General features: G+C 42.0%; 2 protein-coding genes and 3 non-coding genes across 5 annotated transcripts; 1 reads left to right on the plus strand and 4 right to left on the minus strand.

The window, feature by feature from the left end:
* Positions 1-1207: 1207 nt before the first annotated feature.
* On the minus strand, positions 1208-57921 carry LOC139478241 (dolichyl-diphosphooligosaccharide--protein glycosyltransferase subunit 2-like). Its single transcript, XM_071260660.1, has 20 exons — positions 57856-57921; positions 56110-56303; positions 51772-51867; positions 49589-49697; positions 48883-48946; positions 48552-48666; positions 48177-48266; positions 42191-42298; positions 38521-38589; positions 38285-38412; positions 27323-27440; positions 27071-27162; positions 26551-26665; positions 25375-25464; positions 20105-20209; positions 19529-19612; positions 18304-18399; positions 11606-11681; positions 2450-2579; positions 1208-1404 (listed from the first exon to the last, which is right to left on the minus strand). The coding sequence occupies exons 1-20, from the start codon at positions 57863-57865 to the stop codon at positions 1392-1394; spliced, it is 1902 nt and encodes a 633-aa protein (XP_071116761.1). The 5' UTR covers positions 57866-57921; the 3' UTR covers positions 1208-1391.
* On the minus strand, positions 19235-19464 carry LOC139480079 (small nucleolar RNA SNORA73 family). Its single transcript, XR_011654392.1, has one exon. It is a non-coding gene; the product is annotated as a small nucleolar RNA SNORA73 family (small nucleolar RNA).
* Positions 38714-38927, minus strand: LOC139480082 (small nucleolar RNA SNORA73 family). The gene has a single exon (XR_011654394.1). It is a non-coding gene; the product is annotated as a small nucleolar RNA SNORA73 family (small nucleolar RNA).
* Positions 42405-42632, minus strand: LOC139480084 (small nucleolar RNA SNORA73 family). Its single transcript, XR_011654395.1, has one exon. It is a non-coding gene; the product is annotated as a small nucleolar RNA SNORA73 family (small nucleolar RNA).
* A 31-nt stretch (positions 57922-57952) lies between the features above and the next one.
* LOC139478248 (transcription termination factor, mitochondrial-like) lies at positions 57953-69164 on the plus strand. Its single transcript, XM_071260670.1, has 2 exons — positions 57953-58043; positions 67176-69164. The coding sequence occupies exon 2, from the start codon at positions 67238-67240 to the stop codon at positions 68411-68413; it is 1176 nt and encodes a 391-aa protein (XP_071116771.1). The 5' UTR covers positions 57953-58043; positions 67176-67237; the 3' UTR covers positions 68414-69164.
* Positions 69165-101120: the final 31956 nt, after the last annotated feature.

Consider the following 101120-nt stretch of genomic DNA (forward strand, 5'->3'; position numbering starts at 1 on the left):
GGCCATACAAGATATTGAGTACAGATGACCTTCACCTTGAAAATCAACTGTTCCGTGTGCCATATTGAACCTGGGTCAATGACAGTGATGCATGCCAATTTTGAACAATCGATTACCATAGTATCATTATTTATATGATGCATAAAATATACATCTAAAATCAATGTTGCGTTCCTTTTTTATTTGCAGAGTATACTATACAAAACGGTTGTTACATTAATTCTATTAAACTGACAATATATGTTTATGTCTTGTTTTCTTTACACAGGACTGAACTGTTGAAAGTACCTGGTGCAATGATCCTCAACCAACACTGAACTGTCGAAACTGTTTGAGTGCAGAAAACCCATGACTAGCACTTCCCCTATTATAGATTTTGGACATCACTTTTGTTAGGGGTGAAGACAAAAGTCAGTAGGTGGTACTTTGTGAGGTTGCTGAAGTCAGATTCTGTAAGAATTTTTAGGTACGTTACTTAAGGGGAATATGGCAATTTATGGTTTCCATTTAGTATGAGAATCGGTTTGCTGTAGTTCAAACATGTCATGTTTTTAAAGGTGAGATGTGAGTTTAAACAAGTAGTATGATGCACTACACTACTGTGATTTAATGCTGTGGCATGTGTTCCAAGCTCCAGAAGTATGAGACATGCCTATCTTGGATTTAAAGTACTCCGTAAACAAGGAGAAGGATGAAAATCTGTACTGGAGATGTGCCATCGGTAGTTGAAAATGAACCGTGGTAACCCTCAACAATCTGCTACTGAGGGTTGGTTCCATGGCACACAACCCTCCACAATCTCCTGACCTGTAAGTGAAGTTTCTAATTTCTGTTGTCACCTCATGGTACAGAGGGCGCAGATGTGCGTCCCTTGTGCATGCAAGTAACCTATGATTTGGGGTTCCAATTCAGGTTCGCCCCAATTATGTTTCTTGATATTTTCAGCATACACATGCTCATGGGTTTCACCAAAGTGGCAAACATTGGAGACCTGCACACACATTTAGCTGACACATGATATAAGTGTACTACTGTTATAAGCAGCATTAAGCCCAACTCACTCATGGTAAAGAAAGCCAAATGCAGAAAGCTTATTGGCCTGAGAACTCATTTCAATGTTTGCATCATCAACAACTCCATAACGGGACTCCCATAGATGTTTCTTCATCACATCAGTTAGTGCAACAATACAAACAACAAAGTAGGATTAAATTAAAAATGTTTTATACATGTAAGATGACACCTTGAAAATAGACAACAATTGTAAGCATGACGTGGAAACACTCCCATTTCCACAATTTGTCAACATAATGATGTACATCGCATAAATGTCAGACTTTTTTCATGATTGAATAAACTTAAGAAATGTTTCACTAAATTCTTCTTGTCATCTACGATGTTTTTCTGAAATCAAATAAAATGGAATAGTCAGTAAGGGCACATCGAGACAACTTAATGTCACAAATGAGATGACGGTATGTCTCAAGCACATGTGTTCTAAACCATGTAAGCTGGCCCACCACATGTGGAGGAATTTACTTTATGACATCATGGAAGGACCATTTTCAATAAGAAACAATGATCCATAGAAAATGTCAATATATAATAATTTGGACATTCACAATAAAAGTATACAATTTCCAACTTCACTTCAATCATGCCACACATCATATGAAAAAATGTCTTACAATTTGGTTGTCAAATTCTACACAGTGAAAAGGAACATTGTTTAATTGTTGTTTAACGCCGCACTCAGCAATATTCCAGCTATATCATGGCGGTATGTAAATAATCGACATAATTGGAATACAATGACATGCATCAACCCAAGTCAGCGGGCATGACCACTGAATCCCATTAGTCGCCTCTTACGATTAGCATAGTCGCCTTTTACAGCAAGCATGGGTTGCTGAAGACCTATTCTACCCCGGATCTTCAAGGGTCGAAAAGGAACATTGGTGATGACTGCATGAGAAAAGGAACATTGGTGATGACTGCATGAGAAAAGGAACATTGGTGATGTCTGCATGAGAAAAGGAACATTGGTGATGATTGTATGGTTGTTTGGTGCAACTGTCCAATCTTTATGAACACATTTCAAATGTTCATTCCTGGTCAGCTAGTCATGACTATTGTTGTGACAACATGCAGCTGCCCCCAATTGGCTACAAGGTGAGAGGTGTAACACTTCATGTAGGACAGCAGATGAATCGCCAACCTTCGGACAGGTTAAGACCACACCACCCCTTGTCTGACTTCATCCCACTCACTGAAGATAATTCATAGCTTTCCCCCTTCCTCCACTACACCCGAAACTTAGAAGTGAAAAAATAATACCCCCTGAAAAGGCCTTTGACTACTTAATTGTGAGCACAGTATCTAGAATAGCCAACATGACTTGATGGTGATAATGACTGCACTGGGAGCATAGTGAGATATGACTACTCACCTTTTAGAAGCTAAACCACTGAGCAGCTTGTTGCCAAAGAGGAATGTAGGTACAGCTAGTAAGCCCAGATAGCGCAGTGTCTGGAACATGTTCAGCTGTGTCCAGTAGCAGTAGTACAGACCAAAGATAGCTGCAACAAACACATCACAGTCAACACAGAAGAACCATTTCATACACACCAGTTCTTGGAAAATTCTATAAAAAAAATGGATCAGTAATTTAGCTCATCTGGATATTTATAATATTAATATCTGGTACTAACTGACACTAACTGAGTTCAAAGAATTACATTTCTAACGTCTTTCAATCATGCCACAATGTAAAATGTAATACTATATAACATTTTGTCAAACAAATGCCTTCTGAGACTGTGCATAAACTTCACTTAAATTAAACAACCCTAGCATTTACCAATGACATCATCATAACATATCTTTTACCCCAATACCAAACATTGCTGTTTCCTACAGAGAGGTAGTCAGATCTTCACAGATGGGTATCAAGTCAGATCGGATATTTTAGTAAAATCTAAATATAGTCAGCGAGCCTGACCATCCGATCCCCAGACGCCTCTTAAGACAAGCATGGGTTGCCGAAGACCTATTCTAATCCTGATCCTCAAGGGTAGTAGACATAATGCCAAAGACATTTGCGACAAAACTGGGTATTGCTGCTGAGTCTCTGGAAAGCTAGTGAATGGGGGTTAATTGTATATTCATGAGGTGCTTCCTTAAAAAATCAAATATAACAGCAAAAGCTGTGTTACTCTTAACATGCAATGAAGAACAAAAAATGAGGTCCATATGGCACCATAACTGTCTGCTAACTTTCAATACAATCAGCAGAATAATAAATAATAATTAGGTGAAGTGAAATGGGGTTTAATGTCGCATCCAAGATTATTGCACTTATATAGTGACTATAATAATAATTAGGAGAAAACCTACTGTGTTTTGAAATTTGATGTCCCACTGTAGAGTAGATTTTGAACCAAGGTATCTACAGTGGGTCAACATCAAATTTCAAAAGACAGTAGGTTTATCTCTATTCTACCATGACGGCAACAACGCTTTGAAAACGGCACTCTCTTGCAACGCGTAACCACACAGGCACTCAGATCCGCAATCTTAGAACATTCCGAAAAGTGGTCACAGGTAGTTATATATGTAACAACTATTACTTAAGTTCAAGATTAAAAACACCATAGTCGTCAGTTGTACAAAATAAGTGTTCAAAGCACATAGTTTTTCAAAAGAAGTTAACAAATAACACTCAAAACCTAGTCCAAAGAGAGATGGTTTAATTTCTACCAACTTGTTGTACACTGTTGCACACTGTGGAATTCTTGGAATTTTGCGAGGTCATTTCTTGGAAATCGGACATGCCATCATTTCTATTGTAGGGGTGACAGGTTGTAGAAAAATGAATTAAATTGTGAAACGAATATATTTCTACAACAAACTTTTTTAATTAACATTCTATCATACATTTAACATGTGTAAGTGTTATTAGTTAGTTAGCAATTACCCCCAGTAAACAATCATAACATCAAAATAAATGCCTCTCCACCCCAATCTTGGATGTGGCAGAACTTGACCTACATCACGGTTACTCACACCTCGCAGCTGTCAATGGCTGACAATCTTGTGTTTACATTCTCTGTTGCTAGTTAAATTGTAGAATGTTCCTATTCGGAATATTCTATAAGTAATACGTTACCACTGTTATACCGAGGCTGTTGTCTCCCACAACTGCTGCTATAGCGAAATCTATCACAGAGATCTCAATTACCTCATGCAGCACGTGCGTAGCCACCCAGCTGCCATGTGACATCCTTCACTCTGGTCTCTTGCGAGAGCAAGTGCTCGGGGGATGGACGGGCAGGCAGCAGCCCAGTGGTAACGTATTACTTATAGAATATTCCGAATAGGAAAATTCTACAAATTACATTAAGTAATACGTTACCACTGTTATAACGAGGCTGACTACCACAGTAGGCGATGGGGAGCACCTACAACCCGAATCCTGACTGCTAGCGTTCCTTCCGACCAGCGGAAGTAAACACCAAGGCGGAAGCACTCGATGCGCATGCACCTAGCTAGGCGTTACCCTATAGGAATACCAAAGCACTGTCAAGCGCATACCGTAAGGCTCAATCGTCATTGCCAAAACGATTGGTGACTCCAAACGGCCCCACTGGATAGGTATTTCATCACCGCAGCGGATGAGAACACTGTATCTGCGTGAGCTTAATCTTAGATCAGCTTAAACAGTTGAAAAGAGGGAAATTAATTTCATTCAGACCGTATATCCCAGAGCAAGCCTACTTAAAGTATGCATTAGGCGCGTGACCTAATTCCAGTATTTGTAAGCATGCATCACAAGGTTGGGATACACAACAGACAATTAAATACATGATTGTCAAAATACAAATAAGGACAAAGCACACAAAAAGCCGCCCTCACCTGTGGTGTGAGTGCGCTGGTTTGCGGGACCCCAACTCCTGTACCCACGGCAGTGGGAACATTGGAGTTGACCCAGATTGACCACCGTGCAAAGTCTGACGCCTGAGGAGGTCGGAATTGTGCTGGGCACACCCCTTAGGTGCCCGCTTGCGCCGCGATCCGCGGGCCAAGACGGTGCACACTCTCCAAGACGGCATCAGCGACCTGTTTGAGGTAATGATTGGCAAAAACCGAGTCAGAACGCCAGTAACAACCTCGTAATATTCTGCGAACAGAGATATTCGAGTGTAGGGCAAATGTTGCCGCTAGCGCACTGATCTCGTGCGGGTTTGACCCCGCTACCGGTAACCCTCGAGACCAGTACGCCAGATTGACGACAGAACGAAGCCACAACGCAATCGAGTTGCGAGTTATGTCAACCGTGCGATTAGAGTTACACGATATGAACAGACGGTCACGCCCTTGTCTACGTTCATTCGAAGCCTTAAGATAATACTTAAGGGCCCTAACCGGACACAGCGCTCTGTCCTCAGTAAGATTTCTTTGAGGGATCTTACAGTGAATTCTCTCTCCGTTTGCCCGATTCTCTGATTCTTGGCGACGAAGCCCATGAGCAGGCCCAGGCGGACCGCTCCTTCGTCACCCCTATCGAATCGTACCCTGGCGACATCGAGTGCATGAATGTCGGATACACGTGCCGCCGTGGCAAAGGAGAGGAGAAATGCTGTTATCACCGGCTCTTTGGAGAGACTGGTACCCATAGCAACGTCCTGTACCGTAGCAACGGACGAGACATAGTTGGCAATGGAACCCCCGGAGAGTTTCCGGGTCTCTCGCAAGTGAGACATGAAACGAGCAATATCCTGCACAGATACCTTATCTGGCGAATGAATGTGATGTTTACAACACCACTTCGGGAAAATAACCCAACGTGCATTATACACATCTACTAACGTATGCCCGAGACGCCCAGCGAGAAAAACCTTTACTCATCAGACGCTCGGTGACAACATCCACGAGTGCAGATTGAGTTTGGATGAAGCTGACGGGTGTGAGGGTGGATCAAGAGATCCGGTCTCACAGGCAGTGGAAGTGGCGACTGCGTGACCTGGGTCAGCAAGTCGGGGTACCACGATCTGTTCGGCCACATGGGCGCGATCAGTAACATTCGACAGCGAACTCCTCGGAGCCGGCTTAGAATGTGTGGTATCAACGCTGTCGGCGGGTAAGCATAAGCGTCCAAGCCCGTCCAGTCTAACGCGAGAGCATCGTGATCGATGGCCCTCGGGTCCGGGACTGGTGATACAAACAACGGGAGTTGATTGTTGAACCGCGTTGCGAACAGGTCGACCATCGGACGACCCAAATGTTCCCACAGCCACTGAAACACCACTGGGTTCAGCATCCACTCTGTGGGGCTCGGATCCCGAGGCCTCGATAGAGCATCGGCCAGTACGTTCCGCACACCTGGGATGTGACAGGCGCGTACTGGCACGGGACACTGTCCACCAGTGCGTAAAACTCGAACGTGAGATCGAGTAGTGAGTGACTGTGGGTTCCCCCCAGTGTGTTCACATAGGACACTACCGTCGTGTTGTCGGTCATCAGCATGAGCCAGGCGTCGACGAGACGATGCTTCCAGTGATTGACTGCATTGATCACTGCCTTGAACTCGAGACAATTGATGTGAAGACCTAGTTTGTCTACGCAGCACAGCCCCAAGCTCACCTCCCCCTCTAAAATGGCGCCCCAGCCCACTAGAGAGGCGTCTGTATACAGGTTCAACGTGGCCCGGTAGGGCCGCATAGAGACTCCTGATAAGACATTGTAAGGGACCGTCCACCACTCCAGATGCGGTCGGAGCCGATCCGGGAGGGCGACGGTCACACTGTTCACCACTGTTGCTAACAACTGGATTAAAAAACTGTTGCAGCGGGTGGAGTTGGAGAAGACCCCGTTCGGTGCAGTCCTGGGCTGATACATGTAGCCCTAATAGCTGTTCCTAAAAGTGAACAGTCTGTTGCACCACTAAGACTTTGGCAATCATCGCCTGAATCTTGTGCCACCGGTCTGGGGGGACAAAGAGGCGATGGGACACCGTGTTGAACCGACCTCCGATGAACTGCAAGTTCTGAGAAGGGGTTAACTCCCTCTTGGGGAGATTGATAATCCACTCCAAATGCTCCAAGAGCCGACGTGCGAAAACGAGATGGCATTACAGGGTGTCCGTCATTCGATTTGCCTTCTAGCGAGTCGTCCATGTACGCGAAGTACCGGACACCCCTCCGGTGGAGGAACCCCACTATGGGGGTGGTTAACCGGGTGAACAACCAGGGAGCGGATGAAAGACTGAATGGGAGTACAACCCATTCGTAGTGCCTACCTTGAAAGACAAACCTGAGATACTTGTGATGAACCGGGTGAATCGGAACATGCAGATAAGCATCCTTCAGGTCGATCGAAGCGAGCCAGTCGGACGGCATGATCAGTGCTTTCAGGTCCGCCAAGCTCAACATTCTGAACGTGGGCGGCTTGCGCAGGTAGAACTCGTTGAACGATTTCAAGTTGTGAATCATTCTGAGTTCGGCACTGTCCTTCTTGGGAACGAGAAATATCCTGGAGTAAAAACCCCGGTGTTATTTCTGGTAGAGCTAACTCCCGAACTGCCCTCTTCTCCACCAACCTGCCGATGGCATCGGCGAGGAAGAGAAGATCGGTTTCCGAATAGAAAACCTGCTGACGGGGCAACGGTGAACAGCGGATTTCGCTTTGAGATTGAGCCGATAGCCATACCGAATCGTGTTAACAACCCACGGGTCTTCGAACACTTGTTCCCAATTCTCCCAGTAAGTCTGGAGTCTGGCTCCCACTGGGGAAGGAGAGGGGGGCCTGACAGGCTGCGGCAGGCGCAACTGTCCAGGGCCAAGTGACTCGGGTTCGCCTACGGGCCATCGGCACTTGAACCCCTCCAATGAGAGTCACCTGGAGGGGCCCTTGCCGTCCTTAGACGACTTGGGCTTCCCCCAGTTCCCCGTCTTCCCGCGAAAGGGCAGCTGATTGCCCATACCGGAGCCCTCAGGGCGGGGCTTCTTCCCAGGAGAAGAAGAACCCGACCCCTTAGACCTACGGGCCGCAGCAGCCCGGGGTGCGCTCCGGTTAGGAGCGGCACCGAGGCGCCTATGCCAAGTTTGGATTCCCGAGCGAGGGCGTCCAGCCGGTGCAAGGTAGCTTGCGTTACCGTAGCAGCCGGTGGGGCACGGACATCCAACCGCTCAACATGGGCCTTCGCGGTAGACCAGCCTCGGGAAAGGCAAGGTCATGTACCGGGAATAAACCCTTTCTCCACGACGTCGGAGGCAACGGGAGACCCCGACCGTAGGCCGCCGCGAAGGCGTTCTCCAAGGAAGGCTTGATACCGCGCAGCAAGGTTGATGCGGGGAAAGCCGTGTCGGAAGACTCATCGTATACCTCGGAGGAACCCACAGAGGTCATAAACCATGGCCACGCGGTCCTTAACCGATAGAGGGAGCAATGGTTCGGGGGAAGGACTACGGGCCGCAGCAGCCCGGGGTGCGCTCCGGTTAGGAGCGGCACCGAGGCGCCTATGCCAAGTTTGGATTCCCGAGCGAGGGCGTCCAGCCGGTGCAAGGTAGCTTGCGTTACCGTAGCAGCCGGTGGGGCACGGACATCCAACCGCTCAACATGGGCCTTCGCGGTAGACCAGCCTCGGGAAAGGCAAGGTCATGTACCGGGAATAAACCCTTTCTCCACGACGTCGGAGGCAACGGGAGACCCCGACCGTAGGCCGCCGCGAAGGCGTTCTCCAAGGAAGGCTTGATACCGCGCAGCAAGGTTGATGCGGGGAAAGCCGTGTCGGAAGACTCATCGTATACCTCGGAGGAACCCACAGAGGTCATAAACCATGGCCACGCGGTCCTTAACCGATAGAGGGAGCAATGGTTCGGGGGAAGGACTGGTGACCACGGGAGCCGCCGCCGTACCGGTGGACCACGCGTCCGGACACCGAAGTGGCCTGGTACGGAACAGCCAGCGTCCTATCCTGAGATAAGGCCGCCAGCTTGGAGTCCACAAGTTTTGCAAGCAATGCAGCGACGGAATCCCCGGACAGCCCACGGGCCGCCAAGGGATCCGCCGCAGCTGTGGTGGTAGTACCCGCAAGGGGACCCCGACCGGACGAGCCGGCCACCACAGGGGTGGAAACGGACTGCACATACAGCCAGTAACGCTCGTTTGCGGCACACCCCGCACCTCCTTGATGTGGGGGTAGAAGGGGTGGAGGACGGTGAAACATCCATGTCAGACATTTTGTTTGTACTATGAACAAAGAGCAAAAGATGGTTACAACACACGCACCACAAATATTCACAAACGAGTATCTTCACCAGAAAATAAACGAGCAATGCGAATATAGAACATATAACATATAGAGGAATAAGTGATGTAAAAAAACCAAGATATACCAGAAGAGGGGAATGTAAGACGCAACACCCCGCAAGTATATAGAAAAAAGGGCGGGAAAATATTTCCTTTTGGCGGGAAAAATATTTCCAAGCGTAGTTACAGCAAACGCCCCGTAAAAGCACAGTTTATCGGAGAGAATAAACAGTAATAAATATCACCGAATGGTCGGAGAAACAGGAACGCTTGAGCAGTTTATTGTACGTCTTGCTAGAGCATGCGAAGAGACAAGAGTGAAGGGTGTCACATGGCAGCTGGGTGGCTACGCACGTGCTGCATGAGGTAATTGAGATCTCTGTGGTAGATTTCGCTATATCAGCAGTTGTGGGAGACAACAGCCTCGGTATAACAGTGGTAACGTATTACTTATTGTAATTTAAGCAAGATGACAACCCCGATCTATGATGTAGTTCAACATTAACCAGTAGATTTACTGGAAATGATCATGCCTGCTGGTACAATATGATTACCAATGGAACTGAGTATGACTGAACAGCTGCCTTTTAGCCTGCCGACGAGCCAGACATTTGACACGAGGTAGGGCCTATCTCAGTATCTGCATGGTGTGACCTGTCAATTTCAAGATTTCATGGATTCCAAGCCAGAGTGTGAATGGAATGAGACATTAGTGGGCCAGACATACTGGGTCATGTACGATTTTCTTAATTCTGAAATGAATTTCATAAAGTTTGACTTCAATGATGTCGGGACATTTTTTTCGTGAATTTTCGAATAGACAAGTGTTTTCTGAGTGATGGACTTTAAAATCCTCTTCTGCCAAATCCTTACGATGTTGGTTGATGGAGATAGTGACGAATAGCGATCACAAAAAGGTTTGTAAACAACATGTTGTCATGAATAAAGTTTTTTCAAACAATTTTTATAATGTTACATTTTACTTTAATTGTCGGTTGTTTCAATGAGGAAATAGCTTAAATTGTTCCGATTCTGGTCACCATAGAACATTTCCCTAACAGTTTCATAAACATTTAATCTATATGCAAAAGATATGCCTTTGTTAAATCTTTTAATGTCATCATCGAAGCAGTCAGGGTTGCTGCAGCCTAACCAACGCCCAAAACATCCAATATCAAACTACCGTATTTCCTCTATTTGACACTACGCCTTCAGTTAATTTCGCGAAAGTCGATATGGAGGCTATCCATGTATTCATACGCACGTTTTTTGTGAAAAGGCTTAATATATTTGAAAGGGGTTTCCGCAGCAAAAAGGAAACCTCTTTTTAACCAATCAGGATCAAGCATTCATCAATGTCATGGTAGAATAAATAATAATATAAGGGCAATGCTATTTTCCAGGGCATTATCATTTGCAGAAGCCTGAGGTCTTCCATTAACTGCCAGACGAAGGAGGGCAGTTGAAAAAAGCAAGGGCTTCTGCAAATGATAATGCCTTGAAAAAATAGCGTCACCGTTATTATAGCCAAAATGGATAAAATTTGTTATCAAATAAAAATAAATTGGTTTTGAAACATTTACTGCAATCTACACAAATTTCACTGACCCACTTTTTACAAATTTGGAAACGTCATAGAACAAACCAGATGTCGTCACTATTGAACGTGACGTCACCTTTCCCTATCCCTATGACGTCACCTAACAACGGGCGTGATAATGGCCCATCGTGAAGCCATATGAGGGCATTATCAAGTTACAGTGGCCCACTCATTTCTGATAACATGTGGACGGTTTAATGATAATTCTATCCATTTTGTAGGGAAATTTACAGCCATAAGGTGAGGAATGTCTGGCTTTTTGTGAAGGGTATTTAACACTTTTCTTCTAAACAGGCCCAATCCATGTCCATTACATTTCTGCATATTCTCCAATAGTGTCACCTGCCTTTACCATGTGGTTTTCTTACAAGACCCTCCGCAAACAATGAAACTTACAAACATTTTCGGGAATGTCCCAGTTTCAGCTTCAAGTGTCTGTTTTACCATTCACTAGGTAATTTCTCAATTTTCATATTCTTGAGGTAATTAAATCAATTGAAAGTTAAAATTGCAGTTGACCCCTGGCAAGACAGACAGACATGTTATCAGCCAGCATGGATATTCATTGTTGGTGAACAAAAAAACCCAATAATTTCACTTAAGATCAGGTTTAGGCAATGCTTGCTTGTGCTTTCAACTTCAAGTAAACAGTCAAACTTACACAATGCAGCACACAAGTCACTCATGTTAACTTACCTCCAAGGCAGAGATGGAACCCAATGGCGCTCAATGACATTGGGAAGTTGGACACATTTACGCCAATCCTGAGCCACTGAAACAGCAAGTGAGAGGTCATTCCCCAGTCACATTAATAACACTGCACATACAACTATTGCCTGCACAAAGGTTCACATTGAACACATCCATTCCAATAAAACACTTAAGTCAATAACATTCCAGAAAATCTACTTTTATCTACAAATAGACATTACAGGTACTGCTGAAACAAACTAAATAGGAAATGTAATTCGCTTTGTGAGGACATTTATACAGAAACTATTGTTCAGTCAGTACTGAAGTTGAGTTATTGTCAAAGAACATGTCCCCTGCATGGTTTATCTCCCCTGTCTATGGAATATGCAGGAGCTAGCCCACAACCAACAAACAATGGGGGACTGGTTTGTTCTCCAACGATGTGGAAAAGGAATATACATCACACCCAAGGCTGGGCCTGAACATAGGATGTCAACATTGGTTTGCCGCGTCGTCCCAACATTGAATTTTCTGATTCAAATGACAAAGTCGACTCATAGGAATGATGCTGCCAGTGCCACAAATTCCAACCCAAGGATGGCCGTCAATTATGTTTGTGTCATAGGCCCAGTGTACACCCTTCTTGTCACCATTGGGTACATTTGAAAGAGTGTACCCCTCTGAGGGTAGTATGTGTGCACTGAGTTCTGGTGTCCATTTTGCGATGAAAAAGAAGATGAATAAATAGGACACCGGAAACATGTACATATGTGCACAGTATTTGAAAATTGTTTGGATGGGTTGTTTTTTTTATTCACCAGTATGTAACTTGTACATATATTTAAAATACTCATTATATAAGTAAGGATAAGAATTTATGGATGAACAACTTCTTTATTACAATTAAGAGCGACATTTCGGTGTAGGTTCTAACACCGTTATCAAGCAAGTGATTTACAGAGTTACTTACTTATATTGGAGATTTAACGTGCGCTTTCCGACTGCAAGCGTATGTCGCACACAGGCCCGGCCAGGCCATTTAATGTGTTTCCAAGAAGGGGAAAAGTGAGTTTGTGCAACCCAGGAGGGGGCTTTAGGGGTTACTTATATAGTAATTTTGAAATTTTGAGATTTGGAAAGAATGCCAAGAGTGGGTGGGGGACGAACTAAGGGAGCTGTGTGTGTTGGGTGGTTATCTAATAAGGTAGTTTTGGTTTTAATATTTTATTTGGGGTTTAAATGCGACTAATTAGTCCTGTTTTTATTAGGTATATGCCTAAGGCTTTGAATTTTTCTAATTTATTTTGTGGATTTAGGATTGATTCTAGTGTAAGTCCGGTTTTAAGATTTAGGGTGGTCTGTAGTGTTGTTCGGTGTGTTTGGTAGTGTGTGCAGTGAATGAGTACGTGTTCTGGTGTTTCTTGTTGTTTGCAATGTGGGCAGTTTCCTGTTGTGTGTAGTTTAGCTATTTTACGGTGATTATTTAGTTTGGTGTGGCCTGTTTGTAGTTTGGTAATTATTCTGTCGATTTTTTTGGATGGGTGTAGTATTTTGGGTTTATTTAGGGGTTTTTTGAGTACTTTCCTGATTTGGCTATTTGAGTTTTGGTATATATTTTGCCATTTTTTGTTAATTTTTTGTTTAGTGACACTTTTGATTTCTGATTTTGAGCTGGGTAAGTTTAAGCTTATTTCTGGGAGTTTAAGGGATAATTTTGCTGCTTTATCTGCCTTTTCATTTCCAAAGATTCCTACGTGGGCGGGGATCCAAATGAACTCTATTTGTTTACCTACCTTAGTTAAGTTGTTTGAGCTATTGAGTATTTGATTTATTAGTTTGGGGCGGTTTTTAGTGTTTTTATTTTTGAGGGCTTGTAGTCCACTGAGGGAGTCGGTTAGGATGAGGATTTTTTGGTGTTTTTTAGATTGCTGATTGTGTAGTACTGAGGCCATGCCCATTAGTTCGGCCGTGAATATGGATTGGTTGTTTGGGAGTCGGTAAGATTGTGTGTCTTTGGTTGGTTGTGCGATGTGGACTCCGAAACCTGTGTGTTTTGAGATCGGATCTGAGGATCCGTCTGTGTATATGTGACACCAATTTGGCCAATTTTCATGTATGTATGCTAGTGTGGTGGTTTTAGCGATGTTAGGATCGGTCTGTTTATTTAGTGTATCGGCTAGTGTTGTGTCTATTTTTGGTATTTTAAGTTTTGGAGTGAAGATATTGGATGATTTATTGTTTTGTTTAAGATTATTTATTTTGTGTTCGTTTAGGTAATTGGTTATTCTTTGGGAAATTGGAGTAAGTAGTGGATGTTTCCGGGCTAGGGCTTGGTTTCTAGGGCTAATATTTTGTTTTATTAAGTTTTCGATTAGTGGGTTTGATTGGGACGCGGCCCAGAAGTTTAGGGTAAGTTGTTCCCTACGTAGTTTAAGTGGCATTTCTCCTGTTAAGGCCTGGAGTGAGGTGGAAGAGGTGCCATGTTGAGTTCGTGTGATTAGTTTTAGGGCCTGATACTGGATTGAGTCTAGTTTTTTAATGAGAGAGTTGTTTAAGGTGTCGTAAATGGCACAGCCATAGTCTAGTTTGGACCTAATTAGTGATATATAGAGTGAGAGGAGGGTGTTTTTAGAGGCCCCCCAGTTGGAGCCGGTTAGGCATCTTAACGTGTTTAGGTCTTTGCTGCATCTGGTTACAAGGTTTTTAATGTGAGCATCCCAGGTGAGATGTTCATCGAAGATTAATCCTAAGAATTTGGTTTGTTTTTGGAATTTGATTGGTTTGTTGTTTAGTTGGAGGTTTAGGGTGGCGGGTTGCATATTTTTGTGTTTAAATACTATTCCTGTGGTTTTTTCTGAGTTTAGGGAGAAGCCCCATTTGTCAGCCCATTTTTGTATTTTATTTAGAGATTTTTGTAGTAAGTTTTGGGCCATTTTCATGCTTTTAGTGCGGATCCAGAGGGCTCCATCATCCGCGAATTTTGATGTGTTTACTTTGGGGGATAGTCCCTCGAATAGATCGTTAATCATAATATTGAAGAGTGTTGGGCTTAGGATGCTGCCCTGGGGAGTGCCATTTTCTAGGGGACATTGGTCCGATAGCGTTTGGTCTATGCCCACGGTGATTTTGCGGTTTGTTAGGAAACTTTGGATGTAGTTAATTATTTGACCTTTAAGTCCTATTTTTTGTAGTTTTTGTATTAGCCCGTTATGCCAAACCATGTCGAATGCTTTGGAGAAGTCTAGAAAGATGCCTGTAGTATATTGTTTGTTAAGTTGGCCTGTTTTAATGTCCTGCTCTAGTCGGGCGAGGTTATCTAATGTTGAGCGTCCAGGAGTGAAACCGCTTTGGTCTGGATTTATTATGTTGTTTTGTTCTAAGTAGTGTTGTAACCTGTTTTTGGCCATTGATTCCATTACTTTGCATAAGTTAGAAGTTAGGGAGATTGGTCTGTATGAATTAGCCTGGTCAGCTGGTTTATTGGGTTTGGGGATTGGTATGACCAGGGCTTGTTTCCAAGGTGATGGGACCTGTCCGTTTAGATATATGAGGTTATAGAGTTTCAGTAGAGTTTGGAGTAGTTTGGGTGGTAGTTGTTTAATTATCTGGTATGAAGTAAGGTCTAAGCCTGGGGCAGTAAGCAAGTATATATACACGTAGGAGGCAATGTTTATACAGTAGGGTAGATATACTGGAGTAGCGAAGCCTGCTGTGTACACACAAGGGCAGTGATGATGACCATGGGTGAAGTCAGTGCCATGATACAAAGGATGAAGCCAGTAATGTAAACAACGGGATTATGGCTGATTGGGGTCTTTGATGAGTTGATGGTACGCCAGGGGTATGTAATAGCCTTGGTCACGGTTGATTGAGGGCTGAAGTCTTTTGATGTTGATGGCTTCTTGTAGTTTCCTGATCTTGAAGTCTTTGAGGTTGGTGGCGAGGGTTGTGACTCTCTCCCACTGGATGTTGTGGGACCAAGGTATTACATACCCCTGGCGTACCATCAACTCATCAAAGACCCCAATCAGCCATAATCCCGTTGTTTACATTACTGGCTTCATCCTTTGTATCACGGCACTGACTTCACCCATGGTCATCATCACTGCCCTTGTGTGTACACAGCAGGCTTTGCTACTCCAGTATATCTACCCTACTGTATAAACATTGCCTCCTACGTGTATATATACTTGCTTACTGCACTCTGTAAATCACTTGCTTGATAACGGTGTTAGAACCTACACCAAAACGTCGCTCTTAATTGTAATAAAGAAGTTGTTCATCCATAAATTCTTATCCTTACTTAATACTCCAACTTGTAAATGCCTATCAAAGAAGTAACTCATTATATAGATCACTTGCGACAACACTAAAATTTGTAGCCCTCCAAGTGCATTACATTTGCCACTGTTGGTCAACCAATCATATGACCGAAATCTGATGATGTCACTTTCAAGAAGTTTGTTTTGGTAGCTGAAGCAGGCGGCAAACACTTTGTTATTACTCGGGAGAAAATGATCATGATTTGTGCAAAATATCAATAAAAGTCTAGTTAACAGGTACGATAACACTTAGATTCCATATTTTTTATCCAATGTTAGGGTGCGGCAATGTTTCTTATGTGCCGAAAAACCGGCGGCACCCGGATAATATTAATGCAACTTGAACGGAACTCAGGATGCCTTCAATCATTTGAGTTGAGAATAACCGGCATCTTAAATCAATATAACCTGACATGTTGAGCATTCTATTGTCTTGTTCACCCTACTGTAGGTTCCTAATTTGTGCGAAATGTGAAATGTGTAGTTCAAAAAGCTTAAAAGCATTTTCCCTACTGATCATGCCTACTTACCTGATCACATCAATCACAGAAAGAGTCACAATGCAACTTAAAACTATTGGCTTATAGCAGTTTACAGGCCACACTAGTGGTGTACCACTGAGAGACTAAACTAGCTGTGCATTACTGTGAGACTACACTAGCTGTGTATTACTGAGAGACTACACTAGCGGTGCATTACTGTGAGACTACACTAGCTGTGTATTACTGTGAGACTACACTAGCTGTGTATTACTGTGACACTACCCTAGCGGTGTATTACTGTGAGACTAAACTACTGGTGTATTACTGTGAGACTACACTAGCCGTGTATTACTGTGAGACTACACTAGCCGTGTATTACTGTGAGACTACACTAGCAGTGTATTACTGTGAGACTACACTAGCAGTGTATTACTGTGAGACTACACTAGCTGTGTATTACTGTGAGACTACACTAGCTGTGTATTACTGTGAGACTACACTAGCCGTGTATTACTGTGAGACTACACTAGCTGTGTATTGCTGTGAGACTACACTAGCCGTGTATTACTGTGAGACTACACTAGCGGTATATTACTGTGAGACTACACTAGCCGTGTATTACTGTGAGACTACACTAGCGGTATATTACTGTGACACTACCCTAGCGGTGTATTACTGTGAGACTAAACTACTGGTGTATTACTGTGAGACTACACTAGCCGTGTATTACTGTGAGACTAAACTACTGGTGTATTACTGTGAGACTACACTAGCAGTGTATTACTGTGAGACTACACTAGCTGTGTATTACTGTGAGACTACACTAGCCGTGTATTACTGTGAGACTACACTAGCGGTATATTACTGTGAGACTACACTAGCGGTGTATTACTGTGAGACTACACTAGCGGTGTATTACTGTGAGACTACACTAGCGGTGTATTACTGTGAGACTACACTAGCGGAGTATTACTGTGAGACTACACTAGCGGTGTATTACTGTGAGACTACACTAGCGGAGTATTACTGTGAGACTACACTAGCAGTGTATTACTGTGAGACTACACTAGCAGTGTATTACTGTGAGACTACACTAGCGGTGTATTACTGTGAGACTACACTAGCAGTGTATTACTGTGAGACTACACTAGCTGTGTATTACTGTGAGACTACACTAGCGGTGTATTACTGTGAGACTTCACTAGCAGAGTATTACTGTGAGACTACACTAGCAGTGTATTACTGTGAGACTACACTAGCCATGTATTACTGTGAGACTACACTAGCAGTGTATTACTGTGAGACTACACTAGCGGTGTATTACTGTGAGACTACACTACTGGTGTATTACTGTGAGACTACACTAGCCGTGTATTACTGTGAGACTACACTAGCAGAGTATTACTGTGAGACTACACTAGCAGTGTATTACTGTGAGACTACACTAGCAGAGTATTACTGTGAGACTACACTAGCAGTGTATTACTGTGAGACTACACTAGCAGTGTATTACTGTGAGACTACACTAGCAGTGTATTACTGTGAGACTACACTAGCTGTGTATTACTGTGAGACTTCACTAGCAGAGTATTACTGTGAGACTACACTAGCAGTGTATTACTGTGAGACTACACTAGCGGTGTATTACTGTGAGACTACACTAGCAGAGTATTACTGTGAGACTTCACTAGCAGAGTATTACTGTGAGACTTCACTAGCAGAGTATTACTGTGAGACTACACTAGTGGTGTATTACTGTGAGACTACACTAGCGGTGTATTACTGTGAGACTACACTAGCGGTGTATTACTGTGAGACTACACTAGCGGTGTATTACTGTGAGACTACACTAGCGGTGTATTACTGTGACACTCAAAACTACTGGTGTATTACTGACCAGGCCCAGCAACACAATGATGGGCAGCAGCACCAGTGCTGTGAAGGCCATGGACACCACCGTCGGTGGCCGCTTCTCTTCAGGGTGGAACACATGCTGCAGAGACAAGAAAACATTTCACCTAAATCGTCAGCTGGACATCATTAACAACCATTTGGTATATTCCCCTACATCAGGTTTCACTAGAAAAATCAACCATATTAGACATTTTCTCATTTTAACAACATTCCGTCATTGTTGAAGTCATATCTCCAATAACTGATTCACTAACATAGCCTTAATCAGTTACACTGATCATCAGAGAAGGAGTAACTAGTGGCCGATGTGAATACAGTAATCAGCTTGGACCATTGATGTGAGGTGTGCTTGTTAATTAGGCATGATTTGACATTGGGCATTCTGTTAGGTTTCCTGAATGGGAATTTGACACATGCAGTTTGACAGATCCGAGAATAAATGTCGATACGTATTAAAGGAATTCGCAGGGACCGAAGGTGAGTTTCAGACAACCAAGATTGACACAACCAAATTCAACACACAGCTGGGACGAGTCCAAATTTAGTACCCGCTGTAGGTTTCAAGTGGTAGGTACAAAATGTCCGATTGGGAAACGATTGACTCTACACCTGTCAAAATGTATTTAGATACACATATAAACCGATCTGGTCATGCATTGTTGACTTAATGCAAACATATCAAGTCAGAAAGAAATGTGAACATTTGTCATTTATAGTGAAACCATCAAATTCTAGATAATTTGCCATTAAATAATTTAGTCACATGACTAACCAAGGGTACTTGTAGTCCTGAGGGTACTTGGGTCCTAGTCAGTACCCACCCGACCTGAGTACCCGAGTTACCCGTCCCAGCCCAATTCCACACAATGAGGTTTGATTGTATGTATCTATGCATCTTATTTTGCCGTCCTTTTTCACATTAAATGCATGGTTTGTCTCCCCTGTCAGTGCCACACGGTGGCTCAGGGAAGTCTATGGAATATGCAGGAGCCATCCCACAACCAACAAACAATGGGGGGACTGGTTTGTTCTCCAACGATGTGGAAAAGGAATATACATCACACCCAAGGGGCTCTCAGCTCCCATCTGCCACACAGACATCCATTGTAACAGGCTAGGCCTGAACATAGGATGACAACGTTGAGCAAGCAAGATGATACAAATATACTTTAGTAAAGATTTGACCATGCCAACAGATCTCGGCATACCTTGATTTCGGGTTTCTTGGCATACTGGCTCTGTGCCTCTCGTCCTGATGCAGTTCCCTCTGGGAAGGTCAGCTGGACATCCGCCTAACATACAACAAATAATGCTTAGACAAGTACACTAACCACATGGGTGCTACATGCTAGAATACACAATGTAATACACAATGTAACATTGTGTTTGTTGAGTGGTGATAATATCATTACTACAATAGATTTAAATTAAAACAGGCTTGTTCTTAAGCACATTTTGCAGAACTGAACTGGAAACAACATTTTAGGATTTCCTTTTAATATAACACACCTCATAACACCACTCTCTGAATTATGAAGCATGAAAAACATACACTTCGACAAGATCGTAGAATTCTGTTTTTGAATCAACACTTGTTACATGTCCCCGAACATTACACTTACAGAATAACAATACTAAAATACTAATATGCCATTACATTTGGATGGAATAAAAGTCTGTATATGTTGAACATTCATTCATAAATCTAGCCAGAACTTGAACTCCTAAAAACAAAAAACAAGCCCTCCTTGCCTGCCTAACACGCCTACAAGCAGATATCTCACCAGAATCCATGAGAAAGGATTCTCAATAACAGCATCACCAACAATCAGCTCCATGCTGTACTTCCCTGACAGGTACCCAAACTCCTTGGCACTGGCTCCAACATCCTGTCAACAATCACACAAGACATATACGACATGTAAGCATGTTTACATACTGAACTAGTAATTGAAAATTCTTTTGGGGGGCAAATGCATAACATCATTATTACATAATCAGAGTATTATGTATATTTCTATCCTGCTGTACATATTGCCCATTGCTCTTACCAACGAAGTCCTTACTGGGATTGAATGACAATGTAGTTGACACACCTCCTACATGTCATTATTGTCTTCGCATATGACTGGTGGTACAGCCAGGAAGGAAGACGTCTGGCATGCGAGGGCCCTTGGATAATGCAGGATAAGTATATCAAATAGACATAATACTACGTAGAGTGGTACTGTAGGTTGGGCTTGCACGAGGTGGTTAGTCTTCGTTACTTTTTTGCAGTCGGCACCTGCAACAGAAGCAGACGTGAACAACCAGAGATAACTTTCAGTTCTCGCAAGGAGACCAAGGTTAATCGTTGGATAACCAAGTCTGGAATTGCGCTGTAATGGTGAACCCCTCCCCTCCTCAAACCTGTGAATGGTCTGACTGAGGGGGCATGGGGGTAGGCTGCATTATTGCTAAGCAACCACCAAAGGCCCAAAACTATGCATGTCTTCCACGTCTCCCACAGACACATTCCGGAGGTAATGGCTTGCAAAGACAATGGTAGAGCTCCAGAAACAATGGACTGGATGGAACAATTTCTGTAAAGAGCCATAGTTGAAGCCAGCACCTAGATGTCATGGGGGTTCCTGGACCTGGGATGCTGCATTATGTGCCTGTAGGATTATTGCTCTTAGCCAGGTGTTCCTGGATATCTCTCCTTTACAAGTCAACAAAGTGTTAATGAAGAAGCGGCACCGGTTCGTCCTTCTGGGCCTCGCTGCTTCCATGAAGGCTCTGAGGGTACAGAAAAGACATAGCTTAAGCTCATCCTGGTCCTCCACCACGACAATAGAATGGAGGGGAGATATGGTAAAATGTCTATCTTGTTGGCCAGGCTGCTGACTTTTGGCAATAAAATCCCAGCACAAACCAAGATGAACCGACCCTCTGGGATGTTGTTCCCTCTGATGGACTTCTGAGTCAGCTTGTAATAGCCGTCAACTCCGGTATCGTGGATAGCTTCCTGTCTTGGGCAACAGCGCAGACGGTGTTGATGGCAGACAGGTATGTAGCTATGGTACTACCCTTGAGATGTTTCTCTAATGTTAGGTTGAGCAAGCAGTCGGCTACAAAAAGTGCCATTGCATCTGGTGTGGTCACATCTTTTAGCCTACAGAAGGTCTCAAAGGAAGACCATTTGTCATTATATGGTCCACTGGTGGATGGTCTAGGGGCCTGGGCTATGCCTTGGGCGATTCTCCTTGAGTAACCCATGGCTGTTAGCACCTTCTGCAGACAACCCTCCCAGGCCTGAGGGCCGGCATTGGTGACAAGAACTTCGACAGCTGCTTATAGTGGCTTGTGGCAAACAGATAATTCGGTTGCCCAACTGTTAGCATAGTAGATGCAGCTTCCACTCTGTGATGGATGGGCGGTCCAGTTATGATGTTCCTGCTCTGGATTTGTATCTCGCACTGGCCTTTAAAGGAATCATGTCAATGAGGTGGTAAAAATGGAATGTCTGGTTCAAAAGGAAGGAAGACAGGGTTGATCCCTGCTTGTTGATGAACCAGATAACCATTTTATTGTCCATGGCGATCATCAACCTGGCCTTGGTCAATTGGGGAGCTCTATGTTTTGTACTGCCAGGGTGACAGCTTCTTGTACCAGATTGTTGATATGCCGCTGTGTTTGTTCTGAAGATCACAGCCCTGTCACTGTCTTATTTAAGAAGTGGGCTCCCCATCCTTTGAGTGAGGCATCTACAAAAGGTGATGGGACGACTTGAACTCTGTCAAGGAGACACCTCAGGCGTTCGATGAGACCGACCATCAGTAGAGGTATTGGCGTAGATGGTCTGGCACCATAACTAGGCTCTGTATTTGCTGGAGCCAGAAACAGTTGTAGCGGTCTGCCGTTCAGCTGTATCCTGCCTATGAGGTCTTGAGTCGCTGTGAGTAGGCCCAGCAGAACTAGCCACTGGTGGCCTGATTGGGGGCCTGCCAGAGCCAGCTGGACAAATTTGACTATCTTGTCCCATTGGTCTGGTGGGAGGCGCAGGAGGCTGTTGGGGGTATTGAAGAAGCCTCCTATGGGCCAGTGTTAACCCCGACTTCCTGGCATTGATCAGCCAATCCAGTTGGAGAAGCAATGCTGAAGAAGTAGTTGCCTCTCTTGGTGATTCAAGAGGCAGTCATGTATGACATGAAAGCGAGCCTCCTTAAGTGTAGGTAGGAGATGATAGGACTCGTAATGCGTGTGAATAGCCACTGGGGCGTTCAAATTCCAAACGGAAGAACAGCCCGCGGTACTTCCTGTGCGCCTGGTGGATCAGGATTTTGAGGTAAAAGTCTTGGAAATAGGAGGTGGTTGTCTGGACTGACCGACATATGTAGCAGCGCCAACATGGTCAAGCTTTTGTTGGTCCAGTTCGACTATGGCCTTCTTTTCCAGCAAGCTGTTGATGATGGTGGCGGGGAGCTTGGCATGGTCTTGAATGTACTCCACTGATGACAGTGTGGATGTCAGTGGGGGCCTTCTATGACGGGGAGTTGGTACCTGTGTTTTAGTATACAGTCGTGCCTCGTTTATACGGACACTTGCGTCATTTCACAATTCGTCCGTATAAACGAATTTCCGTATAACTGAAACCAGCTTCTTACTGGAAGAGTTACTTCCCTTCAATTATGCAACTCATGACAAAATTCCTTATACATATTGTTTTTATTAATTTCGGCGAAATCGTGTGTGAAGCGATCGGAAGATCGCACAACTCACCGTTATTAACAGCAACCACGGTCAAAATACCGCTATTGATGCCTTGAAACGAACTTTAGTTGACAGAGAATGGATACATATATCATAAATGACATACTTTGACTCGTTAAAAGTCATATTTGTTTTTGTTTGACGATTCTATGTCAACATGAAATTCTCACGATCACGCGATCACGTGCGCGTGAGCCTTGGCGGTGACTGGTCAGACTGGTTCCATGTAAAAAATAATACCCGAGAATAGCGATCAGCTGCTTCGCTTAGGGTTATTATTATTTTAGATATGTTTAGTAAAGGCTGCATATAATTAAGAAAATAATGGAATATATTATTCCTGATAAAAAAAAACAGTTTCAGATACAATTGTTGTCGATCCTTGCATTTAAAATCCTATAAAGTTATATCATTGGGTGTGTCTTTACCGAATCACCGGTCGATTCCAAGAAAACGTGTATACAGCTGATTGCTGTTTCCGGCTTAGTTTACGAGAAAATACACAAGGTAATCTTAATCCCTAGATATAAAACAGTGCCTCGTAATGTTCTCGTAATACTTAATGAAGTTCAACTTTGACCTCTGACCTCCACAGACGCCATATTTATCGAAGGGGATTACATGTACAATAAACAAGCTCGTCTCAAACGTAACTCAGTGTCACTTGGTTAATTGACTTCTCACGAATCAAAGATATTACCACCAGCGGAAGTGTACTGTCCGGATAAGTGAGACAATTTTGAGTGCATTTCAGTGTTTTGTGTATGAAAATGACGGTCCGGTTCCGGAAACTGAATTTCCGGATATACGGGTAAATTTATATAGTAATTATTTCGTTTTGAATGAAAATCGTCCGGGAACCGAGGTTTCCGGATATCTGAAGTCCGTATAAGCGGGGCACGACTGTATTTATTACAAACAAGCCCCCAAGGAGAGTCCGGTTCTGCCAAAATCGAGACAGTCTTCCCCCAACTGGTTAAGCGGGGACAGGAACAGCTGAGGGAGAAGCTACCAGTCGTGTCTGTCCTCTGGGGAGTCACTTCCTGTCTCCCCTCCTCCTGGAGAAACCGGAAGGGCCTCCACGGTTGGGCCCAGTTTCCACTAAAGGAGTCCTTGTCATGTCGTTTCTTGGCTCGTGGTGAAGTCCCAATGCGGCTGGTAGGAAATTGTCTTTCATCGCCCGAAAGGGTAGAAAGTGTGGCTTGTCTGTCCTCTATTCTCTCTACTTGCTCAGCCACTGGGGCTTTGGTGTTAACTGTCCATAGTTGACGATGTCCATGGTTGGTTGATCAACATCGCTTTAAAACGTGGATCCAATGTTCAAGCAGCTAGATAGCCCTGTCTCAGTAGAGTCAGTGATGCCAACATCCAGGACAGTACAGACTGTAGTTGCTGTTTATCATCAGTATGGTATTCACACTGCACGCCGACAGGTGGGAAAGTGTCTTCCGTTATTCCCTATCTAGGGACGAGATCTGGGGATCTGTGTTCTTGAAAGATCCAACTCTGGAGTCCATGGACAGCAATGTTCCATGCTTTCTGTGCTTTTCCAATGCTTCCTGGCATGGTTAGGTGGTTGAGAGGAAGTGGAATGACTGTCTAATGCCAAGAAAACCTTTTCTAGGTTAACCAATGCCTCTTGGATGATTGCGTCTGGTGGCAGATTAATGGAGCCCACCCTCAATGTGACATGCCTTCTGGGGATCTGCGCCCTGCATAGTTGATGCCGCTGTCGGTAGGGTACGTCGGAGAGTAAGGAATTTTCTGAGGAGGTCAAGCGCCCAGGAAGGAGGCACATCCACTGGAACGAGGAAGCGCTTCAACTTGATGTGTGACTGGAAGTGTGACTGTATGAGTCTTTGTCTCGGGCTTGACCGTCATTACGAGGCTATGAAGCAGCAGAGGAGGTCAGACATCCTGCGACAAGCCTGTTGTTGTTTCCTTTTGTTATCTACTCTGAGATAGGTGAGGAAGTCTGCGTCTGAACGAGAGACGCAAATGGGACACTAGCTGGATGGAGACCGAGTCGGGAAATCCGGACAGTTTAGAGGAGGGTCCTTCGCCGATTTGTCGCCTTTACAGAGATCTCACCTCAAAAGAATAGATTCTTCAGAAAAGGGCCCTGATGTCATGGATGTCATGTTGGGCAAAAGAATACTGAAGATGCTACTAGATCGTCATTCATTTCTAGTTAGGACTTCATTAGTAAGAGCAATGTGTAATGCAGGATAAGTTAAAAATAGATTATTTTGGCAAAATGTACATGTTTCATGTGAAAACCACTTCTTAAGTTCTAACATACCAAGTCAAACTTCATGGTTTGTGATGAATCTGCTTCAGTCACAAAGATGATCTCCTGCTTGGTCTGCACATTGGTCAGTCTGACGAAAGCCTGCAAATGTGGTAGGAGAAATGGGATTACAATGCACCCCAGTTTACATTTCCCACAAATAATACCAGTGTATAAAATTATAAGCGTATAACCTGATACACGTTGTTGACACAGAATCACTAACCGCATGAAATGTCATTAACACACACAATGTTTTGCATGGGTTCTCTGATGGAATTTTATGAATTGCAGCAATGTCTCATTTCATATATTAAATATCAATAGCTTGTTTGTGATTACTTGCAAGAATGTCTCTTCAAGGTACTCATTCTGAAATTAGAAAATGTCTCATATTTCTTTCTGAATGAGTTATGCTGCAACCACATGTAGTCACAAAGGCAGGGGAAAGTTTCTTAAGAAACTTAAGCTGTTTTGATTACAATAGGAAACATAATATTGACCCAAATCTGAACCTTTTCCAACTTTTTGCTCTTGGATTATGTTCGGTCCATGAACCAATGCAAACTGTCAAAATGCAGAAATTGGGAAAGCTATGCGCAATTCATGCATAATTTTCAAAACATGGCATTCATTGCATTTAAAAGACAGTAAGGGGCCTGCATGTGCAGTAGTTTCCTTACATGCACTACCAAATTAAAAAGGGAAGTAACTCATTCCAGATTGCAATTGCATTCATTTGGTAGAACTCTTGTAATTCAAGCAATCATGCAAACGATGTATAAGCTACAAAGTTTACATAACTTGATATTGTGCATCATTATTGCATATGTTCATGGACATTTACAGGCACGTTTGTACTTCATACATAAGTAGCATAAATTCAAGGTCTTTTCACCCTTGCACCCTGTTGATAGTGATTGAACCATTTGGGACTTGCAGCCAATGAAATGCACTGATAGTAGAGGGAGACACATGGGGCAACAAAAGACAGGAAGTTTATATTCAACAATTGAAACAGTTGTGCAAGTGATGTAAAACATTCGAGAAAGTCAGTGATAAAGATCATCATTAAAAAAACCTAGCTACGTGAACACTCCCAATGATCCAATAATAGCATTTTTAATGCACAGGGTGCTGTCTTGGTATAACACTGTTTTATGGGTTTTTTAAAAGCAAGCCACTTACCTGGTGAGCTGTGATGAGTTTGCCAGATACTTTGTCCTTCAACTGGAACTTCATAATTATCTTCTGGTGGGAGTCAGCTTCTTGAGTTTTGGCTGCCTTGCTTGGGTGCACAATCCTGAGGAAATAAGTTTTGTTTGTTTGTTTGTTTGTTTGTTGTTTAACACTGCACTCAACAATAATCCAGCAAAAAGAAAGCAGTGTGGACCAGACAATCTAGTGATTGACATCATGAGAATATATCCATGCAAATGGGATACAATGACATGCAATCAACTATGTCACTGAGCTTGATCCATTCAGCCGCATCTCATGACAAGAATTAGTTTGTGTGTATCAACATACATACCAGGAATCTTAACACTTGTCCTGATGAAATATTAACGAATAATTTAATATTTTCATCTTTTAAAATCAATAATGATTAGCAATATATTGTCTGAGATAATGTTTCTGACAAAAGACGGACAAAAGCTATATTGCCAAGAGACAGATGAAAAAGGCTGTTGAGCTGGGAGCATACTTTGTGGTCCTGGCTGCAGTGGTCTGGTCTTTGTCGGCTACGCCTATTTCCACATTCTCAACAGACACTTGAGTTGTCACTTTCACATCCACCTGACAAACATCAACACATTTCAATGCATGAAAACCCTTCACATAAATATACTTGGTTATTGCTAATAAAAACATCCATAGCAATATGAATTTCTTTTTCCAACTGCATTATATTAGAGCAAAGCATCTACTTGAAGTGCCCAGGCAATCTGACACCTACCTCTGCTCCTGATGTGCCAATAAGGCGACTGTCGGCCTTCTGGGGGGAAACAGATATTGTCAACTTGTAGAAGCCCCGAGCTGGCTTGGACTGCATGAAGTCAAGCTCATACAGAGACCTAAAATTGCATTAAACGTATAGAAGGCAAGACTACATCATGTACAGTCCAGACGCATCAGCTGATTTACTACTATATACAGTGTGTAAAAACCTCTGAAGCAACTTGCCTGAAGTTGTCAATGTTTGTAGAATTTAGTATAGACATGCAGAGTATCATGACCTGGGCCCACTTGCAAAAAGCGATCTTAGCGCTGAGATGATCGTAACTCCCATATTTTAACATAGGCTTACAACAGTCGTAGCACTAAGATCACTTTGTGCAAGAGGGCTCTGGTAGCTGTTCCCATCAGACAGAGATAATTCACGTAGTCAGGCTTTGAACGGGTGGCTAAACCAGCTTAAGTCACACACTCTATTCACAGTCCAAGTATGACAGTTTGTGTCTCCGGCAAGTGTGTAACACAAATACAAAAGTCAAAATGTCAAAGGATTACTGACAGCTTAACACAAGCTTCAGAATTTATCACTGTACACACCAAATCACGTTTTATTATTTATACTCACAGGTAAAAGTTTATTTTAACACAAAGAATAATGCCACAGCACTGCAGCTCAAATGGATACGCAATCAACACAATAAAATATTGATGAGAGACACTAAAAAACGTTCTGTACACACTGATATAAGACCATGGTCTAAAAAGGGTCAAAATTTAAAAAATACAAACAAACCGAACCTAATGCGTTGAATCCAACAACTAACTAGACATGCTAAACAAATTTGACCAAAAATGACCACAAAAAGAATCTAGGAGTGTGGTCAATGAGAGAATCTAGGCATGTGGTGAACGAGAGAATCTAGGCGTATGGAGAGAATCTAGGCATGTGGTGAATGAGAGAATCTAGGAGTGTGGTCAACGAGAGAATCTAGGCATGTGGTGAACGAGAGAATCTAGGCGTATGGAGAGAATCTAGGCATGTGGTGAATGAGAGAATCTAGGCATGTGGTCAATGAGAGAATCTAGGCATGTGGTGAATGAGAGAATCTAGGCGTATGGAGAGAATCTAGGCATGTGGTGAACAAGAGAATCTAGGCATGTGGTGAACAAGAGAATCTAGGAGTGTGGTGAACAAGAGAATCTAGGCATGTGGTGAACAAGAGAATCTAGGCATGTGGTCAATGAGAGAATCTAGGAGTGTGGTGAACAAGAGAATCTAGGCATGTGGTGAACAAGAGAATCTAGGCATGTGGTGAACAAGAGAATCTAGGAGTGTGGTCAATGAGAATCTAGGAGTGTGGTGAATGAGAGAATCTAGGCGTGTAATCAACGAGAGAATCTAGGAGTGTGGTCAATGAGAGAATCTAGGCATGTGGTGAATGAGAGAATCTAGGCGTGTGGTCAATGAGAGAATCTAGGAGATAAAAAATGTCAAAATAAAAATATTTCACACATGTCCATTTTGTGCACTTATGCAGGCCTTACATCGTGCCTCATTGAGACCACCTCAAAGAAAGGGCTGGCGAATGTCATTCCATATGTGAGGAATGATGAGTTGGACTACAAACAATCGCCTTCACGACACAATGTTCACCTCAACGTCTGTGAACATGTTCTGACATCTGATCAGAGAAGAAGACTCTGCACTTAAGAGGTGCTTCTCAATGAACATGCTGTCTACCGCAAGTGTTGTGCACGACTGGAGACATCTATGTTAATGTTCTTTCAGTCAGGGTTTGCCTTTTGGCTGGGGGCCTCTCATGCCTCGCCATCTGTTATTAATTTGACGAATCATGATGAAATCACATTAAAATAATCAATTGTGGTGTTTTTTGGAAGCAATTTCTCCTAAAATGCAGCAATTGCAAGTTTCAGTAGGTTGTGCTTGAAGGCTTTTCAAAAGCACCATATAAACATTTGGGGTTATAGAAAGTGAAATCCATGTCGCAGTAACTTTTGGCTGAATACACATAAATGAGCATTTGTGATTAAATGCAATGTTTTTATACTTACCTGACGCTACACAGTGCTTTAGCTTCCCTACCCCATACAAACAGACAGTACTGGAACGAAAAGACAGTACTGGAACGAAAAGACAGTTTAAGCAGACCACAGCCCGTGCCTCGGCATCCACGAGTTATCCCCCTTGGCCCCTACTCCTCATATTCTTCACTGGATGACTTCAAACGAGTACACAGGTGGTGCCAACGGTAAGGCGGAGGAGGAGGAGGATGGAGTCCGAGTGGGCCTAGAGGTGTAGCGTCAGGTAAGTATAAAAGCATTGCATTTAATCAGAAATGCTCATGTTTTACCTTACCTGACACAGTGATTTATTCGACTGATGGAAGGCGGCTTACCGAGAGAAGCGCCAGCCACACTGAAGAAGCACACCAAAACCATCCGGCAGGAAAACCCAGGAGGCGACAGCAAAGTAGCGGCTCCCTGGATGGTAGGCATATGGATAAGATTCCGGTCTCCGGCTCAAAAATGAGAAGAAGACAGGGCATGGATCTCATGTGGATCGGAGGCTGTAGATGGTGGTAGGTCAGCACGACGATAAGCCCTCAGGATAGCAGACTCAAAGGGAGACTGTATTACGAGAGATCTCTGCAGAGCCACGGCTGGAAAGAGGGATGAACAGCCGCTGACGCTGCTTGCGATGTTGCTGAGACACCTGAAGATAACGTCGGAGGGCCCGAACTGGGCAGAGGGCGAGCACCAGGTCATCATCAGGGCCAACGATCTCCGAAAGAGACAGGACGTGAAAATGACGATCGGGCAGTTGTTTTTTGGCGATAAAGTCCCAAAAAAGGCCAAGGTGAACCAAACCGTGAGGACGCTGGTCGAATCGGACACTGGTCACATTCAGGGCATGAAATTCGCTAACCCTGGCAGCTGTTGCAAGGGCCAGGAGAAAGCAAGTCTTCAAGGTGAGATCTTCAAACGAGGCAGACGCAAGTGGCTCATACGGAGCCCGGCGTAAATCCTGCAGAACAACATTGAGATCCCAAGCTGGGAGGCCGAATTTCTTAGTCTGGTCCACCAGTCAAAAACCTCCGACCATGGCAAAAAGGACCGGGACCGATGATAGCCTGGAACCTCTAGCGATCTTGAGGACAGAATTGAGCGCAGCAAGATGGGTCACAATTGTGGAACCAGCCCAGTGACGGGATTGGCATGGGAAAAAAAAAAATCAGCCACTTGTGGAACGGTGGCCTCCACTGGAACGATGTGCCTTGACAAGCAGAAGGCCTGGAACGATGTGCCTGGACAAGCAGAAGGCCTGGAACGATGTGCCTGGACAAGCAGAAGGCCTGGAACGACCATCACTTGTCATCGTATAAGGAGCGAGTGGAGGGTCAATGAGCTCTGGAAATAGCCGCCGCAGCAGGAGCTGAAAATCCTTTAGCAGTCATTGACTTCTGGAGATATGCCAATAGACAGACTGTAACCGCCGGGGTCTGGATGTGCTTGTCTGGTGTGAGGATTGAGCAGCAGATTTGGCCATGCCGGGAGATGCAACACAGGCTCTCCTGCGAGCTGAAGGAGCTTGGGAAACCAAATCCGGGACAGCCAGTAAGGCGCGACCAAAAGCAGATCCAGAGGACAGGTCCGGGTCGCTTTCTGAATGACCTGGGGGAGAAGAACTGGGGGCGGAAAAACACACGCGCTTAGGCCGACGTAGGACAGGGCCAGGCCGTCTACCACCCAAGCAACTGCGTTCGGGACTGGAGACACATACACCGGCAGTTGGTGGTTGCACACCATTGCGAAGAGATCCACGTTGGGAGTCTCCAGGCGATCGCACAAGAACCGGAAGGCTTCTGGGTGGAGCATCCACTCTTTTAGGGACGGACGATGGGGTCTTGACAGGGAGTCGGCTAAGACATTGCGACAACCTGGAATGTGACGGGCTCGTATCAGAAGAGGAAGACTGTCGGCCAGAAAGGCGAAAGGTCTGCTCCAGGAGAGAAGCAGATCGAGTTGACCCTTGCCTGTTGATGTAATACACCACCGTGGAGTTTTCTGAGGCGACCATGAGACAGCTGTTGCAGAGGATCTGGCGCCAATGACGAATCGCCTGACTGACCGCCTCCAACTCCTGATTGTTGATGTGCCACACACGTTCCGAAGGAAGGAACCGAATCCCTCTGCGATGAAGGAACGCAACGATGGGATAGGTTATATGTGCGAATAACCAAGGAGCCGTGGAAATTTCCACTGAAAGTACTGGCCCTGGAAGATGAGGCAGAGGAAACGACGATGTGTTGCCTGAATGGGAACGTGCAAGTAGGCATCCTGGAGATCCAGACTGATGAGGTAGTCCATCCGTTGAAGGAGGTGGCACAGAGATCGGATGGAGATCATCTGGAAATTTGGCGGAGGCGCAAGATAATGGAAACCCTGGAGAGATGGAATAGGTGTCCAAGAGATCTTCTGCATTCTTGGCGATCAGTAGATCGATATTGGCCTGAAGATCCGGCACGATATGGAGGTTCCAAGGGGGTCGTAGTCAGAGGAGGAACGGCACGGAACTGCAGTCGATAACCGTGGCGGAGGATCCAGGTAATGAACGGATCCTGTAGCAGCTGCCAATTCCTCCAGTAGGTCTGAAGTCTCAATCCGGCGATGGGAGTTGCCAATGTCGGGCATCCGAAGAAAGTCACTTCCGTCGCCGGTCCCCGCCGGAAAAGCGTCCTCGGCGGGGAGGCTTTGAGGACCGATCTTTGCTGGGGACTGGCTTTTGGGTGGAAAAGAAGAGGGCTTCCGCTTCAAACTGGTCCTCTTCCCAACATATGACTTTTGCTGCTGAGATAGTTGTGAAGAAAGGAAAAAGAAAGACGGTCCATGTTGCTAAGGAGTCAAAACTGTTGTTGATGAATATCCCAACTCCTTAGCAACAGTCGGGATCTGGCCGTTGAAGAGCGCTGACCCAGACCAAGGTTGGCACTTTAGTTGTGTCTTGAACGCTGGATCCCAGGAGGACTGCTAGAGCAGAGCAGAATGTCTTGTGATGGTGAATGATCCAGTATTGAATGTAAGTTGACATGTGAACCAGTTGACGTTATACCAATCCAGGACCGAGAGGAGCAGGTCATTCGCCTCTGATGGATTCTTGTCCAAACAGTCCTGGATGGCCGAGTTGGCCAGTGGATAAAGAGAGTGACATAGCGCTGCGTCCATCCATGAATCAGTCATGGGAATCGATGTACTGGGCCGAGAGGAGCCTACGACCATCCGTAAATCCTCATCAACAGGAGGAGAAAAGTTGGCGAAGTCCATGGAGTGGAAAGGATAGTGTTTTTTCCCGGAATCTCGGTACTTGAATTGATGGCTGGACAGGTAGTGTCGTAGTGTCAGTGTCTAAGGATCTGGCCACATCAGCCACCAACTGGTCTCGTGGAAGAACTTCTGAATCAAAAACTTTGTGCTCCACCTGGGGGGAGGCACCTTGTCCAGGTGAAGCACAAGGGAGATGATCTACTAGCTAAGCCGGCATATCGGCAGGAGTGAGAGACTTGAATGGTGACGCTTCATTGTATATCCGGGACAAAATGTTATTCATCATCCGAAGGGTGGTGAAGTGACGCAAAGGACTCCAGACGTCTGGCACCCTGGGCCGGGATGCCAGAAAACGAAGCATGTTGAGTAGGCGATGGTCGACAAGACACAAAGGTGTCCTGGCGACTGTACGGCGACCTACGTGGCTGGCAAAAGTTTGGTGAAAGCTGGCGATGGCCTGGCAATAGCTGGCAATCGGGCGAACGCTGGCGACGACCTGGTGATAGCTGGTGATCTGGAGAGCACTGGCGATGGTCTGGTGAACGCTGGCAATTGCTGGCGATGGTGACAACGATTCGATGAAATGAGGCGAAGGTCCGGCGCCGACTGGTGATGATCCGGAGACAACTAGTGACACTGTCCCTGCGATAGCTGACGACGGCGCTTGACCTAAGTGGAGGCAGCAGTTGAGTCGTCAGGAGTATGAGATCGGCGACGGAGACCAGAAGAACGGCGGGATGCGAGATCCGAGCTGACGGGGGGCAAAAGCAGATCGTCTGGACGATGCTGAAGTAGTTGCTCCCAAAAGGCACGAATCGCTGTAGGATTCATAAAATCAAGCGGCGCAGATGGCGCAGATTGGGGAGGAGCATCCGAAGGAACCATCGTTGGCATTTTCGGATTCGAAGTCGGAGGGGCCAGATTTAACGGAGAGGCATCTTCCCGAGGCAAGTGATGTCACTGACTATAAAAGATCAGTTTCCACTCTTGCCGAACTAGGCTGGTATTATGGAGTTACATTTTGGCTGGACTAAAGAGTCTATGCATAGTCCAATCAAAATCGCGCACTGAAATCGAAATCCGGTTCGTAAAGTGTCATGCAGATTTCTGTCGACTACAGGATTTGCAAAGCATGTGCACTGCCAACTCGTTGTCAACAGATATTTTCTAAATCTTTTCATGCTTTTAATCAAGGAGCTCACATGATTTGAGGCACTTCGCGATGTAAGACAGGGTTAGAAATTAACTGAAAAAGTGATCCAGTCCACAGGGTTAACTGCAGCTGAACTTTACTAGCCCTGAAGAAGATCAGTTAGCCCAGACTACACAACAGACAACAAAGTCTGAAAATCATGTCTTCATAACTATTAAGTTTAATAAAGTTCAACTTGAGTTCATGAGGTTTTTGAGACAGGTACTGAACTCGTACAAACAAAATAAGATGAACAGTAAACATCTTTGTTCTCATCACAACCACATTCAACTTCTAAAATTAATGTTTAATATGAAACACTTTAAGGCAGTGTCTGCTCTGGCTTAAATTTTCTTGGGGTCATTTGGACCCCTTCATCATAAAATTAGGGGTCCCAAACAAAAATGGAGGGGTCCAATTTATAGCATTATAACATAACATTAACAACAGAACACAGTGGTTGTGAAAGGGACATTTGATATTAATGAATATTATAACACCAAATTATCCATGTTAATATCTAACTTCGTATATGAAAAGGCAGTACACGGGTCAGCCATTGGTAAGGGGTCATTGTGACAGACATTTGTGAATGTTTTTACCGAGATCTACCTATGATTTGAAGTTATGGATTCAGTTAAGTTCAATGGCTGTTCTGATGATACTGTACTGAGTATTGAGTTCATGTTGTAACTGAGACAATGATCAATGAGTCATAAAATATAATTGGCATATCTAACGTTTTTTTAGTAAGAGTATGTTCAGGATCAAGCATTTCCTTGATAAATCTAGTCAACATGTTTCAGGTGCTATAAATGTTTAAACATGTCAGTTACACCAATAACGGTCCTGGCAAGAGATTGAATTATTATCAGCTTGTTAAGTCACACAACCTGTCGACTGTTTACTTAGGCAAATCTAAGCACGATAAATTCCATCGCATGATCGAATACAGGACTCGTTGCGGTATGTCACGGCTACTTGTACACACGTTAACTTTTTTATGACAGTTCCTGGGATGTTTTTGAAGTGGAATTACCCCTTCCTCCATTCAAAATTGATTAGAAAAAGAACCCATTTGTTCAAACGAAGTCCCTTGACCAAACCTCGGTCGTGTGCAAAATTCAAAACAGGAAGTGATAAAGGCCTACCATATAATCCACACAGCCTTACTTACTGCGGTAAGATTCACCAATGACAGGTACTTTGTTTACCGAACTCGGTAAAGAAAATCAGCATCAATCAATCCAATGAACAACAAACATTTTGTGAATCATATATTTAACTAAGTTTGTAAGCGTGCCCCTCTACAATCCATTATAAATTAACTACAGCGATAACATAGCGTATCATCCTACACGGTCACTCGATTTCGCGGGTCACTGTTACCACGTTCTGAAGTATACCCTTGATGTGCCTGGCTATTTTTAGTTTGACACAAGGTCAGGATATTTTCGACCAATCAGCAAGCTAAATTAATTACGACTATATCCGACTTGCTTAATATGTGGCACCTGATTGGCTGAAGCAAAGATACGGACCATACCGAAAATTAATACATGCAAAACCGACAATAGATATAGGTCAAGAAACCGGTTTGGGTATTTGTCATAAAAAGGGAGAGAATAATGAAACTGGTTTGGTTTGGCAAACGGAAGTGTTAATCAACATGCTTCTCTGTCTTGTTTGGCAACAAATACCTTTACGCAAAGACGTACGTCTTTGATTTACGATAACAGTGTCAATTCGATATGAAATTAATATAGCCCCAGTCACCGCGTCCACGAGGTGCGTTCAAACTTATTTTTGTGCGTCCAAGACGCAAAAACGCGCTCTTCAGCCAACACTGCTTTAAGGTTAGTTAGCCACCTGGGCACTTGACGGATGTTCTTAGCCCTGAAGGAAATACTCTAGCCACAGGCTAACGGGCGAGCGTTAATTTCGAACCCTGTAAGACTCATTTTATCACAATATAGATCTTGATTATCAATCAGATTGTCTTGACTGGGCGCCACCGTTTTGTTTGAAGCAAATGCAAGTGACACGAGAGTTTGAATCTGATTGGTCAATAGGAGAGGCATAGAAAGGACATAACTCGTAATAGCCACTGGTGGCGCTACGATCGATCCCAGTAATTCCAGTCTAGTTCGGCAAGGGTGGAAACTGGACTTTTAAATTTAGTTAACTCTCTTGCCTCGGGAAGATGACGGAGAGGGAGAGGTTGGTGGTGGTGAAGTATCAGGTATTTTCCTCCTAAAAGCAAGTTTTTTCTGGCAACGAAGAAAAGCCTTTCTGTGAGAAATTGTCTAATTGACATGAGAGCACAAACAGAGCAGCGATGATCAAACGAGCACGCAGGCTTGCAGTAGGGGCAAAGCTAATGTAGGTCTTTCCCCGACTTGAGCCTTTTACACAAAGCACAACGCATAGAATACATTCTGCAAAAAATATGTAAACAGCGCATAAGTGTAACGAGCAGAATCACATATGCAGCAAAACACATGTTATTGGACAGTAATTGAACAAAGCGCACAAACACACAAGTTTACAACACAGAGTGAAGCGCGACTAGGAGGAATTCTAAAACATAATGTCTAATTAATAGGAATTATGTCAATAGAATGTCATAATCAACAAAATGAATGAGAGATTCACCAATAGTTTAAGAAACTATAGCAAAAAGAACATTAACGTGCTATCTCGTAACACGAGACGCACGAAAGTTAAAATGACGACCAAGGCGCAAAACGCGCAGTTACGCAGTCACGAAAAAAATCGAATTACAAGCTGTAAACCAGCGGATAATATCCAGCTGGAAAGGATATATAGGTGTAACACCACCTGAAACGAGTGTTGAAGACAATATCACAAGGTAAGTAGAACTCTGTTCCTGAGTACGTCTGTCCGACAGGCAGACAGAGAAGAATATGAGGAGTAGGGGCCAAGGGGGATAACTCATGGAATCCTAAGCACGGGCTGTGGTCTGCTTAAACTGTCTCTTCATTCCAGTACTGTTTGTTTGTACATGTATAAGGTAGGGAAGCTAAAGCACTGTGTAGCGTCAGGTAAGGTAAACATGATTTACTTTATTTTCTTTTGAAAAGTGCACACTTGACTATGCATCCTTGAAGTTTTGGAAAAAGAGCTAGTTCATATATATTGTGCAGTCAAAACTATATTGTAATATATTGTATCACATAAAGTAAATAGTCAGGCTAGTCAAAGGGCACAATGCAACTCAAGGTCCAAATGTGAAATGAAAAACGGAACATACATGTTGAGTCCCAAAGCAGGCCATGACATAAGCTCACTTGACTCAGTCAGGGGAACACTTTTAGCAGATAGTGAAATAACCCAAGGAACTTATGTACTTCAGTACACATTTGTTGATGTATACATGGTATTTCTCATGTTTCCTGCTCACGATCATATCTTTGCATTGGGAAGAATATTCAGAATTCATTGTCTGCCTGTATAATGCATAACTCTCTTCACAGCTGTATATATTTTTAAAAAAACCTTGAGTTATACTATGTGAAAATGAAAACTTGACAACCATTCAACTCTTAGACCAAACCTTGTTGAAATTTTAACTATTATCTTTATTAATAAAGTTGCGAACATGATTTTTTAAAATATGTATGTATTTGCACATAACAATTAATGATATAAAAACACAAAACAGTGTCAAATAACAAATTTCTAAAGAATTTTCATGTGAAATAAGTGAGGTGGGTGTTGGAAAATCGAAGATGGCTGTTACTGATGGTATATGGTCTTATTCGAGAACAGACATCTTGGACTTTTACTGATGGTATGCTAGTTATGGGCCAAATATTTTTCTGCTAACCTAATATGACATTGTATGGTTACTAAAGACACTATAACAAATTTATTAAGCCGAAAAGTTTACACTCTCTGGTATCCATATCGCACGTGCCATGTCAAAATGAAAACTTGACACAACCGTACATTGACGTTAAGGGTCAAAGAGAGACTACTCTTCAAACCTTAGAGGCCAAACCTTGCTGACAATTTTAAAAATAATTAATATCAATAAAGTCACAAACTCGATCTAAAAGACAGATTAATGTCCTTGCACATCACAATTAATGATAGTAAAACACAAAACAGTGTCAAATAACGAATTTCAGTCAAGAATTTCCATGTGAAATATGCGAGGTGGGTGTTGGCAAATCCAAGATGGCTGTTACTGACGGTATACGGTCTCATGTTAGCTCAGTAACAACCATCTTGGGCTCATGTGGGGTCATGTAGTACTGCTCTCTGATTGGTCAATCTCAACTTGGGTAATAAGAAAATGCAGTACCTTAAGTTTAAGGAGGAGTAAAGGTATGAAATGCATGGAAGGTGTGTCAACAAATATCTAGCAGGAGAGGTGAGATAGGGAACACATGTAACACTGACTTGTCGGAGGAGGAGGCCTTGAAAGGTTTCTTGTTGAGAACAATGGCCTCATCTCCCAAGTGACGTGCACTGTCGGCGGTTACAGTCAGCTGACCCAGAAGACCTCCCATCAGATTGGTCACACGCACCTGTAATACAACATTGGACAAGTGTGTGAACACATAACATTCAATGAGAACGCCAGACTTGAGGTCAGTTTGTGGAAAGAAGGACATTTAGCCGAGCAGCTGCCTTACCTGTATGCTGGACGATGACTGACTGACAGCAACAGGACTGGCAAGGGTAACAGCAATGGGGATGTGATACTGAAATATAGTCAATATTCTCAATATATGTATATCTTCAAGTCATTTACATAAGTAAAACCTTATGATTATCAAGTCATTATAAAAAAAGTCATTCACTCAAATATCATGTTATCTTGGAAACAAATGTCCCCTGCATGTTTTGTCTCCCATGTCACTGCCAGTGTCTATGGAATATGCAGGAGCCAGCCCACACCCAACAAACAATGGGGGACTTGTTTGTTCTCCAACGATGTGGACAAGGAATATACATCACACCCAAGGGTCTCTCAGCTCCCATCTGCCACACAGACACCCATTGTAACAGGCTAGGCCTGAACATAGGATGTCAACTTTGGTATTGATTGAACAAGTTTTTATTATAAATATAAAATTTAAAGTTTTTTTCCTTTAATCATAAAGATACTTGACGCAGGTCAATTCCTGGCTGCATTTTCTTTCCTTAAAAAAATGACAAGATGAATTGAATTATACACAGCAAACTAAAGAAATACAGCAAATAAGCTATGAATTCCAGGATGATTGCCAAAATACAATCAACACCATACGCTTAAATGAACAAGTGTATAGTTGACGAAGACATCTAATGACATCTATATCCTATATTTGCGTCTATTTTAACCCGTTATGTTCCCTAACCAGGTAACTGACCCAACATTTCTTTTAGCCCATGTCAAAATAGCTGCAATGGAAATTCTAAAATAAACATATCTAATAACTCCTTAATATCAAATGGCACCAGTTCAGTATGTGCTTTATATACTGAACACCAAAAGAAACACAAAATCTTCAAGTTCCTATTTAATATGGGAAAATGGTTGTGAAAACGGTTGGCTGCTATGGTTCCATTGTAATGGGCTTTAATGGTTTCAAAATGACCCTAACCAGAGTTAAGGGCAGTGAACTCTTAATCCACAGCGCTCAAACGCACGGACGTTGAAGTCAGTGTTGGATGGATACGCACGAAATGCATGTGCTGCTTGTGCTGCTTGTGCTGCTTATGCCGCAAAAACTGTCCGCGAAGATGTTGTCTTTAAAAGCCAAGAAAGTGTGTGAATCATTCACTCATCAACGTCAGTGACAATGCTACGACTGTTACAGATCAATCGAGAGAGAGAGAGCTATTGGGCAACTTCAAGCTGGTGAGAGTGTTCAGAGAGTTGCAAACACCTTTAACGTCCACGTTTCCACCATCTACCGTCCGCAGGAAAGATTCCAGACAACCAACAGCACCAGAGACAGGCATCGTACCGGCAGACCACGTGTGACAACACAACATCAGGACCGTCACATTCACAGGTCACATCTGCAAGAACGTTTCCTGTCGGCCAGTGAAACTGCTAGGAACGTTGGTGGAAACCACGGGAGGGCTGTAAGTTCCAACACAGTAAGACGGCGACTTCGTGACAGAGAGCTTCAGTGTAGGCGACCATCACAAGGTCCTGTTCTCACTCAACGTCACTGTCTCCTGAGACTAGTGGGCCCAAGCACGCTTGAATTGGCGTCATCAGCAGTGGAGAAGAGTTCTGTTCTCTGATGAAAGTCGGTATTGTGTTGATCGTGCCGATGGACGTGTTAGAGTATGGCGACGTCGCGGTGAGCGCTATCATGACCAGTGTGTCCTTGAACGGAACTCGTGGGGTGGACCTAGTGTCATGGTTTGGGGTGGAATAGGGTTAAGTCAGAGAACTGACCTTGTAATCTTTCAGAACGTTGGACCTGGTAGGGACAATAGTGTCACTGCTCAGCGTTACATCAATCAGGTGTTGAGGCCCCAAGTTGTACCGTTTTTTGCAAGACATTGCAACTTCCAATTTCAACAGGATAACGCTCGTCCCCACACCGCCAGGATTACTCAAGCCTTCTTGCAACAGCATAATATCAACACCATGTCCTGGCCGGCTCTTAGTCCTGATCTCAGCCCTATTGAACACTTTGGGATGAAGTGCAGAGACGTTTGAACATGGCGCGTCCGAGGCCAAGGACAGCTGCACAGCTCGAGGTTACCATCCTGCAGGTGTGGCGTCACATCCCCATGAACACTATCAACCGTCTTATTCACTCCATGCACAGACGATGTGTCACGCTTGTGAATTCAAATGGGGGCCATACCAGGTATTGAGGTGTACCCATACTTCAGTTGACTTCAGCATGGTCACGTGGTGTTGTGTTGACGGATACAGAAGATGTCTGATGTCCAGAGAACTGACTCTTTCTTATTGCTAATGAATTGTGTTGTATCCATCATTATTATGTTTATACCAGCTGGAACAAAATACATCATGTTTCCTATACCTTCTTGATTCACGTTTCTTTTGGTGTTCAGTATATATAGACCCGCAATGTTTGGCAAGGAAATATTTAACAGCTTATTTGTAATATTCCATAAGTGAACCCAGCCTATATTAAAACTTAAATCCAACTTGTCATGGAAACAAACAATAAAAAATTCTAAAATTCCTCAATAGCAAAAGGCACCAGTTCATGCGTGTCTGGTAAACATGCAAAGCTTTGTTACAAAGTATTGAATTGGGTTTTGAGTTACGCTCTGGAAACGAACACCACCTTCGTTGGGGCAGGGGGATAATTACAATTCATTTCATGAGTGAGTGAATAGTGAAAGCCACGATACATTGATAGGCAAGGTGTCATCAATGTGGTGGGATGTCAAAACAAGTAACGTGTACACCCAGAGCTACTCCAGGGAAAATGCAGGACAACTTAAAACCCTGTGTTTATTTGTTTGTTGTTTAACACTGCACTCAAAGTTTCAGCTCCATGAGGGCTGTCTCAAATTAATTGAGTTTCGGCTGGTCAAAGAAGTGCTTGATTTTAAGTGCAACATCCCATGAAAACAGGTATGTCGTCAATCAACCAAGTAAACAAGTCTGACAACTCCATCAAGTCACCTCATAAGACAAGCATAGATTGCTGGTACCTATTCTAACCCAGGATAACCATGGATGTGTTATGCTTAAATAAAAACGGAAACACATGTCATTTTAGAGCAGTAAACAAGAATGAAATACTCACATCCCTCGCCAATATGACATGTCGGGTGTGTGCACTGTTGTATTTGTAATGAGTTGTGTTTCTGTATGAAGTTAGTCAGTGAATGCAACAACTGTGTCCATGACACTTTGGGAGGAACATACACTCGAGCAATGCAGAACTTACCAACAAGAAAGGAAATGTATTCAATACTGTGAGATGACATTATGCGCCAAGTTTGGTAAAGAAATATAGTACGTTTTTCAAGATCTGCTCCGTAAACGAGGACTACCGCCATTTTCAGTCTAAATCAAAGTTGTTGCCATGGAAACTCGAAAAATATTTTTTTTAAAAATCACAAACTATCAAAAGGCACCAGTTCACCACTAGACCTATCTATGTGCCAAGTTTGGTGAAGAAATATGGTACGGTTTTCAAGATCTGCTCCGGAAACGAAATGTGACGGATGGACAGCACCTATTACTATATCCCCCTTCCACTTCGTGGCGGGGGATAATAACATCCCTTGGGTAAACATTCCGCTACTATCAATGTTATTCAAATACATAAAGAGAACAAATATGATTAACCTCATTGACATGAGACTTACCTTGTTATCTTTCAAAGTGCTGATTACAGACAAGAAGTAGTATGCACTTCGCAGTTGGTGGACATGTTTGCGGCTCAAAAAGTAGTTGGAAAATTTAATCACTTTGTCCTAAACACAAAATAGATGGTCATACACATGATGCAAAATTCACCAACAACAAAAACACCACTTTACTATTAAAAGAAGACTAAACATTTCATTTTGTCCTAAACAAAGTTTTTTAACATGTCTCCCCTGTCACTGCCACACAGTGGCTTAAGGAAGTCTATGGAATATGCAGGAGCCAGCCATCAACCAACAAACAATGGGGGACTGGTTTGTTCTCCAACGATGTGAAAAGGGAATATACATCACACCCAAGGGTCTCTCAGCTCCCATCTGCCACACAGACATCCATTATATTATTAACAGGCTACGCCTGACCATAAGATGTCAACGTTGGTCCGTACAGAGTAACATAACATTAATGTGCCTCATTTCAGACGAAAACAAGCAATCTAAAAATCAGATTAGAACTGAATAGCCTTAAAAGGGGTCTCCCCAGTTAGCTCAGTACTAAAATTTAGGAGGATTAAGGGGATTAGGCTCTGTTCCTGACAGGTGAACGCTGGTTAGCTCAAAAGCTTAGAAGGTGAAGTTAGCAATAGACAGTTGAATTCTGGTGATCCCCTAGAAAAGTTTTGATTACCAGTCACGTGCATCATTCGTGTGTTGATAATCAACTATCTGTTGCTGCTACTTAAAGTGAGCAAAAATCACGGCCAGGTATGTTAAGATCAAGTTACAAAGTGTAGGTCATAACCATTATTGCAAACGCCCAAGTTCAAGTCCAGTTTATTCCTCACACTAAGGGTGATAGAATATTGGCTCATGCTGACTATCAATATACCACAAACAAAAAACCAGCCAGAAAGACACGACATATTGGAACTGTCTGTATCATACCACTGGGTGTTCATCTACTCTGAATGGGGGATTTTGAGCTAACTGGGAACTAACCCTTTAAAATCCCCGAAACCACAAAGAAGGGAAACCATTCGGTCAATTCTAGTAAAATCTAGATATTTTCTATATTTATATACTTATCAAATATCAAATAATAGATCTATACTGTTCTGCATTATTTTTATCATTATTACAATTTTTTAACTTATCCTGCATTACTGCTTGATGCATTTACTGCTGGTTCTTGACAGAATCAAGTGCTGTGTGATGTCTTGCTGAAGAAGTTGTTGTCCCAACTTGTTGTGTGGCTGATCCAATCACACAGCTCCAACGTGACCACGGAAGTGATGCAGTCCTCAACGACAAACTCTCCATAAGTTCACGGCAGTTGTTGAGCGCATCTCTTGTGCAGATCTGCATCTACTTAAGCCAATCATGTCTGCATATGGTGCAAGAGTATGAGGACATCCAGGTTAGAAGCAGCAAATATATTAGTGTGCGCTAAAAGTCTAGAAACTGATTTCCAAGATGGTTGTAATAGAGCACTTGCTGTGTAGAGCCATCGTAGAAGCAACCACCAGGATCACATGAGGATTGTTAGCTCCCAGTGAATCAAGTTTGGGCCACAATCATAATGATACAGTGTTGCGGCTGACTTCAGTCATGAAGGTCTGGGAGATGGGAATAAAGGGAGTGTCCGAGCACCATGCAGAGTCCTGGAGTGACGGATGTAAACTCACAGTGCACGCACAGGGTACAATAGAAGTTCCTCGTCGTCTTCGGTTCCCACAATCGATGATATTATCATTATTATTATTATTATTATTATTATTATAGAGGTGGGTTCGAGAAGGACCAGTCGGGTTGTCCTGGTAGACGATTCTCGGCGATGAAATCTCAGCACAGCCAGAGGTGAACAGCGTTGTGCATACACAGGTAATGTCATGAGCATGAAGCTCACTAACCCTTGCCGCCTTTGCCACTGCCAAAAAGAATATTGTCTTCTTGGTGAGGTTATGAAACGATGTAGCTGGAGAGGCTCGAATGTGGGAGCACGCAAACACCAAACTAGACTGGGAAGACAGTATCCAAGCGCCCAAAACACTCCATGATGGATTTGATGGAACAATTGCTGTGGAGAGCCATGGTTGAAGCAACGGCTCAAATCTAATGAGTTTTGTTGGGTCTAGACGGCTCCATACAAGCGATGTTGTAAGCCTACAGAGTAATGGAGTGCAGCCATAGAGACAGTGTTACGACTAACTTCTGTCTGGGATGTAGACGATAATGAAAAGTCGTTTCCAAGATTCATGTTGTGTCTTGGATCAATGGAAGAAAACCCCTTAGGCTCGAACTGGTACAGAAGTAGTTCATCCTCGTCCTCAGAACCCACTATCATTAAGGGGAATAGTGAAGGATCGGTCTGGCTGTCCTGGGAGTTGATTGTTAGCAATGAAATCCCAGTACAGCCCAATATAGACATCACCATACTCGAGCCCCGTAGGTAACACCAAGAGAAACACTGTCTTTTTAGTAAGATTGAAGCAAGACGAAGAGTGGATTTTTTCAAAAGGAGCTGTATAGAGCGACTTCAATACCATGTTCAAATCCCAGGCTGGGGGACGAAACTTGTCACACTGACCTTCCAGATGAAACAACCGCAATAGTAACTGAAGTTGCGGGATTTTTGTCATTCTACAATCTGTAGGAACTGCAAACATCGAATTGAGGGCTACCAGATAAGTGCTTCCTTTAAGGTGAAGCTTGTTGCAGAGATGGAGAAGGAATTTTAGCCGACATTGAGTCCTGTTTCTTATCCTTACAGGAAGATTCAAAGGAACACCATTTGTCATCATACAGAGTATGTGTCGAAGGTCTACGTGCTCAGCCTCGCCGTTCTAGCCGAACTGCACTTGGTGGAGATGTGCAGACGAAACTTGTCTGGAGCTGGGTGTGGCAACTGACTGTGGGAAAGCACCAGTAGGCATGGCCACCTTGGGAGCTAGAGAGTTCTCGAAGATCCATGAACCAATTCCGAGTCTGCCACCTAGGTGTGATCAAAACAGTGATACAATCGGTGTGTTTTTTATCTTTTGCTGAACCCTGGTAAGTAGTACAGGTGTTCGAAAATCATACACATTTTGCCCTTTCCAGGGAAAGCTGAATGTGTTGACCACCCAAGCCAGAGGGTCCGGGCCTGGGGAGATATTGGTCTGGAGCTGATAATTCTGGCTGTGGCAAATAGGCCGATCAGTGGCAGGACGAACAACTGGCACACCAGGGTCAAAGACATTAGGTTGGAGTATCCACTTTGTAGGAGCTACTTGGTCCGACCTGAAAGGTGTGTTTGCCAGGATGTTGCGACAACTGGGATGTGCTGCACGATGAAGCTCATCCTAACTGGAAGAACCGGAAGGTCTGAGACAGTAGGGATGACGAATGAGGAGTCCCCTGGTTGCGAAGACACCAGTTGACTGTAATGTCTCTGGATATTGTGATTACTTTGCACTGAAGCCGAGACTGCCAGTGAGATACGGCTAGGAAGAGTGCTTTGAATTTCAGATTGTTTATGTGCCACCAGAGCTGATTGTTTGACCACAGCCCGGAAGCACTCTGGTCCTCCAGATGTCGTCCTCACCCCCCCCCCCCCCCCCCAATGAACCCAGGCGGGATCCAGATATGGTGTAGGGAAAGAGCTGAAACTGGGAAGCATGAGAGGCAGCAGCAGTGGGCGTGCCGGATTCGATGACGAAGAAGTGATAGTGGGAGCAGACCATGCAGGCGTGGGAAGAAGGACACTGCTCCATTAGTGTCGATATGATCATTCCCGAGAAGTGTCCCTGTGGTCAGCCATCTGGGGATGACTGCAGGCATGTTGGGTGTGTTGTTTTCTCAAAACCCTGAGGTGAAATCACTTGGCAAAATCTCACTGCGACGATGAGTAACAGGGAACCGTACAGTCAGCGCACTGGGGATGTGGATCCTTGACTGATTTACTGCCCCAGTATTTTGAGCAACGTGACAATTTCGAGGAAAAACACAAACTTTGCAAGCAGAATAGACACACATGTCAACAAAGAAAGATGGGCATGTCTTAAATTAAGAAAATTCACAAGAAAATTATGGTATAAAGAGCATAATTACACACCTAAAAAGCCCAGAATAGAAAAGTATATAGCACATGAACAAGAGCTAAGATAGATATATTGAATTATCAAAGCACAGGACATGTATACATGACAATGTGGCAACAAGATGGCGACAGGTACAACACATGCTAGAATAAGTGCAGGAAAGAGCCAAAGTCAGGCAACAATTACACTAAGGTGGGCCTGAAAAGACCACCCCAGTACACAAGACCATAATATATACAGTTGTGAACATATTGGTTATCAAAGGACAAGCAAAAGGATAGCCAAAGGATGGTATCTGGTTCTTCAAACATGGGAGCTTCATTCTCAAACGTCTGCACAATCCCATGACTAGCAGTGATGTGTATATATGTGACGTCACCACTTCCAGTCACATGGTAGCTGTGGGAGGAAGTATGCCATACAACTGGTTGGTACAACAATTTCTGTAGCCAGTATCTCTCACAGCTCCGTCTCCATGTCAAAGAACAGTAGAAGCTTTAGGTAGTAATGCAGGATAAGATAAAAAAAATATGAAATATATGAATACACAAACCATAGTGTTGTAAAAACATGCAAAGGATTGTAATGGATAAAGCTGAGAGCTCAAAGCAGGTGACTGTTCTCTCTGAGTGACAGCAGTTGTGTGGTGATTTGTGACGTCATCACTTCCGTGGTCACGTGGGAGTTGTGTGATGGGATTAGCCACACAACCAGTTGGAACAACTTCTTCAGCCGCTGGAATACTGTTAAAAGTGGCGTTAAACCGAACTCACTCTTATTTCTGTCAAGAACAAGCAGTGATGATGGGTATGGTTTTGCGACCGCTTTTAGCAATATTCCAGCAATATCACGGCGGGGGACACTAGAAATGGGCTTCACACATTTTACCCATGTCGGGAATCGAACCTGGGTCTTCGGCGTGACGAGCGAATGCCTTAACCACTAGGCTACCCGACCGTCCCTAAGATCAAGCAGCATATGCATTAAGGAGTAATGCAGGGTAAGTTAAAAAATTGGCAATTCGGTGTCAAATAAGATTATCCAGTTTCAACAAACTCTCCAATTCATTAACATGATAATGGACTTAAATTAAAAGAAAAAACATCAATGAAATATCAGATGTGTGGTTACTGTCAGATATGATTTACTTAATGATACTTCTAATTCTATATAAAATATCAGTAGTGATACAAATATAATTGAGGATAATTCATCCATGGGTGACTAGGATCCCAACTTTCGAATAAAATGATTGGTCTGTATTAGAAAACATTCATCAAAAAGAAAGTCCCCCCCCCTATATCCGCTGGAGAGAAAACATATGCAATTTGCCATTACATTTATGAGTGCTGTTTAAGATGCATTCAGCAATATTCCAGATTTATCCCAACAATAAAATAATGGGATACGATGTGTGATGACATAGCCAGATTACAGTGCCTAACCATCCATCCAAATTGTTTCTTGTGACAAACATGCGGTACTGTAGACCCCTTTCTGACCTATTCTGCAAATGTTTTCTGTTATTGTACACTGTTTTGTTTGCCTGTTCTAGACAGTTATTGTAGTGATAAATCTGGAATAAGAAACAATTACAAGAATTACTCATCCAACCTACAACCTCATACCAGAACCTGGGAAAACTGAATACAAGAAAGGTCATGACTGAACAGAACCTGTATGAAAGTAAGAGTGAGTGATTGAGTATGGTTTTACGCCGCTTTTAGCAATATTCCAGCAATATTCCAGCAATATCACGGCGGGGGACACCAGAAATGGGCTTCACACATTGTGCCCATGTCGGGAATCGAACCCGGGTCTTCGGCGTGACGAGCGAACGCTTTAACCACTAGGCTACCCGACCGCCCGTATGAAAGTAAGAAACAGTTTAGTCTTTATTACATTACCTGGGAAATAGTAGGGGCCTTGTTGGCTTTCTGAGCTAGCTTGTATGCCCCATCAACAACCAGAGAGCTGACAAACAATCCACCTTCAAACTACAAACAAATAGCTATACGTAAGATTTCACCTTGAAAAAAATTGAAACTGTACTCATACACTGGACATTCAACAACAACAAACAAGACTGAGTGACAATTGAATTCTTTTACTTACCAGTCAAATGGACATGATTAAACAATGGCTGGTCCTTTCCTTATTATTGTGTTCTAGTATTTGTTTATTTGGCCAGAATACTTGGCGAGTCCTGGATAGGAAGCCACTCAAGGGACACAGCCACATTTATCACAATGACATGCAGACTGAATCAAGTGACTGCTCACCTGGAGATACTTTTCATCTACTTCATCAGCTTGTGCAACAACATCTTCAATGCTGTCAAAGAATTTGCTCACATCCCCTGACATGTCAGAGGCAACCAAGAATGCATAGCCATGGCTGTAAAATAAAGTACATGTTTTAGAGCATGTCCAACTTCCATAGCTAGACACTGAATATCATTTACCTTTTGTCTATGGGTCTTAAGTGAGCAACTGTTCTGTTATTCAATTCTTCAAAATAACACAAAGCTGATTAGCATGAATATCATGTCTCAGTACTGATAGAACATTTGTTTTAGTGTTATTAAACAAGATCTTAACATGCTTAGCTTGCCTCAATGGAGAATCATCCTTTTTCAATGATTCCAATAATGATTTGCTGACCATAGCGTTGTCAACTGAAAGTTAAAAACAATAAACATGATTAATGTAAAGAAATTCAGAATTTTAAGTACAGATGCATGTAAATATTGCAATATTGTAACCCTACGATAAATAAGCTTTTAGAAAATACTGAATTTACATTTCTGCAAAATATGAACATAGGAGAAATTTGCTGTAAAAAACTGCTAATATTGCTAAAATCACACATTTCAATCCAAATTTGACCATTGAATTTTTTATTTTTTTCCAATTTTATTCATGTCATTAGATAACTGGAATAATTATCAATAACTATATTTAATCGTGTTTTATTAATTTGATAAATTGCTTGTGATTTTGTGCAACAAGCAGAAATCTGTGGTCCATGGACAGGTAGTGACTCTCTGGAAGTCACTTGAACATGTAACTATGGTAACAGGGCTTATCTCGCGTACATGTACATCCTCTATTGATGTTATTGGAATCTACCAAGTATTGTCACGCCATCAGATGAATAAAACAAAAGTATGAAATATTATATGACTATCTTAATTGAGGGATGTATTTTAACCAGAAATGTTAAATCCTTAATAGACATGATACTAGACCTTGGGGTATCTTTGAAGCCAATTGTATAAATGCAAAATGCATAATGTCTTCACTTCACAATTACCTACCTTTCAAATTCAGGTTTTTTAGGGCAAAAAATGCATAGAAGATATCAACTACTGCAGCATCCTGCTTTATGGAATCCTGCAAGAGCTTCTGTACATTGCTGACACCAAGCTGAAAATAACACAATTCTAATACAGCCTCCGTTGTATTACAGTCCTCATACACAAACACTGCTATCTTAAGGAAGACTTGAACTGAGTTGTACAGGGGCCACGATGTGTATGAGGCCACGATGTGGGGCGCCGTGATGTGAGGGGCTATAACTTGAGGGGCCACATTGTGGGGGGGTCATGATGTTTTGTGTGTTGTTTAACCCCGCACCCAGCAATATTCCAGCTATATGACAGAGGTCTGTATTATAATCGAGTCTGGACCAGATAATCCAGTGATTAATATCATGAGCATCGATACATGCATCAACCAAGTCAGCATGCCTGACCAGCCGCTAGTTGCCTCTTTTGACAAGTATAGTCATATTTTACTGGCAAGCATGGGTTGCTGAAGATCTATTGATGTGAGGGGCCATAATGTGTGGGGGGGGTCATGATGCAAGCGGCCATGATGTGTACTTCTTGTCTGTGGGGTGGAACTTCGAGGATTCAAGGAAGACAAGTTGCAAGTCACTTTCATTGTTACTCTATTCCACCATGTCCTTGGGACATACTTGATTCTGATTTGTCAATGAGCTTTTGAGAGTGACTGTTGCTTATCAAACATGATAGTGAGCAAAGCTACAGCTTTATCATGGCGGCTCTACTTTCCTAGTGTCGATACTCTGGACATGCCTGTGGACCAGGCAAACCTGACACTAGTGATGAAGGCATGAGCAATGATCAACACCTTAGGGTATGATTGTTGTAGCAAAGGGTCATCATATTCAACAGAAGAGTGAGAGAACAATCAACAAAGCGTCACACTGACATGGTCCTCATGTCAGATATATAACTAGAATGGGGTACTGGGGAGCCATTCTGCTCAAGTTGAATGACGGGTTTCAAGTCACAATGGTCTGCCTCTGATGAATGCAGCTAAAATCATGACCAAATCACTTGGGAAGGTAATACATTTAGGATATGGACATTGTTAGGGAAAGTAAATGTTTGAGGACACCAGAAAGCTTGAAATTCAATATTCTTGGACAATGACTTCACATCTATTAGTCACAATGCAAGACATCTGTAATTACAGCATCGTGGCATAAAGTGCAAAGTTATACCTTGCAAAGTTCACTTTATTTACTTTAGGGCATGCTAACAAAGATGGTGATGTCACACACTTATGATGTTTTATGTATGTAAGCAAGAACATTGATTCTGTTGATGAAAAAGTCATTTTTAGTAACATATTTTAAGTGGTGAATCACAGTTTCGTTAAAAAATTAAAGCACCTTTATATAGATCTACAGGTAACATGGCTCTACCATGTCTTGATTGAAAACACAGTATGCTATGTTCAAATACATTTAGTTAAATCTAAATATCTTTTTACATTTGTTTATTTATACTGCATTAGTCCTAAATGCATTCACTGCTGTTTCTGACAGAATGACATAGCTGTGAGGTCCAGCTGAAGAAGAAATTGTTCCGACAAGTATTGTAGCAATATCCTCACACAGCTACCATGTGACCTGGAAGTGGTGACGTCACATAAGAGAACATTAGTGCTTAGAACATAACATCTGAAGACTTTGTGGGGAGGTACCACTGCCACAGGAGGGCACTTAGACGAAGTAATGCAGGATAAGTATATATTTGTATGTATTCGTCTACTTATCCTGCATTACTTCGTCTAAGTGCCCTTCTGTGGCAGTGCTACCTCCCCACGAAGTCTTCAGATGTTATGTTCTAAGCACTAATGTGCTCTTATGTGACGTCACCACTTCCAGGTCACATGGTAGCTGTGTGAGGATATTGCTACAATACTTGTCTGAACAATTTCTTCTTCAGCTGGACTTCTCACAACTTCGTCATTCTGTCAGAACCCAGCAGAAATGCATCAAGGAGTGTTGCAGGAAAAATTAACATGTTTAATTACAAAACATCTTTTAATAACTGATCAGTTAAACGAACATCCAATTTGTTTATGCCCCTTTCGTTACTGATTGCAAACATTCAATAGATACTCAATAACTGTTATGTTTTGAAATTCAAACCTTCGTCTTCTCATTATGCTCAAGTCCTCTTACCTTGCAGCCACTGAGAGCCTTTGCAGCAGTAGAAGCATGGAATAATGATGCTAAGCTGTCTGCATCCACAACAGATGTTAGCGTCTTGCATGTGTCCTGAATGAAAAATAAACCTTGGAAATTTTAGTATATATTGTTATTTTTATATACTTATCCTATCTCAAACTTAACATATCTTCTTCTTCGATCCTATTTGGAAACTCGCTTGAACCATGTTTCCAACTTCTAAAACAAAAACACATCCCTGCATCTCCATGGTTATGTCCATCCGCTGGGTCGATTAAGTGCTGTGCAAGACAAGCTTGCTCGGGTAGGCTACATGTATACCTCTGCCAACCCATTCTCTTTCGCAGAGTTATCAGGCTAGAGGAATTGAGTTGCAGGGATGGTCGGTCAAGCATATCATGTGTGAGATGGGATAAGTATATAAATATACAATTTACACAAAAATTTCCAAATTTTTATACATATCTATCTCACAATTTGCATTTTATCACATGGTTGGAGGGTGAGCCGCAGATACCCTAGCCTGTACAGACTACAACCGTCAGATATACATGAAGAAGCTGGTTCTGGACAGTGTAATTTTGAATTTGTTTATAAATTTGAAAATACTGTCTAAAAGACAAACTCGTGAGCGGGGGAAAAAACACATCATGAACGGGTGTTAACAATCCTGATAGGTTACTCAAACAAAAAACAGCATGAGATCAGGAAAACATGCCAAATGTTTTTTCCCCCTGAAAGTCATCATTCTTTATAGAATGACCGCATTGCTGTAAAGACATAAGCGAAACGGGTGACTACTTAAAACCGACCCTGGACAGCCATCAATTCTTCAAAACAAAACTACATTATCTTCCATTGACACTTGAGTGTGCCAGGTTTGGTAAATCTCTCAACGCTTCGTCAAGGTTATCAAACACATTCGAGTGAATGAAGCGAAACGATCGACAATATTCCATAGCAAGGACCTTTGAACTAAGACCCTATATCACAAATAGCCAAGGTAGAGGTGAGCGGAATAAAGTTGCGGAATAAAGTTTCGGGACACCGTTCTTAGTTTTATGAACGTCCGGGCCCAATGGCAGCTCTGTAGATGAAGACTAAATAGTCTCCTCAGTTAAACCAACCTCCAAAAGGGAGAGGATCAGAGAAAACCTGAACAATAAAAAAATACAACACGAAAGTAAATGTTCAGTGATTTATTCTGTATATACAAACCTAAAACATGTAAGGATCCTGTGTGTATACCAGGTTATCTGCATGAGCTGGGGCGAGGCAGTGTTTTGCCAACACCAAAGGGCCGAACTTGTGGAGCCCTTGGACATCTGTGACTGAGATGTTGCAAATGTTGTGAGTGGAGGAAACTATCGGACTTCCAGAAGCACCCTTCCATGATACTTGAGAGGGTGCAGTTACTGTGTCGAGCCATGTTAGAAAGTACCGCTCGAGTCTCATGAGGATTGGACATAGGTGGAGGCAGCCCTGTGAAACTATATATGCTCGGAGCGCAGCCGAAAAACGCACAGTTCAGTAAATTTCCGAGGTAGATGCAGTCAAGAGTGGGATGAACAGTCGCTTTGGAGAGCGTCTGCATGGCAAGACGCATCAAGATGTAGAATTCCAGTGGATGGGACCGTACATATACACATCTTGGAGATCTAGACTGACCACAAAATTGCCGGGATGAATGAGCGTGCGAAGAAGCGAGATAGATGTCCTTCGAAAATGTGTTGGAACTTCTAAGTACGTCGCATTGAATACCTTCATGTTGAAAACGAGACAGAGTTTTTGACTGTCCTTTTTGGGGAGAAGGAAGATGGGAGAATAAAACCCTGGTTTGTGGGAAGTGGGCTGAGACATGCAATCATGTACTTTATTAGTAATGTACCGTTAGAAGAGAAGGCTCGTCCTGCGTAGGGACTCGAACCTCGCTGTCCCCCTCGTCCTCTTCTGTGTCCTAAAAGGAATTAGGCTGGGAGGAGAGAAATTCTCTAAGGTCACCTTGGGCAGGGATTGGACAGTTCCGCTCTTTCTGATCTCGATCTTCCAGTTGTCGCCTCTGGAGTCGCAGAGATCCGCAGTTATTCGGAGGCAGGACCTGTGAGCCACCTGCTGGATCGCATCTGCAAAAAGGGTGGGGGCAGACCATAGTTGTTGGTAAAGTTTAGCTTTGAATTGATCTTCCCAGGTACAATGTTGTCATGGAAGAAGAGCTGTAATGGAACCAGAATGGTGAGCCAGAAGGTCCAGGAGTTTATCCTGCATCAGGAGTATCACTCTTCAAAACAATGCGTCCACGTGAAAGTGAGTGGAGAACAGAAAGTTATTCCGTTCGTCATTTGCAAAAACATGTGATCAGCTGTTTCTTGTGACGTCACAAACAGTGAACACTGATTGCTTCCTGTTGTTGAAAAAGTAACACGGTACACAAGGAAATGAGCACTGATAATAACGGGTCCGATTGGTATTGTTATGTTATGTTACACAAACACTTTCAAGTTGTGGGTGCTTAGCGGTTGTGTTGGGAGTAGGGGCTTAATTCCTTGTTTTCAAGAGATTAGTTTAATAAACTGGAGAAGCCTGTGAGTAAGTGATGGTCATTCAATGTGTTCATAGTTTTTTAGTTCAATTGGATTAACATGCATTAGTGGCAATGTTTGATGTTGAATTGAAGCAAATTGGTGAGTTACTGCAAAGGGGTAAAACAGTTGGTATATTTTTAAAAACTGACATTTTCATCATGAGTTTGAAAAGAAAACGCCATGCTTACAATATTGCATTCAAACTGAGTTGTCGCTCTACATTCATAATTCAATACACACTGATTCAACTCGTTGATGGGAACATAACGATCATTATGAGGTTAAAAGAAAGACAACAGAAACTGCTTCCAACATTAGGTGAGAGGATAACTGGTTTGTTAAATCTTCATTAGAAGTTATAAGGACTTTTTCAATTTAATTATAACGTTTTCCTACTTATATGATTGAATATCTGCAAGTACCCATATAGTCTTGCAGTCCAACTTTGCGGTGTGTCATTGCCTTTCACTTCCTGGTTTGAGTTATCTACAGGTCATATCATGTTCTTTCATATTCTTTCAATATGAGTTAATACCTTGGCTTATCTCCAGGGTCGGCTTATCTGCGGTTATATACAGTAACTGGAACTGGAGCCGAATCTGAAGGCTGGGAGGTCGGGGAGATACCTGAGCTGTAAAACTGTAGAAATTACTTTCACAAAGAGTAAAACTTGATATTGAAAGCCGATCATGTGAGCAGGAGCGTTGATCCTTGTCATTGGAAGCTGATCGTTGATCCTGTGTCTTCTTGGTCTACGATCCTGAGAGTGATGATCGGGAGCATCCCAGGTGGTAGCTGAGGCACGAACAGTAGAGCTATCATCCTTTTCGCTTTAGGTTTCATAGATGATTTCTTTGAATGTCGGTCAAACAATCTCCTACGACACTGCTGGGGGAAGATGCGGAAAGCAGAATCTGACACAGAATGACACTCTGCACTTCGTCAGTCCAACAAGCACTGCCCTCAACGATCACAGCACAAGGAGTGAGGGTCCTACGTAGAGTATGTGCCTCTGCATTCTGAACATGAAGGACGATCTCTGTCCTCTTCACCTATGGTGGAGGCGGTGTTAATTCACAGCCACTTAGCAAACACAAACAAATAACTTCTCTAAGTTGTCAAACATGTCAACAATCTGGCGATAAGAAAGACTGAGTTGGAAGAGGTATACACATGGTCAGCTCGAACAAGCATGCCATGCACGGGAGCACATAATTGACCCAGCTGCTGGACGCAACTATGGAGATGCTGGGGTATGTTTGGGTGAATGTGTTTGTTTTAGAAGCTGGAAACACGGTTAAAGCATGTTTCCAAATAGGACCTAAGAAGAAGATATGCAAAGTGTGAGATAGGATAAGTTTAAAAATATGGATTTACAACCACACTGTCATATATATATGCCAATTAACTAATTGCGAAAGGGCCCCAGCCATTTACCCATGAAAATTGCCATATAGTTCCATTTCTGAAGCAAGACAGGTAAAACCACTTCATCTCAATGGAGTACATCACAGTAGGCTTCATAACATGCTTTATTTCATCAAGTTCGAAATCACAAGAAATATCTTGACCAACAATAATTAATTTTGAATACTACTTCAGATTGAGCTTGATCAGAGGATTTTTGACTTCATGTTTACAATGTAGATAAACAAAGCTGATTAACACTATAAATTGATACACATGTACAATGAAAACTAAAGGATGCATTACAGCTAAAAGAACAGAAATCATTGATCATGTTGATTACCTGAGCATTGGGTAGAGTTGCACCCAGCAACTGAAGTCCCAAAATCGAGTAATGGGCACTAGCTGCATCCTGAAATGGTTGAGCAGCCTGGAATACAGACTTCAATCTCTGTCTGTCTACTGTGGTGAGGAATGTTGATGGTGTCAATGCACGACCAACAACTGCTACCGCAAAGAGGATCAATATTGTGAAACCTGTCAATATAAGAAGTGGCATCCTAAATAAAAGAGAAAAAGCTCTTGAATAACAGCAGTATTATTGTATAACGTCATGAATGTGCTCTTGCACCCTTTCAGTTTTGAAAAATGAGTCTTCAGATTGGTCAACATGATACATACATTACAATTAGGGGGATAACTACAGATTGGTGCATAATATGTCAATCTGGGGATTATGGCTCATTTGAGAAACATGTGAGCTGTAGGGATTAGTGCAGCTGCTTTATCATGACCCTTTGACTCTTAAAAATGTCATTCATTGATAAAATCTTTACTTGGAACCAACAACTGCGAAAAAGTTCATCTCAAAATGAAAAAACATCACTCACTTTCATCCCCTTGTTTCATCCCCTTAAGGCTGAACACCAGGCAAGGTAACAAGTACCACATTTTAATGTCTATTGGTGTGACGCGACCAGGAATCGAAACACTGAACTTCTGCTCTCTTAGAGCAGATGCTATGTCCACCAGACCACGAACACGGTCTTGTAAGTTAATGAAAAATACTATGTATTTGTTGACTATGTATTTGCACACCATTCTGTCACTTCAATTTTCAAGCACTTTTTCGATGTTGAGGTCCAATTTTGATTCATATGAATTGATATTCACTTTTGTGGTTTTATTATATGAAACCATTCACATGCAAAAGTAATTATTTCTGCTTATTTTGAACCTTTTTTAAAAAGTCATGTCAGGCTATATTAGAATCAAACATGCATGTCAGCAAAATGCATTTGTACAGTAGGCTGTACAAATGTGTTCGCATTCTCATTAAAACCCTTTTTGTAATCACAAAAAATCAATATATACACCCTTAGAAACTAACAGTTTTAGTCCACTAGTCCTTACAAGGATAACATATAGCAATATCCATAAAAATGGCAAATGTCTACCAGTCCTAATGACTAAAGGCAGTTTGGCAAGGACTATGTGCCTATTGCCTGTATAAACGTAACTTAGAATTTGTGATTAGAAAATTAACGACGCCTTGCCCACACCATACATGTACAAAGTAATACGAGGCAATGGTAGTATTCCTCGGACGCATGCAAAGGTGTTTTGCTTATTGAAGAGAAACATTTACGTCAGGTATTGCATATATGTAAAAGTCAAAGCCATCCTGAGTGAAATAGATAGGTCCTTTTATCGTTGACACTCCACTCTTCAGATAGTCCTAATATGAAGTGTAAATCAGATGGCCTGCTCTTAAAAGGCCTAAAAAATGCAAACACATAAGTAAAATTAAAAAGCTTTACATGTCATTTATTACTTAAAATCAAAACATATCTTTTGCACTTTTTCAACCAGAATCTATGTAACTTTCAATCTCCGTTTTACACGTGGCAAACGGACGGCCTGATGGATATGGCGGAAAGCCGGTTTCGGAAGATGCTTTTCAAACACAAATGAAGGTAAATGCTATTTTGCAGTCAAAACGAAATACTTGTACGACACATTTAAAAGTCTAACGAGTCAAAAATCTGTATTACTAAATAAACCGGCACAAATGACCGCTCACACCTACCCGACGCCATGTTGATACACGAGTTTCATCCGGGGTCTATTCAAGAGGTCATGGAGGTCAATTATGAGGTTGTTTCCGGTGGTAAAGTTGAAGGACGTTTACATCTGCGAATGAAACAAGGGCAAGTGTGTTTGACATCGTGTGGGACGTGGCAGATGTCCATTAACTTAACACAAAGGGTAACACCCGTACGTAGAACTACCATGGCTAGATATTCAAATTCTAAAAAGGTGTCCATATTTTGTTACATTTAAAATCATGTCTACTATATTCTACTATATGCACTCAAACACAGCCCGTGAAGGCCAGTGCAACATCAGCAACACTCAATGAGAATGTATTATTCGTCCCCAGCAGATGTTTGTTTGTTGTTAAAAAATTAACGCCGCAAACAGCAATATTCTAGCTCTATGACGGCGGTCTGTGAATAAGCGAATCTGGAGCCAGACCACCATATGCTGTAGTAGTCGCCTCTTACGACTTGCATGGGCTGCTGGAGACCTATTCTCACCAGCAGATGTGGTTACATAGAAGGGCTCGGATGAGTCCAAATTTACCTCCCTGGTACTCGACTCCCTATTACCCGACCCGGAACTCCTTTAGAATACAGTACCACAAGTTATCGAGACATCTGGCGTAGGCCACATGTTTCAAAGACAAGCGACCAGTTTTTGTATGTGAACTCGCGATCTTCGGATTGTTGGCCCGACAGCTAGCCTAACTGACTGAGCTACGTCCACACTGTGGAACTTAGTGCAAATTTATCAAGTCATGCCTGCGCCCTTACGGAACTGAACGAAAAGGGTTGAATAGGTGACGGACACTTACGAAGGTTATGGGTAGGCATGGTGTCTCGTGACTTTAGTCTGCAGACACTTACGAATGATCCTGATGCCATTTGGCACACTCTTACCATTCCACAATCTACAAGATAGCAAGCAGTGAGGAATGAGCTGATATGGCGCGAACTGAAAATGTCTCCAGGGATCAGATGTCGAACTCACAGGAATGACATGGTATTAAATAATTTGTCGGGTGATTTTTGTGACAGAAAAGTGTGGTAGGGAACACTGTAAGGATGATGTGGATAATAGTAAGGAATGAGGGAGGCATGAGCTTGGCTTGTGACAACACAACGGTAAGTTTGAATCAGAACTGAAAAAATGTAGCTGGGGCAAGTGTCTTGTGTGAATGTTCCAACGACACAAAACCAATTCAACCTTTTTATTCAACGTTTTTGTGTGAAGTTTATTAGAAGCTGCTATAGAATCTATAATAGCCACTAATCGTAATGATCGTAAAAGGGTGGTTGATCGCAAAGGGGATCCAAGGGCTAAGGATAAAGTTTGGGTAATCTTATAGCCTCCAAACGGGTACCTAACCCTGATGATTGTAAAGGGGTGATTGATCGTGAAGGGGATCCAAAGTTAAGGATAGAGTTTGGGGTAGCCTACCCTAATACTGGCAACATTTGGATGTGTTCAGCGCCAATATAATATCCCTAATAAACTGTATTCTTGTGCATAATAATAAAAATTAATGAACCGAAATCAAACGTGTATATTAGTTCCCATTCATAACCATTTTAGCCACTTGCATTCATCTTCCCGAGGCAAGACAGTTAACTGACTATAAACGTCCAAATTCCACCCTTGCCGAACTTGGCTGGAATTCCTGGGCTCGATCGTAGCGCCACCAGTGGCTATTACGAGTTATGTCCATTCAATGCCTCTCCCATATGGACTAATCATATTGCACTTCTCGTATCACATGCATTTGCTTCAAACAAAATGGTGGCTCCCAGTCAAGATGATCTGATCGACCATCAAGATCTATTTTGTGATAAAATGGTTCTTACTTCGCGAAGTACATCAAAACATGAAAAGATTTGGAAAATATCTGTTGACAACGAGTTGGCGATGCACATGCTTTGCAAATCCTGCAATCGACCGAACTCTGCATGACAGTTTACGAACCGGATTTCGATTTCGGTGCAGGATTTTGATTGGACTATGCATAGACTCGTTAGCCCAGCCAAAATGTAACTCCATAATCCCAGCCCAGCTTTCGTAAACTAGCGCTTGCTATAAAATGCCCCACCGCAGGCTATATTTAGTAAACAAATTTTCAACTCTCAACACAGTTTGGCATATTCAATGACATTGTGTGAGGAAATGATAGATCACTGGGAGGAGCTTATGCACACTCGATGACCCCTGACGTAACAGGGCATTGTTTTGCCAGTGTGACTGGCAACAAAATACCACAAATTACGTCATAGGGTAATGTCACATGTTTGAAAGTTTGTGGTACTGTATTCTAAAGGTAGGCCCCCGACCCTACCCGGGTACCAACTGTCGGTCTCAAGAGTTGAGCCCATAATGTCAAATTAGGAATTGTTTTACTAGAGCCCTGGCAAATGCTACTTAGAAACTGTAAAAACGATCAGATCATGCATACACTGAATATAATATCTGTAATGTAAAAGTCAGAAACAAGACATGCATAGCCAGAAAGAAATGCAAAGATAAGCGACTGTTATTGTTATTGTATTTAGACAATATCCTATGTCCTACTCAGTACTCACCCGACCCGAGTACCTGACGTACCCGTCCCAGTCCTGTTACATAGACCCACTCACTACCATTGTTTTGTTTTTACCATCTCTCTCAACTCCTAAAGAATATCTCTCATACATGGGGGTTGGGGTTGGGGTATGGGGGGTCGGGGTTGGGGCGTTTGTCAAATCAGCACCATGCCAATGTAGTAAACACTGAAGACCTACATCACTTTGGGCTTTCCTCCTCATGGTTATGACACACAGTGATGTACAATAATCTTCCAGGATGAAATAAATATACAAAACTTACTCACTCGCTCATTCATGTGTTTGTAACAACCAATCAAAATGACAAGAGTTGGGCATAGATTTGTATTGGAATAGTGTGATTCAAGAGTTGTGTCCCCTGTACAGAGTTTCAATAACCAGTAACATTTGATTGAACTGCTATTTGTACTAAATGTAGAGCCATTTTTTTCGAATCAGCCTCAAAATAAAACTATGGGGGTGTAGAGGTTCAGGGTACTTATCATAATAGGATGTATTATATACACTGGATTATGGATAGACCTATAATGTTTAGGAAATTAAAAATATAGATTATTTCTTCTTTTGTAATGCTGAGATTTATCTAGACCTGTCCAAGGGCCAATAATTGGCCCGACGTCGATGTTTCATTGTATCCTGAAAACATGAATCCTTGCTCACAATTTCGATGACTGGATTGTCTGGTCCAGACTTGATTATTTACAGGCAGCCATTATATAGCTGTAATATTGCTGAGTGCACCATTAAAGAACAAACAGACTATCAATCCATAGTGTAGCTCAGCAGTGATGGTAACTCTCAATATCTGAACTTGTCATTGATAGTTCAATCAACTGTGTAGCTCAGCAGTGATGGTAACTCTCAATATCTGAACTTGTCATTGACAGTTCAATCAACTGTGTAGCTCAGCAGTGATGGTAACTCTCAATATCTGAACTTGTCATTGATAGTTCAATCAACTGTGTAGCTCAGCAGTGATGGTAACTCTCAATATCTGAACTTGTCATTGATAGTTCAATCAACTGTGTAGCTCAGCAGTGATGGTAACTCTCAATATCTGAACTTGTCATTGATAGTTCAATCAACTGTGTAGCTCAGCAGTGATGGTAACTCTCAATATCTGAACTTGTCATTGACAGTTCAATCAACTGTGTAGCTCAGCAGTGATGGTAACTCTCAGTATCTGAACTTGTCATTGATAGTTCAATCAACTGTGTAGCTCAGCAGTGATGGTAACTCTCAATATCTGAACTTGTCATTGACAGTTCAATCAACTGTGTAGCTCAGCAGTGATGGTAACTCTCAGTATCTGAACTTGTCATTGATAGTTCAATCAACTGTGTAGCTCAGCAGTGATGGTAACTCTCAATATCTGAACTTGTCATTGATAGTTCAATCAACTGTGTAGCTCAGCAGTGATGGTAACTCTCAATATCTGAACTTGTCATTGACAGTTCAATCAACTGTGTAGCTCAGCAGTGATGGTAACTCTCAATATCTGAACTTGTCATTGATAGTTCAATCAACTGTGTAGCTCAGCAGTGATGGTAACTCTCAATATCTGAACTTGTCATTGATAGTTCAATCAACTGTGTAGCTCAGCAGTGATGGTAACTCTCAATATCTGAACTTGTCATTGATAGTTCAATCAACTGTGTAGCTCAGCAGTGATGGTAACTCTCAATATCTGAACTTGTCATAGATAGTTCAATCAACTGTGTAGCTCAGCAGTGATGGTAACTCTCAATATCTGAACTTGTCATTGACAGTTCAATCAACTGTGTAGCTCAGCAGTGATGGTAACTCTCAATATCTGAACTTGTCATTGATAGTTCAAGCAACTGTGTAGCTCAGCAGTGATGGTAACTCTCAATATCTGAACTTGTCATTGATAGTTCGGCGAAACCGCATTATCGGTGGCTTGAGAAGGGAGCTAACTCCGTTTGCCTAATCGAAAGTTTGAGGTGGGCCCACATTCGAAACTTAACGCACTTGTTGTTGAGAATATGTACAATGTAAACTAACCCGCATTACGAACTGCTATTTTGTCTATTTAAAATAAGTATTATGACTTAGAATTGGATTAGAATGAACAAATGCGATGACAATACAGCAGAACTCACTTCTACGAACATCGCCAAACTAGGTCGCGGGGTCATTAATATTCATGAGTTATTCCTTTTATGGAACAAGTTCTCGGAAAAGTTTGAGGCTTGTATCATGACTGTCATGTCCGAGATCAATTCAAGTGTAGACATATTTCCAGCGGCAAACTTGTCATCAGATTGATGTGTTATACTGGAAAAAGTAGAATGAGTGGTATTGCCTCTGTAAATTTAATTTGAAGTAGATCTAAGTTTCTTGCTTTGTAACTATTTTTGCAAAACTAGTATGGTCAGCTATGATGACGTTGTTCAAACTTCAAAGACTTTGCGTGCATTTATAAAGATATTTCCCATCAATATTTCAAAATGAGAATAATATATAATGTCACATACCCATGCAAATGTGAGCCCACTTGTCTAAATGACTCAGTCAACCCAATGAAGCCCAGCGATTTACAAATGTGGGCCCACCTGTTTCGATCACTATAAGACGGGAACAATGTGGGCCCACATTTTAGAAAATGGTTATAAGTAAGCCAGGCTAATGAAGCTTAGCGATTCATAAATGTCGTCTCTCCTGTTGCAATCACTATGACGGAAGAACGTCTTCCTACTAGGAGATGTACAAATGTGGGCCAACTTGTTTCGATCACCATATATGACGGGAACAATATGGGCCCACATTTGAGAAAATGATTATCAATATTTAAGTAAAAATTTCGCGATTAATAAATGTGGTCCCTCCTGTTGCAATCAATATGACGGAAGAACGTCTGCCCACATTTAGGAATTGATTATCAGATCTAATTAAACAACCTAACGAAGCTGGGTTATATACTAATGTGGGCCCACTTGTTTCGATCACCATATATGATGGGAACAATGTGGGCCCACATTTTAGAAAATGGTTATCAGCACTAAACCAATCTAAGAAGATGTACGGCTGGAAACATAAATATATAATGCATTCAAACATTTAATTAAGAATACGTTTTACCTTAGGGATTAGCTGGGCATTTAATAGCTGGACCAACAACGTACAGCATGACTGACGCCATTTCTCGCAAATACGAAAACAACAGAGATAGCTCCCGTTTGAATTTAGAGTGACGTCCCTTTCCCAATATGAACCACTGATAATGCGGTTTCGCCGATAGTTCAATCAATTGTGTAGCTCAGCAGTGATGGTAACTCTCAATATTTGAACTTGTCATTGATAGTTCAATCAATTGTGTAGCTCAGCAGTGATGGTAACTCTCAATATCTGAACTTGTCATTGATAGTTCAATCAACTGTGTAGCTCAGCAGTGATGGTAACTCTCAATATCTGAACTTGTCATTGATAGTTCAATCAACTGTATAGCTCAGCAGTGATGGTAACTCTCAATATCTGAACTTGTCATTGATAGTTCAATCAATTGTGTAGCTCAGCAGTGATGGTAACTCTCAATATCTGAACTTGTCATTGATAGTTCAATCAACTGTGTAGCTCAGCAGTGATGGTAACTCTCAATATCTGAACTTGTCATTGATAGTTCAATCAATTGTGTAGCTCAGCAGTGATGGTAACTCTCAATATCTGAACTTGTCATCGATAGTTCAATCAACTGTGTACCTCAGCAGTGATGGTAACTCTCAATATCTGAACTTGTCATTGATAGTTCAATCAACTGTGTAGCTCAGCAGTGATGGTAACTCTCAGTATCTGAACTTGTCATTGATAGTTCAATCAACTGTGTAGCTCAGCAGTGATGGTAACTCTCAATATCTGAACTTGTCATTGATAGTTCAATCAATTGTGTAGCTCAGCAGTGATGGTAACTCTCAATATCTGAACTTGTCATTGATAGTTCAATCAACTGTGTAGCTCAGCAGTGATGGTAACTCTCAATATCTGAACTTGTCATTGATAGTTCAGCGAAACCGCATTATCGGTGGCTTGAGAAGGGAGCTAACTCCGTTTGCCTAATCGAAAGTTTGAGGTGGGCCCACATTCGAAACTTAACGCACTTGTTGTTGAGAATATGTACAATGTAAACTAACCCGCATTACGAACTGCTATTTTGTCTATTTAAAATAAGTATTATGACTTAGAATTGGATTAGAATGTACAAATGCGATGACAATACAGCAGAACTCACTTCTACGAACATCGCCAAACTAGGTCGCGGGGTCATTAATATTCATGAGTTATTCCTTTTATGGAACAAGTTCTCGGAAAAGTTTGAGGCTTGTATCATGACTGTCATGTCCGAGATCAATTCAAGTGTAGACATATTTCCAGCGGCAAACTTGTCATCAGATTGATGTGTTATACTGGAAAAAGTAGAATGAGTGGTATTGCCTCTGTAAATTTAATTTGAAGTAGATCTAAGTTTCTTGCTTTGTAACTATTTTTGCAAAACTAGTGTGGTCAGCTATGATGACGTTATTCAAACTTCAAAGACTTTGTGTGCATTTATAAAGATATTTCCCATCATTATTTCAAAATGAGAATAATATATAATGTCACATACCCATGCAAATGTGAGCCCACTTGTCTAAATGTATACCAGTCTAGACTAACACTGAGTCTATGAAATCATTTCTTCAAAATAATTGTGATATATTTTTTTCAAAAGAAACTTTCCTCCTCTGTTGTTTCCATATGACATCAATGAAACTAGACTTGGTTTAGTTTGATCTTATGTCAGTCCTGTAGTTAATGATAGACAGCCTCCATGGTCTAGAGGTAGAGCGTCCGCCCGGAGAGTGGAAGGTCCGGGGTTTGATCCCCAGCCGCGTCATACCAAAAGATGTTCAAAGATGGTACTTGTTGTTACCCTGTCTGGCGCTCGGCATTAGGGGGCTAAAACAAGGACTGGTCGGCTCGGAGTCAGTATACTGTGTCTGAGTGGGGTATTCATGTTAAACTGCGGCATGGTATCTCAGTGAGCTAGCACTATAAATTGGCATCAGTCCGGACTAGAACAAGCAGACGCACGCACGCACATCGCTATACAAGAGTGATATTCTTGGACGCGATGTTAAACCCAATTTCACCTCACCTAATGATACCCTGATTAAACATAGTAAATTCAAGTTCATATTTCCTTGTTTGATAGTCAGCGTTTGAAATGTCTTTTGCTCTCAAAAAGCCAGGTGATCTGGTGGTTCCTGAAAGTAACCAGCCTGTCTTAAAAGTTGCTGGTAAAAACTTGCTTGAGTAGATAATCATAATTTTTCTCACATTTACTCTACCTTCTGTTTTTAACATTTACAGCTTTTAACTGCAAGTTTTGCTCTCAGATAGGTGAGCCAAATATCAATGTCTGATTCCAAATAATCACTGTCAGTGTACAGGGCTGGAAATTGACATAATTCCACTTTTCTGAGACTAGCAAAAGTCATGAAAGACTACCACTTATACCATTAGTCGGAGTGAGTGAGTTTGGTTTTACTCTGCCTTTAGCAACATTACAGCAGTATCATGGCGGGGGACACCTGAAATGGGTTTCACACATTGTACCCATGTGGGGAATCGAACCTGGGCCTTTGGCGTGACGAGCAAACACTGTACCACAAGGCTACCCCACCACCCCACCCTCAGTTAGAAGGCAACTCTGTAGCAGAACATGTGTGTGGACTAGAGAAAATAAGTATTAATTTCTAAGCATGGTGTACCAATTAACCTTTCTCCTTGACAGTCAGACACGAAGGAATACATTTCACCTGTCCCAACAGATATGTTACCAGCCACAGAAAAATGGGCAAGCAGCTATGTCAGACACCGATATGAGACTGGTGGTGGTACAGTTAGAATCATAGATGGCACAATTAAGATATGTCCCTTGTGCCAAAAGGGCACACCTAGAAATCAAAAATAAAATTATATAAGTAATGATGTGTATTATATGGAGCGAGTGATAAATGTTCTTTTTTCATGTTTATGCAGGTAACTTGAACAAAACAAAGGAAATTATAGGAAAATGATGAACATATGAACACCCTTGATGTTCAGTAGAATTCAGAAAATAATCATTGTATCAGAAACTTTAGATGGCGTTACACTTTTATTGCAAGCATGCAGTTCAAAGATCAAAGGATGTTTTGTGTGACAAGTTAACTTGTAGAACAATCATATTTCCGGGACTTGTCGCGGTTGTTTTCAAACATAATATTAGGGCTCCATTCAGCGATAAACTGTTGATTATGCTTTGAGAACCATCAAGTACAAATGAAACATGAACAACAATACAATCGGGTTGGTGTAAAACTTTGAGTATTAAGAATGAACATAAATTTGGGGAGCGATGCATTACCACACGCAGTAAACGAGTTGGAACTTTATCGAATGGCGCAATAGTGAGGGATCACTGTATTATCAATCTAAGGGAGACCGAAGGAGGACAAACTTCCTAAATTCCATCTGATTGTCCAGCTCATAGTCTCCTGCTTAAGGGTCCAGAAAATATGGTTGTTGGACAAATAACAATGTTGTTTTTTTATCAAAAGCGTTTGTGTTGTTGGCTCACTTTAATACCAAATTGCAGACCTGAACATCTTCCTGATGTTCCCTGTGGCACACATTGAAACAAATACCCTTCTAGAACTGATTTCTTTTACAGATTGACCGTCATCTATCATCATGCGGATGAAGGAAATTCATGCAACAAATCATCCCTAGGAAATGGTTTTTGCGACCATTTTCACCATTTCGAGAAAAATGAGCCTTGCTCTGCGGGTCAGATTTGTGCCCCTTGACAGTTGCTTCCTGACTATCCTGCCAAGGTTGTTGAGACAGTCTTCTAGGTTGCCTGTGGAATGTACAAATGGATCCTCTCAAAATCATTCAGAAGCGTCAAAGCAGTCTGAACTGGAGTACAGGGCCTCCTTCTTGTCAAAACATTTTCACCTACCTCAGAAAGAAATGGAAAATTTCTTGAGATCAAATTTTCAAGTATTCTCCATGAGCAGGGGCAAGTTTCAAACTTGTTCTTTGCTTCTTACATCTCGTGGGGTAACAGCAAGGGAAATGTTCAGCTACCCAAGTGTATTCAGATGCAGTGTTTCCACACTGAAAGAGCGCATGGAATCATTGCAGAGGTCAGGCATGCAGCCAAGGCTCAGTCTTGTCACCTTGTCAACATCCAAGTTCAAGACACGCGTGAATAGACTGGTGATTGATAGGAATGCTGAGCTGGAGTTCAAAGATCATGAAGCTTTGTTAAGCAGTTTGTTAGAGTGCTCACGTGAAGAAGCCGCAGCTGCCCTCAAGGACCGTGGCTGGTTCAGAAAATCAAAGCTTCTCACCTTGAAGAAGAATATTGAGATCTTAAAGAATTATGGAGTGCCAAGTGAAGCAATACTGGAACGCTTGTATGTTGTTATTAGTTCCCATAAAACTTTAGAAGAACAGTTGACAATTTTGAAAAAGAAAGGAGTGTTTTACCCTGAGTACCCTAAAGCTTTCATGACTCTAATTCAGTCAAACAGAGGTGACTTCCAGAAGTGTTTGAACAACCTTTTGGTGGATCGAGAGATCCTTCGGGAGGTTAACTGTAAGAATAAAACTGATTATGTTCTAACCCGTCTTGACTGTACCACTGAGGACTTAAACTATATGCTTCAACAGTACAGACGTCTTCTCACTGTCAATGTGCCAAAGTTGAAACAAAATTTGGACTTCCTCTTGAATGTCTGTGAATTAAAACCAACAGACATTATGAGAAATGCACTGGTACTAGGTTTTGGGAACGGTACATTGCAGGTGAGGTATAAACTGCTGGTTGATCAACACATTCCAGTGACAGCTGCAATCCTTAAAATGAGCAAGAAACGTTTCCGACAATATGTTTACCAGTAATTCTTCTTGCCTTTTGCCTGAAGTTTCAGGTTGTTGATGTGTATTATTGACAACTTTTAGGGAGAGCATTAGGCTACAGATTTAGTACATTTGATTTGCCATGACTTTGGTATGCATGACACAAGCAGGTTTCTGAACTATATCATCTTGAAACCATTAAACATACAAATTTCAGACTTGAGGCCAAACTAATTATTAGCTTTCCAGAACCAAAGTTTTATGGATCTTCAGTCATTAACTTATGACCTCAAAATTCTCGAGGGGGCACGGGTGGCCCAGCCGCCTAAGGCGCCCCGATTCGCTGAGCAGAGTTGAGTCCCCTGGACACGCCAAAAACTTATGATTGTGGGTTCAAATCCCGGTTCACCCGGGATTATGTTTCTAGGTTTGTCAACACCATACCCGTGCTCGTGGGTTTCACCAAAGTGGTAAACGTCTGAGACCTGCATCACTTCAGGCTTTCCTCCCACATTAAACTGACATACCATGATATAACTGGAAAAATGTTAAACCCAACTCACTCACTCAAAACTCACGATACATCTGGGATATAGATGGTGTACCCTAACACATTGGGTCTTTTCTGAAATAGGCTGCAGAAATAAACCAACAGCATTATTTCAACACTTTATTTTTTGGTAACAGTCATATTGTGAAAAATATTAAGATCTTACATAGCTGAACCTATTATTATGGTGAGTCTTACACTGGGACTTGACCACTTAATAAAAAGATTGTCCCAGCAACCTAAACTGGGTGTGAGAGTATGTTATGTTTGTTGTTAAATGCCACATTTGGCAGTATTCCAGCTATATGGTGGTAGTCTGTAAATAATCAAGTCTGGACAAGATAATCCAGTGATGACATCATGAGCATCATGGATCTTCGCAATGACATGCATCAACCAAGTCAGTGAGTCTCACGACCCGACCCCATTAGTCGCCTAAAAACATGTTCTAACCCGTTACTTAATAGATTGGGTAGTCTGATTCCATGACTTGGTTGATAGTGTCATTGCACCCCAATGGCATGGATCATTGCTCACACTATCAAATACAGGAGTAGTATAGGTAATGGGGGTTCTGCTGCAACTCCACTGGAGCCAGATTTATATACCTATACCACCACTACAGGGGAAATTTTTTATGCATAAATGCTATTGTGATTTAACGATAGTCATAAGTCGTATTAAAAGAAACATCAATATTAATTAATAATGAATAAAATTTACTATACCCCATTAGGATATTGGAAAGGTATAGGAGCAATACAAAAATTAGCCACCGTGGCTAAGGTGTCTAAAGATGTGGCCAAGCATTGGCTAAAGAAACTAGCGATGTGGCAAATATACTTACCGGCACCGCATTATATACCGAGGAAGAAGTTTGATATTTTTAAGACAAATGAAGTTCATCAGGCTGACCTCTTTTTTCTTCCCCAAGATAAGGTAAGACCCAAAACGTATAAATACGCTTTAACCGTAGTGGATGTGGCTAGTCGATACAAAGAGGCAGAGCCATTAACCTCGAAAGATTCAACAGAAGAAGCTAATGCACTGAGTCGCATATATTAACGCGGACCACTAAAATGGCCTAAGCTATTTCAAGTAGATCCTGGTCGCAAGTTTATGGGATCGTTAACTAAACTGTTAACAAAGCATGATGTCAAAATTAGGCGTGGTGAAAAAGACGCCCACCGTAGTCAAGCTATCGTCGAAAGATTTAACCGGACATTAGCGGCAAGTTTGTTTGGCTATCAGTATGGGATCGAAATGAAATCGGAACGATTGAGATCAACCGAATGGGTGACACGATTATCAGCTGTTGTATCAGCGCTGAATAATGAAGTAACAAGATTAATCGGGAAGAAACCATCCGATGCGATTAAAATGAAATCCGTGACTTCCGAATCCTCAGCGCCGAGGAGAGGCAAAGAACGAAAACTTCCGGATAGAGTAAGCGTAAGATATTTATATCAGCCCGGTGAACTCGAAGGAGGCCTACGTCGCGCAACCGATCCGATTTGGTTCCTCAAGACATATAACATTAGTCGATTGGTTATGAAAGAAGGAGAGCCTATCTTTATTATCTTAAGATGGACCGGGCAGGGCATTTGTACGAGAAGAGTTGCTCATAGTTCCCGACGATACAGTATTACCACCATTACCATAAGCATAGGTAGTTACACCATCCTTATCAATCCATCTCTTTGGGGGATAATGATGTTTTGTTCATTCTTAATCCATATATCCTATGATTGTAACTTCTTAAAGAGTTCATCTCATGTTTGAACGTTCTACCATTGAATAATGATTCTTTATACTGTTCATGTTTGATATGCTTTTTTACCATATACTTCCTAACCCATTAGCTTTTCTTATCTCCCCACTATCGGACTTCTTTATAGAATACGTCTTAGGTCTTAATCCGACATACTCTGCTATAGGAGTCCCAGCACATTCATCCTAATACCTTTTTATTTACTACGCTGTGCAGTGGATTATCTTTTGGGTAATCGCTCTTGTCGTACATATCTATTTTTTCTGCCATATCTTTATACACATCCTCGGTTTGCATTTCCATCAACCAAGAATCTGTGTCGGTATATAACACCTCGCATCTATCGCCATACTGCTTCTTAAGTTCATTGTAATAGAAGTCATACATTAAGTGTTTTGACAAGTCAAGAATACTCATACCAACGTACACTGGTCTGTTGAATTTTATATTACTCTTCTGCATATGCAACGTGGCTAAGTCGTTATCGAATATCTTGCTTCTGTTAAAAGCTGGACTGGCTATAAGTTTCCTGAGTCTTTCTTCCTCATTAGATCTGACTAATTTAACATCAACACGCTTCCTTAGATTCTCCATAACCCAAATACTGAGTTATTCATGAGCTTATATAGATTCTTTTCAAAATCGCTGGAAGCTATCTTTCTTAAATCTGTTATCAGCCTTATATATCAGGGATTTGATCAAACTTTAGAACTCTGTGTATTTTCTTTAGTTTCATACCTAACGATAGATATAACTGGAGATTTCTGTAGTGAACTATATATTTTGTCTTATCCAACAAATTTGGTACGAGTTTTTCTACGTTAGCTAACCTTGTATTACCCATCAAGGAGTGTTGATATTACGACATCCAATCTTTATTAACCATTAATCTTTCGGGAGATAGTGGATAACTGTTATGGTTTTTATGTAAGGAACTTGGATATTCCATGTCAACTTCTAGTATGTACCCTTTATTCGCATCATTCACTTCGATATCATCCACATCGATCCACTCAAAACCACCTGTGGGTAAAAGTTGAATCATAGCCCATCCATACAAATTGTTGGTGTCGAGATATAATATATGCGTGTCGGGTTTACTCGGATCATATCCTTCCACTAATTTATTATTAGCCTTAGAATACCTTTTCGCCGTCATCGATATACCACCTCTTAATCCTTTCTCAACAAACAAGTGCATATCGTAATCGTTGAGTAATTTTAGTTCTACACTGGTCTTCTTCAACAATGCATCCCACGATAGTCCGGGACTGGAATAGTACCATGCCGGGTCCAAGCCGTATTGTTCTAAACATGTCTTTCTAAATATCTCGAATATATCGGTGAGTAACAGTACATCGGTTTTTAAGTACAGATCATGATAAGCACCTAAATTCTTAATTTATCCCACACAGTCAGAGCGCGTTCATAATCGGCATCGGTTATTTTAGATTCTGTTAAGTTACTATAGAATGATTCAAGAGGTGGTAATTTAGTTTTGTCGAATCTAGACCAATCATCCATATATTTGTAAGGATATACACCTTTTCTCAGCAACAAATGACGAGTTAACCGATTGGTATATTGATTTGTTATTGCAAAGTCATCGGGATTGTTCGCATTAGCTAAATTGTCCAGGGAAGATAACAGAATCTGTACAGAGTCTATGAATCTAAGTCCATTACTTTGCTTTATTCTGGTTTTCCCATCCTTGTCCGTATAATGTATCATTTTAGTCAACGAGAACGATATGTATTTTTCCATATTATTAGGAATGCATGTTAAGCCGCCGTCGGTCTTTGGGATAGCTTGCATAATGAGATGTGAATCATATCCTCTATGTGTATGAAACACAACGGGGATGGGTATTGTTTGAGAATTCATTTTTAGTTTCAAGTTACACTCGTTGTGCGCGGCTCCCCGATAATTACCCGTGACATGGCAATGATCTCTTACGGAATCCCCATTCAAGGGTTTATTATAAACATGACAACTCTTTGACTTCTTATAGGCCCTCCAATCATCCCTGGTTGTACACATGGATTTCTTACGCGATAAATTTTCCCAGATTATTCTCTCTTCATTTTGTAGATATTCTAGGAACTTTCCCGCTGCATCGGGACCTCTGTAAATCACGGGCGCGTTTGTTTTCCCATCATACCTTACAACTATATATCCAAACCAACAAGGAACATGTTCTTGAGTTTTGTACGTAAAACTACTATCAGTATAGCGTTCAGTATTTTCTATAGGTTTGATAAGTGCTTCGAAGTCAGCGTAAATTACATACGGTACTGGCATTTGATTACAATAATGTTCAAATTTTAATATATTTTTCCCCTCTTTAGGCATATCAATCCTGATAGCATTCTGTCCAACACCTATGCAGTCTTCTTTATGCGCTTCTAATAGATCTTGTCTGCAGTACCCATGAAGGCATCTTTCGCAAAAATATTTCTTTTCCTTATGTTTTGTTTGATCGTATAATAGCCTGTTTAAACTCTTTATCCATGTATAATGATATTTTCCATCTTTTTCGATTAGAAATGAATTGATTCTGGGAATATGTTCTGGAGCAGAGCTTATCCTGTGTCAAACAATTCCTTTAGAAGAATGTCCGAAAACAATTTTAGCTAAATTATTTTGCTTTTCCACCTTATCAATTTGTGAGATTGGTGTAGGTTCGTCTATGCCATCAAAGTTGAGTCCATCGTTTTGAGGACAGCTAGAAGGTCTATTTGCAATTTTAGAATCTACAGGGAACAATGCAGATCTTATCATCTTTCTTAAACAGTCATCAGATTTATTTTTTACATTAATTATGTCTTTTTTCTTTTTATAATGCGGGGGTAAATCTAAATAAGATCCACCTTTGAAAGGCATATAATTTGATATATCTAAATATAAACTATCGATTTTATCCACACCTCAACCCGTCCAGCGTTCTAAGGTTTCTTGTATCCTCTGCATTGATGTATCTAATGATGTGCTTCTAGTATCGGATTCGGTTATAACTTCTTGATTGCTACGGAAATATGGCTCGGTATATTCAGTGCTATCGTCTGTGTTACTTTTACTCAGTGACATTTTAATCATCAGCTGGTATTTTATACTATGTAAATCATCTAACTCCTCGTTAATTTTGCTCGATGCGATGGGCTTAACATCATTAATATCCATGTTGGAATTAATATCCATCTTCCAACCTATTAGATATTTACCAACACCGGCTGTGGGTACAAATTTTAACTCATCATCAGATTATTTTTTTTTATCATCGAGTTGATTATTATCTAGTAAAGCGATCAATTCAGCTTTTCTCATTCGAGAATAACCTCTCAGCCCACTTTTTTTTGCTTGAGCTTTGAGTTCTCTAACAGTCTGGGGTTTGTTGTATTCCAAACCGAGTAAATCGATCAATTCAGCTTTTCTCATTCGAGAATATCCATGTAGACCATGTTGTTTTGCCAAGGCCTTCAACTCTCTGACAAAAACCATTGTGATTTAATGGTATATGCAAAATGAGTCAAATCTCTAAGTGGTTGTTTTTCATATATCTAAATATGTATTCTCTCCAACCTATTCCTCTCGTTGATGTAATCTCTCTTCCTAGCGTTAATAATCTGGTTCCTGACCCTATCAGCACCGTGTTTCTTACATAAACAATAACGACCTTTGACCCTTATCCCGCACACAGAACATGTATAGCTAATGTTTCCCTGTCTGATGTAATAAGAGTGGATACCACAGTAAATACCCACAGAACGTCGGTTGTACTGAATCATATCATTTGTCTAAATGCAAATCACATCTCCCCTGGTGAGTCATAGTTGTCATTGCTATTTATGGATTAGTTGATACGTAAAAGGCCATAGCTTATGTGTAGCCAAAAATAGACAACAGTCAGCCTGACATAACTTAACAGCCAGTCAGTGCTGTTTATAGATTAGCAGTCAGAGTGACATGGCTGATAGATCATTGTTTATGCGTAGTTATTGTATAACCTAAAATAGCCACACCAGTCAATCCCAAAGCTATAAATGCTATCTCTCTGTTTTTTTGTTCCTCTGATCGTGTATAAAACTGACTTATTGTTGGTCTCTGTATTGGGTCAAGTTTTTTTCCATAAACGAGGAAGTATTTGTGCATGGTAGATTCAACATCCTTAAATGTTTGAATTGAATGTCCTTGCTTACGCAGTTCTTCATTAATAAAATCTAATCTTAATATCCTCTGTCTGGTCCATTGTGACTGGGCTGCTTCGAGTTGTTCTAATGCTTTATTATGTCGTTTACGCTCCTTTTCAACTTCTTTAGCGTTTGATTCCCTCAGAGTAGAAAATAAATAATTACTCCCCGAAAAAGCTAGAGCATTAACAATAGCTCCACCGACCATCATCGCAATTGTTGCGATATTCAATAATATAAAATATTCAAATGTTTAATTACTTCATTATGTCTTCCGGGATAAGCCCTTGTTTAATGAGCATATCTTTTGTAGCCATTGCTAATCCAATATCAAGAATGATCATACCGGTATCATAACCATTAAAATCTAGCTTGTGTTGTGTGGCTTTAGTAATCATTTTAGCTATACGGGCATAGCCAGTGGCCAAGCCGCTGACCACCGCTGAATGATACGTTGCTTTTACCAACATTTTACCGTCTGTAACTGGAGTAGTCATGCTTTTTATAGAATTATATGGGGGCTAACCTCTAATTGAACTTGTTGTTGTGTAATCGGGGGTGACGTTTTCTCTTCTCCGGTCTTATAAAACAACCATACCACCGCTATAGCAACAACTCCTAGTGCATAGGGAGCCCAAGTTTTAACCGGACGATTATGTTCAATATTTGAATTATGCAATTGTTTCGCCTTCCTCGCTAAACCACCCTTCCTACCAGCTGAGATTTTTCTGGGGTTCTTAGTAACCCTGGCTTGTGATTTCGCATTTGCTGGTATTTCCTCATTCACAATCTGTTGTGATTGTGTTTCCACAATCTGTTGTGATTGTGCAATCGCTGGTATTTCCTTGTTCACTTGTTGTTGCGTCTCCACAATCTGTGGTGTCACTTGAGTCTCCATTATTATTAAGTGGGCACTTATGTTTAAATTGACAATACCTAGCTGTTAAAAACGAGGGTCACCGGTGCTAAGAACATTCCGTATCTATGATAAAACTCACAGCTTACTGCGCTTATAGCGTGTTCGATGAATGGGTCTTTCTCGAGAAATTCGCATAAATACAGGCGATGTTCTGCCGGGATAGGGAGAAACGTACTAGCTACGACTGTTTATAGTTGTAACATAGCCGAACCTATTGTTTTAGTCATGGTAGCTCCCAGTCTAGACTCGTAACGCACGTACAGTTTTTTTGTCATGTCATGTTATCAATTTTTTCGATGGTATAATTTTCCCCCAAATATTGGGAACATTTTCCACTGGCTACCAAAGCAGCGAGTCTTTCTCTATGTTTATCTACATGTTCTTCTGTAGGTTCTTTGAGCATTTGTTCGATGAGTTCGTCGCATTCCATAATGTAATACCTAAGGAGATATTTAAGTCTAACATAATAAAATATGGCATATCCAATACAACCAGTAATAATAAACTGTTGCAAAAGAATGAGGATTTCAAGCCACATTATTACATAATAACCGCTAATGTTCAATTTATCGTATTTTTGCTATATTTTTGCTTAGCAGTTACTATAATTTGCTATAATTTTGCTATTTTTGTTATAATTTTGCTATTTTTGCTATATATTTTTGCTCAGCAGTTGCTATAGTTGCTATAATTTTGCTATATTTGCTATAATTTTGCTATTTTTCATATTTATTTTTGCTTAGCAGTTGCTATTTTTGCTATAATTTTGCTCAGCAACTGCTATTTTTGCTATATTTTTACTAAGCAATTGCATAAGCAGCTGGTTGATCGGTTTTTAATACAAGTCTACAGTGCTTCGTTGCTGCTAACAGTTTTCTGACTTTATCTCGTTCGGACTTGGTATAAGTAACATCATTTTCGCGTAAACATTCCTCGAATGAATCTCGGTCTTTGCAATGAAACAGTGCTACCCATTTGGTCTGCTCTCTGAGATCTTTCAGGACAGAGTTGTATTTTTGAGTAAGTACCCAAACGCTATGTTGAGTATGCCGTCCGGAGAATGCTAAATACGAAAGCATATCTTTCTTTTTGGTTAATTCTTTACTCGCGCTGCAGTCGTCTATTATGAAAAGGGTTGATTCTCCTTTGTATTTTTCGTGACATACTCGTAAACAGTCTTGTAAACGATCGCCAGGATCAACTTTGTACACCCCGGGATCATTCATTACCCAATCTCTTGATAGGTATGTTTTATTAACGCTTATAGTCGGGCACAGAATAATAATATGATCGATAACGTCCCGATAATGACTTTCTAAAATATCTAGAATAAAAGCTGTTTTTCCACAACCCGTTTGCCTGCAGATGATAGCGCAGTGCAGTTCTTTAGGTAAAAGATTATTAATAGATCGCTTGCACGAATCGTCCATTCTGTATATTAAGTTGCGCATCCATACGTACAAATATATGTTTAATTTACCAGCTGATTCCTGGAGCTTCGTTATCTGTATAGGGACACCCTCGCTGGCATTTTCTTTTCATCGTCCGTGGTTCACATGTCGAGCCATAGCGCGTACTTTGTTGTGAGGTATTCACCCATCGATACATCCCCGAGAGACAGATCTTTTGCGACTGCATTAACTTCTGGGGTCCTCGAACAACATTAAAATACCCTTCAACGATCTCGTGGGGACGTTTAGATTGATATTCCAAGTCGTATCTTTTTGCTCCTTGAAATCTTTTGATGTCGAAGCATGCGATCGCATGCTAAACTTCCTGTATACTGGTTACGAATTTGTATGGCTAATTCAGGATCTGTTATCATATAATACTCCAGTAAGATATTGTCAATGGAATAGCTAGCATCTTCAGCAGCTCTGATTACTCTACCGTAGTCATTATAAGTGAGTTCGTATTCTAACCTATCACCTAGGGATGCTTGATAGAAGGGCAGGTGACTATCTAGTAATTCAAAGTCTAGCGGAATATAGAATCGGTTACCTAATGCGCCGGCAACAGCAAGATCTTTTACGACCGTATTATAACCATTATCAGCACCCACACGCAATCTCAATGTGTTCTTATTACAAATACCTTGGTACTGTAAGTTTTCCCGCTCTTTATCCGTTCTCCAGAGATCCATGTAACAATAGTATACATCGCTATCATCAATACTCAAAGCCTCATTACCACTGATTTTTTAGTCGCGATTTTCTTAACGATAGCACGACCTATGTTCTGAACAGGCTCCCTGTTAACGTCAGCAGAAGTCAAATTAATCGTAAATGCTAGTCAGACAGTTCCTGGAACTAACACATCGTTTGTTCCGTGATTAGGAAAGCGAACCGGAAGCGTTTGATTCTGATCAGTGGTACTCGGGTTATTAGTTATAGTTACAGACTGACGAATTGCTTTGACCCCTAATGGATCTCGAAGTCTACGTTGTGGGTTTAACTTGCGTCCATATTGCGAAGACATTGTTATATTGAAATTATGTAACCTTATGTTTAATATAAAAATGGATGATATTAATCTAGATTACATAACTGATACTAGTACAATTGAATAGGGTAGTGATGAAACCAGCTTTACGAATCTTAACGATGAACTTTTGAAACAATGATTATTACGATGCCTTAAAAGAAAGTCCAATTGGTTGTGACTATTCAAAGTTTACGATAGATAGTAAAGGAATATTGCGACTGAGTGGCTCTCCGGATATTGATCTTATGAATTCTCGTACTCGTAAGCCCCTAGCCTTTTCAACGATAGCCAGTAAACAGGGCATCAACATTGTTCGTAATGAATTAGGTTTTGTAGACTACTCACGAGAACAAATTTCTGCGAAGACTACTAAGGTTCTTAAGACTGTGCGTACTGAACTCGGTGCCATAGATAAAGATAATTTGGAAGAAAGCTCGAAGCTGGCCTCGGACAGGCTCAGGGAAATCTTGGATACCTACTATGATAATTCCACGGCCAGTGTACCATCCTCGGAGTTCAGTATTACAAGGTCTTGACAAGGCAATGCGGGGAGAACTGATCAATAATATAGCCAAGCTATCCGAACTCGACAAGCATATAGCTTATGAGAAAACAAAACTTGAACAGGCGGGTGATGAATTCAGTAGACACCGCGTTGCAGAAAGATTGCGTAACCTAGAAGATGAAAGATCGGCCCGCCTCGAGGCTGTTTCCATTAATAGAAGATAAAATTAAAACATTGTTCAGAGAACAAGGAATAACCATTGCCAGTATTTTAACTGCATTGGGATTTATTATATCGACTTTGACTCTTCGCGTTAACCGATGGTACAGGCGGTACAGGAGGTGGTGCACCACCTAGTGATAAAAATGGTGTAAAAGAGTGGATAAAAAAGCATTTAAAAGCATTAGGTTCAGCACTGGGAAAGCTCGCTGGGAAAGCCGCCTCTGCACTTCCCGGTATAATAGAGAGTATAGTTTCCTAGCTCTTGAATTTATTAGCTAAGACCACCACTTGGCTTAGTCAAAACTTGTGGGCACTGATCGTAGCAATTGCAGGGCTGTTGTACGTATCCGCTAAAGACTATTTGATCAAATCATGAGCAAACCAGCCGCGACTCCGCCTACTATAAGAGCTTTTTTTTCATCGATATGTTGTTGATTTTAGCTGTTATATGTGGTGGCACTTGTGAGTCAGTAGATGGTTGTGAAACATGTAGTGACTGTGGCTTGACTATTCCTGTTTCACCTGTGTTTGTTTGCATTATTAATTCGGTGTTAATATCTGAATTTATACCTGGTTTTTGTTGATCGGTAGCAATAACAATTTTATTATTATAGCCTATCACTTGACTGATCTTAAGTTCCATATTACTCGGAGACATGTATAGTCCCGGCGCATAAACATAGTCTACTTTGGATTGAGCATACTGTAATACATCTTGATAACGTTTTATAGAAGATGGTATATCAACTGGTGAATTAATAGCATCCTCTACGTTTGCAACTAACTGTTTTTGCGCATCGAGTGCCGTCCCATAACCAAAAATGGATGTTCGTGTTTTCTGTTTTATCATTAAGAAATTCATTCCAAGTATTTCCAGGTGGTTGCTCTACCTTTTGGACTGTGAAAGCAACACCACCCTTAAAGTTCATATGATCATCTCTCCACTCGTTACTCGAGAGAGCAAAGCTTGGAAGAAGCCGACCCCTTTTCAGTAAATCATCGCTGACTTCTTTAACAGAGTGTGCACCAGCGTACGGAATACCTAGACCATGGTTAACTCCACTCAGACTCCAAACTTTACTCGTAGAAACATTAAATTCCTGACATACGTTCGAATGCCCACCTCTTGTACGGATTATCTGATGTATTCCATGCTCGATCCTTCGGTAATGGGGCACTAATTTCTTTAAGTATACGTCTAATCTGATAGTACACGTGAAATGATAAAACAGACTTATTTAGTTCAAATCCTGGGACATAAAGAGATACACCACATTCTGTTGTGGCACACCATATGACAAAGTTCAACTGGTTCTGCCAAAATTGCATTGGATTGTGAAACCAATCGTGCACCATTTTATCGCTAGTTGCCGTGACCCTGTATTTTTCAAAGATATCAGAGAATTTAACAAAAAAATTAGCACCAGAGGCACTTACTAAAATCGACTGATTAGTAATATAAGTTGATTGCATATTTAAGTTATGATATAGTATAATTGTATATTTAATATGTATGTTACACTCCCGGGAATAACAAATAGTCAGTGTATTCAACTGCTTCATACTATCGATAACTCGGATGGTCAACTTGAAGTCGCTCTCTGCGATGTCACGTAGTACCCGCGGTGGACCAATATAAGTGCTGTGAGAGGTAATAATGAGATATTTATAACTGAAAACGGTGCTATTGACAAATACCTTAATATACCTGATGGGTATTACAGCGTTTGCTCACTCAATGATGAATTTTTTAAGCCTTCGGGAGCTAGTCTCACACAAAGTGAGTCGGATGGGATACTGAGTTTAAGCGCTGTAGAAAAGGAAATGCTTTTGGGATGGGGCTCAGCAGATACGCTTGGATTACCAACGATGACAATACAACCCTACATAACATTGGGGGGATTTAAATTGCCTAATTTAGTTCCCTATAAAGAGTTGTGCATCCATCTTGATCAGATAAGTACTACGGATAACATTCAACTCGAAAGTCCTTCAACACTACTCAGAGCTATTCCAGTCAAAGATGAAAAATACATTACAATATACAATATAAAAAAATAAAGCATGGTATTATTTCAGACCTCAAAATGTCTGTATTAGAGGTAAAACATCAACCCGTACATATAGGATACTTGAGTGTAACACTCCATATTATAAATAATGGTTGATTCATCAGGCCCTTGAACACTCAGACAATGTAATACAATTGCGCTTTCTGATCTCGGAGACACAGAAGGATTCGGTAAACCCGGTACCGATGGTAAGTTATACGCTTTGCACTTACAAGATAATGTATACAAGAGGAAAGAAGTTACATTCACAGGTAATCTAGGAGATTTAAGCGATGTCGACGTTAGTAGACTCAATAAAAACACTTCGTACAATCTTACTTGCAACGATGATAATAAATGGACTATGATTGAAGCAAAAATTGAGTGGCTCCTGAATATCGTCATAACCCCACCATATGTGATGATGGGTAAGGCACATAATTTAACTAAGATGATAAATAGTGGGGTCGTACTTGGGCTTATATCCCATCAAAACGAAAATGTGTGTTAGTCTCTCCCCTGCGAGAAAACCCAGGTCATATGTTATTTAGTCGTCCGGCATAAAAAAATGTTAGTTTAAATTTGGTTACTGAATTCAGTGATATTAAAGATAACTTGAGTGCAATACCTGATCTTTCTATGCTTATTATTGAAGTCTTGTTCGGAGATGCACCAGAAGATGCCTTCGAAATATTACCAGGTCTATCAGTTAAATGGCTAAAGAAACACCAACATCAACGTTGCAGTATTATTTATATGGGAGCATTACCCATTGCAACCCTTGAGGGGGTCCAAATTATTAAAAGTGACAGCATTTCTCTTACTAAGATATTCATGCTGTATAATATACATTTAATAAGGTTGATGTATACCCTCAAAACATTGAAGCAAGACCAATTAAAGACTATCATATGATATAATAATATACACTATGGGTATACATCCAGCGCTCGATGAAAAGATGGATACTGTTGATGTATTTCAATTACATCAAATAAGCGACATAAAACATTGAATAGAGAAGGAGAGGGAGTTGAGACTTGGATTGTATAAAAAGTATCGCAGAGCCGTGAATGCTCTCGATGGAGTTGACACCGCGCTTGTAACAGCTGGCATGGGACTCGGTGTAGCCGGTGTTGGTTTATTATCAACTATAATTGCCGCACCTATCGTACTTGGCATGGAAATAGCGGCTGGAGTCTCAGGACTGGCAGGAATAGCGATAAAATTCATTTCTCGTAAGTTGCAAAAGAAAGCATTAAAACATGATAATATTCGGATACTTGCTGAAGCAAAGTTGAACAGCATTGAGGATCATATTTTAACAGCAATGGCTGATTGTAAGATATCCAAGGAGGAGTTTCGTTTAGTGTTGTCAGAACTCCCCAAATACAACGCAATGAAGCAGGAATTTCAATCAAATTCTTGTAAGACCAGTAGTAGTAGTAGGTGAAGACGAGAAAAAAAAGTTCATAGAACAGGGGAGACAACATGCGCGTCAATTATTCCGTGCCAAAACCAAAGAACTGGTTGGAGATTAAAAACAGATTGCTTACTATCGTTGGATCGCACCACATAAAAAAATCATACATTCATTTAAACGAATGCTTACATAAGTATATAATAATGGAGAATTACAAACCAACAAAGGAAGAACTCGAAAAAGCTATCAAAGCATTTATGCTCAGGGACAAAATTATCAAATGGAGAGAATTACCAATGGAGAGGTATATATTATATTTGTGATGTCAAACCAACCAAATACGGTCATCAATTGTTTCTTTCCAATTACCAAGAAGAGTATATAGTCTGGTCTCCTAGTAAAATGAATGAAGAACTTAGTAAAAATGTTCAGTATCACTTTGTTAGAAATAATGGTATACGTATGAACACATTTTGTGTTTCTAAATGCATGTCATAAAGTGATTTGTTCAGCTGCCATATTGGATTTTACTAGTTTCTAATCAGATTACATGGCAAAAGACGTATCTGCTCAATTTCTCCATGGAAAACATTGCAAAATGGCATGATCCATCATCTTTAGGCACTTAACATTTCGTATTCTTAGTTGATTGTCAACTGTCACGTTGTTGGGCGGCCATATTTGAATGAAGACTGTCTGAATGCAATAATTACTGAAAACGGCAGAAAACCTCGTAAATCTCAGAAGCTACTGGCCAAACATGTTCCGTATTAGATGCAGATCAATTTGGACCGGTAGTGCCACAGATTTGAAGCTTCAAATAAAATATAACAAGATGAGTTTTTCAATCGATCTCGAGGGGTACATTTTATCTCACCCATTTATCGCATTCATTCATACATTTTGTTTGTTTGTTTGTTTGGGGTTTAACGCCGCACTCAGCAATATTCCAGCAACATGATGGCGGTCTGTAGATAATCGAGCCTGGACCAGACAATATACAGACCTGGAATATATATTCTCACACGCAAAAGAAACGCAAGTCGAGTATGCAGTATACATGTTATTTATTTTCAACAGTAAAGACAAGAAATACTAATAGGGCAAGATTGACAAAAATTTGACTGAAGACAGTTTAATGGATTAAAAGGCAGATGACATAATTGTTATTTTTCAAATGTTAAGGGCTTACACAGTTTCGGGTCAATACCCCAAATGTCGGTCAATACCTGGTGTGACCACCATTAGCATTGATCACTGCCACACATCTCCTGTACATTGAGTGGATCAGAAAATTTGTGAAAGCCCTAGGGATCCTCCTGCACACATCCAGAGCAGCTGTGCGTAGTTCATCGGCAGTTGTAGGGACTGGGCGCACATTTTGCAGACGCCTTTGAACCTCATCCCACAAGTGTTCGATGGGGTTCAGATCAAGGCTGAGGGCTGGCCACGGTAGAACACGGATGTTGTGTTGTTGCAGAAAGGCCATGGTAGCTCTGTCAACATGGGGACGAGCATTGTCCTGCTGGAAAATGTGTTGTTGATGAATCCCTTTCCACAACGTTTCTGTCAGTGAAATGATCACCTCGACGCCGCTAAATTCTGACTCTTCCGTCTGCATGGAAAACACAAAAGCGACTTTCATCAGAGAAGATGAAACGCCTCCACTCACGATGACGCCAATTGCGATGACCCTGTGCCAACTGAAGTCGTGCTTGTCGATGCCGTGGTTGGAGAACAGGATGATGTGCTGGTCGGCGACATCTGAGGTTGTTGGAACGGAGACGTCGGATCACAGTGTCCCGGCTAATGTTTCGATTATGTGTTCCTATGGTCTGTTGAGCACTTTCACTTGCAGTTAGGAACGGATGCAGGAGACGGTAAATTGTGGTTATGTTAACGTTGAAATGATGGGCAACATCTTGGACAGACTCTCCAGCTTCCAAACGTTCGATAACCTGGTTTCTCTGAATTCGAGTTAGGCATGGCATTGATGACCAAGGAGTGGTAGGTCCAAGAATCGGCCGCAGTTTTATACCCACTACAGTTCGTGACATTTCGTGCATTTTCGATTTCGCGAGAAATGGGTGCATGATACCTACATATTCATTGAAATGGTGCGTTTTGGCGATTTGTTTTTTATGTTTCGTTTTTACTCGGGGCTTCTAAAATGCAACCAAAAATATTGATAACACCATCAGGCTTCACTACATGCTAAAACTCATATCAATTTATGGTTCCGTGTTTATTACCTATTTGCTGAAATCCACTTGCGTTTCTATTGCATGTGAGTATATATATATATATATATAGTGCGAGAGAAATGTTTATTTTTGTGTCACACGCACAATCCGTAATGGTAAAAATATTTGGCATAATATGAGTTCAAAAAATCTGTTAACAGCAAATTTTTAAACTATGCATTTCTCTTTCTTCTTCAATTCTGAGTGGAAACGTATCTGAAATAAAAGTTTCAAGCTTCTAAAGGAAATTAACCCTGTCATACCTCCCAGATGCCACGGTCACCTCCCAGATGTAGGCCATGCGTGCTATGCATTCTGGTTGACCTTCTTGCACTGATCACGTGTCTATCCGAGTCAACTCATTCTCTTTCAAATCGCCATGCAGTGGTGACGTGTTGTTATTACAGGAATCCATGTTGGGTGTTTCTTTTTCGCATTCAAGCGATCTTCATATTTTTGTCGTCTAATTGCCTGCAAATTTACTTATATCTCTGTTTGGGGCAGATATTCTTTATAATGGACGAGCAGTCCACACGGAGACCTGTCTCCACTTTGTGCCAACGTGTTTTCTCTCTGTCTGACCCTCATGCCCAATGTTCGGATTATCGTGGATTATGCAGTTTTTTAGAGCGTTGCGAGCTCTGCTTCGATCTAGCAGATGAATCCTGTACCTGCATAAATGTCAGCGTCGGGTATCAGATCGTCTCTCTAAGACTGCATAAAAATCCCCGAAAGCCAAAAAAACACTAGTCAAGAAAGCCAGATTGGCTCGATCACCCTCACTGGCGGGCCAGGATACTAGGGATCAAACCTGTCCCATGATCTGACTCTTTTCTCACAGACGACATGTCTAAGGTCTCCACGAATCCAAATTCAAAGCCGAACCTACCATCCACATCCTGAGACTCGGACATTCGACGAGTCCTCTCGTTAGACACGAGTGTGGATGACCGGCTTACGTCGGCCAACGTATCGAAACTGACCGAGGTTCGTACTTTTGACTGGGATTCAGACTGGGACCAACGGACTTCTCACTCTCGACACCGAGATGATTCACCGAACATCCCACCATCGAAGGTTCCTCATACTTCCGAACCTCGAAACCTCCGAACACCAAACCTCCGAACTTGGACCCCCGAACCTCCGAAACTCGAACCTCCGAACCTCGAACCTCCGGACCTCATCGAACCTCTGAACATCAGCGACCCTCCGAACCTCGTCAAACATCCGAACCTCGTCGAACCTTCGAACATTGCTGTACTCCCGAGGTGCGACAGTCGTGTTCGAATCTTCGGACAAACAAATGAGATTCGAGCCTCGTCGAACCTCTGAGGTTCAACGAATATCATCGAACTGAACTTCGAAGGACAAACGCACTCCTAGGTATCGACACACTCAACGGGTTCAGGTTCAACGGGACACGAGAGATCATAAAACCTCCAAGGAACGGAGACATTCGAGAGATTCCCCTAATATTCGACGTTCACCTACAGATCGTTACTTGTCTTATGACAGGCGAGCGGATAATCGTTCATTCCCTTATCATGTCTCACAAAGAGACTATTCAGACCCATCACGTCTAGGCTCGGAGGATGAACGCTACAACAAGTCTATTAGCCATTCATCCTACATGTCTCGATCTTCTCCTTCACTCATCCATCTGGAGTTTCGACCAAGAGATTACCCTCACACTTTTGATTTTCATCAACCTGGTGATTACCCTTGGTACACTACTTCATATAGTGCCTACGCACATGAGTTGGAACGATACCCACACTACAGGGATCCCCACCCTCCATGGCATGGGTATCCTCATGATCCGGATTACAGACCTTATCGGTCAAGCCACATTTCCTCTTCTCGTCATGATGATTCTCCTCGGCAACATAGAGATAGACCACTCAGATCAGCTACCGTTAGTAGATGTCCTTCACCTAAAGATAGGCAGAGTTCTATTTCACCTACTCGTCGTACCGACTCCCCATCGCCACCTCCAGTTCGACGCCCTCCTGTTTCCTCTGAATCACAGACTTCTGCAACATCACAAGCTCCATCTCAAGCTATCCATACATCATGGATCCCTAGCGAGCTTTCTGCTATTCCAGCAGAACAGATTCGTTCTCTGTTACAGGCTGTAACAGCAGCATGTCTTCCCCAACCGGCACCTGCTGTACCAACTACAGTACCTCCATCTGCATCGACACCCACTACATCCCTTTCAGTGGACCAACCACCAGAATCAGAGTCATCAGACCACTATACCTCCCCAGCTTAGTCTTCTGGGAGCTTCGACATAGTGGATCCGATCACTGTACTTATCTGGATAGCAGATAAGTTACAATTGTTAAAAAGCACTTCAACAGAGGACACTTTATCATCATTTGTTGTGCCTTCAGCCTCGTCACCGAACATCACACTCGCTCCGAGACAAGTCCTACAGGATATGGCCACCAATTTAGACAAAGCATTTGGATCCTTTCGCCGTCTTCGGGATCGGCTTCAATCTCCACGCTTTGTATTGACAGATGCAGTAACTCATGGCTTGTCTACGATTGCTCCCGAACTAGATGGTGACATCGCAACATTAGCTCCTAAGGGTCCGTACTCCGCTTCTTCAGTGAATGATAGGGACCTCGTTCACCTCGACACCACTGTTCGAAGGACCCTCCCGTTGGTCTCCACTATTTTATCAGCAACTGAAGCACTTTCATCGGCTCTAGCTCATGCATCTTCCTCGGAAGAATCCTGTATTCGAGGTGCTATGACCCTCAGCTATTCTAGACCTCCTTGCTCACCATGCGGGATCTATCACTACTCTTCGTACACGTGGGGTGTTACAACATTGCTCATGGGATGATCAATTTAAGAACAGGCTGTACCAAATGCGATGGTCAACACCATCCCTTTCTGCTGGGCACATACAGGAGGTTGCCCATGAAGTCCAAAAAGACACTTCCCTGCAAGTCACTGTTGACTTACTTCGTCTCCAGAGAAATCAACTGGAAGAACAAAGGAAAGACCGAAGACGACCAACCATCACTCCATCTCAACAAGAGATGAGTTTAGAGAAGTTTTGAGTAGTAGGTCTGCTTCTTTTCATGGCCGTGGCTGAGCACGCCAACATCAGCGAGGAGGGAAATCAGGCGGATGCACCGTCTCCTTTTCAGGGACTAAAGGAAACACTAACTCTATTAAGTCAGGAGACACTAACCCCAAATGACTCACTACAACAGCAGATCGACTTGGACCTTCCGACTCCAGCCATTCCGATTTTCTCGTCTCCCATAGGCGGAAGACTAGGCATGTTCGCTTTAAACTGGACCATCCTAGACGACCCATATGTCTCGTCTCCTACAAACAGGATATCCTCTACCTCTTGCCACCACACCTCCGACGACATGCAAACCGTCTCAACATCTGTATCCAGCCAAACAACTTCCAGTTCTCATAGACGCCATAAACACGTTACTTGTAAAGAACGCAATAAAGTGTCTGGGCACTTGGCCAATGACACCAGGGTTCTATTCTCCAATTTTTTTTGTTCCCAAGAAAAACAGTCCTCAACTACATCTCATCTTCAACATGAAAACCTTCAACAAACTATACCTAGAGACTCCTCCACACTTTCGCATGACATCAATTGCTCTACTACGACGATTATTCATCCCGGCGACTTCATGATCAGCCTAGATATACAAGACTTCATCAACTAGGTTGGATCATCAACACAAAGTCTCCAGTTCATCGGAGCCCTCTTCGACACGAGTCTGGGCAAGATGTTTGTACCCCCAGAGCGTAGGGAGAAAAAATCCAACGCCTCGTTTCATTGGCACTAAAACAGCCACTTTCCTTACGTCAATGGCAACAACTTCTCGGTCTCCTAACATCAGCGTAAGCCCTCACCAAGATAGGTCAACTTCACTTACGACCAATCCAGTGCTTCCTCAAGACCTTCCTTCAGGACGACGATTGTCAGGTCCTAATCTCTCTTCCGAACCATCTACACCCACACCTCAAATGGTGGTTAACTCCATCAAATGTCTGCGAAGGAGTCGCCTTGCAACCATTCACCCCGACCCTCCACCTGTTCGTCGACGCCTCAACCGTCGGATGGGGAGCTCATTGCCAAGACCTACAAGTGGCAGGGCGATGATCATTAGAAGAAAGCCAGCTTCACATCAATGATTTAGAATTCAAAGCAGTGATTCTGGCAGTGTCTCATTGGTCGACACTCCTTCAGTCCTCCACACTAATGATTCAGTCAGACAACCTATTGGTCGTGTGGTACATAAACAAGATGGGATCCACCAAGTCAAAGTCACTTCTATCTCTAGCACTCGACTTCTTCAAACTGACTCACTCCACATTCAAGTTCGAGCAAGACATATTCCCGGCATCGCCAATGTCATAGCCGACTCCCTGTCCAGACCCGACAAACCATCTCCCACGGAAGGACGTCTACATCCCGTGATTTTTCAGTGGATTTGCCAGTTATTTCCATGCCCAGACGCCGACCTCTTCGCAACCCGCTTCAATACTCAGCTATCCCACTTCGTATCTTCTATCCCAGACTCCCTAGCCTGGGACCACGATGCGTTAGCAATCCCATGGGAAGGACTACATGCTTACGCCTTTCCCCCAACCGGCATTCTACATCGGGTTGTACAGAAGATATCAACGACCAATCGCCTCACTCTACTTTTGGTTGCGCCCTACTGGCTAACACGCAGTTGGTTCATAACGCTCACTCGTCTCCCAGACAGAAAATTTTACCATCTACCTCTAAGGGACGATCTTCTGCATCAACCACACTCTCAGCTCCGTCATCCGTCGCCAACAACCCTCAATCTTTGCGTTTGGCGCATTTACAGAAATCATTGATAGCTAAGGGTTATTCTAAACGAGTGACCAAGACCATTGCAGGGGCTCACAGGTCATCTACTAAAGCACTATATGACTATAAATGGAAGGCATTTGAATCGTATTGTCATTCACATGTCATTTCCACACCTGCCACGGCATCCCCGCAACAAATTGCTGAATACCTTCACTATCTTCGATCATCTCGTAAAGTAAAAGGTTTGACTCTAGCTACTTACTTAGCTGCGATCAATTCTGTCATCGCAACTACAACGGGCACTAAGATTTCTACAATCACCGGATTACAATCATTGATCAGATCGTACAATGTATCACGTTTTCGACCACCGACTTGGGATCTAAACATCATACTTCGCCATTTAACTTCGGCCGAGTACGAACCTCTCGCGGAGAAAGATTTCGAACACATTTCTTTGAAGACAGTTTTCTTTCTGGCCCTTGCAACGGCGGCTTGAGTGAGTGAAATTCACGCTTTAGACTTCAACAGAGTGCGTTCTGAACGAACTGCACATGGGAAAGTATTTTGGGGACTACGATGGGATTTCATCGCCAAAAATCAACTCCCTGGTCAACCGGATTGACTATTCAGTATCCCACCGTTGACTGCCCTCTTAAACCCTGACGAAGACATATCATTGTGTCCGGTACGTGCACTTCGAATCTATCTGGAAGCGGCGAAACCACTTCGTCGATTACGTAAGAGGTTATTCATCCCGCTCTCTGCGGCAGCTACTAAGGAGGTACCACAATCTTGTTTTGGATACGCTCAGTGATACTTCGAGCCTACACCTTCGCTGGTCTACCCGCTCCAGTCGCATATAACCCTCACGAAACCCTTGCTGTTGCTTTCACCATGGCACTTCATAGTAATTGCTCCTTGACCGCAATTATGGAGGGATATTTTTGGAAATCCGATACTGTGTTCGCATCCCATTACCTCCAAGACATCTCAGTGACCAGTTCACCAGTTTGGACCCTTGGCACTCGCTCAACAGATCTCCAAGACACACCTGCGCAGATAGGGAGATGTGTAACCAGATTTTCATTACATGACATCCATCTCTATTTATAATAAACATTTGTCATGATTATTGGTGTTTATTGTATTCATTCGGGCTTCCCAGACTGAGTATCCGGTTGGAGGATATAATCACTCGTCTGTAGAGATGTCCCGATCCCTTATTTCAAACACCTTTACTTTAGGTATGTGGGTTGAGTAACGGATTGATGATCCTTTTATGGATATTGTCGATCGTTTCCTCTTCTCGTTTATTACCCATCGATTCAATCACTGAGATGATTGAGGGTTTGACGAAGCGATAAAAGAGATGCCGAGCGGGTCCAACCTATCGTCCCGTGGAGATAGGAATACCCCGTCTTGTAGATTCGACGACTTGATGCATACTCTCTCGAATATAAGTCGTACTCGTTCGTTTTAGACATGCGATTACGCTTCCTTACGTTTGAACATGTTACACATGTTGTACCCGACTTATTATCCCCCACCACGAAGTGGAAGGGAGATATAGGAATGGGTGCCGTCCGTCCGTCCGTCCGTCACATTTCGTTTCCGGAGCAGATCTTGAAAACCGTGCCATATTTCTTCACCAAACTTGGCACATAGATAGAACTAGTGGTGAACTGGTGCCTTTTGATAGTTTGGGATTTAAAAAAAAAACTTTTTTGAGTTTCCATGGCAACGACTATAGTTTAGACTGAAAATGGCGGTTTATCTTGAAAACCGTACCATATTTCTTCACCAAACTTGGCACATGGATAGGTCTAGTGGTGAACTGGTGCCTTTTGATAGTTCGGGATTTAAAAAAAATAAAGTTTCGTGTTTCCATTGCAATGACTTTGATTTAGACTGAAAATGGCGGTAGTCCTCGTTTCCGGAGCAGATCTTGAAAAACGTACCATATTTCTTGACCAAACTTGGCACATAGATAGATCTAGTGGTGAACTGGTGCCTTTTGATAGTTTGGGATTTTTTAAATAATTATTTTTCGAGTTTCCATGGCAACGACTTTGATTTAGACTGAAAATGGCAGGTCCTCGTTCCGGAGCAGATCTTGAAAACCGTACAATATTTCTTCATCAAACTTGGCACATGGATAGGTATAGTGGTGAACTGGTGCCTTTTGATAGTTTGGGAATTTTTAAAAACAATATTTTTCGAGTTTCCATGCCAGATCTTGAAAAACGTACTATATTTCTTTACAAAAAGGCCCAGTGAACATAGTTCACAGGAGCTAATGCATTGCACACACCCGACATGTCATATTGGCGGGGGATGTGAGTATTTCATGCTTGTTGTGTTTCAATTGTTCGCGTATCAGGATCTCAACATTTTTTGAGAGTGTTCTTCTTATCCTGTCTACGAGTTGTTTTTTTTGTCTTTCGACACTTAACTGTGTTACTGTATTAAGTATTGTACCTCTGTTAAGTTCCAGCATCCTCGTAAATATCCTACGGTTGTGATCTGTAGACAAGGGAGCTGTGCCCCACCATCCAACCCTGGGATAAAACTGTAGAGTGTGAGATTAAATAAGTTTAAAAATTTGAAAATTTTATTATAAATTGTATATTTATACACTTGTCCTATCTCATACGTTATATGCCCACCCGTCCATCCCCACATCGCAATTCTTTAGTCTATATGCTCTTGAAAGAGAATGAGTTGACGGGGATAGACAAGTGATCAGTGCAATGTCAACCAGCATGCATAGCGCGCATGACCCAGATCTGGGAGGTGACCGTGGCGATGTGAGGTATGACAGGGTTAATTAACTTTAGAAGCTGGAAACTTTTATTTCAGATACGTTTCCACTCAGAATTAAAGAAGAAAGAGAAATGCATGGTGTGAGATAGGATAAGTATATAAATATACAATTTATAATAAAATTTTCAAAAGCTTCTTGTAAAAGATCAAAACGTAACTCATCAGAAAAGTTTTATTCGATTAAGAAATGACATTCATCTTCAATATAAATAGGGGGAGCATCGTGTTCATTAGAGTATATACAATATTTACATATTCTTTGAGACAAAGGTGTGGGAGGCTCAGAGTATCGGCCGGTCTCAATATGCAGTGGTAGATTACCGCATCTAAAAGAGGCTAAAAATCCTTCTGTGATCCTTGAACTTTAAATTCTTGACATAAAAATCGACATCAGGAAAACAAGTTCTATAAGTTCGTAATTTGTTCCCGTTTGGTTTATTTCTGTTATCCCATACAGCCATTTATTGTTATCATCAGAAGTGAGAACATTTCTAACATGAGCGATGCATTGTTTCATAGTCAAACCCGATCTCAATAAGAAGTCCACTTTAAAATGAGAAATCTTTTATCCCAGGACTCTAATTTCTTAGAAGACCATTTGTGAACAACATAGGGGACACGCGAATGAGGCATATTATATAGTCTAAAATATAAACAACATTCAGTAAGTTGTGTGACCTTCACAGAGCTCCATCCGATATCACCTCTCATAGCAATAACGGATGCATTCTTTTTTATTTCTAGAAATAGTCGACAGGCTTTATTTTGAAGTGCTTCAATATCTTTATATGTTTTTAAACCCCAAATACCAGCTGCATAAAATAATACAGGCTCAACAAGTGAATATGTGGGTATCATGCGCCCATTTCTCGCGAAATCGAAAATGCATGAACTGTGAAGAACTGTAGTGGGTATAAAACTGTTGCCGATTCTTGGACCTACCACTCCTTGGTCAACAATGCCACGCCTAACTCAAATTCAGAGAAACCAGGCTATCGGACGTTTGGAACCTGGAAAGTCTGTCCAAGATGTTGCCCGTCATTTCAACGTTAATATAATCACAATTTACCGTCTCCTGCATCAATACAATGCTACCCAGCCACAGATGACCTTCCTCGGAGCGGTTGCCCTAGGGTCACCACACCTCGACAAGATCGGCAGTTTACCCGTCAACACCAGCGACATCCGTTCTTAACTGCAAGTGAAAGTGCTCGACAGACCATAGGTACACATAATCGAAACATTAGCCGGGACATTGTGATCCGACGTCTCCGTTCCAAAAACCTCAGATGTCGCCGACCAGCACGTCGTCCTGTTCTCCAACCACGGCATCGACAAGCACGACTTCAGTGGGCACAGGGTCATTGCAACTGGCGTCATCGTGAGTGGAGGCGTGTCATCTTCTCTGATGAAAGTCGCTTTTGTGTCTCCCGTGCAGACGGAAGAGTCAGAATTTAGCGGCGTCGAGGTGATCATTTCACTGACAGAAACGTTGTGGAAAGGGATTCATCAACAACACATTTTCCAGCAGGGCAATGCTCGTCCCCATGTTGCCAGAGCTACCATGGCCTTTCTGCAACAACACAACATCCGTGATCTACCGTGGCCAGCCCTCAGCCTTGATCAGAACCCCATCGAACACTTGTGGGATGAGGTTCAAAGGCGTCTGCAAAATGTGCGCCCAGTCCCTACAAATGCCGATGAACTACGCACAGCTGCTCTGGGTGTGTGCAGGAGGATCCCTAGGGCCTTCACAAATCGTCTGATCCACTCAATGTACAGGAGATGTGTGGCAGTGATCAATGCTAATGGTGGTCACACCAGGTATTGGCTGCCATTTTGGGTATTGACCCGAAACTGTGTAAGCCCTTAACGTTTGAAAAAAACAATTATGTCATCTGCCTTTTAATCAAATTAAACTGTCTTCAGTCAAATTTTTGTCAATCTTGCCCTATTAGTATTTCTTGTCTTTACTGTTGAAAATAAACAACATGTATAATGCATACTCGACTTGCGTTTCTTTTGTGTGTGAGTATATATGGAAAACAATGTGGGCGACAATTTGAATCCTTGTTTTACACCAAGTGTTACATTAAAAGAATCTGTGATAAAATCATTTAGCTTTACGGAACATGTCACATTCTTATATAAACCTTGAATAGTTTTTAACATTTTGCCATGTATACCGACTGAGATTAGTTTGTACCATAGGCACGTTCGATCAACTCTATCAAATGCCTTCTTAATGTCAACAAAACACACATAAGTTGACAAGTTTTACGTTTTACAGAGCGGTCAACACAATTTCTGTCAGACCTGAAGCCATTTTGCTCTTCAACCAATATACAGTTTGCTTCAAACCATTTTTGTAGTCTACAGTTCAATATGCATGTGTACACTTTACATGGTATGGAAATTAGGGTGATACCACGATATGATAACGGTCTGTGGGTACACTTTTGGTGTGGTCTTTATTAGACTGAGCGTTCAAAACAATCATTAATGATACGGAATAATAAGTCTATACAGTGTCGGTTACGTAAGACTTCTATAGGAATTCCATCTTACCCAGACGCTTTCCCCGTCTTCATCTGCATAACTGCTAATTCCACTTCCCGTACAGACACTGGACAGTTCAGATCCGATACGTCGAGCTGAGCGGTCTCAACTGAACCATTACGCACACGTTCACTTACGAAATCATGCTGAACTTGGTGGAAGCCCGTGTTCTGGGTACCGTTATAAAGCGTGCAGTAAGAGTTCTTCCAATGGTCTAGTACGGCGTAAGTGTCACTTATCACGGACCCGTCGTGGTCTAACGTTTCCATCAGATAACATCAGTCGATTTCCCGTCATTTGCTAAACCAATGCGGCCAATCTTCTTCCAGAAATCTCTCCCGTTATTCACATTCTGAAGATCAGTCACTTCTTCTTGTTTACACAGTTGATAGCGTCTCTTTGATTTCCGGTTTAGTTTGTCAAAGTTTTTTCTCTCAGTTTGAAAGTCCCCCTTTAGGTTACGTCTCTGATGAGCACAGCCTTTAAACGAAACACACTGCTTTTCCTTCGTACATACACTGCTCCATAAACACTGCAGTTCCTCGGTCCAATAAGGCTTTCTTCTACAGAAGAGTTTATTGTTGCTGTCACCCTGTTCACTTCTAATTCTCTTTGACTTGATATTCATTTTGTGATGTATGAATTCAGTCAGTTTCTGGTATGCAGAGTTGATATCTTGATCAGCTTGTAGGGATTCTTCTATCTTCCGAATTGTTTCTTGGACGGTGACTTCAGTAGTTTCGTCGTTCAGAAAATCTTCAGGTAGGTGTGTAGCGCGATATCTCGGGATACTCTCGGTTGTGATTACTGTATTTCGAGCAGAGTTGTTACAAGTGCGTGTCACTGGCTGGTTGAAGGTTATGTCTATTAGGAATGATCTGGTATACTGTCACAGCCAACTTGGAATGTATTATTGAGTACTTCCGTCATAAGGTGTACATTAAAGTCAACTATATCATGTAACTGTTCATGGGGTACAATGATGTAATCCACCACAGATCTACCTCTGTGTGACACCGACGTGAAATTATCTTTTCCTAGCCTGGCGTTCACAACACCCATATTGCAGTCAGTCAGGTAATCCGACAATAAGTAACCTGATACATTTGTGCTTTCGTCTAAGTGTCTTGCGGTAATATTATCCACACCCTCAATATAGTCTGAATTGCTTCCATACGTGCATTGAAATCACCAGTAATAATCAGTTTACCAAGGTTCTGGTATTCATGGACATAAAGTAAAAGTGTGTCGAATAATTCGTCAGCATCACGTGGTCTGCTGGATGCAGACGGAGGCAGGTATGCTACATATACACCTGTTTTCTGCTGCAGATTCACCACACAAACGTAATCACAGCATGTCGTCCTGGACCTTATCCAGTACTTCAACCCGATACTTAGATAATAACGTCTTCTCAATTAGCACTCTTACTCCACCCGAACCACGCTTTGCTTTAGGATGCAAATGTGTCCTGTTATGTTCGTACCAATGTACCCATCTATGTTAATTCTATCATTATTTTTTTTAAAACGTCTCACAAACACATGGAATATCATAATCGTAATAACTAATAGTGTTTTCCCTAAATCTTCATTAAACAGAGACCATCCACCGACGTTCCACAATCCAAGCCTTAACCCCTAGCTACGAGAGTTGGGCGTGGTCTTCTTTTAGATATGAATCCATTTACCATATAATTATTTACCATATAAACATTGTCCTTCCCCATCTCATTCAGCAAAGTTCTCATATTAATATATTAATATATGTACGAAGTTTAACCGAGTAAAGCCCTTTATTTCAGCAATTTTGACGACCTAATCGAACTGAGGTACTTCCCTTCGCCCAATGCATTCGGATAAAGCATTTCAGTTCAACGATACTTGTGCGAGATAAGCAAGTTATGTAAGGTGTGTTCCAATTGATTTCTTAGCGGGGAACACGGGCAACAAGGAACATATTTCCCTCTCCTCAACCAATTTGAAGGCAGTATTTTCTAATAAGGTGAGAACAGTTTCGTCTTACTTCTATGTCAGATTGTTGACATCTGATTGGTTCATGTGATCTTCATAAAATTCGTTGTAGCAGTAGCAGTATCACCCGGGATATATACTCAACAACAAAAGCTCCCGTGACACCAATATTTTAGTGTATGTTTCATACAAGTCAAGTTTGGTATTCAATATTGTAGTACATGTATGGAATCAAGTCACAAAAAACGCAACTGCTACAGAAAAGCATGCATTCCATGCAAAAGTTTACCTCTATGCAAGCCCCATGCATTTCACTACCCAAGAATGGGTATAAAAACGTGCGTTAACGGGATTCCATATGCATTGTTTAGCATCGTGCTGACAACAACCACCCAGAAAAACAACAAAATTACGCAATTATTCAACATTACGAAATGCCACGCCTGTCCGAAAATGAGCGTCTGCGAGCCATTGGTATGCTTGAAGCAGGATCGAGTCAACGTGATGTTGCAAGACAATTTAACGTACACAGAAACACCATTTGGTGTTTATAGCAACATTGGCAACAGACGAATGCAGTCAGAGACCATCCTAGGAGTGACAGGCCACGCGTTACCAATAATCGACAAGACAACTGGATTCGAACAACACACCTACGAAATCGATTCAAGCCAGCTACAGTGACTGCAAGAAGCATCCCTGGCCTTCGACGAATATCTTCACAAACCGTACGTCGTCGCCTCAGATGTGCAGGGATTGTCGCCAGAAGACCCGCAAGACGTCCCATATTGACAGGAAACCACTGTCAAGCACGTCTAGAGTGGTGCAGACAGCGTCTATGCTGGACGGCCATGCAGTGGGGACAAGTTCTATTCACTGACGAGTCTCGTTTTCACCTCAGCCACAGCGATGGACGGATTCGAGTGTACAGACGACGAGGTGAACGTTACGTCAATCATTGTGTCATGGAAGATGATATATATACTATATATACTTTTATTCCTCCATAGGAGAGCTACAAGGTATAATATTAAAGATAATTACATGACAATAATTACATTGTCAGAGAATACCACCATATACCACTGTGGTAACGGATTTTCTTAGTCAGTTCCGTCCATATATTGAAAACGGTAGAGTCCTCGAATTACACTTCGTGAGTAAGAGCGACAGGTATCTGGATCAGTATCCAAGGGTGGCCTACAGGACAACAAACAAGCTACAAGATCATAGTCTGATTTGCTGTGGAGTTCAACGCTGATGTCAACGGGCCCTATACACACAATGTCACACCATAAGTTCTCTCTTATTGTTCCCTCACTCACACAGTGGCACAGTCCGTGAGTCAGTAAGTCATGGTAGTTAATACCACAATGTGTACAGGTACCATGTAACTTCCCCGGCCTCCACATCGCACACATGTGGACAACAAAACAGGCAGCTGCCTTTAGCTCAGGATACTCTCTAGCTTTCCTCCACGCCACGTGTGGGGTCACATCCGGATGAATACTCTTAAAGTGCACAGTGTCAGGGTCTGATGAAAGTCCTTCCCGCCATGCTCGTACTTCAAAAGTATTCACGGCTTCTTTGACTGTTCTTTTCCATATCTTCCGTTCCAGGAATGTACCGGAACTAAGAAATGCCTCCAGATGACAGTACAGTGAGTACTTGTGGAGGATGCGACATATGTCTGGGACAAAGCCCATACTTGTGGATGAACACTTATGCATATACATGAAGATACGAGTCATAAAAACCTTCTTAGAAAGCAGATGATTAGAACAGTTACAGAGGTGGCCAAGAAAGAGTAACTTCCTGATGTTGATAAATGATTCTATGGGGAGCCAGCCGAGAAGAGCATTAACTATGTCAGACCTAGTATGACGTGGAAGTCCCTGTGCCATTTTGAGAATGGACCTCTGTGCTCTTTCTAAAGCCAGAATTTCTGCCTTGGAAATCATCGACCAGAGTTCACACCCAAACATAGCCTTTGGAATACAAACTGCCTTAATAAGTTTTGAGCTTGTCATGGGGTTTAGAGCGCGTTCATGCAATCCCGATTTGACGAGTGCCATGGCTGATGCTTTCATCTTCGAGCAGCTCTCCAGAGTTCTCTCCCATGAGTTAAATTCAGAGTTCAATATAATACCAACGTGGTTAAGCTCATTTGTCACTGGGATATCACGTCCATAGAGTACAACACTAGAAGCAGCTGCTTTTCTGTCACTATGTCTGACAATCTGGCTCTTGGAAGGAGAGAAGGTAAACCGCCAGTCTGAACTATATCTTTCACAGAGGTGACGTCGAGGTGAACGTTACGTCAATCATTGTATCATGGAAGATGATCGGTTTGGGGCGGCAGCGTTATGGTATGGGGTGGGATTACAGCAAGACAGAGGACCCGTTTGATAGTGGTAGAGGGAAATCTCAGTGGACAGCGCTACCGCGACGAGATCATCGGTCCTGTTGTTCTACCGTTTTTGTGTCGTCATGGCCCAGGCATTACCTTTCAACATGACAACGACCGGCCTCATATTGCTCGACTTGTTCAGGATCTCTTCAACAAAACGTGAATGTCATCCCCTGGCCGGCTCGCGGCCCTGATCTCTCACCAATCGAGCACATGTGGGATGAGATTGATCGGCGCCTTCGACATCAACCACGTGTTCCACAGACACTCCAGGAACTTCGAAACATGCTCCAGCAGATATGGACAGATATCCCACAGGACTTTGTGCGACGCCTGGTCCATTCCATGAGACGAAGATGTGTTGCTTGCATCGCAACCAGTGGTGGACACACATGCTATTGATTTGTAAATTGACATTTTGGCATGTTCATGTTTTACATGAAATCGCGCATTTTCTGAAGTCAGTATGGCAAATGAAACCATTCGAACACTTACAGGAGTCTTTTATCTGTTGCACACCGAAATTGTTTCAGATTTGGTAAAACAAGTGCAAAAGTGAGCGTGGCTCACTAATACCCCTGACCCGCCTTGTGTGTCAGTAGTTACAAATTAAATAGCTAGGATAGGTTAACTTAGGGTTTGAAAAATTCATAAAAAATGGAAAATTGCTAAAAACATTTTTTTTTCTTTTGACTGCACCCCTCCATATGACACAGAATATATGTACTAAGTTTGAGATGAATCCACTGAATAGTTTAAGAGAAATCGCGCGGACAAAGTTTTCGGACGGACGTTAAGGTTTGAAAAATTCATAAAAAATGGAAAATTAATAAAAACAAAATTTTCTTTTGACTGCACCCCTCCATATGACACAGATTATGTGTACTAAGTTTGAGATGAATCTTCTGAATAGTTTAAGAGAAATCGCGCGGACAAAGTTTTCAGACGGACGTTAGGGTTTGAAAAATTCATAAAAAAATGGAAAATTAATAAAAACAATATTTTCTTTTGACTGCACCCCTCCATATGACACAGGTTATATGTACTAAGTTTGAGATGAATGCACTGAATAGTTTAAGAGAAATCGCGCGGACAAAGTTTTCGGACGGAATCTTGGTATATCTATATACCCCCGACATTTTGTCGGGGGTATAAAAATATAACTTTGCATTAAATCTAATTCAATGTCGCAGGAACTTTTGTTGTTCAGTATAGTATAAGTTGTAGCAGGATCACGAGGAGTTAATGTGGTGTTATGGTTCCTGCTACAGCGTATTTATCTTACCGACATGTTTTAATATGACACTGTAAAATAACTCAAAACTATCAGAAAACAGCTGTTCGATTGAGCTAAGGTTAGCTTGCGATATGTCACGTGACTTCCATTGAAAGGCGTGCGGCTTTTTGCTTTTAAGCGGAGAACAAGGGATTTAGTCTGCCTCTCATAAATCCACGTGCAGGCTGACTTGCTCATGGCGGGGAATAAGGGATTTATTCTCCCGCTGAGAAATGTATTCCCCTCCAATGCGGGAGACGCTATAAGTTGTAGTAGGAAATGGGCCTTTATGCTGACTGACTGACTGATATAGGAGATTTAACGTGCGCTTTCCGACTGTAGCGTATTTCGCACACGGGCCTGGCCGGACCATTTAGTGTATTCCGAAAAGGGTGAAAGTGGTGTGTGCAACCCAAGAGGGGGCTTTTAGGGGTTGCTTATATTGAATTTTTGGAAATTTTAAATTTGGAATAAATGCCGAGGTGGGTGGAGGAGGGAACTAAGGGAGCCGGG

This window comes from Haliotis cracherodii, unplaced genomic scaffold, assembly GCF_022045235.1.
Source record: "Haliotis cracherodii isolate W230 unplaced genomic scaffold, xgHalCrac1.p SCAF_1, whole genome shotgun sequence".
Classification (NCBI taxonomy): Eukaryota; Metazoa; Mollusca; class Gastropoda; order Lepetellida; family Haliotidae; genus Haliotis; species Haliotis cracherodii.

Bases quoted from the DNA above. Each gene is read 5' to 3' on its own strand.
- LOC139478248 (XM_071260670.1), top strand. From the start codon at position 67,238: ATGGTTTTTGCGACCATTTTCACCATTTCGAGAAAAATGAGCCTTGCT.
- LOC139478241 (XM_071260660.1), bottom strand. The intron at 38,590-42,190 runs GTAAGTCTCATG...ACTATATTTCAG, and splicing joins GCACTTTGAAAGATAACAAG to TATCACATCCCCATTGCTGT. The intron at 20,210-25,374 runs GTATGTTAGAAC...GATTGTTGACAG, and splicing joins AAACCATGAAGTTTGACTTG to GATGTTGGAGCCAGTGCCAA.